We start from the raw sequence: 124180 nt of genomic DNA, 5'->3' as shown, positions 1-124180 counted from the left end.
TTTCCCTGCCACTAGTGCAGGACTGTGGACTTGCCCCCTTGGACCATAGAGCAGGGTGGCTGGGGCTCCAATGTGCTCCTGCCTTGCACACGGTCACACTGGGTGTCCCTTGCCCCCTCTGGGACACAGCTGGAGTCTATGAGTCAGAGGCAGCTGGCAAGCTGCTGCCCTGCCCAGGGTCCTCCTCTCCCAGAGCCTCCCAGTGTTCTGAATGCTGGGCGGAGCCTCTCCACTAATGCCGAGTAGAGGCTTTCCCTGCCACTGGTGCAAGACTGTGGATTTTCCCTCTGGGCTTAGGGGCAATTGTGGGGGTTTTAGGTAGGGCTGTAGTCACCTGTTTCCACCGTTGCTCCGCTGATACCCACACTCGCCCACCCTTTGTGCGTGGCAATGTTGTGAGCATGTCCACTGGAAGAAAGTCGTTTGCAGGTACTAGGCTGTCCAGGGGTCGGGGGTGAGAGAATTTTCACCTATCTCCACCTCCTTCTGGGGGGAAGTCCATCTGCCTCCCGATGTGTAGCAGCACAGGTTCTCAGGTATTCTGAGATGCTGTGTGGATAGCCTTTGTTGACCGATGAATGTCCAATTAGTTGTAGATTCGAAGGGGGGAGAGACAAAGAAAACTGCTCACTCTGCCATTTTGCTGATGCCACCTTTAATGCTATTCTTGAGTATTTACTAACCTGTTCTGATGTATAGCTACAAGTTTCTGATTTTGTCTAGTTATGTATCTGATTACTCCATGCTTTGTAACACTTTTTCTCCTTTTTTTTTAGGTATGAGGGCCTTCTTGAGGATTTCTTGTGGGGGGGTCTTGTGGCTACAAACTTCCTTAGGTTTTGGTTATCTGGGAAAGGTTTTATTTCTCCATCATATCTGAAAGATACTTTCCCTGGATAGAGTATTCTTGCCTGAAAGTTTTTATCCTTCAAAGATTTGAATATGTCATTCCAGTCTCTCCTAGCCTGTAAGATTTCTGCAGAGAAATCCACTGAAAGCCTGATAGTGGTTCCTTTGTAGGTTATTTTCTTCTGCCTTGCTGCCCTTAGTATTTTTCTTTCTCATTCTCTTTTGCCAGTTTCACAACTATATTTCTTTCAGTAGGTCTTTTTACATTGACATATTTAGGAGTTCTGATAGCCTTTTCCACATGGATTTCCATCTCCTTCCCTAGGTTTGGGAAATTCTCTGCTATTATTTCTTTGAATAAGCTTGCTTCTCCATTCTCCTTCTCTTCTCCCTCTTGAATATCTATAATTCTTATGTTGCATTTCCTAATTGAGTTGGATATTTCTCAGAGACTTTCCTTGATTATGCTGATTCGCTCCTCTATGATGTCCACTCAAGTGTTCAGGGAATCTATATTTTGTTTCATCTCTTCCATTGTGTCTTCATCTCTAATATTTCTAATTGATTCTTCTTTATAGTTTCAATCTCTTTCATGAAGTAGCTCCTGAACTCATTGTTCCTCTACATTCTCTAACTCATTGAGTTTTTTGATGATAGCTATTTTGAATTCTCTGTCTTTTAGATTACATATTTCTGTGTCCACAAGGCTGATTTCTGGGTACTTGTTTTCTCTCTGGTCTGGAGATTTAATATAATTTTTTATATTGTTAGAGAGTGTGGTTCATTTTTTGCACATCATAGTATTTCTTGGTTGCAGTTACTGCCTATCTCCACTGGGTGGGGGTCAAGAGTAATGTATTCTGAGCCCTCTGTTTCTGCTGAGATCCCAGGCACGGGAGCTGGTGCTGAGCGGGTGGTGGGGAGGGATGCTTTCTTCTGCATGCTCTTGGGGTTTTCTTGTTCTGTCCTCATTATCTGCTTTCCTGAGGTGTTGGCTTTATGAGGTCACCCTGCTTTAGCTTTCACCTCATTAGGGGCTTTTCCCCTAGGCTGCAAGGGATCTTCGATGTTCCCACAAATGAACATCTCCTCCCCCATTCCTTCCTTCTCAGAGGCTGCCCACAGTCCCAGATCTTTTGGGGATGGAGTGAAGTTTTCTCTTATCCCATTCGATCTACTCTGAGGGCTGCTCCAGCCTCTCCACTTTCAATAATATGGCTATGTGGTTTTTTCAGACGTCTTTTGTGCTATGTTTGAATGTCCTCTATTTGGAGTGTGTGGGGCCTCTGCAGTGGGGTGACTGAGTCCACTTCACTGGGTTGGCGTGTGCACATGGGGCAGAAGTGTGTTGATATGGTGTGTGGCCCTGCAGGCAATGGGGCCTGTCAGCTGCAGCAGACTTGTGCTTATCAATCACATAAGGGATAAGGCCCACCTTGCAAAGCCTGAAACAACTGTGTGCTCCCATGTCTAGCATTGGCACCACTCAGCTACAACCCTGAGAGAGCTGACAACAGCCTGAAGGCAGAGATCTGCAGCAATTGTAAGCCCCCAAGGGTAGCAACCAGACATTCTGGGGGCCTACTCAACAGAAAAACTGCTACAGGAATGTGCTATAAGGGCTTGCAGCCAACTGTGCTGGGGCACCCCATGCCCAACAAAGTGACTGAAAGGACCATAGCAGCCACACACAGCTGAGCATTACAACAAGCAGACGAGGGTGACCACCTAACTTTCCCAGGCACCTACAGAAATAGCAACCCTGCCATAAGAGAAGGACAGATGGAGCCCACACAGGGGACACTCTGGGAACATTTGGAACTGGTGATGAGAGTGATGACACTGTAGCATGTTATAAGGCATCTCTTACATAAGGCCACCACTCCAAGATTGGGAGACACAGCTGACCTACTTAATACATAGATATAAGCACGGAGAAAGAGGCAAAATGAGGAGATAAAAGAACACATTCCAAGTAAGGCAACAGGACAAAACCCCATAAAAAGAACTAAATGAAACAAATAATCTACCTGACCAAGAGTTCTTACAAAAAGTCATAGGGATGCTCACTGATCTTTGAAGAATGGATGAACTCAGTGAGAACATCAAAAATGAATTGGTAAATATAAAAATGCACCAATCAGAAATGAAGAATGCAATATTGGAAATGAAATATTCACTAGAGGGACTCAATATCAGAGTTCTTGATACAGAAGAACAGATCAGTGAGCTGGATGAAAAACCAGAGGAAATCAACCAAGCTCAACAGATAAAAGAAAAAGGAATTTAAAAGAACGAGGATGGTCTAAGGGACCTCTGGCACAACAGCAAGTGCACCAACATATGTGTTACAGGTGTCCCAGAGAGAAGAGAGAGAGACAAAGGGGCAGGGGATTTATTTGAAGAAATCATAGCTAAAAACTAGAGTAATGAAAAGCACAGATATCCAGGTACAGGAAGAACAGAGAGCACCAAATAAGATAAACCCAAAGAGGTCCACACTAAGAAACCTTATAATTAAAATGTCAAGAATCAAAGATAAAGAGAGAATCCTAAAAGCCACAAGAGAAAGGGAACAAATTAAATACAAAGGAAATCCCACTAGGCTATCAGCTGACTTCTCAGCAGAAACCTTATAAGCTAGAAGGGAGTGGTATGATATATTTAAAGTGCTAAAAGGAAAAACACTATAGCCAAAAATACTCTATTCAGCAGGTTATCATTCAGAATGTAAGGAGAGACAGTTTCCAAGATAAGCAAAAACTAAAGGAGTTTATCACCAAGAAACCCAACCTTACAAGACATGCTAAAAGGACTTATTTAAGTGGAAAAGAGAAGGCTACCAATAGGAATAAGAAAATTATCCCCAAAAAAGGCAATAAAATCACTGGTAAAGGCAAATATACAATAAAGGTAGCAGATCAACTACCTATGAAACAAATATGAAGGTCAAAAGACAAAAGTACTATTATCTATTTCCATGGTAAGAGGGTAACAGATACACATGCACAAAAGAAGAGGTTAGAGATGATATCAGACACATAAAATTTTGGAGGAGGGGAGTAAAAGAGTAGAGCTTTTAGCAAGAGGAAAAACTAAAGAGATCATAACTTAATATAGACTGCTATATACATAGGTTATTATATATGAATCTAATGGTAATCACAAACCAGAAACCTATAATAAGTACACAAAAAATTGAGAAAGGAACCCAAGCATAATGCTAAAGAAAGCCATAAAACCACAAGAAAAGAGAGCAAGAACATAACAAAGGAACAAAGAAGAAGTACTAAAACATCCCCCAAAAAAGAAAATGGCAATAAGTACATTCTTATGAATAGCTATTTTAAATGTCAATGGACTAAATGCTCCAATAAAAAAGCATAGGGTGGCTGATTGGATAAAAATACAAGATCCATATACATGCTGCATACAAGAGACACACTTCAGACCTAAAGACACTCACAAACTGAAAGTGAAGGAGTGGAAAAAGATACTCCATGCAAATGGCAAGGAAAAAAAAGCTGAGGTAGCTATACTTATATCAGACAAAATTGACTTTAAAACAAAAATTAGCAAGAGACAAAGAAGGGCATTAGACGATGATAAAGGGAACAATCCCACAAGAGGATATAACACTTGTAAGTATCTGTGTCCAACATAAGAGCATCTAAATATACAAAGCAATTATTAACAGACATAAAAGGAGAAATAGCAAAATAATAATGGTAGGGGACTTTAACACTCCACTAACACCAATGGATAGATCATCCAAACAGAAGATCAATAAGGAAACATTGGCCTTAAATGACACATTCGATCAATTGGACTTAGTAGATATATACAGAATATTCCACCCAAAAACTGCAGAATACACATTCTTTCCAAATTCTCATGGAGCACTATCCAGGATAGATCACATATTAGTCCACAAAACAAGTCTCAATAAATTTAAGATTGAAATCATCTCAACCATCTTGTCTGACTACGATGCTATGAAACTAGAAATCAACTACAAGAAAAAAAATTGGAAAGTCAAAAATATGTGGAGACTAAGCAACATGCTCCTGAACAACCATGGAATCAATGAAGAAATCAAAGAAGAAATTTAAAAATACTTGGAGAAAAGTGAAAATGAAAATACAACATACCAACTCTTATGGGATGCAGTCAATGAAGTTGGAACAGGGAAATTCATAACAATACAGGCCCATCTCAACAAACAAGAAAAATCTGAAATAAGTAACCTTAAATGGCACCTAACAAAACTAAAAAGAGAAGAACAAAAGAAGCCCAAAGTCAGCAGGAGGGAAAAAATAAAAATGAGAGCAGAAAGAAATGAAATAGAGACTAAAGAACAGTAGAAAGGATCAATGAAACTAGGAGCTTGTTTGAGAAGACAAAAGAAATTGACAACACTTAGCCAGACTCACCAAGCAAAAAAGAGAGAAGGCTCGAATAAATAAAACCAGAAATGAAAGAGGAGAAATTATAATGGATATTGTAGAAATACAAAGGATAAGAGAATACTGTTAAAAACTACATGCCCACAAATTGGATAACCTAGAAGAAATGGATAAATTCTTAGACTCTTACAACCTCCTAAAACTGAATCAAGTTTTGAATAGACTAATCACAAGTAAAGAGATTTAAACAGTAATCAAAAACCTCCCCAAAAATAAAAGTCCAGGACCAGATGGCCTCTCTGGAGAATTCTACCAAACATTCAAAGAAGACTTAATACCTATCCTTCTCAAACTATTCCACAAAACTGAAGAATAAAGAATACTTCCTAACTCATTCTATAATACCAACATTACCCTGATACCAAAACCAGAGAGGGACAATACAAAGAAGGAAAATTACAGGCCAATATCGCTGATGAATATAGATGCAAAAATCCTCAACAAATTATTGGAAACTGAATACAGCAATACATTGAAAGAATCATACACCATGATCAAGTGCCAGGATGCAGGGATGGTTCAACAAATCAATCAATATGATACATCACATTAACAAAATGAGGAATAAAAATCACATGATCGTCTCAATAGATGCAGAGAAATCATGACAGGATCTTACATCCATTTTTGATAAAAACTCTCAATAAATGGGTACAGAAGGAAAATACCTCAACATAATAAAGGCCATATATGACAAACTCAGAGCCAACGTCATACTCAATTTTGAGAAACTGAACGCTATCCCTTTGAGAATAAGAATAAGACAAAAGTTCCCACTCTCACCACTCCTATTTAATACAGTACTGGAAGTTTGGGCCAGGGCAATTAGGTAAGAAAAAGAAATAAAAGGAATCCAAATTTGAAAAGAAATGAAACTTGCTGTTTTCAGATGACTGGATTCTATGTATAGAAAACTCTAAAGAATCCATCACAAAACTATTCAAAATAATCAACAACTACAACAAAGTTGCAGGGTACAAAATGAATTTACAAAAATCAGGTGCATTTCTACATATTAACAATGAACTAGCAAAAGAGAAGTCAAGAATACAGTCCCCTTTATAATTACAACAAAAAGAATAAAATATCTAGGAATAAACAACGAAAAAACTGAAAGACCTATACAATGAAAACTATAAGACATTGTTAAAAAAAATTGAAGATGACATAAAGAAATGGAAAGATATTCCATGCTAATCAGTTGGAAGAATAGATATAGTTAAAAAGTCCATAATACCTAAAGCAATCTACACATTCAATACAATTACAATCAGAATCCCAATGAAAAACATTCTTCATGGAAATAGAACAAAGAATATTAAAATTTATGTGGAACAACAAAGGACCTCAAATAGCTGTAGGAATCCTGAGAAAAAAGAACGAAGCTGAAAGCATCACTATCCGTGACTTGAAAATATAAAAATATACCACAAAACCATAGTAATCAAAACAACATGGCACTGGCACAAAAACAGACACACAGATCAATGGAAAAAATTGAAAGTCCAGAAATAAAATAATGGAACTATGGACAGTTAATCTTTGACAAAGCATCCAAGGACATACAATGGAGAAAGGAAAGTCTCTTCAATAAATGGTGTTTGGGAAAGTGGACAGCCTCATGCAAAAGAATGAATGTAGACCATCATTTTGCACCATACACAAAAATTAACTCAAAATGGATTAAAGACATGAATGTAAGACTTGAAACCATAAAAATTCTAGAAGAAAATATAGGCAGTATGCTTTTTGATATCTGTCTTAGCAGCATCTTTCAAATACCATATCTACTCAGGCAAGGGAAAGAAAAGAAAAAATTAACAAATGGGACTGCATCACACTAAAAAATTTCTGCAAGGCAAAGGATACCATAAACAAAATGAAAAGACAACCCACCAACTGGGAGAAAATATTTGCAAAACATATATCTGACAAGGGGTTAATTTCCAAAATATATAAAGAACTTGTACAACTCAACAACAGAAAAAAACGACCAATTGGATTTAAAAATGAGCAGAGGATATGAACAGATATTTTTCCAAAGAAGAGATACAGATGGTCAACAGGCATGTGAAATGATGTTCAACATCACTAATTATTAGGGAAATGCAAATCAAAAATATAATGAGATATCACCTTACACTGGTCAGAATGGCTATAATTACCAAGAAAAAAATAACAAATGTTGGAGAGGATTTAGAGAAAAAGGAATCCTCATGCACTGCTGATGGGAATGCAAATTGGTGCAGCGACTATGGAAAAAAATATGGAGACGTCTCAAAATATTAAAGATAGAAATATCATACAATCCAGCTATCCTCTACTGAGTATTTATCCAAAGAGCTTCAAATCAACAATCCAAAGAGATTTATGCACCCCTATATTCATTGCAGCATTATTCACAGTAGTTAAGACATGGAAGCAACCCAAATGCTCTTCTATGGATGAATGGATAAAGAAGATGTGGTATATATATACAACAGAATACTACTCAGCCATATAAAAGATAAAAATCTTCCCATACTTAGCAGCATGGATGGACCTTGAGGGTATGACGTTAAGTGTAATAAGCCAGACAAACACAAATACTGCATGATTTCACTCACAAGTGGAAGATAAACACATGGATAAAGAGAACAGATTAGTGGTTACCAGAGGGGAAGGGGGCTTGGCATGGGTGAAAGGGCTAATATGTATGGTGACAAACAAAAATTAGACTACTGGTGGTGAGTACAATGAAGTCTATTCACAAATTGATAAATAATAACGTACTCCTCAAATTACACAATGTTATAAACCATTATGATCTCAATAAAATAACTGAAAAAAAAGACAAAGTTATAAGAACCTGAACAAGGTGATAAATAGAATCTGAAAATTGCAAATCTATGTCAGAATGGGTTGGCAAACAATTATCAAAGATTAAAGGGAAAGGAAGCATTAAAAATAACTATAACTACTTCAATTTGGTAACAAACTCACAACACAAAAAGAGATAATTTGTGACAACAGAAACATAGATGGGGAAGAGGAAAAGGACAGTACTTGCATGGGGAAATGAAGATAAGATGACATCAGCAGAAAAAGGACAGTCTTATCTATGAGACCTTTTATACAAACCTGATGGTATCACAAAATAAAAATCCAGAGGAGACACAAAACATAAAATAAAGAGGAAACTGAGTGTCCAGCCTGGTGGCACAACAGTTAAGTTTGCACGTTCCACTTCTTGGCAGCCCGGGGTTTGCTGGTTCAGATCCTGCATGCACACATGGCACTGCTTGGCAAAAAGCCATGCTGTGGTAGGTGTCCCACATATAAAGTAGAGGAAGATGGGCACGGATGTTAGCTCAGGGCCAGTCTTCCTCAGCGAAAAGAGGAGGATTGGCAGTAGTTAGCTCAGGACTGAGCTTCCTCAAAAAACAAAAAAAAAAGAAGAGGAAACTGAGAAGAACATCACAGAAAATTACCAAACTGAAATGACAGACTAAAACACAAGGGAAAAGAAACAATGAAAATATGGAGCAACCAGAAAACAAAAGATAAAATGCTAGTATTATTTCCTCATATATCAATAATCACCCTAAATGTAAATAAATTGAATTCACCTGTCAAAAGACACAGAAGGGGGAATGCAAACTGGTGCAGCCAGTATGGAAAACAGTATGGAGATTTCTCAAAAAGTTAAAAATAGAAATACCTTATGACCCAGCCATCCCACTACTGGGTATCTATCCTAAGAACCTGAAATCAGCAATTCCAAAAGTCCCATGCACCCCTATGTTCATCGCAGCATTATTCACAATAGCCAAGTCATGGAACCAACCTAAGTGCCCAGCAACTGATGATTGGATAAAGAAGATATGGTATATACATACAATGGAATACTACTCAGCCATAAAAAAGGACAAAGTTGTCCCATTCACAACAACATGGATAGACCCTGAGGGTATTATGTTGAGTGAAATAAGCCAGACAGAGGAAGACGAACTCTGTATGACTCCACTCATAGGTGGTAGTTAACATATAGACAAAGAGAACTGATTGATGGTTACTAGGGGAAAGGGGGGGTGGGGGGAGGGCACTAGGGGTGAAGTGGTGTACCTACAACATGACTAATAATGATGTACAACTGTAATTTCACAAGTTTGTTAACTATCATAATCTTAATTTTAAAAATGGAAAAAAAAAGAGAGAAGGGCTGCATGGATGAAAAAACAATACCCAACAATATGCTCCCTCCAGGAGACTCAGCTATAGCAAACATAGGCTCTAAGCAAAGAGGTGAAAGATTATATGACAAGCAATGGCAACCAAAAGAAAACAAGGGTAGCCATATTTATAGCAGATGAAATGGACTTCATGCCAGAAAAGATAACAAGAGACACAGATGGACATTGTATACTGATAAAGTGGACAATCCATCAAAAAGGCATAACATTTATTAATATATATGCATCTAAAATAGAAGGAACAAAATATATAAAGCAATTATTAACAGACCTTGTTATTCAAAATTGACAGCAGGGAGAAATTGACAGCAAAACAATAATAGTTGGGGAACTTAACACCTCACTTACATCAATTGATAGATCATCCAGACAGAAAGTGAAGAAGGAAACAGTGGCCTTAAATGAAACATTAGACCAGATGAGTTTAACTGATATATAGAGAACATTCCATCCAAAAGCAACAGAATACACACCCTACTCAAGTACACGTGGAACATTCTCAAAGATAGACCATATATTGGGAAACAAAGGAAGTATCAATAAATTTAAGAAGATTGAAATCAAGTCAAATATCTTTTCCAAACGCAATGGTATGAAGTGAGAAATCAACTACAGGAAGAAAGTTGGAAAGGTCAGGAATATGTGCAGACTAAACAACATGCTTCTGAACAACTATTGGATCAGCAAAGAAAACAAAGGAGAAGTAAGAAAAATACCTGGAGACAAATGAAAAGGAAAACAAAACATACCAAAATCTGTGGAATGTAGCAAAAGTGGTACTAAGAGGGAAGTTTAAAGCAATACAGACCTGCCTCAACTAAAAAGAAAAAGTTTAAATAAACAGTCTAAACTTACACTTAAATGAATTAGAAAAAGAAAAACAAAGCCAAGAATCAGAGGAAGAAAGGAAATAATAAAAATTGGAGCAAAAATAAATGAAATAGATACTAAACAGACAATAGAAAAGATCAGTGAAACCAAGAGCTAGTTCTTTGAAAAGATAAATAAAGTTGACAAATCACTAGACTCACTAAGTGAGCTAAACTCACTAAGAAAAAAAAGAAGCCTCAAATAAAAATCAGAAATGAAAGAGGAGAAATTATAATGGATACCACAGAAATACAAAGGATTATAAGATTATACTATGAAAAGCAATATGTCAACTAATTGGATAACCTAGAAGTAATAAATTTTTAAAATTATACAACCTTCCAAAACTGAATCAGGAAGAAATAGAGAATCTGAATAGATCAATCACTAGCAAGGAGATTCAAACAGTAATCAGAAACTTCCCCCAAAAGAAAATCCAGGACCAAATGGTTTCTCTAGTGAGGTCCATCAAAAATTCAGAGAATACTTAACACCTATCCTCCTCAAACTTTACAGAAAATTAAAGAGAAAGGGACATTTCCTAACTCATTTTAGGAGGTCAACATTACCCTGACACCAAAACCAGCCCCGAACAACACAAAAACAGAAAATTACAAACCAACATTGCTGATGAGCATATATGCAAAAATCCTCAATAAAATATCAGCAAATTGAATACAACAATATATTAAAAGATCATATACCATGATCAAGTAAGATTTATTCCAGGCATGCAAAAACAGTTCAACATTTGCAAATCAATCAACATGATATACCACATTAACAAAATGAAGAAAGAAAATCACATGATCATCTCAATAGATGCAGAGAAAGCATTTGACAAGATACAGCATCCATTTATGTTAAAAATTCTCAATAAAAATGCGTATAGATGGAAAGTACTTCAACATAATAAAGGCCATATATGACAAACCCACAGCCAACATTATACTCAATGATGAAAAACTGAAAGCTGTCCCCCTAAAAATAAGAACAAGGCAAGAATGCCCACTCTCACCACTCTTATTCAACATAGCATGGGAAGTCCTAGTCAAAGAAATTAGGCAAGAAAAAGAAATAAAATGCATCCACATTGGAAAAGAAGACATGAGACTGTCACTATAAAATTATCTCACTATTTGTGGGTGACCTAATTTTATATATAGAAAATCCTGATTAATTCACCAAAAACTATTCAAAATAATAAACAAATACCATAGAGTTGCAGGGCACAAAATCAACACACAAAAATCAGTTGCTTTTCTATACACTAACAATGAAGTAGCAGAAAGAGAAATTAAGAACACAATTGCATTTACAGTCACAACAAAAAGAATAAAATACCTAGGAATAAATTTAACCAAGGATGTGAAAGCCCTGTACACTGAAAACTATAAGACATTGTTGAAAGAATTTGAAAATACTAAAAACGGAAAAGTCCTCTATGCTCATGGACTGGATGAATTAACATAGTTAAAATGTCCATACTACCTAAAGTAACCTACAGATTCAATGCAATCCTTATCAAAATTCCAATGACATTTTTTATGTAAACAGCACAAAAAAATTCTAAAATACGTATGGAACAACAAAAGATCCTGAATAATCAAAGCAATCCTGAGAAAAAAGAACCAAGCTGGAGGTATCACACTCCTTGATTTCAAAGTAAACCTCAAAGATATAGTAATCAAAACAGCATGGTATTGGCGGAAAAACAGACACACAAATCAATGGAACAGAATTGAGAAGTCAGAAAGTAACCTGCACATTTATGGACAACTAATTTTTGACAAATGAGCCAGGTGAAACAATGGAGAAAAGAAAGTCTCTTCAATAAATGGTGGTGGGGAAACTGGACAGCCACATGCAAAAGAATGATACCAAGCCCTATCTTACACCATATACAAAAATTAATTCAAAATGGATAAAGACTTGAGTATAAGACCTGAAACCATAAAACTCCTAGAAGGAAACATAGGTAGTAGGCTCTTTGACATCAGTCTACCAGTATCTTTTTTAATATATCTCCTCAGGCAAGGGGAAAAAATCAAAAATAAACCAATGGGACTATGTCAAACAAAAAAACCTTTCACAGCAAAGGAAACCACCAGCAAAATAAAGAGACAACCTACTTATTGGGAGAAGATATTTTCAATACATCTGATAAGGGGTTAATATCCAAGATATATAAAGAACTCATACAATTCAAAAACAACAACAAAAACTCAGTTAAAAAGTGGGCAGAGGATCTGAACACACTTTTTTCAAGGAAGATATACGAGCAGCCAACAGACACATAAAAAGATGTCCAACATTGCTAATTATTAGGGAAATGTAAATCAAAACCACAGTGAGATACCACCTCACAGAATGGCTATTATTGAAAAGACAAGAAAGAACAAGTGTTCTTGTACAAGGGAACATTTGTACACTGCTGTTGGGAATGTAAATCTGTGCAGCCACTATGGAAAGCAGTATGGAGATTCCTCAAAAATTTAAAAATAAAACTACCGCATAATCCAGCTATTCCACCCAAAATACCTTTTGGGTATTTATCCAAAAAACACAAAAACACTAATTTGAAATGATATATGCACCCTCATGTTCATTGCAGTATTATTTATTCTGTCTTTTTGTGTCAGGAAATCCACCTTGTGCTACAGGCTAAAGTTCATGAAAGGAGGGATCAATAAACTGGAGACATTAGGAGAAAATTGATATATTTTGTTTGTTTGCTATGAACTGAAATATGTCTCCCCCCAAAAATCATATACTGAAACCCTAATCCCAAACGTGATGGTATTTGGAGATGGAGCCTTGGGAGGTAATTAGGTCATGAAGGTGTGGTACTTATTATGAGATTAGTACCCTTATAAGAGCAGGCCTCAGAAAGTGTGATCACTGTCTCCACTATATGAAGACAGAGAAAGAGACCTCACCATAACTCAACCATGTGGGAACACTGATCTCAGACTTCCATCCTCCACAAGTGTAAGAAAGTACATTTCTGTTGTTTAAGTCACCCAGTCTATGGCATTTTGCTATGGCAGCCCGAGCTGACAAAGACACTCTTCAAGTATCTATAGCTGTAGGCAGCATAACTTAGACAATATCTTCATTTGAATTTACTAGAGCAGCATGTCCTAAGGTAGCATGTGCTGTTCTTCCACTATCCCTTTTGAACTTCATTTTTATTTGAATTAACTTGAAACAGTAGTTTAAAAACATTTATGAGGGCCCAGCCTCATGGCCAAGAGTTTAAAGTTTCACATGCTCCACTTCAGTGGCCTGGGTTTGCAGCTTTGGATGCTGGACGTGGACCTACACCACTCACCAGCCAGGCTGTGGTGGTGTCCCATGTACAAAATAGAGGAAGATTGGCAACCATGTTATCTCAGAGCTAATCTTCCTTGAGCAACAACAAAAAGAGGAGGATTGGCAGCAGATGTTAGATCAGGGCCAATCTTCCTCAGCAAAAAAAAAATAAATAATGGTCTTTAAAGAAAAAAAGGGGCTGGCCCAGTGAAGTAGTGGCTAAGTTTGCATGCTCCACTTTGGTGGCCTAGGGTTCACTGGTTCAGATCCTGGGTGTGGACCTACACACTGCTCATCAAGCCATGCTGAGGCAGTGCCCCACATAGAACCAGAAGGATGTACAACTAGGATATACAACTGTCTACTGGGGCTTTGGGGAGGAAAAAAAAGAGAAGATTGGAAACAGATGTTAGCTCATGGCTAATCTTCTGCACACACACAAAAAAACTTTATGAGAGTACGTAATCCTGAAATGTTACAAACACTTTTCTTGAAAAAATTTGTTTAGCAAACTGATGCTGAGCCACTTGTACTGCTGACATGCAGACTTTCTATTAAATAGCCCATGCAGTGGAAATAAATTAGTCTTTATGCTACTATTTCAAAAAGTGTATCTCTTATGTTTCCTTAAACTGTATTTTCACTCCAATAAAACTTCTACAACCTGACCTTATCAATATTTTAAAAACTAAGCTAGCTTGGACTCAAACTGGAACTACATCAATGGCTTTCCTCAGTCTCTAGCTTTCAGATGGCAGATTATGGGACTTCTCAACCTCCATAATGATGTGAACCAAGTTCTAATTAGATAGATAGATGACACATATAGATGGATAGATAGATAGATAGATAGATAGATAGATAGATAGATAGATAGATAGATGATAGCTAGCTGGATTATAGATATAGATTTCCTATTGGTTCTGTTTCTCTGGAGAACCAGACTAATATAGATTTTAGTATCAAGAATGGCTGTAAAGGAACAGAATTTTAAGAATGAGTCTGAAGGCCTAAGAACCAGGAGCCAATGTTGTTAAGTCCTAGTCCAAGGGCAGGAGATCTCTGTTCCAGCTCAATTCAGGCATAGCAAATTCTCCATTCCTCCAATTTTTTTCCTGATTCAGGACCTCGACATTGGATGATGCCTGCCCACATTGGAGAGGGCAATCTGTTTTACTTAGTCTATCAATTCAAATTATAATCACACTACGAAAGACACACCTTGGAATAATGTTTAGCCAAATATCTGGACACCCCATGACCCAGTCAAGTTAGCACATAAGATTACCCATTGAAACTTCATCATTGTCAATTTGGCATCCATAGACATTTCCTTAAACCATACTTAATATTCAAATAAAGACAATAACAAGGTCATAATTTCACCTAACATGATACAACTATCCTGCATACAACCCAAAGTGCACAAACCCCTTCCCCAGAAGAGGAGATAAAAATCACTGAATGATGTTTACTATTCTCCTTGATATCCTGTAACTTAAGTACTATGATGTACAATTAACAATAATTAAATATTATGATGTAAAGTCAATACATCTTATGTTATAAGATAAGGGAATAATACAGGAAAGAAAAAGTGATATTTGCTAGCTAGTTAGATGACCGATATGTGAAAAGACAGACACACACATATAAATGTATTCATAACAAATAAGAAGGAAATATTCATGGAAATTACAGTCCTCATCTCTATAATTGGTCACATGGTCATAGCTGGTATTTGTAACTATCTTCTGTCACTACCCATTCTATATTCCCTTTGCCTTCAGCAAGCATCTCAACTGGTCATGGTTCTTTACCTGATGGGGTGACCCAAATCTTTCTTCCTGAAGGGTCTGGGTCATTAGTAGTCCTGCCTGAATTGGGTTGCTGTAGTTTTCCATTTGCCTTAATCACAGGGCATAGTAATATTAGGAGATGCCTAAGGAATCTCCTGTATTCCAGACATACTCTTCCTTACTTCTCTGGTGGAGTAGTTCAATTTCCCCTTGGTAGTCAGTATCAATCATCCCAGCCATCACAGTAACTCTCTTCTTTGCCTGTTGATTCAGAGGTATGAGGAGTCCACAGTGGCCAAGTGGCAGTCATACCTTCAAGTTCAAAGTAATCATTGTTTTGTCTGTTGGTGGAAGCAACTCTCCCTCTGGAACTAAGACCTCTAGATGAGCAGAACATTAGGTCACAGGAACAGGAAGCAAAAATTTATGATAGTGGGTCACTAAGGGGTAATAGTAAGTGGTGTCACTCCCATTTCCACCCCTTGATTCTTGGACCCATGAATCCTGGCTATGAAAGAAACAGCACCATATATTGGACACTGATTCAGAGCATATACAGCCTTCTGAAGAAACTTGTCCCAGACCTGTAAGATATTTCCACCTAGCTGGCACTGTAACTGAGTCTTCAAAAGGCCATTACATGATTCTGTCATGCCAGCTCCTTCCAGATCATGGAGAATATGGTAAGACCAGTGAATTCCATGAGCATGGACCCACTGCCACACTTATTTTGCTGTGAAGTGAGATTCTTGTTCAGAATCAATGCTGTGTGGAATACCACGGTGGTGGATAAAGCATTCTGTAAGTCTATTAATAGTAGTTTTGGGAGAAGCATTGCATTCATGGGAGACAAATCCATATCCAGGTAAGTGTCTATTCCAGTAATAATGATATGCTACTCCTTTCATGATGAAAGTGATCCAGTGTAATCAACCTTTCATCAGGTAGCTAGCTGATTACTATGAAAAATGGTGTCATATCAGAGACTCAGTGTTGGTTTCTGTTCATTGGACACTGAGTGGAAGTCCATCTTGCTGAGCCCAGGGATAATTTCCATTGCTGCCATCATGGCCACCTTGTTCATGAGCCCACTGAGTGACAACAGGGGTGGCTGGGGAAAGAGGCCAACTGCTAGCCATAGAATGGGATATCCTATCTACTTAATTATTAAAATGTTTTCTGTTGAGGGCGCACTTTAGTGAGCATTCATATGAGACACAAATCTCTTCACCATTTTTGCTCATTCAGAGAGATCTATCCACATATGTCTTCCCCAAATTTCCTTATCATCATTTTTCCAATCATGTTTCAAGTCCCTGGCCATCCAGCCAAACCACTAGGCATACTCCATGAATTGCATGACTGGTCATTTCTCCTGCCAAGCAAAGTGAAAAACCAGGTATTATGCTGAGAGTTCTGCCCACTAGGAGGATTTCTTTTCACCATTGTCTTTCAGGGATGTCCCAGAACAGAGCTATAGTGCAGCAGCTGTTCACTTTTGGATTGTGCCTACATATCTTCCAGAACTACTGTAAACCATGCCCAAGTCTTCCTCTGTCAACTCATTATAAGAAACTCTCCATTAGGCCATACTTGCAAGCTGGTGGAGAAAAGGCAGTATAGCAGGAGAGGGGACCACATGTATTTGGGCCACTTCATGAAATGTACTTGTGTCTTCAGGGCCTGCTATCACATATATACCACTTCCATTTGATAATGGAGTGCTACTGCACATGCCTAACTTTATGGCTTGATGGGTCAGATAACATACAGTTCATTATGGGCAGCTCTTGTCACATGGTAACTTGGTGGCCCATGGTTAACCATCCAGTCTCTACTAAAGCCCAGTAGCATGAGTTATCTTTGGAGGATGGAAGGGCTTTGCTACCAAATCATAAGGGCTCACACTGTGATTCACATATATGGGCCTGCCAAAGACTCCAAACAGCATCACTACCTGCTTCTGACACTTCAAGTACCATTGGATTGGCTGGATCATGGCCCAAGTGGCAGAGCAGCTTGCACGGCATCCTGGACATACTTAACAGCCTTCTGCTGTTCTGGGCCCACTCAAAACTACCAACTTTTCTGGTCACTTGGTAAATGAGCCAGGGTAACACACCCAAATGAGGAACATGTTGCCTCCAAAATCCAATGAGGCCCATTAGACATCTTGCCTCTTTTTTGGTTGTAGGAGGGGCCAGTTGCAAAAACTTATCCTTCACCTTAGAGTGGATATCTTGACATGCCCCCACACCTCAGGGCCCTTAAAAATTTCACTGAGGTAGAATGTCCCTGAATTTTTGTTGGATTTATTTCCCACCCCCTAGCATGCATGTGTTAAGACATCTGGCATGTCTTATCAATAAGTCTAGAGTAGTTGCTACTTTCTTGCTCACTAGGTCCAATCAGCATAATGTCATAAATGTAAAAGATTAGTATACCTCCTGGAAGGGTAAGGTAACCAAGATCTTTGTGAACTAAATTATGACATAGGACTGGAGAAGTGATATGCCCCTGATAGTGGGGGTGTGTTGCTAGCCTTACCAGCTGAAAGCAAACTGCTTCTGGTGAGTCTTATTGACAGAGATGGAGAAAAAGATATTTGCCTAGAACATTAGTTGAACCTTAAGTACCAGGAGATGTGTTGATTTGCTCATGCAGTGAAACCACATCTGGTACAGCAACTGTGATTGAAGTCACCATTGGGTTAAGCTTAGGATAATCCACTATCTTTCTCTAAGATGTATCTGTCTTCTGCCCAGGCCTCATAGGCAAGTTGAATGGGGGTGTGGTGGGAATCCTCACTCCTGCATTCTTCAAGTCCTTGATGGTGGCACTAATCTCTGCAATCCCTCCAGGAATGTGGTATTGCTTCGGGTTTACTGTTTTCCTAGGTAGAAGCAAATCTATTGGTTTCTGTTTGGCTTTTCCTACCATAATAGCTCTCATTCCACTGGTCAGGGAGCCAAATGGGAATTCTGCCAGCCTCTGAGTATATATATTTCAATTAAGCATTTCAAAACTGGGGGAACAACCACAGAGTGAGTTCTGGGACCCACTGGACCCACTGTGAGGTGGACCTGAACTAAAACTCCATTGATCATCTCACCTCTCTATGCCTATCTCTGACTGGTAGACCACAGTGATGTCTTAGGTCTCTTGGAATTAGTGTCAGTCAGAGCCAGTGTTCAGAAGTCCCCAAAACAACTAATTACTTTCTTTTCCCAAAGCACAATTATCCTGGTAAAAGGCTATAAGCTGCTTTGGGGAATGCTGGGGAAAAGATTAATAGGATAAATATTTGGTAGTGCACTTAGATCCTTTCTCAAGAGGACTTGGCCTCTTCTTCATTCAAGAAGCTCTGGGTCTGGCTGTAAACTGACTGAAATCTGTGAATTGATTGAGAAGCCATGCCATCTGTTTTTGATTTGGGTTAGAATTTTTTCACTTGACCTAGAACTCTTCTGCTTTTACAGATCAAGTAAGAATTTAGTGGGCTTTCTATCTATTTTACTTCTAGGAGCACCATGATCTACTAGCCAATGCCATAGGTCTATATAAGTCAGCCCATTCTGAATGCTGCTTTGACTCTGCTGTTCATTGTGGTAACCATTCACACCTTGCCTTTGGCAATTGAGTGCTGCCATTTGGCCCCTACCACTCAGGATCCAATTACAGTCATGCACTGCTTAACAACATTTCAATCAATGATGGACTGTATATACAACAGTGGTCCCATAAGATTGGTACCATGTATCCTGGATATGAGTAAGCTTATACCATCTAGGTTTGTGTAAGTACTATAGGGGAGAAATAAATTTTCCTCTGCCTCTCTAAGTTCTTCCAGCTGGTCTAAGAATTAAATTGGTATGAGACAGATTAACAGGAGAAAAACAAACAAAAGTTTAAGAACATATATACATGAGAGAAACCCAGGAAAACTGAGTAACTCACTAAAATGGCTGAAGCCTTCACCTTCAATACCATCCTTAGCTAATGACAACAGAAGAAATTTGGGGTGGGGAGAGTCAGAGACTTCAAAGGGAAGGAAGGCAGTTCACAGGGAGGTGAAAAGGAGTAAACATTTGGAAAACGAGTGTTTGTTTGGCCACACAGAAACAGAAGAACACAGATGGGAGCCCAACAGACTTTTCTAAGTTCCTCCCTGTCTACTACCTGGTTCATGTTATGCTAAGTTAATGGCTCGCTTCCTGAGACAGGTTTCTTTCAGCTGATTTATTTTAGGCAATTAAGGAGGACGTAACAAGAAAAATTTTCTGAGTCTTGCTTCTTAAAAATAATGAGCCTAAATTAATGTTAAAGGATACATTTTAGGGTGGCAAATTTTTTCCCCTCAGTACACTCTCTGATATTTGCGTGAAGACAAAAATCACCAACTGACGCATTTCTCAGAACATATCCCCATCATTAAGCAATGCATAACTGTACTCGCATTGCATTTAAGTTTCCCAGTTCAGTCACTGCAGTCCCCACTGTAAGGTCTGGCTTACAGAGAAGAGGTATCATAGAGCTCTTCATGGATGCCAGTGTTCCCCTCAGAAATTTATTTTTCACAGAATTGATGAGAGATATGTCTTCTAGACCCTCCCAGCATGGGTGAGGTCTTAAATAACAAATTTTTTTGTTATATCCACTCTAACATTCCAATCTCCCTAAGCCTTTGAATTCCTTCCTCTATGTTAAACCAAGACAAGTCTGATATTTTCAGTTCTCTCACTGTGGGCCACCTCATGATCCATGTTTCAGCCAACCAACAAATAAACTGTTAGATCCCTTTCTAACTTCTCAACATGCAACATAAAATGTATAATCTCTGCTTAGTGATCCCATATCGATAAATTTAGCCTAATCCAACTTTATGTTCTACCATTATTATCCTCCATTCTTAGAATCAATTCCCACACATGTTCCCCAGATTTCTGTTTGTATAAATTAGAAAATTCTTTTGGAGTGTAGCACACCTCCTTATGGGTCAAATTTAGTACCTCACCTTTAGGGGCTTCTGGTACTTGGGTCTAGTTATAGGTCTAGAAGGAAAGAGAAGTGGTAGGGGTGGGCCCTGAGGAGAATCAACATTGTCTTGCATGGCAACTCTTTTGAGAGGCTATTACATTTTCCTCAGGCTGTGGAGAGATAATCATCTCAGATGGGAGTGGAGAGGCTAATACCCCTCGGGTTGGGGAAACTGCTTCCACTGGCAAAGATGCTCATCAGAATTTAGGGGCTCAATGTTCCCACTTCATCATGGTCTTCCCACACATCCCCACTCCAACTTTTAGGATCCTAATCCTTCCCAATCAATGCCCTCACTTTAACAATAGATACCCTGCAAAGGAAGGAGTTCAACCATTTGTTACCACTTTTGTTACTTAAATCTGTATTACAGTTCTCCAGAGAAGCAAAACAATTTGTATAAATATCAGGAATTGGTTCACATAATTATGGAAGCTGAGAAGTCCCACAGTCTGCCATCTGACAGCTGGAGACCTAGGAAAGGCAGTGGTGTAGTTCCAGTCTGAGTCCAAAGGCCTGAGAAGAAGGAACTGATAGCATAAGTCCCAGACTGAGGGCAGGAGACAATGTCCCAGCTCAATCAATCAAGCAGAGAAAGTAAATTCTCCCTTTCTCTGCCTTTTTGTTTTATTCAGGCCCTCAATGGATTAGATGGTGTCCACTCACATTGGGGAAGGCAATCTACTCAGTCTACCAATTCAAATGCTAATCTCATCTAAGAACAGCCTCATAAACACACCCAGAAATGGTGTTTAACCAAATATCTGGGCACCCCATAACCCAGTCAAGTTGTCACCTAAAATTAACCCCCACATATGGTATGAGTTCCACTTACGTAAAGTTAAAAACCAGGCAAAGTCAATTTGTAATAAGTGAAGACAGGATGACAGTTGGGGCTGGTAGGAAGGGGCATGTATTAGTTTTTCTAGGGCTACCATAACAAAGTACAATGGACTGAGTGACTTAAAAAACAGAAGTTTATTTTCTCACAATGTGGAGGCTAAATTTCAAGATCGAACTGTTGACAAGTTTGGTTTCTTCTGGGGCTTCTCTCCTTGGCTTGTAGAAGGCCATCTTTTCCCTGTGTCTTCACATGACATGTATCTGTATCCAAAATACTCTTCTTATATGGACACCAGTAATATTGGGTTGGAGTCCATCCTAATGACCTCATTTTAACTTTAATTACCTCTATTAGACCCTTTCTCCAAATAGTCACATTCTGAGGTACTAGGGGTTTGGGCTTCAACATATGAATTAGGAGGTGGGGTGAACACAACTCAGGGCACAGAGGAGGTTTCTGGTTGCTGGTAATGTTCTTTCTCTCTGTTGAAGTAGTGATGGCATGGATCTGTTAACTCTGTGAAACTTCGGTGAACTAAACTCTTAGACCATGTGCCCTTTTCTTTAATACATTGATAAAAATTTTCCTTAAAAATAAAAAATTATCCGTGAGTGACTTGGATGTGTATTCTTCAAAACAACCACTTGACTTGATCAAGAGCAAAGCTCAAAGAAGGCCCATGCTTAGAGCATTGTCAAAAACAACAGTGAGGGTACTGGGTTCCTTTTGTGCTGATGAAATGTTCTGAAACTAGATAGTGGTTATGGATGCACAATATGGTAAATTTGCTAAATATCACTAACAGTAAATTTTATGTTATGTGTATTTTACCACAATAAAAAAATGATGTTATATATACAGAAAAGATTAGAACAGTATATCCCAAAGCGTTAGCCAGAGTTATCCTGGGTATTAAGGTTACTGTATTTGCTTATTCTGTCTTGTTTTTGCTTGTCTTTAGTACATGATTTTTTTTTTCTTGTTTCTTTTATTGTAATAAATACACATAACATAAAATTTACCATCTTACACATTTTTAAGTGTACAGTTTGGTGATCTTAAGACATTCACATTGTTGTGCAACCATCACCACCATCCATCTCCAGAACTCTTTTTCACCTTGCAAAACTGAAACTCTATACCTATTAAACAGTAAGCCCGCATCACCCCCTTCCTCCAGCACTTTGAAACCACCATTCTCTTTCCTGTGTTATTCCTGTATCTCTATAACTTTGACTACTCCAGGTACCTCATATCATATAAATGGGATCATACAGTATTTGTCTTTTTGTGATTTGTTTATCTCACTTAGTATAATGTCCTCAGGCTCATTCTTGTTGAAGCATATATCAAAATTTTCTTCCTTTCTAACTCTGAATGATATTGCGTATGTACATATCCTATTTTGCTTATTCATTTCTCAATCAATGAACATTTTGGTTGCTTCCATGTTTTAACTATTGTAAATAATGTAGCTGAGGACATTGGTGTACAAATATCTCTTTGAGAACCTGTTCCCAATTCTTTTGAGTATATATTTAGAAGTAGAATTGCTGGATTGTGTGATAATTCTATTTTTAGTTTTTTAAGGAACAGCCATAGTGTTTTCCACACTGGATGTACCATATTACATTCCCACCAACAGTGCACAAGGGTTCCAATTTCTCCACATCCTCGCCAACCCTTATTGTTTGGTTTTCTTTATAGTAGCCATCTTGATGTTTGTGAGGTGATATCTTGCAGTTTCAATTTGCATTTCCCTAATGATTGGTGATATTGAGCATCTTTTCATGTGTGTATTGGCCATTTGTATATCTTCTTTAGACAATTGTCTATTCAAACCCCTTTGCCCATTTTTAAACTGGGTTGTTTGTTTTCTTGTGATTGAGTTCATTAGGAGTTGTCTTTATATTCTGGAAATTAACCCTCTCTCAGATATAGGATTTGCAAATATTTTCTCCCATTCTATAGGTTACATTTTTACTCTGTTTATAGTATCCTTTGATGCACAAAAGTTGTTAAATTTTATGAAGTTAAATTTGTCTATTTTTTCTTGTTTTGCCTATGCCTTTAGCATCATATTCAAGGAATCATTGCCAAATCCAACTTTGTGAAGCCTTTGTTTTTTTCTAATATTTTTATAGTTTTATCTCTTATGTTTAAGTCTTTGATCCATTTAGAGTTAACTTTTGTATATGCTGTTAGGTAAAGGCCCGAATTCATTCTTTTGCATGGGGATATCCAGTTTTCCCAGTACCATTTGTTGAAAAGACTCTCCTTTCCTTCACTTGGCACCCTTGTCAAATATATCTGACATTTATAATGAAAAAAGCAGCAATGTTTTTATTTTTAAATAAATGATGAATCTTTTGGGGAGGAAAGAATCATCAAAAACCTTGTAAATAATATTTTCTATGAAACAAATTCCTAAATATATCTACTCTGTGCTGAGGCAAACATATTGAAACTAGATATAGTCATTAAATTCTCAAGTAAAAAATCTAGATGTATTTTCTGTTTAGTATACAGTATCTAATAGTTATGCAAAGTTTAAAATTAGGACCATTATGGAACTTGAAAGCATATGATGGCCAGGAAGATGGGCAACTACCACTTCAACTGGGATGCCCCAAACTAAAATCTCTACACTATATCTTGTAGGGGAAGAAAAATATTCCCTTACCCTCTAGGTTCTTCTGGCTGGTCTAAGAATTAAATTGAGATGAGACAAAATAACAGAAGAAAATCAAACAAAGTTTAATAACATGTATACACAAGAGAAACCCAGGAAAACTGAGTAACTCACCAACATGGCTGAAGCCACCACCTTAAATACCATCTGCAGCTAAAGACAAAGGAGAATGTTGGGGGTAGTGATTTGGGACTTCGAAGGGGAGGAAGGCGATTTACATGCAGATGGAAAAGTAAATGTTTGGTAAACAAATGTTTGCCATACCTTGCAAAACCAATGGGACGTGGTCCTCCCTGTCTACCACACCTTGTTTATATTATACTATAGTTATCTTACGGTATTAGCTCCTTCCTGGAACAGGCCTTCTATCTTAAATTCTTTTAGGTAGTTAGGTGGGGAGGTCAAAGATCCTTTCTGAGTCTTTTGTTGTTAAAAATAATCAAGCCAAAAAGACACACGTTGGGGTAGCAAACTCTGATCCTCCACAATCCCTTTAGGGATAGGTCTTTAGGATACTAAAAACTAACCACTACACACAAGACAAAAGGCCTCTGATGGGTTATTTAAATGTATTTTTCAAGCTCTATTTAATAACTATTAATAACAAATAAGGTTTAAAATTTATTAGATTAATGTTTTTTGTCTTGGTCTAAGTGAAAAAGTTTTATTTTAATTGGAAAACTAATGAAAAAAGCTAAGGAAATAATGAGAGAGGCACACAAACATTTCTGAGTGATGGTGCTCATTGCAAGGGAAATGTTGGACACAACCTATTGAAGAAGGAATAAGTAAGTAATGATGTTTCCATAAGAATTAGTAAAACACAACAACTACTTGTCTTGAAGGGATGGCATGATATGAGGAAATTATCACAACATAGAAAGTGATGATGGAAGAATATTTACATGTGCATATGTATGTATATATATACACATGTAAAATACACATGTAATCTCAATCAATTAAACTGGACAAAACAAATGGACCAGGAAAAATATATACACATATTTACAACTTTATATCTATATAGCCTTCATCATTTATTTGTATATTATTTATATAATAACATTTTATTAGGAAAAATTATAAATTAATGAAAACTATTTACATTTATGATTCTCCATTTTTAAAAATTTTGTACTTTTCATAACATTTTTGATTGATTAATGTTCTGTAATCTTGAACTTCTCTCTAATATTTTAAAAATAAATTTGGCCCTATCTCAACCAGTATTAATAGTCATATGTAATAATCCCACCAATTCCAGAAGTTTTAAAGTTTATCTTATCTTCTACTGTGTTTTTCCTTTTACTCCCAGTTGTAGCATTTTAAGAACTAAAATCGTTACAAGAAAAGAAAATATAACATGTTCTTGTGATATAAACAAATAGCTAGATGAAAAAAGTAGTGACCTTCGTGAAAAATTTGCAGCTGCATGAGGTTGTGATACATGTTGAGGCGAGAAACACACAAATAGACCTGCCAGAAATTTTACGGAGAGATTCAGGAATGGGACAGTCATAATGGGCCTTGTAAAGCTCCCACAAATATCGATGATCTGAAAGGCCATGCACATGCACAATGTTGCATGCAAACTCAGGACAGACTGGAGAAAGCCCTAGACATCTACACTTTGACATTGGATGTGAAGTTTTGTGCAGATGCAAGAAGAACCAGCAGAAAGCAAAAGCCAGGGAAGGCATGTAAATTGCGTGACCTTTGAATGTTTTATGCAGCCCAAACACATATCTATTAGGAAAGAGTGGAAGACTTACAGGCTCAAGATATTAAGTACAACCTCTGACAAGGTCTTGGCTGATGAGTAAGCTATACTGCAACTTATAGGGTGTCAGGTTTAGGAATAAAATAACAATATTTTTAAAAAACCAAGCAGAGACAACAACAGCTGCACACTGTGGAGACGGATAGAATTAATACAGCCAAGTCAATAAACAAACAAACAGCAAAAAACAACAACTCCAGGTGGGGAGGAATCAGAATCCTAAACTGCTATAAAAGGGACTTTGCAGGTGTGATTAAATTAAGGATCTTGCAATGGGAAGACTATCCTGGAAAATGTAGATGGGTACAAGATAATCGAAGTGTCTTTATAAGAGGGAGGCAGAAGGATATGTTGACCACAAAACAGAAGTTGATGTAGTGATGGGAGCAGAGATTGGAGTGATGCAACCAACAAGCCAAAGAATGCTAGTAGCCTCAAGAAGTTGGAAGAGGCAAGGATCAATTTCTCCCCTGAAGGGTTCCAAAGGAAACAGCCTTTCCAAGCCCTGTAAAATTTTTTTTTTTTTAGATTTTTTTTTTGCTTTTTCTCCCCAAAGCCCCCCGGTACACAGTTGTGCACTCTTCGCTGTGGGTTCTTCTAGTTGTGGCATGTGGGACGCCGCCCCAGCGTGGTCTGATGAGCAGTGCCATGTCCGCGCCCAGGATTCGAACCAACGAAACACTGGGCTGCCTACAGTGGAGCGCGCGAACCCAAGCACTCGGCCACGGGGCCAGCCCAAAGCCCTGTAAAATTTACACTGATCTAACGTCTGTGACAATCTTCCTCTATTTTGTATGTTGGATCCTGCCAGAGCATGGCTTGATGAGCAGTGTGTAGGTCCACACCTGGGATCCAAACCCACGAACCCAAGGCCGCCAAAGCAGAGCATTCAAACTTAACCAACACACCAGCAGGCAGGCCCTTACGTAATTTTTATTGAGATATAGTTGACATATAACATTATATTAGTTTCAGATGCATTACATAAAAATTCAATATTTATATATATTGTGAATGTTTACCACTATATGTCTAGTTAACATCCATCACCATACATAGCTACAAAATATTTTTTCTTGTGATGAGAACTTCCAAGATTTATTCTTTTACCAACTTTCAAACATGCAATACAGTATTCTTAGCTATAATCACCATGCTGTGCATTACTACACCTTGATTTATTTATTTTATAATGGAAAGTGTGTACCTTTTGATCTCATTTGACACATTCTGCCCACCCCCAACACTTTGCCTCTGGCAACCACCAATTAGTTCTCTGTATCTATGAGCTCAGTGTTTTGGTTTTCTTTTTCAGATTCCACATATAAGTGTCATCAGACAGTTTTGTCTTTCTCAATATGACTTATTTCACTTAGCATAATGTCCTCAAGGCCTATCCATGTTCTCGAAAATGGCAAGATTTCCTTCTTCTTTATGGCTGAATAATATTTCATTATATATATCACATTTCTTAATACATTCATTCATTAATGGACCCTTAGGTTGTTGCCATATTTTCCGTTGTGAATAGTGCTGCACTAAACATGGAGGTGCATACATCTTTTTGAGTTAGTGTTTTCATTTTTTTCTTATAAATATCCAGAAAAGAAATCGCTGGATCACATGGTAGTTCTATTTTTAATTTTTTGAGGAACCTCCATTTTGTTTTCCATAATGGCTGTAACAATTTACATTCCCACCAACAGTGCACAAGTGTTCCCTCTTCTCCACATCCTTGCCAACAATGATTAATTCTTGCCTTTTGATAATAGCCATTTTATTATGTGTGAGGTAACATCTCATTGTGGTTTTTATTTGCATTTTCCTGATAATTAGTGATGTGGAGCAGCTTTTCCCGTACCTTGGCCATCTTTATGTCATCTTAAAAAATGTTTATTCAGATGTTCTGCCCATTTTTTAATTGGATTGTTTTGGGTTTTACTATTGAGTTGTATGTGTTCTTTCTTTATTTTGGATATTTACCCCTTATCATACATTTAATATGCAAAAATTGTCTCCCATTTGGTAGGTTTTATGGTTTCAAGTCTCACATTCAAGACCTTAATTCATTTTGACTTAATTTTTGTGTATGGTGTAAGATAGTGGTCCAGTTTCATTCTTTTGCATGTGGCTGACCAGTTTTTCCAACATCATTTATTGAAGGGACTGTCATTTCCTGATTTATATTCTTAGCTCCTTGTCATAAATTAATTGACAATATACGTGTGGGTTTATATCTGGATTCCCAATTCTGTTCCATTGATCTATACATGTTTTTATGCCAATACTATACTGCTTTGATTACTATAGCTTTGTAATATAATTTGGAATCAGGGAATGTGATGCCTCCAGCTTTGTTCTTCTTTCTCAAGATTGTTTTGGTTAATTGGGGTCTTTTGTGGTTTCATATAAATTTCAGGATTGTTTTTTATTTCTGTGAAAAATGCCATAAGAATTTTGACAGAGATTGCATTCCAGATGGCTTTGGGTAGGATGTGCATTTTGTAGCTGCCCCTGATGCAGGAAGGGTTAATAATCACTGGAAAAGGCTTGCCAACAAACTGTGACCCAGAGGTGAGAAGTCCGGTTAGCCAATGACAGGTAAGACCTCCAGGGGGAAGCAACCTAAGCCAGGCACAGTGGCCTGGGGGCACAGATGGAGACACGATATCGGGAGCAGGAGGTGTCATTGCCTAGGAGGCCTTGCATGCTCTGAGATAAAAATATAGGAGCACAGCAATAACATGATAATATCAAAACAGAGGCCGAGAGAGGGCTTCTTGAGAAATCACTAAGAATTCTTGGCATCCGCTAATTACATTGTCCAGAACACCTGTGTATGTTTAACAGCTGTAAACTATGTATATGTTGAAACGCTGGTTATAATAAACTCAGAGTGGCCATCAGCCCTCTCTGCATCTATCCTGATGTGTACATTGAATTGCGACACCAACACATTTTAACAATATTAATCCTTCTAATTCATGAGCACGGAATATTTTTCCATTTATTTGTGTCTCCTTCAATTTCTTTCATCACTATTGTATAGTTTTCAGTGTACAGGCCTTTCACCTCCTTGGTTAAATTTTTTTCTAACTAATTCTTTTGGATGCAATTGTAAATGGGATTGTTTTCTTAAATTCTCTCTCTGCTTGTTCTTTATTAGTATATAGAAATGCACCAGATTTTTGTATCCTGCAATTTTACTGAATTGATTTATGAGTTTTAACAGATTTTTGGTGGCGTCCTTAAGGTGTTCTATATATAATATCATGTCACCTACAAATAGTGACAGTTTTACTTCTTCCTTTCTGATTTAGGTGTCTTTTATTTCTTTTTTTTCCTATTGCTCTAGATAGGAGTTCTAATACTATGTTAAATAATAGTGGTGAAAGTGGACATCCTTGTCTTGTTCTTTTTTTATTTTCCAAGTAATTTTGTTGGGATTATAATGGTTTATAACATTGTGTAATTTGGGGTGTACATTATTGTTTATCAGTTCCTGAATACAGTTAATTATGCTCACCCCAGTAGTCTAATTTTTATGCATCACCAGACATATGTGCCCCTTTGTCCCTTTCGCCTACTCCCTAATCCCCTTCCCCTCTGGTAACCACTAATCTGTTCTCTTTATCCATGTAGTTGTTATCTTCCACATATGAGTGAAATCATGCAGTCTTTCTCTATCTGGCTTATTTCGCTTAACATCATACCCTCAAGGTCCATCCATGTTGTTGCAAATGGAACAATTTTGTCTTTTTTTATGGCTTAGTAGTATTCCATGGTATATATATATACCAAATCTTCTTTATCCATTCACCTGCAGAAGGGCACTTGAGTTGCTTCCACATCTTGGCTATTGTGAATAATGCTGCAATGAACATAGGGGTGCATAAATCTCTTTGGATCATTGATTTCAAGTTCCTTGGATGAATAGCCACTAGTGGGATAGCTGGATCATATGGTATTTCTATTTTTAATTTTTTGAGAAATTTCCATACTGTTTTCCATAGTGGCTGCACCAGTTTGCATTCAGCAGTGAATGAGGTTTCCCTTTTCTCCACATCCTCTCCAACATTTGTTGTTTTTTGTCTTGGTAGTTATAGCCATTCTGATGGGTGAAAGGTGATATCTCTTTGTAGTTTTGATTTGAATTTCCCTAATAATTAGTGATGTAGCATCATTTTCTGTGCCTGTTGACCATCTGTATACCTTCCCTGGAAAAAAAAATCTGTTCATGTTCTCTGCCCATTTTTTGATCGAGTTGTTTGGGTTTTCTTTTTTTTTGAGTTGTATGAGTTCTTTATATTTTGGAGATCAACTCCTTGTCTAATAAAGGATCTGCAAATATTTTATCCCAGTTTGTGGGTTGTCTTTCCATTTTGTTGATGGTTTTCCTCGGCTTTGCAGAAGCTTCTTAGTCTGATGTAGTCGCATTTGTTAACCTTTTCTTTGTTTCCCTTGCCCAAGTAGGCACAATATTTGAAAAGATGTGGCTAAGACCAATGTCAAAGAGTGTACTGCCTATATTTTCTTCTAGGAGTTTTATGGTTTCAGGTCTTACATTCAAATTTTTAATCCATTTTCAGTTAATTTTTGTGTCTGGTGCAAGATAATGGTCTACTTTTATTCTTTTGCATGTGGTTGTCCAGTTTCCCCAACACCATTTATTGAGGAGTCTTTCCTTTCTCCATTGTATGTTCTTTGCTCCTTTGTCAAAGATTAACTGTCTATAGATGTGTGGTTTTATTTCTGGGCTTTCAATTTTGACCCATTAATCTGTTTGTCTTTTTTTGTGCCAAAACCGTGCTGTTTTGATTACTATAGCTTTGTTGTATGTTTTGAAATCAGGGATTGTGATACCTCCAGCTTTGTTCTTTTTTTTCAGGATTGCTTTGGCTATTCAGGGTCTTTTGTTGTTCCATATAAATTTTGGGGATTCTATTTCTATGAAGAATGTTCTATTTCTGTGAAGAATGTCATTGGGATTATGATTGGGATTGCATTGAATCTGTAGATTGCTTTAGGTAGTATGAACATTTTAACTATGTTTATTTTTCTGACAAATGAACACAGAATATCTTTCCATTTATTATGTCTTCAATTTCTTTCAATAATGTCTTATAGTTTTTAGTCTACAGGTCTTTCACCTCTTTGGTTAAGTTTATTCCTAGGTATTTTATTCTTTTGGTTGCGATTGTAAATGGGATTGTATTCTTGATTTCTCTTTCTGCTAATTCATTGTTAGTGTATAGGAATGCAACTGATTTTTTTAAATTGACTTTCTACTCTGCAACTTTGCTGTAGTTGTTGATTATTTCTAATAGTTTTCTGGTGTGTTCTTTAAGGTTTTCTATATATAGAATCATGTCATCTGCAAATAGCGAGTTTCACTTCTTTCCTTCCAATTTGGATTCCATTTATTTCTTTTTCTTGCCTAATTGCTCTGGCCAATACCTCCAGTACTATGTTTAATAGGACTGGTGAGAGTGGGCACCCTTGTCTCATTCCGGTTCTCAGATGGGTGGCTTTCAGTTTTTCACTATTAAGTATGATGTTGGTTGAGAGTTTGTCATATACGGCCTTTGTTATGTTGAGGTACTTTCCTTCTATACCTATTTTATTGAGAGTTTTTATCATAAATGGATGTTGGATCTTGTCAAACGCTTTCTTTGCATCTACTGAGATGATCACGTGATTCTTATTCCTCATTTTGTTAATGTGGTGTATCACATTGATTGATTTGTGGATGTTGAACCATCCCTGCATCCCTGGAATAAATCCCACTTGATCATGGTGTATCATCCTTTTAATGTATTGCTGTATTCAGTTTGCCAATATTTTGTAGAGGATTTTTGCATCTAAATTCATCAGTGATATTGACTTACAGCTTTTCTTCTTTGTGTTGTCCTTGTCTGGTTTTAGTATCAGGGTAATATTGGCCTCATAGAATGTGTTAGGAAGCATTCCATCATCTTCAATTTTTTGGAATAGTTTGAGAAAGATAGATATTAAATCTTCTTAGAATGTGTGGTAGAATTCTCCAGAGAAGCCATCTGGTCCTAGACTTTTATTTTTTGGGAGGTTTTCAATTACTGCTTGAACCTCTGTACTTGCAATTGGTCTGTTCACATTCTCTATTTCTTCTTGATTCAGTTTTGGGAGGTTGTATGAGTCCAGGGATTCATCCATTTCTTGTAGGATATTGAATTTGTGGGCAGAAAGTTTTTAAAGTTGTAGTATTCTCTTAGAGTCTTGCATTTCTGCAGTTACTGCTGTAATTTCTCCTCTTTCATTTCTAATTTTATTTATTTGAGCCTTCTCTCTTTTTTTCTTGGTGAGTCTGGCTAAGGGCTTTTCAATTTTGTTTATCCTCTCAAAGAACAAGCTCTTAGTTTCATTAATCCTTTTTACTGTTTTTTTAGGCTCTAATTCATTTATTTCTGCTCTGATTTTTATTATTTCCCTCCTTCTGCTGACCTTGGGCTTTGTTTGTTCTTCTTTTTCTAGCTCTGTTAGGTGCCTTTTAAGGTTGTTTATTTAAGGTTTTTCTTTCTTCTTGAGCTGGGCCTGTATTGCTATGAATTTCCCTCTTATTACCACTTTTGCTGCATCCCATAAGAGTTGGTATGTTGTATTTTCATTTTCATTTGTCTCCAGGTATTTTTTAATTTCCCCTTTGATATCTTCAATGATCCAATGGTTGTTCAATAGCATGTTGTTTAGTCTCCACATATTTCTGACTTTCCCAGTTTTGTTCTTGTGGTTGATTTCTAGCTTCATAGGATTGTGGTCAGAAAAGATGGTTGGGATGATTTCAATCTTCTTAAATTTATTGAGGCTTGCCTTGTTTCCCACCATATGGTCTATCTTTGAGAATGATCCATGTGCCCTTGAGAAGAATGTATATTCTGCTGTTTTCAGATGGAATGTTCTATATATATCTATTAAATCCATCTAATCAAGTGTTTCATTTAAATCTACTATTTCCTTGTTGAATTTTGTCTGGATGACCTGTCTTCTGATCTGATTGGGGTGTGGAGGTCCCTTACTATTATTGTGTTGCTGTTAATTTCTCCCTTTAGGTCTGTTAATAATTGCTTTTGTACTTTGGTGCCCCTGTGTTATTTCTTTGCATATATATTAATAAGTGTTGTGTTCTCTTGATGGAATGTCCCTTTTATCATTATATACTGCCCATCTTTGTCTCTCATTGTCTTTTTTAACTTGAAGTCTGCTTTGTCTGTTAAAAGTTTGTCAACACCTGCTTTCTCTTATTGGCCATTAGCCGGGACTATTGTCTCCTTTCTCTGCAATCTAAGACTATGTTTGCCTTTGGAGTTTAGGTGTGTTTCCTGAAGGCAGCATATTGTTGGGACTTGTGTTTTAATCCATCCAGCTACTCTGTGACTTTTGATTGGAGAATTCAATCCATTTACATTTAGAGTGATTATTGATATAAGAGGGCTTAATACAGCCTTTTTATCTCTTTTTTTCTCATGTTCTATGTTTCCATTGTTTCTCTTCCTTTGTATTTCTGACTGCCATTTCAATTTTGTAGTTTTCTGAGGGAGATTTCTCAGTTTTCTTTTTCTGAATTGTGGCTCTGTTCTGATTTTTTGTTTAGTGATTACCATGAGGATTGTATGAAAGATATTGGAGATGAGATAGTCCATTTTCTCACAGCCTCTTATCTCCATTAACGTAAACAGGTTCCTTCCCTTTCCTCTCCCTGTCTGAGTAATTGCTGTTACAAATTGTCCTGTTTTTAATGTTAAGAGTTTGTGGATAAGTTGAAGTGTTTATCATTACATTTTATGCTTTCTTTCCCTTTCTCTTTTATGTTGTAATTGAGTCTTTGACTCCCTATTCTAGTAGAGAGCTGCAGGTTTCTGATCATGTCTGTCTATTTACCTCCTTGCTCAGAGCTGCCTAGACTTTTGCCTTTTTGTTGCCAGTGTGAGGGTATCTTTACTTATTTCTTTTAGGAGAGGTTTTAGTGGCAACGAACTCCCTCACCTTTTGTTTATCTGGGAAAGCTTCTATGTCTCCATTGTATCTGAAGGAAATTTTTGCTAGATAGAATATTCTTACCTAAAAGTTTTTGTTTTTCAGTATTTTGAATATATCATTCCATTCTCTCCTAGCCTGTAGGGTTTCTGCTGAGGAACCTGCTGAAAGCCTGATAGGGTTCCTTTGTAGGTTATTTTCTTCTGCTTTGCTGCTCCTAATATTTTTTCTTTATCATTAACTTTTGCCATTTTTACTATTATATGCCTTGGAGAAGGTCTTTTAGCATTGATGAAGTTGGGTGTTCTATTAGCTTCATTTATTTGTAAATCCTGAACCATTCCCAGATTTGGGAAGTTCTCAGCAATTATTTCTTTGAACAAGCTCTCTGCTCTTTTCTCCCGCTCTTCTCCTTGTGGAATACCTGGAATATCTATGTTGCTTTTCCTAATTGAGTCAGATATTTCTCAAAGAATTCTTTCATTTTTTAACAATCTTAGTTCTGTCTCCTTCTCCACCTGTAGAAATTCTATACTTTTATCCTCTAGAAGACTAATTCTTTCCTCCATAAGATCAGTTCTATTTCTTAATGATTTTAGATTATTTGTCATGTCATTAATTGTGTTTTCATATCCAGACTTTCTGCTTGATTTTCTTTTATAGTTTCAATCTCTTTGGTGAAGAGATTCATTTTATTGCAGAGGTCCTTGAATTGTCTTTCCATGGTGAGTTTCCTTATGATGACTATTTTGAATTCTCTGTCATTTAGGTTGTAAATTTCGGTGTCTTCAGGGTTGGTTTCTGGAGAATTGTCATTTTCTTTCTGGTCTGAATTGTTGTTGCAGTTTCTCATGCTGTTTGATGAGCTAACGTTTTGTCAGAGCATTTGTGGTATTCTTAGGATGCAGATTCCACCTGTAAAAACTAGGGGGAAGCAGGAGCAGAGTTTCTGGCCCCACCCCCTCTGCTGGAAGCTCTGGGGGTATTATGAGTTCTTGCCTCAGCCTAGGGTGTATTCAGGTGCTTGTGTGGACTGTCCTTGGCAGGTGGGGCTTCCTTTCTGGACCAAGCTAGAGCCAGTCTTTTGTGCCTCAGGGGCAATATGAGCTTCCGCTCCCTGCCAGGAAAGTGATATCCAGTGAACTAAAAGCTGCTGTTGCCTCTTCCCACAGCTTCCCAGGGCACATTCCCTCTTTGGGGGCTCAGCAGCACTATGAGCACTCATGCATGTGGGCCAGGGCTGTGTTTGCCCCAGGGTGTAGATCCGCTGCAGTCTCTGCTTGAGGTCTGGGGGACCACTGTGCTTGGTGGGCAGGGCTTCCTCACCGGGACCCAAGCTAGGGCTGCTCCTTGGCTGCACAGGGGCACAGTGGGCTCTCCCTCCATGCCAGGAAAGTGAACCTGAGTGGGCTCAAAGTTTCCACTACATTTTCCCACAGCTGCCTGGGACACATTCCCTCTTTCAGGGCTCAGCAGCACTATGAGTGCTTGCATAGGTCTGGGGTATGCTTGCCCCAGTGCATTGATCAGCTGCAGTCTGTTTACAGTCCAATGGGTTGCTGTGCTCGGTTGGTGAGGCTTCCTCACTCGACCAAGCTAGGGCCACTCCTTGGTGGTACAGGGGCACAGTGGGCTCTCCCTCCCTGCCAGGAGAGTGATCACAAGTATGGGCTAAGGGTTATCACTGCCTCTTCCTACAGTCACGCTGGTACATGTTCCCTCTTTCCAGGCACTTGCACCAGGCTGGAAAGCATTCGTGTGCAGGAACAGGGCTACCAGGGGAGGGCAGGGCATACTCACATATCTCTGCCACTTCCCAAGTGGCCAGTTCATTCACCTCCGATGTATAGCTGAAAATGTCTCTCAGGTGTCCTGTTGTGTTGTATGGGCTTCCTCCCTTGGTCAGTGAGTGTCCATTTAGTTGTAGTTCAAAAGGGGGAGAGACAAAGGAACAGCTCACTCTTCCATGTTGCTGACATCACTCCATAAAGCAACTATTAACAGACCTAAATGGAGAAATTAACAGGACACAATAATAGTAGGAGACCTCAACACCCTACTTACATCAATGGATAGACCATCCAGACAAAAAATCAACAACAAAATAGTGGAATTAAATGAAAAACAAGACCAGATGGACTGAATAGATATATATAGAACATTCCATCCAAAAACAGCAGAATACACATTGTTCTCAAGTGCACATGGAACATTCTCAAAGATAGACCATACATTGGGAAACAAGGCAAGCCTCAATAAATTTAAGAACATTGAAATCATATCAAGAATCTTTTCCAATCATAATGCTATGAAACTGGAAATCAACTACAAGAAAAAAACTAGAAAAGTCACAAATATGTGGATACTAAACAACATGCTACTGAACAACCATTGGATCAGTGAAAAAATCAAAGCAGAAATCAAAAAATATCTGGAGACAAGTGAAAATGAAAATACATCATGCCAACTCTCATGGGATGCAGCAAAAGTGGTAATAAGAGGGAAATTCACAGCAATATAGGCCAACCTCAACAAACAAGAGAATCTCAAATAAGTAATCTTAAGCTTCACCAAACAGAATTAGACAAAGAAGAACAAAAGGCCAAAGTCAACAGGAGAAGGAAAATAATAAAACTTAGAGCAGAAATAAATGAAATAGAAACCAAAAATAAGCAGAAAGGATCAATGAAACTAAGAGCTGGTTCTTTGAGAAGATAAACAAAATTGACAAGCCCTTAGCCAGACTCACCAAGAAAAAGAGAGGGCTCAAATAAAATTAGCAATGAAAGAGAAGAAATTACAACAGATACCACAGAAATACAAAGGATTATAAGAGAATACTAAGAAAAACTATATGCCAACAAATTGAATAACCTAGAAGAAACGGATAAATTCTTAGAATCATACAACCTCACAAAACTGAATCAAGAAGAAATAGATAATCTGAATAGATCAATCACGAGTAAAGAGATTGAAACAGTAATCAAAAACCTCCCAAAAAATAAAAGTGCATGACCAGATGGTTTCTCCAGAGAATTCTACCAACCATTCAAAGAAGATTTAATACCTATACTTCTCAAACATTCCAAAAAACTGAGGAAGATGAAACACTTCCTAACTCATTCTATAAGGATGACATCACCCTGGTCCCAAAACCAGACAAGGACAACATAAAGAAGTAAAATTAGAGGCCAATATCACTAATAAACATACATGCAAGAACTTCTCAACAAAATATTGGCAAACTAAAAACAGCAATACATTAAAAAATCATACACCAAGATCAAGTGAAATTTATAACAGGGACTCATGGATGGTTCAACAAATCAATCAATGTGGTACACCATATTAACAAAATGAGGAATAAAAATCACGTGATCATCTCAATAGATGCAGAGAAAGCATATGACAAGATCCAACATCCATGTTTGATTAAAAAAATCTGTCAATAAAATGGGTATAGAAGGAAATTCCATCAACATAATAAAGGCCATATACGACAAATCCACAGCCAACATCCTACTCAGTTTTGAAAGCCATCCCTCTGATAACAGGAACAAGGCAAGGGTCTTGTCTCACTACTCTTATTCAATGTAGTACGGGAGGTTTTGGCCAGAGCAATCAGGCAAGAAAAAGAAATAAAAAGTATTGAAATGGGCAAGGAAGTGAAACTCCTGCTATTTGCAGATGACATGATTCTGTATATAGAAAACCCTAAAGAATGCATCATAAAACTATTAGAAAAAAATCAATAACTACAGCAAAGTTGCAGGTAACAAAATCAAATTCCAAAAATCAGTGGCATTTCTATACTCTAATAACAAACTAGCAGAAAGAGAACTCAACAATACAATCCCATTTACAATCACAACAAAATGAATAAAATATCTAGGAATAAATTTAACCCAGGAGGTGAAAGACCTATACACTGAAAACTATAAGATATTCTTGAAAGAAATTGAAGATGACATAAGGAAATGGAAAGATATTCCATGCACATTGATTGGAAGAATAAACAAAGTTAAAATGTCCATATTTCCTAAAGCAATCTACAGAATCAATGCAGTCTCAATCAGAATCCTAACGACATTCTTCACAGAACTAGAGCAAAGAATACAAAAATTTATATGGAACAACAAAAGACCCCAAATAGCAAAAGCATTCCTGAGAAAAAAGAACAAAGCTGAGGGCATCACAATCCCTGACTTCAAAATACACTACAAAGCTGGGGCTGGCCCCGTGGCCGAGTGGTTAAGTTCGCGCTCTCCGCTGCAGGCGGCCCAGTGCTTCGTTAGTTCGAATCCTGGGCGCGGACATGGCACTGCTCATCAGACCACGCTGAGGCAGCGTCCCACATGCCACAACTAGAAGAACCCACAACGAAGAATACACAACTATGTACCGGGGGGCTTTGGGGAGAAAAAGGAAAAAATAAAATCTTAAAAAAAAAAAATACACTACAAAGCTGTAATAATCAAAACATCATGGTACAGGCACAAAAACAGACACACAGATTAACAGAATAGAATTGAAAGCCCAGAAATAAAACCACACATCTATGGACAGCTAATCTTTGACAAAGGAGACAAGAACATACAATGGAGAAAGGAAAGTCTCTTCAATAAATGGTGTTGAGAAAACTGGACAACCACTAGCAAAAGAATGAAAGTAGACCATTATCTTGCACCATACACAAAAATTAACTCAAAATGTATTAAAGACTTGAAGGTAAAACTTGAAACCATACGACTCCTAAAAGAAATTAAGGCTGTTTGGCATTGGTTTTAGCAGCATATTTTTGAAGAGCATGTCTACTCAGGCAAGGGAAACAAAAGAAAAAATTAACAAATGGGACTATATCAGACTAAAGAGCTTCTGCACAGCAAAGGAAATCATGAACAAAACGAAAAGACAACCCACCAACTTGGAGAAAAAATGTGCAAATCATATATCTGACAAGAGGTTAATTTCCAAAACATATAAAGAACTCATACAACTCAACAAGAAAAAAACCAACCTCATCAAAAAAAAATGGGCAGAGGATATGAACAGACATTTTTCCAAAGAAGATATACAGATGGGCAACAGGCACATGAAAAGATGTTCAACATCACTAAGCATTAAGAAAATGCAAATCAAAACCATAATGAGATATCACCTTATACATGTTAGAATGGCTAAAATTACCAAGACAAAAAATAAATGTTGGAGAGGATGTAGAGAAAAGGGAACCCTCATTCACTGATGGTGGGAATGCAAACTGGTGCAGCCACTATGTAAAACAGTGTGGAGATTTCTCAAAACATTAAAAATAGAAATACCATATGATCCAGCTATCCCACTACTGGGTATTTATCCAAAGCACTTGAAATAAACAATTCAAAGAGACTTATGCCCCTCTATGTTCATTGCAGAATTATTCATAATAGCAAAGACATAGAAGCAACCCAACTGCCCATCAACCAAAGAATGGATAAAGAAGATGTGGTATATACATACAATGGAATATTACACAGCCATAATAAAGACAAAATCTTTCCATTTGCAACAACCTGGATGCACCTTGAGGGTATTATGTTAAGCTAAATAAGCCAGACAGAGGAAGATAAACACCACATGATTTCACTCATACGTGGAAGAAAAATAAACACATGGACAAAGAGAATAGATTAGTGGTTACCAGAGGCAAAGGGGTTTGGGGATGGGTGAAAGAGGTAAAGGGTTCACATATTCATGGTGACAGATAAAAATTAGACTATTGGTGGTGAGCACAATGCAGTCTATACAGAAATTGATACATAATAATGTACATCTGAATTTTCACAGTTCTAAACCATTATGATCCCAATAAAATAATTTTTTAAAAAAATCACAAAGGAAGACAGCAAGAGAGTAAAAAAGGCAAAATGAAATTACAGAATAGCCTAAAACAATTAACATGGCAATAGTAAGTCTTTACTATCAATAGTTACTTGAAATGTAAACAGATTAAATTTTCTGATCAAAAGATATAGAGTGACTGAATGGATGAAAAACAAGATCTAACTATATGCTGCCTACAAGAGGCTCACTTCAGCTTTAAGGAAACTCATAAGCTTAAAGTGAAGGGGTGGAAAAAGATATTCCATGCAAATGAAAATCAAAAAGAGCAAGGATAGCTATAATTACATCAGACAAAATAACATTAAATCAAAACTGTAACAAGAGACAAAGAAGGTCATTGTATAATGACACCAGTCAGTTTAGCAAGAAGATATAACAATTATAAATATATATATGCATCCGAACATTTAAGCACCTAATATATTAAGTAAATACTAACAAATCTCAAGGTAAATAGAGACAACAAAATAATACATGTAGGGGTCTTTAATACCCCACTTTAAAAACTGGACAGAAAATCAGTAAGGAAACATTGGACTTGAACTATACTTTTGACCAAATATACCTAACAGTCACATACAGAACATCCCATGCAACAGAATACACATACTTCTTAAGTGCACAAGGAACATTCTCCAGGGTAGATCATTATGTTAGGTCACAAAACAAACCTTAGCAAATGTAAGAAGACTGAAATCACACCAAGTATCTTTTTCCACCACAATGGCCTGAAACTGGAAATCAATCACAGGAGGAAACTTAGAAAATTCACAAATATGGGGATATTAAGGACATTCTTGAACAACCAATAGTTCAAAGAAGAAATCAAGAGAGAAATCAAAAAATACCTTAAAGCAATGAAAATGGAAGCACAAGACACCAAAACTTACAGGATGCACCAAAAGCAGTTCTAAGAGGAAGCTTATAGCAAACAAAACAAAACAAAACAAAACACATACATTAAGGAAAAATATGTCAAATAAACAACCTAACTTTATACCTCAAGGAACTCCCAAAAGAAGAACTAAGCCCAGATTTAGCAGAAGGAATAAAATAGCAAAGATCGGAACAGAAATAAATATAATAGAGACCTAGAAAACAATAGAAATGATCATGAAAGTAAGAGTTTTTTTTAAAAGATAAACAAAATTGACAAAATTATAGCTAGACAAAGAAAAAAGAGAAGACAAGTAAAATCAGGAATGAAATAGGAGACATTACAACTGATACAACAAAAATACAAAGGATCGTAAGAGGCTACTATGAACAACTCTATGTCAAATAACTGGACACCCTAGAAGAAATGGATAAATTTCTAGACACATACAAGCTACCAAGAATAAATCTTAAAGAAAAAGAAAATCTGAAGAGACCAATAACAAGTAAGGAAATTGAATCAGTAATCAAAAACCTCCCCAACACAGAAAAGTCCAGGAGCAATGATTTCACTGATGAATTATACTAGACATTAAAGAATTGATGTCAGTCCCTTTCAAACTCTTCCCAAAATCTGAAGAGAAGGGAACACTCCCAAACTCATTTTATGAGACCAGCATCACCATGATACCAAAGCCAGAAAAAGACACTATAAGAAAAGAAAACTACAAGGCAGTATCCCTAATGAATACAGATGCAAAAATTCTCCACAAAATACTAGCAAACTGAATTCAACAGTACATTAAAAGGATCACACAAGTAGGTAAGATGAAGGCTCCAAGTGGAAGGAAGAAAAGGCAGGAAAGCATGGAGGCAAGACAGGACCCCGAGTCTTTCAGAGGCCCTGGAGTAGTTCAGTGTGACTAGAGAGCTTAGAAAACAAGGAGCTCTGACAGAATGATTCCTGGGAAACACACAGTTTCAATTTCTCCATCTAGATCATCTGTGGTTAGAACACAGCAACAACAAATCATACGTGGCTACTGAACACTTGAAATGTAACTAATCCGAATTGAAATATGCTGTAAATACAAAATGTACACTGATTTCAAAGGCTTAGTACATTTAAAAAGTATAATATTTGATCAATAATTTTTATGTTGATTATATGTTATAATGACAATATTTTTTTGACATTTTGGGTTAAATAAACTATATTATCAAAATAAATTCCATCTGCTGCTTACTTTTTTAATGTGGCTAGTAGGAAACTTTAAATTATATATGTGGTTCACATTATGCTTTTGCTGGACTGAGCTAATCTGGGGTATGCCAAGTGCCTGTTTCTAAATATCTTGCGCCCTTTTTCTAAATTGATTTTCTAAAGGCTCCCTGCAAAATTGACATGACACTTCTTGATAAAAGCCAAAGTGTATTATATTTTAACTTCCATGTGATTTCACCCACTCAAGTAACTTTTCTTTTTAAAGATTGGCAGCTGAGCTAACAACTGTTGCCAATCTTCTTTTTTTCTTGTTCTTCTCCCAAAAGCCCCCCTAGTACATAGTTGTATGTTGTAGTTGTGAGTGTCTCTGGTTGTGCTACGTGGGACACTGCCTCAGCACGACCTAGTGAGCGGTGCCATGTCTGCACCCAGGATCGGAACTGGCAAAACCCTGGGCCGCCTAAGCAGAGCACCCAAACGTAACCACTGGGCCACTGGGCTGGCCCCCACTCAAGTAACTTTAAGCATTCACTGTTCCTATTTCTTACTAGAGGACCTACTAGTCTGAATGATATGGAGGGGAGACTCATTTTGGATGTGTGGAAATGAGGGTCTTGGGTCACCTCTGTACCTCGCCTTAGGGTTCATACGGAGTAACTTTGGAAACTCATCAGTCTCTTAGCAAAATGACTATTTTAAAGATAGTTACATGGTTGGGCCCCATGACACAGTTTAATTTTAAGGGTCTTCCAGGTGATTTTATTAATTCATTGACTTCTCGTGCCTATAAACTTGAGAGATTACTTTGTTTAACCATCCTTCAGATGTTTGAACCCTCACAGCAGCCATCTCACATCTACCCTGACCTGCTGGAACAGCCTCAAAGACGGGGACTGGAAGATGCCAGACATTCTTGACTGCTGGGTGTGAACTTGAAAACCATGGAAATCTTAGAAATTCTCAAATCTGTCTCAAACTTCCTTCTATGAAAATCAAGTCCAAAAGACCTTTTCTTTCACCTGGGACAGCTGAGCCCCTGGCTTGTCCTCTTGAAGAAAGAACTCTCAAAATGTGTTCCTCAAAGCTTTCTGGCTGCCACTTTATTTAATGTGATTCCACTGTCCCATATTCTGCGATTTCCTGTGCTCCCATATTAGCAAACTCACTAATTGTTTTCTTTTTGAAAATAGAAATAGCTTTACTGAGATATAATTCATATACAATTCACCCATTTAAAGTGTACAAATCAATGGTTTTTATATATTCATTTAATAATCACCACAATCCATTTTAGAACACTTTCATCACCCCAAAAAGAAATCTTGTACCGATAAGCAGTCACTCCTCATTTCCCTCTCCCACCAGAGCCTGGTTACCACAAATCTGTCTCTCTGGATTTGCCTGCTCTGGACGTTTCATAGAATGGAAGCAAACAACTTATTGCCTTTTGTGACTGGCTTCTTTCACTTAGCATAACATTTTCAAGGTTCATGGTACTAGCATGTAACAGTGCTCTATTCTTTTTTATTGAAGAATAATATTCTATAGGATGGCATCTCATCTTTTCAGATACCCACGCTGACAGTTTCCTTGTGCCAATTAATGATGCCGAATTGTAAATATTTATTATTGAGTTATTGGTTCTTGTTTTTGTTTTTTGCTTTTAAGATATTTGGACACTATATCCTAGACCTTCGTAACTGCATCTTTTTTGATTCATTCCTTCTATAATCACCTACTGAGGAAGACTACACTATTCCTGGCTCTGTATCAGACATCAATAACAAGGATCAGCCGCTGCCTCTAAAGAACTTGCACCTTAATAGGAATAAAACAAGAGACCTCAGGATTTTAGAATGAAAAATAACATAAAGTTTTAACTCTTCATTTCAAAGCTCCTTACTCCCACCCCCCCCCCCCGTGGGCACATTCATGAATTTTGTAGGTACTCACTGCTGCAAGTAACCTGGAGTCCATTCTTTGGTTCCTACTTTGGCATGAGACTTCTAGATCAAAAAGCTGAGTCTCTGCCCTATTGTCCTTTAGAAACTATGAGTTGCCTTGGTGTTTTCAAAACACCAGGACTGCCTCAGTGAAATGCAAGAAGAGGCAGTTGAAGAGATTCAAAGCATGAAATGGACTCAGCCTGCCATTGCTTGAGGGGAGCTACAAGGAAAGCAGGAGAAGGAATGTGGGCAGCTTCTAGGAGCAAAGACTGGCTCCTGGTGATCAGCAGCTAGGAAAGGGGGACCTCAGTCCTACAACTACATGGGACTGAATTCAGCCAGCAACCTGAATGAGACTGAAATTGGATTCATCCCCCGAGCCTTCAGAATGGAGCATAGCCCTGCTGACATCTTAATTTTGGCCTTGCAAGACTCTAAAGAGAGGACCCAGCTGAATCGCACTGTACCTAGACTTTTGTCTCCTAGAACTACATGTGTGTTCATTGTAACCTACAAGGAACCTGCCAGACCATTTACTCACTTTGGATCCTACAAGCAAGCTGAATACAGGCCAGACATTACCATGATAACTGCCTCAGAAAGCAACAGTCAGAAAAATTAGAAAATTCAAAGCGGAATATCTCATCACACCAGAATTTCTTCACAAAAATAAAAAATGAAAATAAGGATATAACCAAAGAAAGTTTGGTTGACTCTTATTGAGTCAACACATGTTACAAATACCATCCAGTTGTTCTTCGTTTATTCAGCAGTCAATGCCAATTTTGAAGTGACTGAAGAATTAGGTTTTATGAGTAGCCTGCGTAGAGGAACTTCAGGAGAGAATATTTTCAAAGTTGAGGAAACCCCAACAGTACAACCTCAAGTGGAATTTGCTAAGCAGATCCTTTGTGGAAAATATTTGAATCTACCATGGGTTATTGAACCAGTAGCGCCAATGGTGAACTTTATTGGCTCTCATGGACTTAACCATTGTTAGTTTCATGAATTTTTGTCAAAAATAGAAATTAAATAGCCTGACTTTCCCTACTACACAGCAATTAGATGACTTGAAAGCAGTAAAGTTTATTAAGATTTGACCCCAAGGCTGAAACTGAAATTTTTCTAAACAAGAAGAACTGCCCTCAACCACTTATCAAACACTGAATGGCCTTGGATATTAGCTTTTGCTGAAAACTTGATAATGTTTCTTAATGATAACAAATAAAAATGGCAAGTAATAGCATATATTGAGTATATGAGGAAGCCATTTTGTGTAAACCTAATTCGGCCTGACCTTGTCTTTCCAAAAGGGCCTGACCGAGGCCGTTGAGCATGCATTGTATATCTGCTTTAAAGATTCCCTATGGCAAGAGCAAAAGGCACTTGAGATAAAGGTGCAACTTCTCTCCCACTCCCAACGTTGGCATCTCCTTAAAGATTAAGCATCTTTCTTTAGGCTGGGAACTGATTGCAGTGCTCATCTGTGACTGCCCAGCCCGAGGCAACACACCTGCCACCCAGCGGCATTCACTGAGACAGCAGACCTATCTGCCGTTTCCATCAATCGCTGTGTTGACAGAGCAGCCTCGTGACTATTGTAAAAGGGACATTTCAATCATATGTGAAACATCCTCTTTGAGGGTATATAACCTGTATACCCCCACTTCTTTGGAGTGCTCTGTTCCTTTGTGGAAAGACTCTCCCGGGTTATCATCCTCAGATTTAAGCTCAGAATAAACTCACTCAAATTTTCATTTATAGATTGGTTATGGATTATTTTCGTTGACAATGAGTTCAATGTAAAATTAGAAGGCAAAACAGATCTTATAACATGTAACTCATACTGCAGTAAAGTCATTTTGATGACAACTGACATTGTTTGAATCAGAAGTAATGTCAAGCTGCTTTATACACTTTCAGTGCTCTCAAAAGTTAAAACAAGAAGTGAGATCCATATCTTGACACAGAATTAGCAGTGGATATATTTTCCAAGCTCAAACTACTGTTCCAGTAAGCATTTTCAGACCTCTACACAAGTGCAAAGGACATTGCTGTATTTCAAAATCCACTTAGTGCAACTGAGGAGCTTCCACCTACCCTTAATTTAGAAGTGATTAATCTGCCACTTAATGACATGCTAAAAGGCAAATATCAAGAGAAGACTATAAATAGAATTCTATAAATACTTTCCAAGCAATGAATATGCTCAATTTAAATCATAGACTTGTAGATATCAGCATTTGCAAGTACCTATTTGAAAAGTTTTCAAAGATGACATATACAAAATCCTATTATGAACTAGCATTAAAAGATAAACCTTTGTGAATCCTGAGAAAAAGAACAAAGTTGGAGGTATCACTCCCTGATTTCAAAATATACTACAAGTTAGAGTAACCAAAACAGCATGGTACTGGCACAAAAACAGACATACAGCTCAATGAAACAGAATTGAGAGCCCAGAAATAAACCCACACATATATAGACAACTAATTTTCGACAAGGGAGCCAAGAACATACGATGGAGAAAGGAAAGTCTCTTCAGTAAATGGTGTTGGGAGAACTGGACAGTCACATGCAAAAGAAGGAAAGTAGATCATTATCTTACACCATGCACAAAAATCAACTCAAAATGGATTAAAGACTTGAATGTAAGATCTGAAGCCATGAAACTTCTAGAAGAAAACATAGGCAGCACACTCTTAAACATCAGTGTTAGCAGCATATTTTCAAGCATCATGTCTGACCTGGCAAGGGAAACAATAGAAAAAATAAGCAGATGGGACTACGTCAAACTAAAAATCTTCTGCACAGCCAAGGTAATCATCAACAAAAGGAAAAGACAACCTAACAGTTGGGAGAAGATATTTGCAAACCATATATCTGATAAGGGGTTAATATCCAAAATAAACAAAAAACTCATACATCTCAACAACAAGAAGACTAACAACCCAATTAAATAATGGGCAAAAGATCTGAACAGAAATTTCTCCAAAGAAGATATACAGATGGCCAACGGGCACATGAAAAGATGCTCAACATCATTAACTACCAGGGCAATGCAAATCAAAACTTTTCAAATAGGTACTTGCAAATGCTGATTTCTACAAGTCTATAATTTAAATTGAGCATATTCATTGCTTGGAAAGTATTTATAGAATTCTATTTATAGTCTTCTCTTGATATTTGTCTTTTAGCATGTCAGAATGGCTATAATTAACAAGACAGGAAACAAGGGTTGGAGAGGATGTGGAGAGAAGGGAACTCTCATACACTGCTGGTGGGAGTGCAAACTGGTGCAACCACTATGGAAAACAGTATGGAGACTCCTCAGAAAATTAAGAATAGAACTACCATACGATCCAGCTATTCCACTGCTGGATATTTATCCAAAAAACACGAAACCACGAATGCGTAAAGATATATGCACCCCTATGTTCCTTGCAGCTTTATTCACAATAGCCAAGACTTGGAAGCAAACTAGGTGCCCATCAAGGGACAAACGGTAAAGAAGATGTGGTATATATACACAATGGAATGTTACCCAACCATATGAAATGATGAAATCCAGCCATTTGTGACAACATGGATGGAGCTTGAGGGTATTATGCTAAGTGAAATAAGTCAGAGGGAGACCGTCACACGTGTATGATCTCACGCATAAGTAGAAGATAAAAACAGCAGCAAACATGTACAGAGAGGCAGAGATTGGATTGCTGGTTACCAGACGGGAAGTGGGGAGGGAAGAGAGTGAACAGGGTGATTGGGCACGTGTGTGGTGATGGATTGTAATTAGTCTTTGGGTGGTGAACATGATGTAATCTACACAGAAATCGAAATATAATGATGTACACCTGAATTTATATAATGTTATAATCCAATGTTACGGCAATAAAAATAAATAAATAAAAGATGAACTTTTGCAATTGATTTTGGTGATGGAGAAGACTAAATTTGAATCCCAATTAAGCAAAATACTATTCCCATTAAAAGAATTCCATTCTTCTCAGCAGTAGATCTGTATTACCCAAAAGGAAAACATTTGTATTCACTCATTATTATTATATTTTTAGTTTCACCAATATAAAATTTGGGGTGGGTAGCTTGGAGGGCGTATTCCGGGACTGAAGGGAATGACGGCTTGTGACGTCGCCTCAGGGACGGGAGCCTGGCAGTCCAACGTTTCTGATTGGCAGGGCCTATGGGAGGGTCCTCAGCTGGGCCTCCTCAACCCTCTCCTTTCGAGAAATTCTGTGAGGGCTAGGGGCGGGGCCAGGGTCTCCCAGGTTCGCGAGGCCCTGGTCAGAAGGGGACCTAGGGGCGCTGGTGGGAGTTCGCAGCTCGGCTTGCGGGAAACGGTTGCCCCACGGCGCTCCTGGCGCATGCGTATCGGGCATCCGAAGCTGGGGCCGCACGGTCGCCATTACCGGAAGGCTTTCGTCACAGCTCGCCTGGCGCTGGCGGCTGGTCCAACCCCAAGGGCCCAGTTACCGGGTGTCATTGGCTCAGGCATCAGGGCCCTCATCACCCTCTCTTGCTTCGGTCCAGACGGGCGGCGGTGGCGTCAGGGGGCGGAGCCGGCCGGGGCGCCCTTCGTCTGCGGAGGCTGGTGAGTGCGGCGCGCCGCGGCCGGGCGGCAGGCGAGGGGGCAGGGCGGGCGGCGGCCGAGGGTGTCCGGGTGGCGGAGGCTGCCCTGCGCTCGCCCTGGAGACCCCCAGCGGCGCCCTCAGCCTTCTCGAAGACACTGTGTCTCTTCTGGGATAGGAAAGCCTCCGTATCCCAAGATTATTAACGTTTTTTCCTCTAATATCTTTTGCAAATTATTTTTGTGTAGGCATGAGTGGGTATCATTGTTTGGAAAGTTTTTCCCCATGTCAAGTTTATTAAAACATTAATCTTTAGGGGCCCCGCGGTGGCCGAGTGGTTAAGTTCGCGCGCTTCGCTTCGCCGGCCCAGGGTTTCGCTGGTGCGGATCCTGGGCGCAGACATGGCACTGCCCATCAGGCCACGCTGAGGCGGCATCCTACATGCCACCACTAGAAGGACCCACAACTAAAACATACAACTATGTACTGGAGGAATTTAGGGGGGGAAAAGCAGGAAAAAAAAAGATTGGCAACGGTTGTTAGCTCAGGTGCCAATCTAAAAAAAATTAACCTTTATTTTCTTCTAATACTTTTAAAGAATTTTTAAAATATCTTCTTTTTTACATTTTTTACCTATATTTTATCTGGTGTTAACTTTGTGGTATCGTGTTAGATAGGACTATGACTTTTCTCCAGTTGTCTTGCCATCATATGTGGAGTTATTTTCCCACTGAATTGAAATGACACATTCATTATATTCTGCAGGCAAGTATATACTCGAATCTGTTTGTAGAATGTTTCTTCTGCTCTGACAGTTTCTACACTGATACATTTTTGTTTTAATTTAAAATATGTTTTAATATGTGGCCGAGCAGATCCCTCTTAAATATGTCCCTTGACAAAATGGTCTATTTTTTTTACTTATTTAAAAGTGTGAGAAATGAAAAAGTTGAAGTCACTCACATTTTTCTCCGTATATTCTCGTGTTTTGTGTACTCATGTTTTTATGTAGCACTTGTATTGAAAACTTAAGATGCATAACTTGTGAAGGAAAAAAACAAAACAAAACAAACCCTTAGACGCACTTAGAGGGGGGAGAAAAACCCATATATTATAATGCAGAAAATTTTTTAACTAACTTTTTTTGGGGGAAAGATTGGTTCTGAGCTAACATCTGTTGCCAATCTTCCTGTCTTTTTTTTTTTCCTCTCCTCAAAGCCCCAGCACATAGTTGTATATCCTAGTTGTAAGTCATTCTACTTCTATGTGGGATGCCACCACAGCATGGCTTGATGAGCAGTGCTAGGTCCATGCCCAGGATCTGAACTGGAGAACCCTGGGCCGCCAAAGAGGAGCCAGTGAACTTAACCACTCAGCCGCAGGGCCGGCCCCTAATTAACTCTTTTTTAAACGAAGCAAAAATAAAAGACAGATGATGAAATGGAGACTATATTTGTGTGTTTATGTTATGACAAAGAAGTTGCTGGTTACTATCTGTGTTCAGAAGTCCCCAAGACCACTCTCGGGTTCACAGATTTGCTAGAAGGACTTAGAGAACTCAGCAAAACTGTTAAATTCACAGTAACATGAGTATTAACGGTGAAAGATACAGATTAAAATCAGCAACGGAAAAAAAGCACATAGGGCAGGATCGAGGAGAGACCAGGTACCAGCTTCCAGTTGTCTTCTCTCAATGGAGTTGTGCAGGTAGTGCTTAATTCTCCCAGCCACGATGTGTGACAATATGTATGCAGTATTTCCAACCAGGGAAGCTCTTCCAAGCCTTAGCCAGGCTCATCCTAGGCTTGGTGTCCAAGCCTTGGTCACAATGATTTGGTGACCAACTTATTGGAAGTTGGTCATGTAGGCGTGACTGACCACCTGAGTTGCTGACCTTCAGTCTCCAGCCCCTCCATAGGCAAGTTGATACCATGCTCTAAGGTTCCCACCATAAATCCCATTGTTAGCATAAACTGTCTGACCTGGCACAAGGCCTCAGGTGAACAGAGACACTCTTAGCAGGCAGGATATTCCAAGGGCTTATAGGTTATCTCCCAGTAGCCAGGCTAGGGTCACATCTTTCCAAGGAATGTGCAGAGTTTGGACCATCTAAACGTGTTCAGTCAATCCTTTACTGCACACTATAATAAAAGACTCTTACAGATCAATAAGAAAAAGTACAGTAGAAAAATGGACAAATGATATGAAAGGGTAATTTATAAAAGAAAAAATATAAAAGCTGAAAATATAAAAAGTTCTGTCTCATGTTATCTAAGAATTGCATATTAAAGCAGCAAATAAATACCTTCTCTGTATTAAATTTAAAAAGAATAATGCCTAACGTTGGCTGATGATCGTTCTCATATGTTGTTGATGTATATGTAAATTGATACAACCTCCCTGAACAGATTTTACCTTCCCTTTGACCCAGCAGTTCTGCTTCTAGGAATTTATCCTAAGGAAATAGTCAGATAAAATTATGCCAAAACGGTACAATGTTTGCTGTTGTCTGTAACAGCAAAAAGAAAGAAAGAAAATAAGAAAGCATTCTAAATGTCTATTAATAATGAACTTGTTAAATAAACTTGGGGTATTGCATGCAATGGAATATACTATGAATCTATTTCTTTCAATGCATATTTATATTTTTCTTTTCTATCATGAAGTGATATACCCAGTATTGTCAATAAAAATACAAGTTGGAAAAAAGAAACTTAGGGGCCAGCCCCATGGCACAGTGGATAAGTTCACAAGCTCTGCTTCAGCAGCCCAGGGTTCTCCAGTTCAGATCACGGACAAAGACCTACCCACCACTTATCAAGCCATGCTGTGGCAGGCGCCTCACATATAAAGTAGAGGAAAATGGGCACAAATGTTAGCTCAGGGCCAGTCTTCCTCAGCAAAAAGAGGAAGATTGGCGGCAGATGTTAGCTCTGGGCTAATCTTCCTCAAAAAAAAAAAGAACGAAAATTACTTATATAACAACAACATACGCCATATTAGTGTGTGTGTGTGTGTTTCCATAGAAAAGCCCAAAAGGATATATCCCCCACAAAAGTAACTAGTTATCTCTGGATAATGACATTATAGGTGACTTTCTTAATGCTTTTCTATATTTACTAAAATTTTTGTTTTAATATTTGTCAGAAAATAAAATGAAAGTGTCCACAGTAGACAAGGGGTGTGGAGAATGATCATTCTGGCTGCAGTGTGAAGAAAATGTTGGACTAAAGTCAAGGACCCATTAGATGGGTATGGCACTAATCAAAGTGAGAGATGATAGTGACGTGAACCAAGTAGTGAAAGTGAAGATGGATCATTTACTAGATAGTTAAGGGGGTAAATTTACCAGGTTTCGACATTTGATTGGGTAGAGAAACTAAGGGAAAGAAAGAGGTCGGGGAGGGCATTCAGGTTTCAGGGTTGGTAGTGAGATATGGAATATAATAGAGTAAGAATTATATGTAACATATATAAATACTGCTAACTATGTGCTAATACATTCTAAATATTTACAAATATTGTCTCCCATAATCCTCACAACAAACCTATGAGGTAGGTACTGTTATTCCTACTTTTACACATGAGGAAATTGAAGCACCAAGAAGTTGAGTAACTTGCTCAACCAAACTCAGGTGGTTAGTAAGTTGTAGAGCTGAGAATCAAACCCAGTCAGTTTGGCTATAGAGTCAGTGTTCTAATATACTTTACTCTATGGCAAATTCATGGCAAGAGGCTAGGAGAGAATGAGTTTTGGACATGTTAGGCTTGAGAAATCTGAGAGACATCTACATGGGGTTGTTCCATAAGGTATGTGTCTGGTTAGGTAGCTCAGAAAAGATGATCAGTGAAGCCATGGCAATGGGTGAAGCCATCTGAGAGTAAATAGAATAAAAATAGAAGAGAATGAATACAAATACTAACAAATGGACCTAACTGTATTACAAATGAATAACGTAACCAGACTGAAGGAAGTGGCGAAGAAAAGAACTATCCTAAATAACTTTAGGAAACACTGTCTTGACTGGATGCTTGAAAGGCTAAAGACAAAGAGAACTCTACATAAATTCTGTAAACAAGTTAGTAAATGTGTTTCTCACAGGGTTATGAGTTAGCAGTGCTGAACCTACTTTATGTATACACCAAAACTGAACAAGTAAGGGAATATATTGTAGATAGTGAGAGCCAACAGTTTTTCACTGTTGAAGAAAGAAGTTGCCAGTAAGGAAAGGGGGAAGATTAAAATGAGCCATGTGATATCAGATTGGAATCGAAGATGTCAGTGTGAACTCATGGTATTTAATACATAGACACAGTAGAAGTACGTACAGTCATGCATCACTTAACAACAGCAATACATTCTGTGAAACGTCATTAGGCTATTTTGCCATTGTGTAAACATCATAGATTGTACTTACACAAACCTGGATGGTGTATCCTACTACACACCTAGACTACAAGGTACTAACCTTTTAGGACCACTGTCGTATGTGCAGTCCATCGCTGACTGAAACATTGTTATGCAGTGCGTGACTGTATAAATGTGGTTAATATGCATACATATATATATATTTCCCAGCTCCGTCTGCTGAGAGGACCTAGAAGCAATGATACCCCAATAGCAATAAGCATACCTAGTGCCCAGATCTTTATTTCTAAACACTTCTCCAATAAACAGAACCAGGGTTCCTTGGAGAAGTGGTTGATTCCAGGCAGGGCTGGGTAGGAAAAATACTGGAGCCTAGAGCATCTTATGTTGTCAAGCAGTGAGGAAGTGCTCAAAATAGGATAGAGTTTAGTCCAAATAACACAGGAGCAGCCTCCTAATGGCCAAAGCTGGAACAATTTGTGCAATAAAATAATGATAGTATTGGATTTTAACTCCTAGAATAAAATAAATATCCATGAGTCCATACAGATAGAAATTAAATAAGCTAATAAATAAATGAATAAGAGATAAGGAGCAGTTGTTCCTTATAGAAAAGTTCCAATTAATAAATTAGTAGGAAAGCGGGAAATATAAAAATAACCATTTGTTAATAATTGCTGCAGGCAAGATACATTGATAGATGCTAAAATTAGTGAGTTTGAGAAAAATCAGAATATTCGTATAGTCTTAAATTATCTCTCCCAAAATATTTATTAACTACAAAGGAAAAGATAATAACTTTATAGTGGAGAAACCTGGTAGACACCACCTTAACCAAGTGATAAAGGTTAATGTTACCATTAGTAAGACATATTGACATCTTAAGCCCATTAATCTGATGCACTAAGAAAGACACAAGATCACTTCTGTGGTATTCTTACCAAAAATGCTTAAATTTATTCCAGTCATGAGAAAACATCAGACAAACCCAAACTGAGGGACAAAATTCTATAAAGTAACACAGCACTACTCTTGAAAGCTCATGAAAGCCAGAAAGCCTGAGGAACAGATTGGAGGAGACTAAGGAAAATAACAAACGTAATGTGGGATCCTGGATCACAGAAAGAATATTAGTGGACAAACTGGTGGAATTTGAATAAATAGTATTATGCCAGTATTAAATTCCTGGTTTTGATCATTGTACCGTGGTTATGTGAAATGTTAACAGTAGGACAAGGAGGGTGAATGGTATATGGGAACTCAATACTACTTTTACAACTATACTATAAAGTTGGTTCAAAATTAAAAATTACAAAATAGAAGAGCAAGCACCAGAACACTTTCATTTACTTATTTAGCAAATATTTATTGAGTACCTACCGTGAGCCACACACTGGGCATCGAATACAGAATGGTAAATAAGACAGAACAGTTTCCTGCCTTCATGGAGATTAACATCACACAATGTGAGGTATGAATAAAAACGGATGACTCTGAGGGGCTGGCCCCGTGGCCGAGAGGTTAAAGTTCCGCACGCTCTGCTTCTCCGGCCCAGGTTCACAGGTTTGGATCTCGGGTGCGGACCTACTCCACTCATTAGCTATGCTGTGGAGGCATCCCACATAAAAAAGTAGAGGAAGATTGGCACAGATATTAGTTCAGGGCTAATCTTCCTCAAGCAAAAAAAGTAGGATTGGCAGCAGTTCTTAGCTCAGGGCGAATCTTCCTCACAAATAAATGAATAAAAATTTTTTAAAAAATGGATGACTCTACAAATAATTACAATGATAAAAAGTGCTACCTAAAAGAAGAAGTTGTAAATTAGGGACCTCACTTGATCTGCGATGTCAAAATCTTCCTTGATTTAAGCCGAGACTTGAAGGAAAAGTAGATATTGTCTGGGGGGAGGAATGCGATGAGTACTGTACCAAATATGGCACATTTAAGCACCTAAAAGTATAGGACAGTGTGGATGAAGCCTCAGAAGCAAACAAGAGAGTGGCTTGAGAGGTCAGGAAGCAGGTCATAGGAGTCTTTATGGCTTTGTACTCCAACCTAAGAGTGGTAGGAGGCTGCTGAAGAATTTTAAGTGAGGGATTGACATGATCAGGTTTGTATCTTTTAAAGATCCCTTTACTTCAACTTTGGAGTCAACCAGAGTAGCTTTTGGGAAATCCTAAGGAATGACAACATATAAGTGGTAGGCAGAGGAAAAGACAGAGCATAACCCACTGAGAGACCATGGAAGTAAAGCAAGATGCAGCTATCAGCAGTATCAGCTACTGTCAGAGCTCGAGTGAGTAAGAAATAATGAGGTCCATTGCATGAACAACAGAAAGGTTTTTCGTATTCCTGACCAGAGCAATTTCAGTGGAGTGTTGAGGGCAGAGCAGAAGCCAGATTATAGAGAATTGGAAAAGGGCAATAAGGAAGAGACAAGAATTGACAATCCTTTGAAGAGTCGTGGCCTTGAAAAATGAAAGGATGATAATTGCATGGGGGTCTGTAGCCAGTGAAAGTTTTTAATATTGAAAGACATTAAATTATTTTAAATGATGATGGGAAGGAGTCAGTAAAAGTGAAAGATGAAGAAATAGTAATAAGAAGATACCTGCCACATTCAGGCCTGGAGGGAGGCTGGAAAGAATGGACTGATTCCAAGGAGGAAGCACCTTTGAATACAAATTCCTGGGCCAATAATACCCCCTGAGGGTCTATTTCCTTAGATCTGGGATAGGACTAGTGAATATGCTTTTCAATAAGTACCACGATTCAAGTGATCTTCAGACCACATTTTGGTAAATACTGCTCATTTTTCTATTTTCCCCCTGTCTACTAAGCCACTCGTATCTTCAGGTCTTCCCCATGCAGTCTAGAACCGCGGCCTCCTGATTCACAGTCTAGTCTTTTGTAAGGTAAGAAAGATTTCAGAAGTGTTGTGGCTCTTGAAGTGGGTGACTGAAGTTGAATGATGGTGAAAATCATTGTAATTGAGGAAATCAAGGAAATGAAAGGGTCTGATAGTTGTTCTGAACTCTTCCTTGCATCAAAAATCATTTTTGGGGCATTTAAAAAGTATACAGATACCAGACAACTCAGCACATTCTGATTTAGGAGCTTTTGGGTGGAGCCTAGACATGTATATATTTACATCTGTATGTTTTAAAATCTGGGCTGCGTCTAATGCACAGCCCAGATTGAGAACCACTACATGGGTTTTCTACATGGTTATTGAAGTTCATTCAGAGTTTTGGAAGAATTCCAGGTAAAGGAAAACTGTTAAGCCCAGACTCATTCTCCGTCTGAATTGATTGCAATTCTAGTATTCCTTAGGCACTCAAGGGAATTTGTTACTTTCCAGGCCATCATGGTTACTTTTTTGAGAAAGACTGTGGCAATCCCACAGGCGTCTCTAGAAAGGTCCACATGTGTATTGTATGAAGAATTACACACAAGTTTTGGGGTCGGGAGTGGCTTTCTTTTTGTGTTCTTTCCAATACAGGAATTAAAAGGGAAATTATAAGAAGAACGAGGATGAAATAAGACAAGGAAAAGAAGCGAACAAGTTCTAAGAAGGACTTCAGAGTATAGTAGAAGGAGCTCAGGACTGTGAATCAGGAGACATGGGTTCTAGAACCAGCTCTTTCACTTAGTTTTGTGATCTTCAACTTTGGAATCCTTCATTAACCAAGGAACTGAGAAATAAGTCAGCATTTCCACAGGTGTGTTCTGTGGAACCCTATACCCATCAGTTGCCATAAAAAAATTCTAAAATTAACTATATTTGGGAAACCTTGTGCACAGTATATAATTATTTGACCTGTTCCTCATCGCCTTGGGGTTTTTCTGGGATTCACAATGTACATTACCATATGAAAGTCTCTGAGAAGATTTGCAGCAAAGAAACTATTTTAACTTTGTTGAAGCCAGCATTTTCCAAGCTTGATTTGGTCCCTTTTTGTGAATAACAGACAGTGAGATGTGACTTAGCACAGGAAGACCTCAAGCAAGTAATCTCTGGAGCCCCTTTCAGTTTGCACATATGAAGGAGAAACCCTGTTCTGCCTAACTTGGTATATGATTCTTGTTGTTGTGAATGAACGGTGTTAAGGTGATTAGGTGTGTAACCTCAGAGCATTCTCAAAGATTCTGACTGGCTCTTCAGACAGTAGGACCTTCTTAGAGCTTTTGCTTGGTAAGATAAGGACTTGCTTCTTAAAGTGCTTTAAAATTACTCCTGAAAAGTCTACTTCTTAATAAACTGGTTGTAAAATGTGAAATTTGTGCCATGTCTTGGGCAGTGAATGGCTTCCTTTTCTAACAGGGCCATTCCACTGGAACTGCACTTTTCTCCTTTTAAAAAATTGCTTCTGAGAAATAGCTTCCTTCTTTATTTCCATCACTAGCTTTTGTTGTTGTTGTTGTTGTTGAGGAAGATTAGCCCTGGGCTAACATCTGCTGCCAATCCTCCTCTTTTTGCTGAGGAAGACTGGCCCTGAGCTCACATCCATGCCCATCTTCCTCTACCTTTATACGTGGGACCCCTGCCACAGCCTGGCTTGCCAGGTGGTCCCATGTCCGCACCTGGATCTGAACTGGCGAACCCTGGGCCACCGAAGCAGAACTTGCGACCTTAACCCTGTGCCACCGGGCCAGCCCCCCATCACTAGCTTTTGAAAGTTTTGCAGGTCAACCTTTGTTAACAGAAAAACAATGTATTCTTTCATGATTTTTAGCAGATCAATACGTTTCACTCTCATTGGTGCTGGTGAAAGGCCTGTTTTTTCCTCAGAAAGAGGAAGAGTTTTTCTGAAAGAGTTTCACTAGGCAAGGACCACATTGTTTTCTATTCTGAGAAGAGGGTGGAAAAGGACAGAGGCTAAGTTTGTTGTAGTTGATGCATCTATATACGTCTCTGCTTTTTGTAATGTGTGAATCTGAAAAATTGTAAAAATGCTTTTTGATTGTTTTAAAGAATTCTGCATCCTGCTGTGCTCTATCTTTATGAATGAATAGTTTGTATGTCTCTTTACAGACTCTGTAGGTCCCTAGGTGACTGAGACTGCTGGATTTCTTCTGCTGACTGGTGCATCTCATAACAGGTGCTCAACCTGAAATTGTATCTTACAAGATCCATGCCAGGAGACAGATTTGAATATCATAGTGAAGTCAGTACATGAAAGATTAATGCCTTTAGGGAAAAAAAAGTAATAGCCTCTTTCAGGAGCCCCCACATCTCAACTCTTCATGAATGAGTGTTTGCCTCTGGGAAGCAGAAATCATTCTTGTGCATGTCCATTGGCTCTTGAGGCTCTCATCAGAGATTAGGCACTTTTAATACCTGGGAGTGGCTGTTCCCCATAAGGTACTGGAAAATTAGCTTTCAGGGACTGACAGGGATACTGGAGCTGTTAATACTGCTGCATCTACTGACTGTCAACACTAGAAGAGAACAAAGCTTTGTTGACATTACAACTTAAGAACTGCAAAGAGGTGTAGTAATCATGGAGGAGAACTGACTTCACGTACTCAAAAAGGAAGGTGAATGTTCTGAAAAGTGAGAAGAGTGAAATCTCCTTTATATATTAGAAGGATCATCTTAGAGTAAAGGAGAGAAAATCTCTAGAGTTTGAGTTTGGGGTAAATTTATTCCGTTAAAGAGTAAGAATAGGCCCTCAACATATGTCCTCTGAATCACCTCATCTCAGTGGTTCTCATCTCCCACTTAAAATCACTTGGAGACTTTAGAATTTAAAATGCTGTTGCCCAGGCCCACACCAGACCAAGTAAATCCAAATCTCTGGGAAGAGGGGCTGAGCATTGGCATCTTTTTTAAATTCCCCAAATGTGTAACTAAGGCTGAAAACCACTGAGCTCTCTTGAGCTTCCCATATGCCACGACAAGGGGAATTGTACCACAGAGGAGAGAAAGCCCTGCACTGAAATCCTCAATGTAATAGAGAAGCAAGAATGTCACAGTTAGGTCATCCATCCAGCCTTTAAGCTTGTGTCTTAAAGGGATTCTCTGTAAGTTGTGTGCCATCCCAACACGAAGAAAAAGCGTTAAGATTTACGTTCAGCCGTAATATCATGTGTTGACAAGATGCTTCTTTTCTCTTTTTCCCATTTATGCCTTCTCAGAATGCTGTACTTTCCCAGGAGGGGAACATGGAGGAGAAGGAAATGAATGATAGATCACAGATAGTCAGGTCCCAGGTGAGTTCAGTTTTACTCTCCTCTGAAATGCTACTGTAGTTCTCCGAATGCAGACACTTTCATTTTTCAATTCTCAGAAGTGCTAACCCCCAAATTCCAGAGTCCTTGAGACTCTTGTGACAGATGGTCGTCTCTATAGGATGTTTCCCATTCACCTTATATGCCCCTTTGTAGATCTTCTCTCCTAGCAGATCATAGGCTCATGTCTGTGCTAGATCTTATAAAGGAACAAAAGGCTTAGACTGTCTTTTAATGACCCTTTATCAGTATTTAAACACTTGCCATTCTCTCTGTAAACTATGAATGATGCCCAGGTCACTATGACTGCTTGGAGCTAATGGGATTATTAAATGTGCCTAAGGACATCTGCTGCCACAAGTTAATGTTACCAAGAATTTGTTGTATCTCTTTCAAAACCTGTTTAATCTTATTGTTACAATTCTGTGATTTGATTAAGTATTACATAAACTGATAAGGTTTAAGTGTAACAAGGAACTGTTTCTATGAAAATTAGTTGAATGCTTGGAAAAAACTCAGTGAATGCCAGTCACTTTTTAAAAAGTTGCTGTCAAATTAGGTGTGAGCAAAACCATAAGACACCAAAGGAAAATCATAAAAATCTCAGAGGATTCTGCAGCTATGTTTCCCACGTGTCATTTCCTTATTCCACTTTAATGAAACAGAAACTTGATACATGATGGGTATGGGCACTCAATTATTAAAATCACTCTCATAGAGAAGGCTTAACTTCACATCAGAAATGAGCAGATGCATATAAATTTATATATTTTAATTAAAATTAAATGTTTCAGATATCTTTTATCAATCTCCACTTTAACCAGCTTTCTTGCCTAACATACCAGATACCACTCTCAGTTGCTTCAGGTTAGAGGACTTCTGTTGTTCCAAATTTTAGGAGATAATCATTATCCATAGGTAGTCAGTAAACACACAGAAGGAGATTTTTAAAAGCCTACATCAAACAATTAATATTCAAAAAAGTATAATCTTGGATGCTGCTATGAATGCAAAAGACAACAAATACAACAGGCGTTCAGAGAAGGGAGAAATCCAGTTGATATGGGAGGGATGAGGGAAGACTTCAGGAAGAAGGTAAAGTTTGAATTTGTGCTAATATCGAGTAGGGTTTGGAGATAAGAGAAGACAGGACCATTGCAGACAGGAAATAAAACTTGAGCCAGAGCAGGGACAATAAGGAGACTGTCAGCTGGAATTGAGCATCTATGTTCTTTGGGATCTTTGGGTTGCAAGGAATAGATTCATTCAGTGTACTCTTTTTTTTTCCTTTAATTTCATATTTTTTTAATTTGAGTTCCTAACAGTTTACATCATTGTGAAATTTCAGTTGCACATTGTTGTCTGTCACCACATAAGTGCTCCCTTTCACCCCCTGTGCCTACTCCCCTACCCGCTTCCCCTCGTAATCACTGAACTGTTTTCTTTGTCCATGTGCTTGTTTATATTCCACATATGAGTGAAATCATATGGTGTTTGTCTTTCTCAGTCTGGCTTCTTTTGCTTAGCGTAATTCGCTCCAGGTCCATCCATGTTGTTGCAAATGGGATGATTTTGTCCTTTTTTATGGCTGAGTAGTATTCCATTCTCTGTATGTACCACATTTTCTTTACCCAATCATCAATCGATAGGCACTTGGATTGTTTCCATGTCTTGGCTACTGTGAATAGTGCTGCAGTGAACATGGGGTACATATGTTACTTTGGATTGTTGTTTTCATGTTGTTTGGGTAGATACCTACTATTGGGATAGCTGGGTCATAATGGTATGTCTATTTTTAGTCTTTTGAGGAAGCTCCATACTGTTTTCCATCGTGACTGCACCAGTTTCCATTCCCACCAGTGGTTTTTTCTCCATACTCTCTCCAATGTTTATTTTTAGTCTTAGTGATTATAGCCATTTTAACAGGTGTAGGGTGGTATCTTAGTGTAGTTTTGATTTGCAATTCCCTGATGATTAGTGATGTTGAACATCTTTTCATGAGTTTATTGACCATCTGTATATCTTCTTTGGAAAAATGTCTGTTCATATCCTCTGCCCATTTTTTGATTGGGCTGTTTGTTTTCTTGTTGTTCAGTTGTGTGAGTTCCTTTTATATCATGGAGATTAACCCCTTATTGGATATATGATTTGCAAATATTTTCTCCCAATTGGTGGGTTGTCTTTTTGTTTTGATGGTAGTTTCTTTTGCCTTGCAGAAGCTCTTTAGTTTGATGAAGTCCTACTTCTTTATTTTTTCTTTTGTTTCCCTTGTCTGAGAAGACATGATATTCGAAAAGATCCTTTTAAGTTCGATGTCAGAGTGTACTCCTATATTATCTTCCAGGGGTTTTATGGTTTCAGGACTTATCTTCAAGTCTTTGATCTATTTTGAGTTTATTTTTGTATATGGCATGAGACAGTGGTCTACTTTCATTCTTTTGGATGTGGCTGTCCAGTTTTCACAACACCATATATTGAAGAGACTGTCTTTTCTCCATTGTATGTTCTTGGCTCCTTTTCCAAAGATTAGCTGTCCGTATGTGTGCGGTTTTATTTCTGGGCTTTTGGTTCTGTTCTATTGATCTGTGTGTCTGTTTTTGTACCAGTACCATGCTGTTTTGATCACTATGGCTTTGTAGTACATTTCGAAGTCAGGGATTGTGATGCCTCCAGCTTTATTCTTTTTTCTCAGTGTTGCTTTAGCAATTTGGGATCTTTGGTTGCCCCATATGAATTTTAGGATTCTTTGTTCTATTTCCATGAAGAATGTCATTGGGATTTTTATTGGGATTGCATTGAATCTGTAGATTGCTTTGGATAGTATGGACATTTTAACTGTGTTTATTCTTCCAATCCATGTGCATGGAATCTCTTTATGTCATTATCTTTTTCTTTCAATAATGTCGTATAGTTCTCATTGTATAAGTCCTTCACTTCCATAGTTAAATTTATTCCTAGGTAATTTGTTCTTTTTGTTGCAATTGTAAATGGAATTGTATTCTTGACTTCTCTTTCTGTAAGTTTGTTATTAGAGTACAGAAATGCAGCTGATTTTTGTAAGTCGATTGTGTACCCTGCAACTTTACTGTAGTTGTTAATTATTTCTAATAGTTTTCTGATGGATTCTTTAGGGTTTTCTATCTATAAAATCATGTCGTCTGCAAACAGATTTTCACTTCTTCACTCCCTATTTGGATTTCTTTTATTCCTTTCTCTTGCCTAATTGCTCTGGCCAAAACCTCCAGTACTGTGTTGAATAAGAGTGGTGATAGTGGGCATCCTTGTCTCGTTCCTGTTCTCAGAGGGATGATGTTCACTTTTTCCCCATCACGTATGATGTTGTCTGTGGATTTGTCATATACAGCCTTTATTATGTCCAGGCAATTTCCTTCTATCCCCATTTTCTTAAGAATTTTTATCATGAACAGTTGTTGGATCTTGTCAAATGCTTTCTCTGCATCTGTTGAGATGATCATGTGTTTTTTATTCCTCATTTTGTTAACATGCTGTATCACATTGATTTGCGGATGTGGAACCATCCCTGTGTCCCTGGTATAAATCCCACTTGATCATGATGTTTGATCTTTTTAATGTATTGCTGTATTCGGGTTGCCAGTATTTTGTTGAGGATTTTTGCGTCTATGTTCATCAGCAATATTGGCCTGTAGTTTTCGTTTTTTGTGTTGTCCTTGTCGGGCTTTGGTATCAGAGTGATGTTGGCCTTGGAATGTATTATGAAGCATTCCATCTTCCCTGATTTTTTGGAATAGCTGGAGAAGGATAGGTATTAAATCCTTTCTGAAAGTTTGGTAGAATTCCCCAGGGAAGCTGTCTGATCCTGGGCTTTTAATCTTTGCGATGCTTTTGATTACTGTTTCAATCTCTTTCCTTGTCACTGGTCTGTTCAGATTGTCTGCTGCTTCTTGATTCAGCCTTGCGAGGTTGTAAGAGTCTAAGAATTTATCCACTTCCGCTAGATTGTCTATTTTGTTGGCATATCGTTTTTCATGGTATTCTGTTAAAATCCATTGTATTTCTGGTATTCATTGTTATTTCTTGTCTTTCATTTCTAATTTTATTTATCTGACCTTTCTCTCTTTTTTTCTGTGTAAGTCTGCCTGGGGGTTTGTCAATTTTATTCATCTTAGCAAAGAACCAGCTCTTTGTTTCATTGATCCTTTCTACTGACTTTTTTGTTTCAATTGCATTTATTTCTGCTCTTTTTTTTTTCTTTTTTAGATTTTATTTTTCCTTTTTCTCCCCAAAGCCCCCCAGTATATAGCTGTGTATTTTTAGTTGTGCATCCTTCTTCTTGTGCCTTGTGGGACGCCGCCTCAGCATGGCTTGATGAGCAGTGCCGTGTCCGCACCCTGGATCAAACCGGCGAAACCCTGGGCTGCCAAAGCAGAGCGTGCGAACCTAACCACTCGGCCATGGGGCCAGCCACTCAGCTCTGATTTTTATTGTTTCTCTCCTTCTGCTGACTTTGGGCTTTGTTCTTCCTTTTCTAATTCAGTTAGGTGTAGTTTCAGATTGCTTATGTGGGATTTTTCTTGTTTGTTAAGGTAAGCCTGTATTGAGATGGATTTCCCTCTTAATACGGCTTTTGCTGCATCCCATATGAGTTGGTATGGTGTGTTTTCATTTTCATTTGTCTCCAGATATTGTTTGATTTCTTCCTTAATTTCTTCAGTGATCCATTGCTTATTCAATAGCATGTTGTTTGGTCTCCACATCTTTGTAACTTTCTCAGCTTTTTTCTTGTAATACTTTTTAGCTTTATAGCATTGTCATCAGAAAAGATGCTTGTTATTATTTCAATCTTCTTAAATTACTGAAGCCTGCCTTGTTTCCCAACATTGAGAATGTTCCGTGTGCACTTGAGAAGAATGTGTATTCTGCTGTTTTTAGATGGAGTGTTCTATATATGCCTGTTAAGTCAAATTGGTCTATTTTTTCCTTTAATTCCACTGTTTCCTTGTTAATTTTCTGTCTAGATGATCTGTCCATTGATGTGAGTGGAGTGTTGAGGTCCCCTGCTAGTACCATGTTGTTATTAATGTCATCTTTTAGGTTTGTTAATAGCTGCCTTATGTGCTTTGGTGTTCCTGTGTTGGGTGCATAGGTATTTATAAGTGTTATTTCTTGATGGACTGTCCCTTTGATAATTATATACTGCCCCTCTTTGTCTCTCTTTACCTGCCTTATCTTGAAGTCTACTTTGTCTGATATAAGTATTGCAACACCTGCTTTCTTTTGTGTGCCATTAGCTTGGAGTATCGTCTTCCATCCCTTCACTCTGAGCCTGTGTTTGTCATTGGGGCTGAGATGTGTTTCCTGGAGGCAGCATATTGTTGGGTCTTGTTCTTTAATCCATCTCGCCACTCTGTGTGTTTTTATTGGAGAATTCAACCTGTTTATGTTTAGGGTGATTATCAACATATGAGGGCTTAATGCTGCCATTTTATCACTCATTTTCTGGTTCTCCTGCATTTCCTTTGTTTCTCATCCTGTGTATTTTGGTCTACCAATTGAGTTATGTAGTTTTTTATGTTGTGTCTCTTTGTTTTCTCCTTATTTATTATTTGTGTCTCTGTTCTGCTTCTTTATTTAGTGGTTACCATGAGGTTTTTATGCAAAATCTCATGGATAAGATAGTCCATTTTCTGATGGCCTCTTATTTCCTTAGACTAAACTGATTCAGTCCCTTTCCTCTCCCCCTCCTAAGTTGTTTTTCTCACATCTTATTCCATTTTGTGTTATGAGTTTGTGGTTAAAATGTCAAGATTATCTTTGTTTTTGGTGTTTTCCTTCCCTTTGTCTTTAATGCTATACTTGAGTATTTGCTGTCCTGCTCTGATTCTGTGTGCGTATTTATCTCCTTGTTCTGTGCTTTGTAACCCCTTTCTCCCTTTTTTTTCCCAGGCATGAGGGCCTTCTGGAGGATTTCTTGGCAGGGGGGTCTTCTGGCTACAAATTCCCTTAATTTATGTTTGTCTAGGAAAGTTTTTATTTCTCCATCATATCTGAAGGATATTTTCCCTGCATAAAGTATTCTTGGCTGAAAGTTTTTGTCCTTCAAAGATTTGAATATGTCATTCCACTCTCTCCTAGCCTGTAAGGTTTCTGCAGAGAAATCCACTGAAAGCCTGATAGGTGTTCCTTTGTAGGTTATTTTCTGCCTTTTGCTCTTAGTATTCTTTCTTTGTCATTCAGTTTTGCCAGTTCCACTACTATATGCCTTGCAGTAGACCTTTTTACATTGATATATTTAGGAGATCTGGGAGCCTCTTCCACATGGATTTCCATCTCCTACCCTAGGTTTGGGAAGTTCTCTATTATTTCTTTGAACAAGTTTTCTGCTCCATTCTCCTTCTCTTCTCCTTCTGTAATACCTATAATTCTTATGTTGCATTTTCTAATTGAGTTGGATATTTCTTGGAGAGTTTCTTCATTTCTTTTTACTCTTAGTTCTCTCTTGGCCTCTATTTGGAGCATTTCAACATGTTTATCTTTGATTATGCTGATACACTCCTCTATAGTGTCCGCTTGAGCATTCAGGGAATCCATATTTTGTTTTTCTTCTTTCATTGTGTCTTTCATCTGTAATATTTCTGATTGATTCTTCTTTATAGTTTCAATCTGTTTTGTGAAGTAGCTCCTGAACTCATTGAATTATTTCTCTACGTTCTCTTTTAATTTGTTGAGTTTTTTGATGGTAGCTATTTTGAATTCTTTGTCATTTAGATTACGTATTTCTGTTTCCTCAGGACTGATTTCTGGGTACTTGTCATTTTCTTTCTGGTCCGGAGATCTCATATAATGTTTGATATTGCTAGAGGGAGTAGCTCTGTTTTTTAGCATCCTGGTGTTATTTGGGCACAGTTACCACCTATCACCACTGGGTGGGCGTTAAGAGCAGCATATCCTTAGCCCTCTGCCTTCAGCCGAGATCCCAGGTGCTGGAGCCTGCACTGGGCGGGTAGGGGGAGGGGCGCTTTTTCCTGTGTGCTCTCAGGGTTTTCTTGCTCTGCTCTCACTATCTGCTCTCCTGGGGTGTTGGCTTGATAAGGCCGCCCCCGCAAAAGCTTTCACCTTGGTAGAGAGCTTCCCTCTAGGCTGCAAGGGCCTTCGGGGGTAGTTGATGTTCCCGTGAACAAACATCCCCTCCCCCATTCCTTTCTTCTCGGAGGTCTCCTGCAGACCAGGATCACAGTCTTTAGGGGAGGGTGTGAAGTTTTCTCTTACCCTGTTCCATCTTCTCTGAGGGGAGCTCCAGCCTCTCTGCCCTCTGTCGTATGGCTGCATAGGTCTCTCTGACATTTTTTCTGTTGTGTTTGGATGTCCTCTGTTGGAATATGAATGTCCTTTTTGTTGTACATTGAAGGCGAGAGATTATTGGGGAAACTCAGTCTGCCATGATGCTGATGTCCTCCTCCAGTTTACTCTTAATTGTAAGGCTCCCCACAGACAGGAATAGAAAGACATCAAGAACAAAGGGGTCATATTTGCTTCTTGGCATTCTAGCCTGAAGAGTTTGTTTTGATTTTCCAGAACCATTTATTATGTTGAGAAGGAAGATGATTCATTTATTCAGTAAATTTTCTTTTTTTAAAGATGGGCCCCTGAGCTAACAACCATTGCCAATCTTCCTTTTTTTTTCCTGCTTTTTCTCTCCAAATCCCCCCAATACGTAGTTGTATGTTTTAGTTCTGAATCCTTCTAGTTGTGGCATATGGGACGCTGCCTCAACGTGGCCTGATGAGCAGTGCCATGTCCGTGCCCAGGATCCGAACCAGCGAAACCCTGGGCCGCCGCAGCAGAGCACGTGAACTTAACCACTTGGCCACAGGGTGAGCCCCTCAATAAATATTTTTTGACCAGCTACTATGTGCCAGAAATTGTGCTTGGCATCAGCTGTACATCAGTGAGCAAAACAGACATGGTCCTAAGCCCAGTTTCTTACAGTCTAGCAGTGACAGACATTGAGCAAATATACTAATAGGTTGCAAATTGAGGTGTTTATTATACAAAATAAGAATAAGGTGCTGTGAATGCACATTAGGGAATCAGGGAAGAACTCTCTGGGGGAGTGAAATTTAAGGTGAGATGTGAAGGATATATACAAGTTATAAACAGTAAGTAGAAAAGAGCATTTTATTCATATGCTAAACATCATATGCAAAAACCATGGTTATCTTTGAGAAACTGAAAGAAGGCCACTCTAGTTGGAGTGGAGGGAGGGAGAGGGTGACTTGAAGTAAGCTTGGAGAAGTGTCTCGGGGCTAAGTATGCATGGCCTTGTGGCCGTGAAAAGAAGTTTGGGTTTTATTCTAAGTGCAGTGCAAAGCCTTTGAGGGAATTTATACAGGATAGTAACATAATAAATAACTAAATTCTACTTTAAAAATCACCCTGGTGTGTGCTATGAAATAGGTGAATTGGTGAAAGGCAAGAATGGAAGGGGAGAGAACCTCTTGGAAGCTATTGCAGTGTTCTAGATGATAGAAAATAATAGCTTAAAACTAGAAGATGAAGAAAAATAGGTGGATTTGAGTGCTTTTCTTTAGGAATCAGCAGAACTTAGCCAGAGGGTAAAGACAGGAAGAAAAGGGGTAATTCCAAAAAACTGTAGCCTAGAAAATGGTAGGGTAATGTAAATCAGACCCTTTCACTCCTCTGCTCAAAATGCATGCTTCCCATTTGACTCAGAGTAAAAGCCAAGGTCCTTTATATGGCCTAAACAGTCCCACCTCCCAGAGTTCATCATTTACTTCTCCCACTTGTTCCCTCCACTGTAACTACCCTAGCCTCTTTCTTCTTCCTTGAACATGCCAAGCACACTCTTGCCTTAGAGCCTTTGTACTGTTAACTTTTCAAGTCTTTTTTCAACTTTCACCTCTTGAACAACATCTTTCCTCACCACCTTTTTGAAATTGCAGCTGCTTCCCCCCCACACACACATTCTCAAACTTTCTTATTCCATTCTTCTTTTGTCTTCCAACATGCTATGTGATTTGCCCAATTATCATATTTATAGTCTCCCTCCCCCTGCAAGAATGTAAGTTTCATAAGGGCAGAAAATTTTAGTCTCTTTTGTTCACTGCTATAACTCAAGCAGCATGCTTGGTACATAGGAAGCACTGAATAAACATTTGTTGAACAGATAGGAATTTGGCATATGATAAAGGTCACATCTCAAACCAGTGGTGAAAAGATGGTTTATTCAATAATCAATGTTGGGATTTCTGGGGAGCCATTTGGAAAAAAGTAAAGTTGAATCCATACCTCATCCTTTACCTCAGAATAGTCCTCAAATGAATCAACAATTTCAATGTGAAAAAGTAAGCCAGCCTTAAAAGTTTTGCAAGAAAAAAAATGGGAGAATTTCTTTGTAATTTTCACTGAGTAAAGACTTTCTAATTACAACTGAGAATCCAGAAGCCATAAAAGAAAAGATTGATGGGTTCAACTTCTTAAAAATACCCAAAAATTGACGTCATCATCATCATGGTAGCATGAGAGGATCCTTTTGTCTCTCCTCTTCCATCTTCAGGCAGTAAAACATCCATAATCCAACAAAGGCTACATTCACAGCACACCAGGACACTGGAAAGATCCACACAACAGTACATACAAGTGGATGAGTTGGAGCACATAGAGGAGGCTAAATAGGGGAACAGCAGAGGCAGAGCCCAGAATCCTGGATTCCCAGCTGCAGCAGCGGAGCCTGCCACCCCCAGCCCTCAAGAACTCAGTGAGCAGCAGCAGAGGCTCGTGTGCCACTCCAGCCAGCCAACCACAGCAATATCTGCAGCTATGGGAAGCAGACTAGTAGCAGAGGTGGAGCACATGATCACCAAGCCCCATGTTTCCTGGCCCCCTGGCCATGGCTTGAAATCTGGTAGCAGAAGCAGGTACACACAGGAACGCTGTATCCCAACAGCAGGAGTGACTGCAGCCAAAGAGTAACAGATGACAGCTGAACAGTGCCTTGCACCAAGTGCTCGTACCAAGCACTCTGCCCACTCCCACCACCACCACAGTGGGTGGAGCTTCCCACCCAGGTAATCTCAGAGGCAGCTGAGGTGTTAGCCATCCCTGTGCCCCTGGTGGCAAAGCCAGCAACCACAGCGACACCAGCAGCAGCGAGGTATCATTGACACCCAGCAGTGCAGGTGGCCATGCCGAGAGTGCAGGCAACACCCCAAATAGAGGCAATGCAGGGTGGAACCTGCAGATCTTCAAATATAGCCAGAGGCAGCTCAGGAAAGAGAAACCAAAACTAGTGCTATAGTGCCACCTACTGAAAAACGGAAGGAAGACTTCTAATCTCCAAGCAATTGAAAAGTTTGATTCAAAATAAACAAACCTGTAGTTAAGTAAAAAATTTGTTTGTGACAAGATATGTGCCAGCAGATATACCTCAGCGAGCAACACTAAAAGCCATGGTACCATGGCATTGCAAAAAGAAAACAACTCTGCAGAAACCAAACATAAAATCATGGAAGATTTGCACCTAACTGGTAAAGAGTTCAAAACAGTTGTCATGAAGAAATGACAGTGAGCTACAAGAAAACTCAGAGAGGCAGTTCAGTGAACTCAGGAATAAAATCAATGAACAGAAGGAACATTTTACCAAGGAGTTTGAAATTCCAAAATATAACTAAATAGAAATTCTAGAGCTAAAGAACTCAAAAAATGGGAGAAGAAATACATTAGAAAGCATTGGAAATAGAGCAGAGCAGATGGAAGAGAATTAGCAAGCTCAAAGATAGAAACCTAGAAATGATACAGTTATAAGAGGAGATAGAGCTAAGACTTTAAATAAAATTCTGAGCTAGCCCTGATGGCCTAGCAGGTAAAGTTCCACCTGCTCTGCTTCGGCAGCCCAGGTTTGGTTCCTAGGTGCGGAACCACACCACTTGTCTGTCGGTAGCCATGCTGTGGTGGCAGCTCACATAGAAGAGCCTACATCTATACACAACTATATACTGGGTCTTTGAGGGGGAAGAAAAAAGAGGAAGATTGGTACAGATGTTATCATAGGGCAAATCTTCTCCTGCAAAAAACAAATTAAATTCTACAAAAATTATCCAACTCCATTAGAAAGGGCAATATAAGGGTGATGAGTATCCCAGAAGATGAGAGAGAGAAGGGAGCAGAGAGCTTATTTAAAGGAATGGTAGCTGAGAACTTCCCAAACCTGAGGAAGGAACTAGATATACAACTCCATGAAGCTAATAGAGCACAAATGCAAAAGACCTTCTTCAAGGCACACGATAATAAAACTATCAAAATTCAATTATAAAGAATATTAAAAGCAGCCAGGAAGAAAAAGAAAATAAATTTTAAGGGAATCCCCATTAGGCTATCAGCACATTTCTCAGCAGAAACCTGCAGGCCAGGAGAGAGTGGAAAGATACATTTAAAATACTAAAAATAAAAACTGTCAGCCAAAAATGCCCTATACAGCAAAGTTATCTTTCAGATATGAAGGAGAAATAAAGGCTTTCCTGACAAACAGAAGCTCGGGGAATTCATCGCCACTAGACTCGCCTTACAAGTAATGCTGAAAGGAGCTCTCATACCTGAAAGGAAGAGGCAAAGGTGTACAAAGCTTGAGCAAAGTGATAGATAGACAGAAAATTGCAAATCTGTATCAGGATAGTATACATTTAATTATGTGTAAAAGTTACAAGGAAAGAAAGTGTTAAAAATAACTATAACCACTTCAATTTGGTAAGAAACTCACAATACCAAAAGGGATCATTTGTAACAACAAAAACATAGAAAGGGAAGAGGAAAAGGACAGAACCTGCATAGGCAAATCAAGATAAGAGGCTGTCATCAGAAAAAGGACTGTCTTATCTGTGAGACCTTTTATACAAACCTCATGCTAACCACAAAACAAAAATTCACAGAAGATTGACAAAGCATAAATAAAGAGGAAAGTGAAAACTACCAACCTGAAATAGCAGACGGAATACAAGGAAAAATAAACAATGGAAATATAGAGCAACTGTAAAACACAAGATAAAATGGCAGTATTAAGTCCTTATATATCGGTAATCACCCTAAATATAAATGGGTTGAATTCACCAATCAAAGGACACAGAGTGGCTTGATGAATTACAAATCAAGAGCCAACAATATGCTGCCTCCAGGAGGCCCATCTCAGCTCTAAAAACAAACATAGGCCCAAAGAGAAGGGATGGAAGATGATACTCTAACCAAATGGCAACCAAAAAAAAGCAGATGTAGCCATACTTATATCAGACAAAATAGATTTCAAGCCAAAGAAGATAACAAGAGACAAGGATGGACATTATATAGTGATCAAGGGGACAATCCATCAAGAAGACATAACATTTATTAATATATATGTACCTAAGTAAGGAGCACGGAAGTATATAAGGCATTATTAACAGATCTAAAGGGAGAAATTGACAGCAACACAATAATAATAGGGGACTCTTATACCCCACTTACATCAATGGATAGATCCTCTAGACAGAGATTCAACACAGAAACATCAGCCTTAAATGAAACATTAGACCAAATGAACTTAATAAATATATAGAGAACATTCTATCCAAAAGCAACAGAATACACGTTCTTCTCAAGTACACACAGAATAGTCTCAAAGATAGACCATATGTTAGGCAACAAATCAAGTTTTGATAAATTTAAGAAGATTAAAATCATATCAAGCATCTTTTCTGACCACAGTGGTATGAAAAAACTGCAAGAAGAAAGGTGGAAAAGTCACATATGTGTTGAGACTAAACAACATGCTACTGAACAACTGTTAAGTCAATGAAGAAATCAAAGAAGAAATAAAAAAATACATAGAGACTAATGAAAATGAAAACACAGCATTCCAGAATTTATGGGATGCAGCAAAAGTGGTACCAAGAGGGAAGTTTATAGCAATACAGGCCCATGTCAATAAACAAGAAAACTCTCAATCTAACCTTACATCTAAACTAGAAAAAGAGGAACAAACAAAGCCAAAAATCAGTAGAAGGAAGCTAAGAATCAAAATCAGAGCAGAAATAAATGAAATAGAGGCTAAAAAGAAATAAAAAGAATCAGTGAAACTGAAAGCTTGTTCTTTGAAAAGGTAAATAAAATTGATAACTGTTACATAGACTTGCTAAGGAAAAAGGAGAAAGGCTCAAATAGAATCAGAAATGAAAGAGAAGACATTACAATAGATACCACAAAATACAGATTATGAGAGAATTCTATGAAAAGCTATGCACCAATAAATTGAATAACCTAGAATAAAGTGGATAAGTTCCTAGAATCATACAATATTCCAAAACTGAATCAAGATGAAATAGACTATGAATAGACAGATCAGTAGTAAAGAGATTGAGACAGTAATCAGAAAACTCCCAAAAAACAAAAGGTCAGGCCAGACAGCTTCCTCAATGAATTCTCCCAAACATTCAAAGAAGATTTAATACCTAGCTTTCTCAAACTCTTCCAAAAAATTGAAGAAGAGGGGATGGTTCCTAACTCATTATATGAGGCCAGCATTACCCTGATATCAAAACCTGATAAGGACAACACACAAAAAAATCACATGCTAATATTGCTGATGAACATAGCTGCAAAAATCCTCAATAATATTAGCAAATTGAGTACAACACACTAAAACAATCATACACCAAGATAAAGTGGGATTTATTCTGGGGATGCAAGGATGGTTCAACATCCAAAAATCAGTCAACATGATACACCACGTTACCAAAATGAAGAATAAAAATCACATGATCATCTCAATAGATGCAGAGAAAGCATTTGACAAGATACAGCATCCATTTATGATAAAAACTCTGAATAAAATGGGTACAGAAGGAAAGTACCTCAACATAGTAAGGCCTTATATGACAAACCCCCAGATAATATCATATTCAATGGTGGAAAAGTGAAAACTATCCCTTTAAGAACAGGAACAAGAAAAGGTTGCCCAGTCTCCACTCTTTGAGTGTGTGTATATGAGAGGAATATTGGTCCTGAGCTAACACCTCTTGCCAATCTTCCTCTTTTTGCTTGAGGAAGATTGTCGGTGAGCTAACATCTGTGCCAGTCCTCCTCTATTTTGTATATGGGATGCTGCCACAGCATGGCTTAATGAGCAGTGCTAGGTCAGCACCCAGGATCTGAACCTGTGAACCCCAGGCCGCCAAAGCAGAGCACACCATTATGCCTCTAGGCCAGCCCCACTACTCTTACCACTCTTATTCAACATAGTATTCGAAGTCCTAGCCAGAGCAAATTAGGCAAGAAAAAGAATGAAAGTTATCCAAATTGGAAAGGAAGAAGTAAAACTGTCACTACATGCAAATGACCTGACTTTATTTATAGGAAACCCTAAAGAACCCACCAAAAACTATTAGAAATAATAAACGAATACAGTAAAGTTGTAGGACAAAATCAACATACAAAAATTAGTTGTGTTTCTGTACATTAACAACAGACTAGCCCAAAGAGAAATCATGAATATAGTTCCATTTACAGTTGCAACAAAAAGAATAAAATACCTGGGAATAAACTTACCAAGGAGGTGAGAGACCTGTGTGCTGAAAACTATGAGACGTTGTTGAAAGAAATTGAAGAAAACACAAAGAAATGGAAAGATATTCCATGCTCGTGGATTAGAAGAATTAACATAGTTAAAATGTCCATATTCCTTAAAGCAATCTGCAGATTCAGTGCAGTCCTTATCAACCCAATGACATTTTTCACAGCAATAGAACAAGGATTACAAAAGACCCCGAATAGCCAAAGCCATCCTGAGAAGAAAGACCAAAGCTGTAGGTATCACACTCTCTGCTTTCAAAATATACTACAGAGCTATAGTAACCAAACACCATGGTATTGGCAGAAAAACAGACATACAGATCAATGGAACAGAATTGAGAGCCCAGAAATAAACCCACATATTTATGGACAGTTAATTTTCAACAAGGCAGACAAGAATATAAAATGGAGAAAGGTCAGTCTCTTCAATAAATGGTGTTGGGGAAACTGGACAGCCACATGCAAAAGAATGAAACTAGACCACTGTCTTACACCATACATAAAAGTTAACTTAAAGTGGATTAAGGATTTGAATGTCAGACCTAAAACCATAAAACTCCTAGAAGAAAATCTAGGTGGTATGCTCTTTGTCATCGGTCTTAGCGGTATCTTTTTGAATACATCTTCCAGGCAAGGGAAACAATGAAAAAAATAAATGAGACTACATCAAACAAAAAGCTTCTGCACAGCAAAGGAAACCATCAACAAAACAAAAAGGCAACCTGCAAATTGGGAGATGATATTTGCAAACATATATCCAATAAGAGGTTAATATCCAAAATATTTAAAGAACTCATACAACTCAACAAGAATAAAAACAAACAACCCAATTAAAAAATGGGCAAAGTATCTGAACAGACATTTGTCCAAAGAAGATGTACCAGTAGGCAACAGGCACGTGGAAAGATGTTTAGCATCACTAATTATTAGGTAACGCAAATCAAAACCACAATGAGATATTACCTCACCCCCATCAGAATGGCTATTATTAAAAAGACAGGAATTAACAAGTGTTAGAGAGGATGTGCAGAAAAGGGAATCCTTGTATACTGCCAGTGGGAATATAAACTGGTATACCCACTCTGAACAACAGTATGGCAACTTCTCAAAAACTTAAAAATAGATCTACCATATAACCCAACTCTTCCACTTCTGGGTGTTTATCCAAAGAACATGAAAACACTAATTCAAAAAGATGTGTGCACCCGTATGTTCATTGCAGCATTATTCAGAATAGCCAAGATTTGGAAACAACATGAGTACCCATCAACAGACAAATGGGTAAAAAAGATGCGTTATATGTGTGTGTGTGTATGTGTGTATACACACATACATACACACAATGGGATACTACTCAGCCATGAAAAAAGATGAAATCTGGGCATTTGTGACAACATGGATGGACCTTGAGGGTATTAGGCTAAGTGAAATAAGTCAGATGGAGAAAGACAAACACCATGTGATTTTACTAATATATGGTAGACAAACACATAGATACAGAGAACAGGTTACCATGGGGCCAAGGAGGAAAGAGGGAAAGGGAGGAGGACAAAAGAGATAGAGGTAGAGAGGGGAGGGTGAAAGGGGTAAAGGGGCATTCATGTATGGTGACAGATGACAACTAGGCTTTTGCTGGGGAATAGGATGTAGCCTGTACAGAAGGTGAAATATGTACACCTGAAGTTTATACAATGTTACAAATCAATGTTACCTTGATTAAAAAAGAATTGGTACTCTCAAAAAATCTGTATAACCAGAGGAAACTATAAGCAAAGTAAAAAAAAACATGTCAAATTGAGATAAGTATTTTTGCTACTCAAATGACAGTGGGCTAATCTTTCTAATATATAAAACGCTCCTCTAAATCAGTTAAGAGATTAGGAGTCCAATAGAAAAATGTACAAACAACATAAAAAGACAATTTACAGGAAAGAAAGTTCAGATGGATCTTAAACACAGGAATAATGTTCATCTGTCCTCATAACAAGAGGAAATTTAAATTAAAACTAGAGGGGCCAGCCCGGTGGCATAGTGGTTAAGTTCACACACTTCACTTCAGTGGCCTAGGGTTCACAGGTTCAGATCCTGGGCACAGACCTATGCACCACTCATCAAGCCATGCTGTGGCAGTGTCCCACATATAAAAAATAGAGGAAGATGGGCACAGATGTTAGCTTAGGGCTAATCTTCCTCAGCATAGTGTGGTAGAGTGGCAACAAATGTTAGCTCAGAGCCAATCTTCCTCACCCAAAAAAAATAAAACTAGAGAAAGCTTGATGTTTTATCACCAAGCTTCATATTTGCCACAAGTTTGATATTTTTCACAAGCTTGATAGCATACTGTCTTGGCAAAGCTTTGGGGAAACAGGCACGCTTACACTGTTGCTGTGTGTGGCAGATTGCATTTTCAGAAAAATGGCCAAAATATCTCCCATCTGAAACACTTTCTTTACAATGTGACTTTGACATTCATCCCATAAAGAGACATTGAGGTCTCTGTTCCCTCTGTTGAATCTGGGCAAGCCTATGACTGGTAGAAGTGAGGCTATATGACTTTCAAGGCAGGTCATAAAAGGCAGTGAGACTTCTGCCTGATTCTCTTGGGATGCTTGCTCTAAATCCAGCCACCTTGCCATGAATAAACCCAAACAGCCCATGGAGAAGCCCACATGGAGAGGAACCAAGGCCCACAGCCCTAGCCGAGCTCTCAGGTGAAAGCCAGCAGCAGCTTGCCAGCCGTGTGAGTGAACCATCTTGACAGTGGATTCTCCAACCCACAGTCAAGCCCTCCCAGCTGCTGCCACATAGATCAGAGGCGAGCTGTCCCTACTATGTCCTATTCAAATTGCAGATTTGTGATCAAAATAAATGGTAGTTGATATTTTATTCCCCCAAGATTTGGGGTGGTTTATTAGGCAGCAATAGATAACTGCTACAGATTTTGGTACCGGAAGTGAGGTGCTGCCAAAGCAAAACCTAGTGCATATGGCATTGGCTTGGAACAGTGCCAATTGAGCTACGGGCAGAAGATGGAAAGGAAAAGATTGTTAGTGAAATAATAAAGGGCCTTAAGGAGAGCTAGTGGGAACCTAAAGGACCTTTGTCAGGGCTTAAAGAACAGTAAAGAAAATGCTATGAACGGGAGGAAAGGGGCCCCTTGAAGAAGGAATGTTGGGCAACATTGTCACCTTCAGTAACAAGGGAAATAGGAAATATGCTTAATGAACTCAGTGATCTAACGAAGGAGATTTGCAGGTAGAAGACTCCAAGTGCAAACTGGTGGCTTCTGGCTGCCTACAGGAAAATGTAAGAGGAAAAAATATGCTAAATAAAGAAATGTCCAATATAAATGAACCAGGAGTTAACTGGATTTAAAAATAAAATTGTTTCTCATTTACACCTCTCAACGTGTGCCCAGTTCAGCTACCTTTTAGACTTGCTATGTACTGCCGTTTGCTTGAATGGGAGTGTCTCTAGTGGTTATTCCTATGCCTTTCCGACCATTCTAAGTTTGTAGGGGGTAGAGAGTGGGGCCAAATAACTATTTTTTTAGTTTACAGGTCATCATATACAGAGAAAGCAGTCAAGAAATCATACCTGAGGAACTATACTCCAAGATCCTTGTCTGCTTGTGGACCTGATTTAGATGACAAGATCTTGGACTTCAAGCTGATGCCATGATGGGATGAAATTTGGGCATCTTGGGGAAGAAAATGAGTGTATTTTGCCTGTGGGAGGGATGTGAATTTTTATGTTCAGAGGATGTGTTCACTTCAGACTGCAGCAGATTGTATTTTCCAAAAGTGGCATGATTTCTCCCATTATACAGGCCCCTCTTATAATGTGACTTAAATACTCTTTCCATCAAGAGATGAGGGACTGTGTTCCTTCCCCTTGGATCTGAGCAGGCTTATGACTGTGGTAGAAGTGAAGCTATGTGACTTCCAAGGATGGGTCATAAAAGATGATTCTCTTGGGAATTTTGCACTTGGAATCCAGCCACTATGCCATGAAGAAGCCCAAGCAGCCTGTGGAGAGGCCCATAAGGAGAGAGACTGAGGCCCCTGGCTGAGCTCCCAGCTGATAGCCAGCACGAATTTGTCAGCCATATGAGTAAGCCATCCTAAGAGTGAATCCTACAGCTCAATGCTGAGCCACTCCAGCTGAAACCAAATGGAACAAAGATGAGCTAGTCCCACCAAGTCCTGCCCATGTTATAGATTTTGTGAGCAAAATAAATATTTGTTGTTTTGAGCCACTAAATTTTGGGGTCGTTTGTTATGCAGCAATAAGTTAATGTTACAGAGTATAAATTGATACAAGCTCTAAGGAGGTCAGTTTGACAATATGTGTCAAAATTACGGATTCATATACTCTTTTACCAGACGTCTCATTTTGGGGAATTGATTCGCAGATAGACTTGTACACAGTTGCAAAATACTATACGTACAAGATATTTCATTGTAGCGTTATTTGTCATAGCAAAAGAGTAGAAAGCAGCTAAAATGTCTGTTAATAGACTAGTTAAATAAATTGTGGAACATTCACGTATTATGAGCACCATGCAGCTATACAGAAGAATGTAGAAGATATCTATGAACTGATGTGGAGAGATTTCCGGGATAAACTGTTCGGTGGAAAAAGCAAAATACAAGAGTATCTGTAGTATGCCACTTTTGTGTAAGAAAGGGGAAATAAAAATGTACATATACATGTGTCTGCTCATTTGAGCCAAAAGAGACACCAGAAGGATAAAGGTGAGTCTAATGAGATTGGTTACCTACAAGGCTTGGATGGAATGGGGTGGAAAAGATAGAGGGAATTGGGGGATAGGGGTGGGGGCAACATGGGAGGAGGGCCTAAAATTGAATACAGACAGAAACAGATGAACCAAATTGTATTTCAAGTTACTGACATAACTACACTGAAGAAATTAGGAAAAGGAGTTAACCTTTAAACCTATGTAGTTGGACTCTACCTTCAGGCCAAAAGTCAAACTCTAAAACCTGAAATCTGATTTGTAGACTTCTTTTGTGCAGAGGAATGTGTTAGTAATACTGAAACCACTTTCTTTACATTGTAGGATTGAGCACATAAGTAAATACATTGTGCATAACGGGAGCCAGGTTTCTCCTGCTTGAAGAAGGGAATTACAAATGTGAAAAGAGAGGATAGAATAAACCCTGCGCTGTTGCATTATAGTTAGAGGTATCAGTGTAGACTCGTGGGTTTTAATACATAGCTACATATAGAAATGGGTATGGAGTTCTGTGTGTGTGTGTTCATGTGTACATACATCATTATATTTATACCTCTGTTTCCCAGATACGACCTCTGAGAGACCCTTGAAGCAGTGATGCTCCAGTAGCATTGAACACCCCTAGTGCCTAGATCTTGGTTTCTAAGTGTGGTTCTCCATTACAAGGAACCACACATAGCCACTCACTATTTCACCAACAGAGCAGAACATGCCAGATTGCAACCCTGCAGACGCTTTGGTTGGAAGCAGAGCTGCTCAGTATTTGACCATTAAAAGGAACCAGGGATCCTTGGAGAAATGGCTGTTTCCAGGCTTGGGGCAGGGAAGACACAAGATGAATCTTTAAAGAAGAACATCTTTGTGTCCCAAAAAGTAAAGAACTACTCAAAGAATGATAGAGACGTGTCAAAAGGACACAGAAGCCAGTTTGAAGGGGCTCCTTCTGGCTAAATCTAGGGCAATATGAGCATTAAAATAGTGATAGTAAATGATTATAACCTACTGAATAAAATAAGTCAGTCCACCTCATATAAATTAATGAATGAATGAGAAGAGAAACCTCTTCAGCACAGTAGAAAGCCAACTAATAATGTACAAAGAATGACAGAATTAGAAAAGCACCATTTAGCAACCATTGTAATTACGGTTGATTCAGGCAAGAATTACCAGTGGATGCTAAAACTAGTAAATGAAAGTTTGGAGAGGAACAAGATATTTACCTAGTCTCAAAGTATCTCCCCAACAAGATACATAGTAATTACAGGATGAAATAGTAATTTTCCAGTAGAAATTACTGGTAGATAACCACCTTAGCCAAATTATCAAAGTTAACATTTCCAGTAATGGAACTTAGTCAACAGCCTGTGCCTCCTGATGTAATTCACTGGGAAGAACCCAGCATCTCTTCTTTATTATTCCTGCCTAAAGTGCATAGTGTGAAGCTAATCTGGAGGAGACATTAGACAAGCCCAAATTGAGATTTATTCTACAAGATACCTGGCCTGTACTTTCCAAAATGCCAGTGTCATGAAATACAAGGAAAGGCTCAGGACCTGCTGCAGATTAAAGGAGACAAAGGAGACAGCACAAGCAAATGCAGTGCATGATCTTGAATTTTCTTTTGTTACCAGGGACATTTTTGGGACATTTAGTGAAATCTGAATAAGTATATATTTTAGACAACAGTACTCTATCAGTGTTAATTTCCTGATTTTGATCATTGTCCTGTTGTTATGTAAGATAATTCCTTGTTTTTAGGAAATAAATACCAAATTTTTTAGGGGTTCAGGGACATTGTCTGCAATTTACTCTTAAAACAGCCCAGAAAAATTGTAGAGAGAGAGAAAAAGAGAGAGGAGAGGAGAAGGAAGAATTTTTTTTTTATTCTTGCAACTTTTCTTTAAGTCTGAAATGATGTCAGAAAATCTTTAAGTTTAGTGAGGAGGCCCTCTATGTCCTAAAATGTCTGAGAGGAAAGATTTCTAGCATTAATTAAGTTAAAAAACAGTGTATAAAATATGTTGCCTTTGAGGTAAAAAAGAAAATGCAACGAAATAAGAATTCCATATTATTTGCATAATGGAGAATTCTAGAAAAATACACTAAAAAGTATAAATAGTTATTATCTATTGGGGAGTAAGAGCTGGAGAGAGGAAAGTAGTGTGGGAGAGAGGCTCTTTTTACTAAGTACTTTTTTATATGTTTTTGTTTCTAAACCATATTAGTATATATGTATATATAGTATATAAAAGTCAAATAAGGACATGAAAAAAAGAGAAGAAACAGGTAACTGAGTGCAAGATCATCATTAAAAGGCATCGAGGAAGGAGAAACCCTAGGCAAGGTATTGATTAAAACAGCCAAAAAGAGCTACAGATATGGATGTTAAAGAATGTAGACTATAATTCATAGTTTCTTTCGCCCTTACTGACATAGCACCATTGGTGCTGCTCTCAAGAGGGTGGGGAAAGTTGAATGGAAATTAGAAATAAAAACAAAAGAGAAGATATTCATAAGGGCAGAAAAGACATCTTTGTGGTATGATGGAAAGAGCATAGGCTTTCGAGTAAGATTTACAATAAAATCCTGTTCCTGCTATTTAATAGCTGTATGTCATTAGATCAATTATTTAATTTCTTCTAGCCTCAGTGACTCATTTCTAAATTACCTACATCGTTGAGTTGAAATATATTTTAGGAAGGTATGTTATCAAAGCATGAAAATTAATTTAAAATGCCAGTACTGTACTTAAATATTGAACCTGAACTTAGGGGGAAAAGGATTGATTTGGAATATGACACTCTGCTCATTCCAAAGAATTGAGGAGTTATCGTACCCATGAAGTGAGTGGTACTTTGCAGAAGCGTTAGGTAGTAAGGGAGATGGGAGAGGTATATATGTTGTTTGTGACTGTCTGTCTGTGTCTATGAGAGAAAAAGGGTTGTTTAAGAAGCATTGAAAATGGAGAAAACTTAGACGTCACCTTTTTTTATTTGAAATCCCTACCTGTAACAAGACATTTTCTTTTACTGATCCCAACATGTATCATGTGCCTTCTACTCTCAACCTATTCACGCTTGTTGCTTTTTTCTTTTTAGCCCACTGGAAAATCCTCTCTCCTCTTCTATCCAAAGCTTAAAAATCTGTTAAGGATCTATATAAGATCTACCAACTTGATACCTACTTTCACTATTTGAACATATCCTGAATTCTTTCATTTCTGAAATCTTATAGCATGAATTTCCCATATAGTTTTTTAATTGTTTAGATGATATGATAGCCTTTCTTCTGCAGCAAATAGTAAAAAGCTTAAAAGCAAGCATTATTTCATTTATATTTGACTTGAAAGATGATGGACAAGTACTAATTATTTTTTCAAAAATGTTGACATGAGTTACTCAGAGCCCTGAAGACTCTCAGCACAACAGCGTAGACATCCCAACTTTTGTCTACAGCTGCACCTTTTCCCCTTCCCCTGAGGGCCTCTGTAAAAAACGGTTTCTGACTGAGCAGGAATATGCTTGATATTTCAGGAATCACTGACATTCCAGGACGTGGCTGTGGACTTCACCAGAGAGGAGTGGGACCAGCTGTACCCTGCTCAGAAGAACCTCTACCGAGATGTGATGCTGGAAAACTACAGGAATCTGGTCACGCTGGGTGAGGATAGTATCCCTGTAAAACTGGAAACCGTCCTGGTGGGTTTATTTCCTTAAGTAATGAAAACCTCCAGAGCTTTTGAGAATATAGTTCAGGCCAGGACAGAAGAATGCTAGTCAGTCTTGGAGACAGAGGCCCTGGTTTTCTGCTGTTTCTCCTCAGGTAAAGGTCTTGACTTTGTTGAGTTTGAGTTGGGTAGTTTTATTTTGAGGCCTCTGAAGTCTCCCCTTTCTGAATCCAGAGACCCTAAGGACTAAAAAAGTTGAAAATGAGTTCTGAGACAGATTTTTTGTTCCCAGTGTAAACTCCTAAGACATACATTTTTCCCATGAATAGGGCATCAACTTTATAAGCCAGAAGTGATCATTCAGTTGGAGCAAGAGGAGCAGTGGATGATGGAAAGAGACAGCCCACCGGACACTCCTCCAGGTGAGAAGCAAGCATTTGGGTATTTGCTACTCAGCGAGGGGAAATAGTCATTTTTGAAATACTCAACTGAGTTCCAAATACATCCCTCTAGGATTAAAAGAATACTTAGGCTTTGTAAAAAACTCAGTTCATATTTGACTTTTTACCAAAGTGGCAATGGCTTTCTTACTTTTTTTCTGATTAAAAAGATAATATATACTTATTATTAAAAAAAAATTTACACCACACAAACGTTATTTTGAAGGTGTTAGTTTGAAGACCCATAAATACCTTGACGTTACAAATCTCCACATGGCATTTACTTTCTATTTTTTGTTCATACATCCTTTTCGGTATTCTTTAAATTTTTCTTTTCCATCTCAAGAATCTTCACTATTTTTACCTATTTTTCCTTCTTTTTTCCTTTTATTATCAAACTCTTTAAACTTGTCTAAAACCCATAGCCTCAATTCTAATTCTCTTGCTCACCTTTGTGATATGACCTGTACTATCCTACCTGTACTACTAAAATTGTCTTGTTGGAAATGATCACCAACTTCCTTCCAGTCTAATCCAGTGGCTAAAAAGCCACAGTTATTTTCTCCTATGACTTTGTCGCATTTGATTGTATTGACTTTACCTTCTGGGAATTTTGTTCCACCCTGGCCTGTGATAGACACAGTTGTTGTCTCCTCTAGCCTCTCTCTTGTATCTTCACCTGTTCCTTTACTCCCTGCTCTCCCTCCTTTTCTTAAAAGCATGTATTCCTATGGACTTGGTGTTCCATCTTTAGTACAATGCTTTTAAATAGCCCTTCTATGACATTTTGCCATTTCTAACCTCAGTATTTTACCCACATTCTCTTCCCAGATTTTAGATTATATTGTCATTTATTAATGTCATGCTCTCATTTTAATTACGTCAAAACATGGATCTTTTGACTTTATCTCTCTTCTTGAAAGCATCCCATTAAATATGAGATTTCTTGACCAAAAAAAAACCCTTAGCTCCCTATTGTCGTCATACCACCTACAATGCTCTGCCTGGTTATTTTAGCAAATAGTTGACTGCTTAACTGCCAGATATGGAGTTAGATAGTTTCCATTGTGGTCCATTAAGCCAGGCTAACCTACCTCATCTCTATCTAATTCCTGCTCGATTCTTTGCTCTGGCACCTGGTTTCGTCATTTGGACTTGGTTTTCTGTCATTCAAACTTCAGCTTTTTCAAGTTGACTTTGACTTGGCTGTCCTTCTTGCTTTTAGTGCTCTAGGTTACATTTGGTAGGAAACCTTGTTCCTATTTCAGCCTCACTGAACCTGAATTTTGCCTGACCAGTGCCGGCATTCCATGAGTAGAGGCTGATAATTAAAACCTTTTGTCAGGAACTCCTAGCGCTTTCCCTGACAACAGTGGATGACAGTATTTCTACAAACCTCCACACACCTGAACCTGGGGAGTAGAAAACTAAAGAAAGAAAATTAAAAACTCCCTTTTTGGGTCAATTGCCATGGTAGGCACCTACAGCAGAAGGCAGACCTTTTCTTTCCCACAGGTACATATGTGGTCATGTGTAGGATCCACACTGTCTCCCGTTATGTCCCTACCCGTAGACTCCCAACTAGAGGAAATAATTGCTACTTTAAGAAAATTTGCAGACTTCATTGTGCAGCCATATGTGGATGCCCAAGGCTCTCAGTTCACAGATAAGCTTGAACAAGTGGTTTTTTCACATCCTCCTTGTCAGGGACAGTCTCCTCCAGGGAGACTGCTTGCATTTTTGCATTTTCCTCTGAGACATGATCAATGGTTCCTCTCATCAAGATGTGGTAGAACATTTCTTTTGATCCAGGGATTGAGATAGAATGATCTGACTCATGTGACCTAATTCTGGTGTGCCCTCTGGGGTATTGCCTGCTTCATTATTATTGACATCTGCTGATGTCTCTTTTTCTAGAAATCTCTTCCTAGCTAAGATGAAACCTGGAAAATGTCCAATGGATTTAGCAACAAAGAGGTTGGTAATTAATGAGTGAAATGACAGAGGACTGATTAGAATAACAATCAGTTTGTACATTGTTTAGTGACTAGGAGGTAAAAACAAAAGTAGAGCTAGTAAATAGACAGTACTCTTACAAGAAGCTAGAATGAGAAGAGGAGACAATAAAGAGGATATTTGCTAGAATACCAGATAGTGTCAAAAGAGGATTATTCTAAGCAGGAATGATTTTAGCTTGTTTATAATGCTGAAGGGATGGAGTCAGTTGAGAGGGTAAGCAGAGAATAGATACAAAAGACAGAGCAAGGTTCTAGAAGAGATGGAGTGGGATTGGAGAGAAGGAGACTAGGGTTACTTTGTATATAAATAAGTTTGTTGGAAGATTTGGGGGAGTTCACACATGATGATTTCTATTTTCTTGGTAGATTAGGAGGCAGGGTCTTCTGTTGACTGGAAGGGAATTGAGAGGACAGGTAGGGGACTTAAGGAGCACTTGCTATATCTTACTAAGGTAAATGGAAGCTGACCAAAGATGAGTAAAGGAATTACTGAGCAGCTTTGAGGGCCCAAATGGGATTTTGCCTATATGTTTGTGGTTTCTGATTTCCATGGCTATGCCGTTTCTCCTGTTATATTCAGCACTGGAAAGCATTTGAGGATCCAGTTCGAGGGCATATTAGACTGGTGGAACTAAAGGGGGAAAACTGTGAAAGAGAGTTAACTCGAGTGATTTGGCATAGAGTCCCAGAAGTGACAAGAAGTGAAGTAAGGCCTGAAGAGGAGTGACAACTAGAAGACAACAGAAGAGTCAAGAAATGGAGGTCTGGATGAGGTCAGAAAGCAAGTAGAATGTGAATAAGGGCCTGAGTCCACTCATGGGCAACAGAGTGTGACACTGAGTTTAAGATTTTCCATATGGAGCAAAGTTCAGGGTATAACTGTATAACCAGGTAAGTAGATTGTTGAAGTGGAGTGAAAGTAAAAGGTGCAAACTACCAGTTAGAAAATAAGAAGGAAGAGAAGAGCCCATTCCATAGCAATTGAAAAGATAAAATGTCTAGATATAAACTTTCGGCAAGAAATGTGCAACATTTCTGCATGAGGAAAACCTTAAAACACTTATGACAGACAGAGAAATAAACTTGAGTAAATGGACATACCAGAATGTCAGTGTCCTGACCAAACATGTAATGTAATCCCACAAAAAGTACCTACAAGATTTTGGGAGGATCTAGATAAGCTCATTCTAAAGTTCTTATGGAGAAACCAAAACACAAAAATAATCAGGAAAACTCTGAAAGGAAAAATGATAAAGGAGATTATCCCTACTAGATCATATACGGTAAAATTTCATTAATTAAAACAAGGCAGATGAACTAAACAGAATAGAAAATCCAGAAATACACCCCGGTATGTGCAGGAGTTTAGTTTATAATAAAGGCATTATTTCAAATTAGGAGGGAAAAAGCCATTAATTAATGGTCTTGAGACAACTGGTATTAAAAAGGTAGGCCTTTTAATAAATAGTGGGTAGCCATCTGGAAAGAGATAAAGTTGGATCCATAGCTTACCCCTTAAACCATGAACTCCAAAGGGATCAGAGACTTGAAATGTAAAACATGAAACCATAAGAGACCTGAAAGAAAACATAGGAGAAATCTTTTATAACCTTGAAGTTGGGAAGTCTTTTCTGCCTATGATTCAAAATCTAGAAGCCATAAAAAGAAAAGATTCATGCATTCAACACACACAAATCCCAAAATTCTGCATGGTTTAGAATACTAGTAAGCAAAGTAAAAAGATAAATGGTAATGAGGGAAAATATTTTCAACTTACATCAAAAAGGCTGATCTCCCCTTAAAATATAAAAGCCGCCTCTAAATCAGTAGGAGACCAGCAGCCCAATAGAAAAATACAAAAATATGAACAGTTCTTTGATAAAGGAGTACAAAAACGTTTAAACGTATGTAAAAATGTTCAGTCTCACTCGTGATAAGAGAAACGCAAATTGAAACTACAGCAGATTACCTTTTCTTGCCTATCAGATATACAAAAGTCCAAAAGTTTGACAATACACACTGTTGATGAGTCCATGGGGAAGAAAGCATTCATACGTCGCTGGTATGAGATGAACCACCAGTCAACACAAGCATGTCTTAGACTAACCAAGGGGCTCCCTTTCCAGATACCCTGTTTGACTCTTTAGATGTACAAAACATAGTCTAGAGTCACATATTTTTATAAATAAAGTTTTATGGGAATATAGTCACACTCTCTTACATATTGTCTGTGGCTGCTTTCACACTATAACAGCCTAGTTGAGTAATTACAACAGACCATATGGTCCACAAAACCTTAAATATTTACTATGTGATCCTTTACAGAAAAAGCTTAGCAATCTCTATAAAGCAATAGTTTTTGCTTATTTATGACCACCACCCTCATTAAGAAATGCATTTTTATTGCAACCTGTAAGATCTGTATAATCCATAAAACTGAAACAAAAGTTTTGCCAAGCAATATTTATCCTTATCACTATGTCTGATGAACTCTGATATTTTCTACTTTGTTTTAGCCTATTCTGTTTCAGTTTTTAAATCACTTCTGTCCACTAAATTAGTATCATAAACCACTATAAATTATGGCACTTTTTTTGAAGTAACAAAGAGAACTGGCAATATCACAGTGCTTTGCAAGTAGAAAGGATATATTTGTTTTACTCTCTCCCTTTCTCCCTAATTCTTTCCTTTTCTCCCTCCTTCCTCCCTTCCCTCTCTCCCTTCCTCTTTCCTTTCTTGTTTCTTTCCTTCCTACTTCCTGAATAATTCAGTTCAGAAGGCAGTGGGTGGGGCTGAGCATGGTACTTGTTGAGGTGTGTAGTGGTACAGAAGACCCTGCAAGGTGTTGTTCAAGTCGCCCAGTGGCATCACAATATGTTTATACTGGCCAAGGGCCTGTCTAGAAGGTATCCTCTCTTAGATACGAAGGAGGTCATAGGTGTCCTAGAAATCTAATTTTATTAAACACTCATAACCCCTAGAGTTGATCCAGGGAATATGAAGTCAGTGGGGACAGATTGTAACCACACTGAGACTACAGTAGTCTATGCAAATCCCCCATTTTTCTTTCTGAAGAGCCCTTAGGCCCCTGCAAGAATAATGGAAGCTTAATGAATCCCTGCCATAAGCTAGAGAGTCTTCGTCTGTAGCTGTGACAGATATTACACTCACTTAACTTAGGTCTTGGGCACAAGATAGATTGCATGCCATTCTCACAGTGTAGGCAGGGGAAGCTCTTCTGGTTTCATGTCTGAAAACACTTTCTTCCCAAGTATTTTATTTGTAATCTCAGACAACAGGGGGCTAGGCAGTGTAAAATCTGATAGGGTATTAGGTAGAAGTACAAAGTAGGGCTGGGGGGTTTCAGTGAATGATTAGATTTCTAAAGAAGTGGTGGGAGACTGAAATGAAATTTTGTTTTTATCACGTTCCATGAGTCATGCTTGTTCAAAAATAAGGTTTACGTTTATATTTGTAAATATAGGAAGCAGGAAAAATCTGGAAAGATTGGAAGGTTCCGAACTATTAACAATGATTACTTCTAGGGAGTGGAATTCTTACTTTATGCATTTCCACATTATTTGACTATGTTAATATAATCAAGTATTAGCTTTATCATTTTAAACAAAGATTAAAAAATAGGAAGAAATACTTTTTAAATAATCAAGTAGCTGGCATTACAGTAGAATAATCCACAGATGAGGTTTATAAGATCCTAGACTCGGGGCCTGTCTTCTGTAAGAGTAGTCTTTCTTTCTAATATCTCCCACCTCTGAACACAGACTTTTCTCTGATATTTCTTATTCTCCTTTCCATTTCCTTTCAATGTTGGATATTCCTGGATGATGTCTTTCTTTGATTGATTACTATACATTTTAAAATTCCCCTGTGCTCACTGCTTCTTGTCATCCTTTTATAGTCTTTCCCCTTGTTACATGGCCATATTTTAAAACTTTCAAGGCCACATATGCCTTGTCCACATTGCTGTCAGTTTTATTTGGTAATTCATCCTGCCACAGTTTCTTTTTTAAAACATGGGAATACTGCAAAATATCTGTATGTTCTGAATTTCTTTTAGATGGCGAGAATAGACCCAAAATCAAAAAATCAACTCCCAACCAGAATGTTTCTGATGAAAATCAAACCCACAAGATGATAATGGAGACACTAACAGGAGACAGTTTCTGGTACTCCATCTTAGGAAGACTATGGGATTTTGAGTACCAGTTAGAGTTGAATCAAGAAAACCAGCAGAGATATTTAGAACAAGTATCTTTTACCCACAAAAAGATCACACAGGAGAGAAGCCTTGAATATAATAGATTTGGGGAAAACTATAATATGAACTCAAAGCTTATTATGCCTCAGAGAATTCCTTCAATTAAAATACCCTTTAATTCTGACACACAAGGAAATAGCATCAAATATAATTCAGACTTGGTTTACTATCAGGAAAACTATGTAAGAGAGAATCCTTATGAATATAATGAGTGCGGAAAAATCTTCAATCAACATATTCTTCTTACTAGTCATATTCATACTGAAGAGAAACCCAGTGAATGTGGGAAGGCCTTCAGCTGCAACTCATCTCCTACTCAACCTCAGATAGTCCTTACAGGAGAGAAGCCCTATAAGTGTGATGAATGTGGGAAAAGATTCAGCCAGAGGATACATCTTATTCAACATCAGAGAATTCACACAGGAGAAAAACCTTTTATATGCAATGAATGTGGGAAAGCCTTCCGTCAACATTCATCCTTTACTCAACATCTGAGAATTCATACTGGAGAGAAGCCCTATAAATGTAATCAATGTGGTAAAGCCTTTAGCCGTATCACATCGCTTACTGAACATCATAGACTTCATACTGGAGAGAAACCTTATGAATGTAGTTTTTGTGGGAAAGCTTTCAGCCAGAGGACACATCTTAATCAGCATGAGAGAACTCATACAGGAGAGAAACCCTATAAATGTAGTGAATGTGAGAAAGCCTTTAGCCAGAGCGCACACCTTAATCAACATAGGAAAATCCATACTCGGGAGAAACTGTGTGAATATAATAAATATGAGAAAACCTTAAGCCACAGTCCTTCACTTACTCAGCAGCACATAACTCATGGGGAGGGAAATCGTGTGAATATATAAATGTAGGAAAATTTTTGGTCAGACCTTTTCATCCCATTCATATATGAAATTATTCATAGTGAAGAGAAAGTTTATAAGTAAACTTTTAATGCATAGAAACCAAATAAATTTAGATCTCGAATTAGTAGCATATTATATTCCCAGGAGACGTTGTAAATAGTTAAAATAATTTATTTTATGAATGAGATTATATGAGGAGTCATGTTCCAAATCTGATATAAAACTTTTTTTAATGACTAGAAATCCTATGGGAAATAACCTGTAATTATTCGCCTGTAAGTTTTATGGTAAAGTTTTTAAATCATATCAATGTTGATTAATCAAGGCAGTGATGTAGTGTAACCAGTCACATAAACTTGAAATAAACAGAAAAGAGCATTATTTCTCAAACTTCAGTCTTTTGTGTGCTTCCTCTAAAGTTTTTACCATATTTAATGTTTACTTAATATTTTTCTTTAAAGGGACCCAGAGTTTTTAGCCTTTTCCTAGGAAATATAGTTTATGGAAATTATGAGTTTTATATACTAATTATATTTATTCTAATTTCCATCAAAATAAATATATAACTTTGAAATTTAAAATAGCCATCAGTGTACCACCTAAATCTTCTGTACCATTATTTGAGAAACAATGTGATGTGATATGGCAATATTCTGTTGTTAGTTTTTCAGCAATCCTTGCATTATTCTCATGAAACACTTCCTAGGATCACTTTAAGAAGAGTCTTAGAAGAGACGGAGGGTCATTGATGAACTTTGAAAAGTGATTCAGAGATGTTTACTTTTCTATCCTGTTGTTCTAGTTTTAAATTTCCATATAGCAAACAGATTTTTGCATTAAAATTATTTCTGTTATATTTGCAGGTTTGAGTAGAGAGGAGTGTTTGTTTGTTTGTTTTTTTAAATAATGACCAGGGGCTAAGAATCCGTATGCCACCCTGCACCATTGTGGAAGATGAGAAGTAGGGGAATGTACCAGAGAGCGAGCTCTGGCGCCATGTTGAGGTTAAGAATCAGGGAAGAGCCCTTACTGGCTTATATAACAACTAAGGAAGTATTACTAACTGGCTTAATAATTCATTTTATTTATTAAAATATATTTGTGTAACACCTTTTTCCAAAAAGAATATAAGGTGGTTTAATTTGATTTTTATGATTACTGCCTTGTTTGACAGAAATCACATTTTGATGTTACAAACTGTTACAAATGTAAACTGTCATAAGCCATAAATAGGTGCAACTATGGGGCTGCTTCAGTTTCTTGGCTTTCTGTTTTCCTCTTGGTCTTCTCAGGCATGGCTAAAGAAGCCATGAGGCTAAGGTAAGAACGTAATCCCTTTGCTTTCTCATTTTTCTTCTAACATATCTCCCAGCTAAGACTTCCCTCATTTTTTTCCCCGTGAAGGACTAGATTTTATAGGCCTTGAGTCGAAGCTGAAATGATTTACAGACTTTTATTAAAACACTAAAAACCAAAAATGTGATAAAGTGAACTCATTTTATCACAAAAGTTAAACTTTTCAAAGTACTTTTATGTCCCACACATCAGTGGATGTGAAATAGTTAATAAAACCCTGAGTTATTATAGTCCAGGAGGATTTCTAGTAGTAGTTTGTGTTCAAATAACTGTGTATTGGAGATCCATTTTCAGGGCAGATCAGTTCTGGAAGTCTCTCTTCACCAAAAGGAGCTACATTTAACATTCATTTGCCATAAGGAGGCAGAGGATAGGGCACTCAGATTTTATAAAGAGAGAGAATGAGCCAAGGTGAATTCTCAGACAGGAAATAATGATTAATTACAATTGATAAAGGCTTTGATCAAAGTTTGCAACCAGGAAAAAAGAAAACTGAGTATTCCATAAAGAGTCCAAAGGGCTTGAATACAAGGCATTGTATCTCAGTACAGGTGAAAAACAAGAACAATAAGGGATTTTCAGAAGAGGATCAGCAGATTTTGGACAATCCCAGAAAAGAGGTGTCTGAACTGAACCAGACCACAGTTGGCCAAGGATTTTCACCAATTCTTCATAACTAGGAATTGTAAATAGAAGCCTATTATATATTCCTTGGGGTCATAAATAATTATGCTTATGTTAATTGTACAGTAAACTGTGTCACTCTGGTGTGAATTCATTCTCATGTTGTCCTTTGTTCTCTTCAAAATGTTCCAAGTTAAGGAGTGAACCCTAAATGTATTAATTACATCAAAATACTAGTGCTCGGGGTGGGGAGCCAGAGGAGTATTACTCAGTCAAAAACCTGTTTGTTACAACTTAGTTCTGTCTAGGAGGGCAGGACATTACCCTTTCACATATATTTGTTCATTTGGTCCATCCAATCAGGTGCTATTGCCCTTCTTTTATGAAAAAACTTAAGCTTAGACATAATAATACATGATTTATTATTCAGTTTCTTAGACTGAAATGTCACTAGAACATGCATCATCTTACTGCCTGGAACAGTGTTTGATAACACTCAGAAAACATTTAATAAATATAGTGAAATTGATAAAATGAAAGATTAAAGCTCAGCACCAAAATCTGTGTGACTCATTTTCTCAGAACCTCGGAGTATTAAAGGATCATCATGTTGATTATTTATGTTCAAAGGGCTTGTGGACTTGGAGAAAAAGTCATTACTATTTGTATTTTGATTAATGTTCATATTTATTAATTAAGAAATCAACTGACATTTTTTTAAACAGCCAACATTCCTCTAATTATTCACAGATGTGCAACTAATAATAAAAACTTAAAAATTTCCAGAGGGAGCTGGCCCCGTGGCTGAGTGGTGAAGTTCACACGCTCCGCTGCAGGCGGCCCAGTGTTTAGTTGGTTCGAATCCTGGGCACGGACATGGCACTGCTCATCAGACCACGCTGAGGCAGTGTCCCACGTGCCACAACTAGAAGGACCCACAACGAAGAATATACAACTACGTACCAGGGGGCTTTAGGGAGAAAAAGGAAAAAAAAAATTCTGGAATCAGATATCCCCACTCTTTTAAACACTGACTTCAGATTTAAACACATCTAAACATTTCATTTAAATCACAAACCTAAAATTTCAGATTTTATTGAATGCTTTAAGCATCTTAAGAAACAGGTAAGATGTACCCAGAATATAAAAATAATTATACCAAAACTAGTTGTAAAAATATTAACTCTATGGATTTAATTTTTTCTTATCCTTATTTGAACACTTTCCCAGGGTTCCAGTTTTTCATAGGTTCCTACCACGTACTATTTGTATACTTTCCTCAGCTTTTAGTAATCTTATCCAACCCAAAATAAGAATAATACTGTCCTAGACAAATTAAGTTGCAATTTAGGAATTAGCAACTGGCTGACCTTTAGTCAGGTCATCCATAAAACCAAAGACCAGATAACTTTTCTTCGCTTTCCTTTTATAACAAAATATCGGTGGTTATGTCACGGGACATTTTAAGACCTTCCCTTCGTATAGATTTTAAATTTTTGAGACTTGAAATTTTCCAAAACCATCTGGCACATTGTCCTGTCATTTTGATACTGATCTTGTTGGCTAGCATTGTTTAAAGCTTTTCTGTGCCTCCTTAGTATAATTAATGAGACTGTCCAGCTCTTCCTGGAGAATGTAAGCTTTATTGTCAGTTTTCCTCTATAGAACATTTGGCTACTTCATATTTTGCAACACACTTGGACTCAAAGAGAAATTGAGTATTACCTAGGGGTGATAAATCTTGACAACTTTAATGAGCTTACAAGTAAATCAACTTGAACAGCCTCCTCATTCTCTCATCTCTCAAATGCCAGTATGCTTAAGGGTCCTCCTAGTCACTCAAGCCACACACCTGAGAGTTACCCTGGATTTCTCTCTCTCACCCTCCACCTCACGTGCAGTCAGTTATGAAGTCCTGTAGATTCCGCCTCCCTGAAATCACTGTAGATTCAAATCCTTGACCATTGTTTCCAGTGGGACTCCTGAAACAGAACCACACATGCATCCCTATGGTACATGGCCACTTGTTCAACATGTATAAGTGTGTTAATATTTTTAGAACTTTCTCTGCAATCTAGGGGCCTCCCTTGGATCATGGAGTAACAAAAAGGACAAAAGCCAGCCTAGTTCACAGCTGTGGCAGACATTACTAGTCCCTTCCCTAAGGTCTGTTTTCCCTTCCTTCTAAAAGAATAGAATCCTTGGTTTTTAACTGTACTTTGCCTCTCAGAATAATTGTATTTCTCAGCCTCCTTTGTGGCCGTGTATGGCCATGTGACTAAGTTCTGGCTAATGTGATATAAGCAGAAGTCGTGACTAATTTCCTGGAAGAGTTCCTAAAGGAAAGTATGCTTTTTCCCTTTCCCTCTTCCTACTGACTAGAATATAGATGTGCTAGCTGCACCTGCAGCTCGAGCAGCTGTCTTGTATTATACTGTAGAAACTGTATGTTGAGGAGGGAAAATCAACAAGACGGTAAGAGGCAGAGTTCCTGATGATCATGAGGTTGCCATCCTAGCTTTGGACTGCATAAATTTACATGAGAGAAATAAATCTCTGTCTCCTTTAAGTCACTGCTATTTTGAGAATTCTGCATTCATAGACAAACTTAATTCTACCAAATACAGCAGCACCTTTAAATGTTTTATTGTCCTCATGATCCCTGTGGGCATGAAGTGAGTAGACAATTTGATGATCTAAGTTATATGTCAGCAAAGTTTTTCTCTAAAGGGACAGATAATAAATATTTTAGGCTTTGTGGGACATGTCGTTCTCTGTTGCAAATACTCAATTCTTCCATCGTAGCACTAAAGCAGCCATAGAAAATATAGAAATGAATGGGCATGGCTGTATTCCAATAAAACTTTATTCTCAAAAACAGGCAATAGGCCAGATCCAGCCTATGGGCCATAGTTTGCTGACCCCTAAACTAAGCTTAAAGATAGATATTTGAAAGTGCGTATGTATATTAAAATCTCCTCCTTTCACAGTATTTCATAATTTCACATATACTCCTGTATTAGTTTCATAGGACTGACATAACAAACTACCACAAACTAGGTGGCTTAAAACAGACATATGTTCTCTCACAGTTCTAGAGGCTAGAAATCCAAAATCAAGGTGTCAGCGGGGCCGTGTTCTGTCTAAGGACTCCATGGAGTCCCTGCCTCTTCCTAGCTTCTGATGGCTCCCAGCAATCTTGGCTTATAGCTGCATCACTTCAAAATCTCTGCCTCTGTCTTCACATGCCCCTCTTCTCTGTGTGTCTCTGTGTCCTCTCTTTGTCTTCTAAGAACATTGGCTTTAGGGCCCACCCTAAATCCTATAGGATATCCTCTCAAGATCCCTAACTAGTTACATCTGCAAAGACCCTATTTCCAAATAAAGTCACATTCTGAGGTTCTGAGCAGACATGAATTTTGGGGAGACACTGTTCCACCCGCTATCACCTCCCCATCACAACTCACATGCCACGACAAATAGGGCAGAAGTATTATGAAGAGGAACACAAGAAGAGAACCTTTGCTTGGAAATGATTGTCCTTAGAGTAACTTTATCTTTTTCTTATAACTTCCTGTAACATACAGTATCTACATGCACAAGAATGAAGTTGGACCCCTTCCTTACGCCCTACGCAAAAATTAATTCAAAATGGATCACAGACGTAAAGGTAAGAACTGAAACTATAAAGCTTCTAAAAGAAAACATAGGATTAAATCTTCATAACTTTGGAATAGGCAAAGCCTTCTTAGATACAACCCCAAAACCACAAGTGACAAAAGAAAAACTAGACAAATTAGACTTCATCAAAATTTAAAATTTTTTGCTTCAAAAGACACCATCAAGAAAGTAAAAAGACAAGCCACAAACTGGGAGAAAATATTTGCAAATCATATATCTGATAAGGGATTTGTATCTAGAATATGTAAAGAACTATTGGTCCATTATGGAAAAGTCAACAATACAAAGAGACCCAATTGAAAAATGGGCAAAGGATGTGAATAGACACTTCTCCAAAGAAGACATAAAAATGTCCAATAAACACATGAAAAGATGCTCAACATCATTAACCATTGAAGAAATGCAAATCAAAACCACAGTGTGATATGAGTCAAACCCTCTAGGATGGCTACAATCAAAAAGTCAGATAATTACAAGTGTTGGGGAAGATGGTGGGGAGAAATTGAAACCTTCATTTACTGTTGGCAGGAATGTTAAATGATGCAGCCACTTTGGAAAACAGTCTGACAGTTCTTCAAAATGATAAACATGGAGTTACTATAAGATTCAACATTTCTCTGAGGTACATACTCAAAATAAGTGAAAGCATACATCCATACAAAAACTATGTTCATAGCATTATTCACAATAGACAAAAAGTGAAAGCAACCTAAATGTCCATCAACTGATGAACTGATAAACAAAATGTTATATCCATAAAATGGAACATTATTCAACCAAAAAAAAGGAATTAAGTACTGATATATACCACAATATGGATGAGTCTTGACAACATTATTATGCTAATGAAAAGAGACACAGAGACCAATTAAACAGAATAGAGAGCTGAGAAATAAACGACACATATACAGTCAACAAATTTTCAACAAAGGTTCCAAGAGTATACAATGGGGAAAAGATAGTCTTTTCAGGAAATAGCATTGGGAACAATGGACTCAAACCAGAGACAAAAATCAACTCAAAATGGATTAAAGACTTAAACATAAGACCTAAAGCCATAAAACTCCTAGAAGACAACACAGGAGAAGAGCTCCTTGATATTGGTTTTGGCAATGATTTTTTGGAATTGACACCAAAGGCACAGGCAACAAAAGAAAAGATAAACAAATAGTACTACATCAAACTGAAAAGTTGCTGCATAGCAAAGGACACCATCAACAAAATGAAAAGATGACCTAACAATTGGGAGAAGATATTTGCAAACCATATATCTGATAAGGGGTTAATATCCAAAATATACAAAGAATGCATACATCTCAACAACAACAAAACTAACAACCCAATTTAAGAATGGGCAAAAGATCTGAAGAGACATTTCTCCAAAGAAAATATACAGATGGCCAACAGGCACATGAAAGGATGTTCAAAATCATTGACTATCAGGGAAATGCAAATCAAAACTACAGTGAAGGAATCTCATCAAGATGGTGGCATAGGGAGCCTCTGAACTCACCACTTCTCATGAACACAACCAGGTTACAAGTACTGTTGGAAAAATTACCCATTTGAACTGAAAACTGGATAAAAAGAACCCCCACAACAACAGACAGTCCTGACTGAGGAGGAAGAGGCAGAAATTCCTTTCTGGAGAGAAAAGAGCCACCTTCACAAGCTGCAGAGCTTCAAAGCTGGTCAGCCATGAGCAAACCTAAGGTATGCAGCCTTCCCTGGAGGAGTGGGGACCTGAGCAAGCGCATGTTACCACCATAAGCATACTTCAGACTCAGCACAACTGAGATAAGTCTCATAATATCTGGCTTTGCTGGCTATTAACTGTAATAAGGATACCCCCAGAAAAGCTATTGGACATAAGCAGAAAAACCCAGCTCTTAAAGGGCCTATGCACAAATTCACCCCTCTCAGCAACCTAAAATCATCAGAAGGAAAGCAGCACAGTCCTTTGGTGAAAAGAGACTCACCTGGTAGGCTCTGGGTGCATCTCAGTTAGAAGTGAGACCTCTCCAAGGACTGAGACATTGGCAGCAGCCGTTATTGTGACCTAGTACAGGCATGCTGACACAGACACTGGCAGATACCATTGGAGTTCTTCCCCTAGTCTGTTAGCCCAGGGCTCTGCCACACCCACTAGAGCACAGATTTAATCCAGCTCAGGCAAGGCAGGCAGCCCACATTAGAGACTGGCCCCATCCAACAGCAAGCCCTCAGGCTACTTGTCAGCCTACATAGACTGGGTGACTTGATCCTCTGCACGCAGGTGAGTGTGTCCACCTCTGTGGGGCAGGGCCTGTGTGAGGAGCAGGTGGAATGTGAGGGGGCACTGGTGGATAGTGTGGGGGCCTTTGCAGTGGGGTGACTGGGTATGCTCCAGGAGGTTGGGACGTTTGCACCAGCAAGGACTATGTTGATGATGTGTGTGGGCCTGTGGGACATAGGGGTTATCACTAGCAGAAGACCTGTGTTCTCAAACAGCCTCATAGGGGATCGGCCCCACCTTCTAAAGCCTGAAACAATTGGGTGCTCCCATGCCTGGGGCCAGCCCCACTCAGCTGCAACCCTGAGAGAGCTGATAACAGCCTTGCAGGCCAGAGGCCTACAGCAATTGTAAGCCCCTGAGCCTAGTAACCAGCCACACTGTGGGCCTGCCTACTTAACAGAAAAACTGCAACAGGAATGTGCTATTAGACCTTGCAGCCAACTGTGCTGGGGATCCCGAAACTCAATTTACTGGCCGGGGGGAGGGGGAGCGGGGGTGGAACCTAGACTCCCTGGGTACCTGCAGCAAGAGGAAGCCTGCCACAACAGGAGGACACATGTATCCCACACAGGGGACACTCCTGGAATATTTGGAACTGGCAATGAGTGGAAAGCACACTGCTGGGCCTCAAAAGGCATCTCTGATATAAGACCACTTCTACAAGATCAGGAGATAGCTGACCCACCTAATACATAGATATAAGCACAGAGAAAGAGGCAAAATGAGGAGACAAAGGAATACATTCCAAGCAAGGGAACAGGACAAAACCCCAGAAAAAGAACTAAATGAAATAGAAAAAATCTACTTGACAGAGAGTTCAAACAAAAAGTCATAAGGATGCTCACTGATCTTGGGAGAAGACTAGATGAACACAGTGATAACATCAACAAAAAACTGGAAAATATAAAAAAGAACCAGTCAGAAATGAAGAATACAATACTGGAAATGAAAAATTCACTACAGCAACTCAATAGCAGAGCAGATAATACAGAAGAACAGATCAGCAAGCTGGATGAAAGACTAGCGGAAATCACCCAAGCTGAACAGATAAAAGAAAAAAGAATAAAAGAAGAACAGGAACAGTCTAAGGGAACTCTGGGACAATATCAGGTGCACTCACATTTGTATCATAGGCATCCCAGAAGAAGAAGAGAGAGACAAAGTGGAAGAAAATCTATTTGAAGAAATAATAGCTGAAAATGTTCCTAACTTAAGCAAAGAGACATCCAAGTACAGGAAGCACAGAGAGAACCAAACAAACCCAAAGAGGCCCACACCAAGACACATTATAATTAAAATGTCCAAAATTAAAGATAAAGAGAGAATCCTAAAAGCTGCAAGAGAAAGGCAACAAGTGATGTACAAAGGAAACCCAATAAAGCTATCAGCTGACTTCCCAGCCAAAACTCTATGGCTAGAAGAGAGTGGCACAATATATTTAAAGTGCTGAAAGGAAAAAAACCTACAGCCAACAATACTCTACCTGGCAAGGTTATCATTCAGAATGGAAGGAGAGACAAAGAGTTCCCCAGACAAGCAAAAATTAAAGGAGTTTATCACCAGAAAACAAGTTCTACAAGAAATGCTAAAGAGACTTATTTAAGTGACAAAGAGCAGACTACAAACAGGAATCAGTAAATTATCCCAAAAAAAGGCAAGAAAATCACTGGTAAAGACAAAAATACAGTGAGGGTAGCAGATCAACCACCTATGAAGATAATATGAAGACCAAAAGACAAAAGTACTAAAATTACCTACTTCAGTGATGAGGGTAAATGGATACACACACACAAAATACGATGTTAGATATGATATCAAAAACATAAAATGTGGGAGGAGGGGAGTAAAAGAGTAGAGCTTTTAGCAAGAGGTCAAACTAAAGAGACCATCAACTCAACATAGATTGCTATATATGTAGATTATTATATCTGAATCTCATGGTAATCACAAACCTATAATAAATACACAAATAGGTAAGAGAAAGGAAGTCAAACATATCACTAAAGAAAGCCATCAAACCACAAGGGAACAGAGCAAGAGAATAAGAAGGGAACAGAGAAGAACTACTAAAACACCCATAAAAAAGTAACAAAATGGCAATAAATACATTTTTATCAATAGTTACTTTAAATGTCAATGGAGTAAATGCTCCAATCAAAAGGCATAGGGTGGCCGATTGGATTAAAAAAAAACAAGACCTGTATATATGCTGCATAAAACAGACGCACTCAGACCTAAAGGCACTCACAAACTGAAAGTGAAGGGATGAGAAAAGATACTCCATGCAAATGGGAAAGAAAAAAAAGCTGGGTGGCAATACTTATATCAGACAAAATAGACTTTAAAACAAAAAGTGTAACAAGAGAAAAGGAGGGCACTAAATAATGATAAAGGGAATAATCCAACAAGAGGATATAACACTTGTAAATATCTATGCACCCAACATAGGAGCACCTTAATATATAAAGCAGTTATTAACAGACTTAAAAGGAGAAATAGACAGTAACACAATAATAGTAGGGGACTTTAACACTCCACTTACACCAATGGATAGAGCATCCAAACAGAAGATCAATACGGAAAGATTGGCCTTAAATGATACACTAGACCAGATGGACTTAGTAGATATGTATAGAACATTCCATCCATAACTGCACCATACACATTCTTTTCAAATGATCATGGAACATTCTCCAGGATTGATCACATATTAGGCCACAAAACAAGGCTCAATAAATTTAAGGAGATTGAAATAATACCAAGCATCTTTTCTGACCACAAAGGTATGAAACTAGAAATCAACTACAGGAAGAACATCAGAAAAGCCACAAAAATGTGGAGATTAAACAAAATGCTACTGAACAACAATTGTGTCAATGAAGAAATCAAAAGAGAAATCCAAAAATATCTGGAGACAAATGAAAATGAAAATATGACATGTCAAATTCTATAGGATACAGCAAAAGCAGTTCTCAGAGGAAAGTTTATAGCAATTCAGGCCTACCTCAACAAATGAGAAAAATCCCAAATAAACAATCTAACAATGCACCTAAAGAAACTGGAAAAACAGGAACAAAGCCCAAAATCAGCAGAAGAAAGGAACAAATAAAAATTAGAGCAGAAATAAATGAAATAGAGATTAAAAAAAATAGAAAAAAATCAGTGAAACGAAGAGATGGTTCATTGAAAAGATAAACAAAATTGACAAACCTTTAGCGAGACTCACCAAGAAAAAAAGAGGGAAGCCTCAAATAAATCAAATCAGAAATGAAAGAGAAGAAATTACAACAGACACTCAGAAATATTTGCAGATGACATGGTTTTATATATAGATAACCCTAAAGGATCCACTAAAAAACCTTTAGAAATAATAAATGAATACAAGTTGCAGGATACAAAATCAACATACAAAAATCTGTTTCGTTTCTATACACTAACAATGAAGTAACAGAAAGAGAAATTAATCCCATTTACAATCCCATTTACAACTGCAACAAAAAGAATAAAATCCCTAGGATAAACTTAACCAAAGAGGTGAAAGATCTGTACACCAAAAACTATAAAACACGTTAGAAGAAATTGAAGAAGACACAAAGAAATGGAAAGATAGTCTGTGCTCTCAGATTGGAAGAATGAACATAGTTAAAATGTCCATACTTCCTAAAGCAATCTATAGATTCAATGCAATCCTTATCAAAGTTCCAACAACATTTTTCACAGGAAAAAAACAAAGAATCCTAAAATTACATGGAACAACAAAAGATCCCAAATAGCCAAAGAAATCCTGAGAAAAAAAGAACAAAGCTGGAGATATCACACTCCCTGATTTCCAAATATACTACAAAGTTAGAGTAACCAGAACAGCATGGTACTGGCACAAAAACAGACACAGATCAATGGAACAGAATTGAGAGCCCAGAAATGAACCCACACATATATAGACAACTAATTTTTTACAAGGGAGCCAAGAACATACAGTGGAGAAAGGAAAATCTCTTCAATAAAAGGTGTTGGGAAAACTGGACAGCCACATGCAAAAGAATGAAAGTAGACCATTATCTTACACCATACACAAAAATCAATTCAAAATGGATTAAAGACTTGAATGTAAGATCTGAAGCCATTAAACCTCTGGAAGAAAACACAGGCAATACACACTTTGACATCAGTCTTAGCAGCATTTTTTTCAAATACTACGTCTAACTGGGCAAGGGAAACAATAAAAAAATGGGACTACATCAAACTAAATAGCTGCTACACAGCAAAGGAAACCATCAACAAAATGAAAAGATAACCTAAGAATTGGGAGAAGATATTTGCAAACTGTATATCTAATAAGGGGTTAAATCCAAAATATACAAAGGATGCATACATCTCAACAACAACAACAACAAAAACTAACAACCCAATTAAAAAGTGGGCAAAAGATCTGAACAGAGATTTCTCCAAAGAAGATATACAGACGGCCAACTGGCACATGAAAGGATGTTCAGCATCATTCACTATCAGGGAAATGCAAGTCAAAGCTACAATAAGATATCACCTCACTCCCGTCAGAATGGTTATAATTAACAAGATGGGAAACAACCAGTTTTGGAGAGGATGTTGACAGTAGGGAACTCTCATACACTACTGGTGGGAGTGCAAACTGGTGCAGCCACTATAGAAAACAGTATGGACACTCCTCAGAAAATTAAGAATAGATCTACCATATGATCCAGTTATTCCACTGCTGGGTATTTATCCAAAGAACGTGAAAACATGAATGCATAAAGATGCATGCACCCCTATGTTCATTGCAGCATTATTCACAATAGCCAAGACTTGGAGGCAACCTAGGTGCCCATTAAGAGATGAATGGATAAAGAACATGTGGTATATACACACAATGGAATACTGTTCAGCCATAAGAAATGATGAAATCCGGCCATTTGTGACAACATGGATGGACTCAGAGGGTATTATGCTAAGTGAGATAAGTCAGAGGGAGAAAGTAAAATACCATATGATCTCATTTATAAGTAGAAAATAAAAACAACGACAAACAAACACATAGCAACAGAGATTGGATTGGTGGTTACCAGAGGGGAAGGGGGGAGGGAGGAGGCTAAAGGGATGATTAAGCACATGTGTTTGGTGATGGATTGTAATTAGTCTTTGGGTGGTGAACATGGTGTAATCTACCCAGAATTCAAAATATATTACAATGTACACCTGAAGTTTATATAATGTTATAACCAATGTTACCACAATTTAAAAACAGATACAAAAATAAAGAATAACTGAAAACTTCGTAAACTCCAGGAGAGACTGTGACAACCTAGTTCACAAACTAATAGATCATCCCACTATCTCAATGCAAAATGACCTTCTCCAAGACACATTGTAATGGAACTGTCAAAAACCAAATACAAAGAGAGAATCCTAAAAGCAGGAAGAGAAAAAAAGATTGTAACCTACAAAGGAACCCCCATTACACTATCAGTGAATTTCTCAGGAGAAACCCTACAGGCCAGGAGAGAGTGGAGACTGGAACAATATATTCAAGGTGTTGAAAGAAAAAATTACTAGCCAAGGTTACTCTATCCAGCAAAGTTATCCTTCAGATATGAAGAAGAAATAAAGACTTTCTCAGACAAACAAAAGCTGAGGAAGTTCATCATCATGAGACCTGCCTTGCAAGAAATGCTGAAAGGAGTTCTTTAAGGAGAAATGAAAAGACACTAATTAGTGACATTAAAACCTATGAAAATATGCAACACCATGGTAAAGGTAAACAGTCAGATTTATAAAACTCTAATTCTGTAGTATGATGATGTATTAACCATTTAACTGTAGTGTAAAGGTTAAAGGAAAAGAGCATTAAAATAACTACTATACTAAAATAGCTACTGTAGTACTAAAATAGCTACTATAATTTATTAATGAATACACAATATAAAAAGAGGCAAACTGTGATAACAAAAATATAAAAAGGGGGAGTAAAAGAGGCCTTTGTATGTAATCAAAGTTAAGTTGCTGTCAGCTTAAAACGGACAAGTTTATCTATAAGATGTTTTATGTAAGCCTAATAGTAACCAGAAAGCAAAAACCTATAGCAGATTCACCAAAGATAAAGAAAGGGGAATCAGAGATTACCACCACATAAAATCACCAATTCACAAAGGTAGACAGAAAGAGAAGAAAGAAACACTGGAACCACAAAACAGGCAGAAAGCAATTCATAAGATGGCATTAGTAAGTCCTTACTTACCAATAATTGATCTAAATGTAAATGGATTTAATTTACCAATAAAAAGGTAAGGATAGCTGGATGGATTAAAAAAATATATAAGACCCAACTATATGCTGCCTGCAAGAGACTCACTCCACCTTTAAGGACACACAGGCTCAAAGTAAAGGGATTAAAAAAGATATTCCATGCAAGTGGAAACCAAAAGAAAGTGAGAAAAGCTCCATTTGTATCAGGAAAAGTAATCTTTAAGCCAAAAATGGTAACAAGAAACAAAAAGTTCATTATATAATGATAAAGGGGTGAGTTCCTTCAAGAAAATATAATCATCATAAACACATATACACCCAACATATATTAAGCAAATAATAACAGATCTGAAAGAAGATATAGACAATACATTAATAGTAGGAGACGTCAATAACCCACTTTCAGCAATGGATAGATCATCCAGACAGAAAATCAACAAGGAAAAGGTGGACTCAAACCATACATTAGACCAAATGGACTTAAGAGGCATCTATAAAACATCCTATCCAATAGCAGCGGAATACACATTCCTCTCAAGAGCACATGAAACATTCTCCAGGATAGATCATATGATAGACCACCAAAAGAAATCTTAGAAAATTCAAGAAGATTGAAGTTATATCAAGAAATCAGCAAGAGGAAAGATGAAAATTTTGCAAGCATGTGGAAACTGAAAACTCACTCCAGAACCAGTAGGTCAAAGAAGAAATCAAAAGTAAAAAATTTTTTTTAAATCTCAAAACAAATGAAAATGGAAACACGACACACAAAAACCTGTGGGATTTAGCAAAAGCAGTTCTTAGAGGGAAGTTTATAGCAATAAATGCCTATATTAAGAAAATAGATCTCAAATAAACAACCTAACTTTACACCTCAAGGAACTAGGGGGAAAAAAATCCCAATGTTAGAAAAAGAGAGGAAATTAAAAAGATCAGAGTGGAACTAAATGAAAAAAGACCAGAAAAACAATAGAAAAATTCATTGAAACTCAGCCGTTTTTTGAAAAGCCAAAAAATAATTGACATACCTTTAGCTAGACTAAGAAAACAGAGAAGACTCAAATAAAATCAGACATGAAAGAGAACACTTTACAACTGATACCACAGAAATACACAGGATCATAAGAAACTACTATGAGCAATTGTATGCCAACAAATGGGATATCCTAGAAAAAATGGATAAGTTCCTAGAAACATACAACCTACAAAGACTGAATCATGAAGAAATAGAAAATCTGAACAGACCAATAACAAGAAGACTTAATCAGTAATCAAAAACATCCCAACACAGAAAAGCCAGTGGCTTCACTCATGAATCCTACTAAACATTTAAAGAGAATTAATACCAATCCTTCTCAAACTCTTCCAAAAAATAGAAGAGGAGAGAACACTCCAAAACTTGCTGTAAGAGGCCAGCATTACTCTGAATGAAAGCCAGATAAAGACACTACAAGAATAGAAAACTATACACCAATATTCTTGTAGAATATAGAAGCAAAAGTTGTCAACAAAATCTTAGCAAACTGAATTCAACAATGTATTAAAAGGATCATACACCATGATCATGTGGGATTTATCCTTTCAATGCAATGATGATTCAACCTACACAAATCAATAAATGTGACACACCACATTAATAGAATGAAAGATAAAAAATCATATGATCTTCTCAATAGATGCAGGAAAAACATTTGACAAAAACAACATCCTTTCATGATAAAGATCCTCAGTATATGGGATATAGAATGAACATAACTCAACACAATAAAGGCCCTATGACATACCCACAGCTAACATCATACTCAATGGTCAAAGGTTGAAAGCTTTTCCTCTAAAATCAGGAACAAGACAGAGGTCTTATTCAATATAGTACTAGAAGTCCTAGCTGGAGCAATCAAGGCAAGATGAAGAAATAAAAGGCATTCAAAGCAGAAAGGAAGAAGTAAAATTGTCATTGTTCGCAAATGATATGATCTTATAGAGAGAAAATCCTGAAGACTCAACCAAAAGAACTATTGGAACTAATCAACAAATTCAGTAAAGTTGCAGGATATAAAATCAGCATTAGAAATCAGTTATGTTTCTATACGCTAAAAACAAAATATCTGAAAAAGAAATAAAAGTATCCCATTCACAATAGCATCAAAAACAATACAATACTTAGGAGTAAATTTACCCAAGGAAATGAAAGATCTGTGCAATGAAAACTATAAGACTTTGATGAAAGAAATCGAAGAAGACACAAACAAATGGAAAGATATTCTGTGTTCATGAATCAGAAGAATTTAATATTGTAAAAATATTTGTACTACCTAAAGATACCTATAGATTCAATGCAATCTTCATCAAATTTCAATGACATTTTTCACAGAAATAGAAAAACAATCCTAAAATTTGTATTGAGCCACAAAATATCCCAAATAGCCAAAGCAATCCAAAGAAGAACAAAGCTAAAGGCTTCAGACTTCTTGATTTCGAAATATATTATGAAGCTATAGTAACTAAAACAGTATGGTACTGGGCATAAAAGTAGACACATAGACCAGTGGAACAGAATAGAGAGCCCAGAAATAATCCTCCTCATATAGGGTCAACTAATATTTAATAAGGGAGCCAAGAATACTCAATGGGGAAAAGTTAATCTCTTCAATAAATGGTGTTAGGAAAACTGGGTAACCACATCCAGAAAAATGAAACTGGACCCCTATCTTACACAACTCAGAAAAATTAACTCAAAATGGGTTAAAGACTTAAACATATGACCTGATGCCATAAAACTCCTTGAAGAAAAAATAGGGAAGCTCCTTGACACTGATCTTGGCTATGATTATTTGGATATGACACCAAAAGTACAAGCAAGAAAAGCAAAGATCAACAAGTGGGACTACATCAAACTAAAAAACTTCTACATAGCAAAAGAAATAATCAACAAAATGAAAATACAGTCCATGGAATGGGAGAGAATATTTGCAAACCATATATAAGATAAGAGGTTAATATCCAAAATATGTAAAGAACTCATACAACTCAATAACAAAAAAAATCCAATAGAAAAATTAGCAGAGTAACTAAATAGACATTTTTCCAAAGAAGACATTCAAATGGCCAACAGGTACATGAAAAGGTGTTCAACATGACTAATCGTCAGGGATATGCAAATCAAAATCACAATGAAATATCACCTCACACCTATTAGAATGGCTGAAAGAGATAAGTGTTGGCCCGAAATCTATATAATGTTATAATCCAATGTTACTGCAATTTAAATAAATAAATAAATAAAAGAAAGAAAAAAGAAAAAAAGAGATAAGATTTGGTGAGGATGTGGAGAAAAGGGAACCCTTGTGAACTGTTGGTGGAATATAAATTGGTGCAGCCACTATGTAAAGTAGTGTGGAGATTCCTCAAAAAATTAAAAATAGAACTGACATATGATCCAGCAATCCCACTTCTGGATATTTATCCAAAGTAAATGAAAACAATAACCCAAAAAGATATATGTACCCCCTGTTTATTGCATTATTTACAATAGCCAAGACATGGAAGCAACCTAAGTCTCCATCAATGGATGAATGGGTAAAGAAAATGTGGGAGATATATATATATATAATGGAATATTATCCAGCCATAAGAAAGAAGGAAATTTTGTCATATGCAACATCATGGATGGACCTTGAGGGCATTATGCTAAAAGAAATAAGTCAGACAGAGAAAGACAAATACTGTATGATCTCACTTATATGTGGAATCTACAAAAAACCCAAACTTATAGATACAAAGAACAGATTGGTGGTTGCCAGAGGTGGGGGATGGGGAATGGGCAAAATGGGTGAAGGCAGTGAAAAGGTACAAACTTCCAGTTCTAAAATAAATAAGTACTGTGGTTGTAACATATATCCTGGTAACTATAGTTAATAATACTGTAACGTATATTTGAAAGTTGCTAAAAGAGTATATTTTAAAAGTTCTCATCACAAGAAAAAAATTTTAACTATGTGTGATGATGGATGTTAACTAGACACTGTGGTGATCATTTCACAATATATAAACACTGAATCATTATGTCATACCCCTGAAACTAATAATGTTTTATGCCAATTATATCTCAAAAAAAAGACCACAAAAAATTTTAAAATAGAACTACCATATTATTCAGCAACCACACTTCTGGGAATATATCCAAAGGAAATGGAAACAAGATATCAAAAAGATATCTAAACTTGCATGATTATTGTGCCATTATTCACAAAAGCCAAGATATGAAAACAACCTTAGTGTCTTCCATGAATGAATGGGTGAAAAAGATGTGAGAGATATATAATGGAATATTATTCAGCCATGAGAAAGGGAGAAATCCTGCAATTTGAGACAACAACATGATGGACCTTGGGGGCATTATGCTAAGTGAGATGTCAGACAGAGAAAGACAAATTCCATATGATATCACTTATCTGTGGAATCTAAAAAAGCCAAACTCGTAGAAACAGAGTAGAATGGTGGTTACTAGGGGCTGAGGGGTGAGGGAATTGGGGAGATGTTGTTTAAGGGTACAAACTTGCAACTAGTAGGTAAATAAGTTGTGAAGATCTAATGCACAGCATAGTTATTCTAGCCAACAGTACGTATTACAAACTTCAAAGTTTCTCAGAGATTAGATCTTAATTCTTCTCACCACAAAAAAGAAATGATAATTACGTAACGTGATAGAAGCGTTAGGTAAAGCTACAGTGGTAGTCATATTGCAATATATAAATATATCACATCAACACATTGTACACCTTAAATTTACACAGTTTATATGTCAATTATATCTCAATCTTTTTAAAAAATCCCTAACATACCCAATGAGCATTGGTTAAGAGGGAAACAACATTAGAAAGTGTCTTTTGGAAAAATAAAAGTAAAATGTAAAACAACATGCAGTTATTTGTGGTGTAAGACATGAATTAGATGCGTCTGGAAAGGAGTAACATCTCCCCACACTTAATGAGCTTCTTGGTCAGCCATCTAGTCCCTTACCCACATACACATCATTCGTTCTCATATTCAATCTCTCTCTCTTTCTCTCTGTCATCTTTCTCAACCATTACCCTTTATGGTCACTGCTATGGTCTGAATGTTTGTGTCCCTCCAAAATTCATATATTAAATCCTAACCCCCAAGGTGACAGTATTAGGAAATGGGGCATTTGAGAAATGGCTAGGTCATGAGGGCAGGGCCCTCATGAATGGGATTAGTGCCCTTATAAAAGGGCCCCAAGAAAGCTCCCTTGGTCCCTTCTACCATGTAAGGACACAGCAAGAAGCCACTGTCTGTGAACCAGGAAGAGGGCCGTCCGACACCAAATATGTCAGTGCCTTGATTTTGGATTTCACAGCCTCCAGAACTGTAAGGAATAAATTTCTGTTGTTTATAGGCCAACCAGTCTCTGGTATTTTGTTATAACAGCCCAAAAAGACTGAGACAGCCACATCTGAGAGCTGTGTTGGGGAGATTCCCTTTCTGGACCTGTGCCTTAACTGCTGTAGATGGACTGCAGTTCTCCTGACTGTACCACTCTATTAGAAATGGCGTAGTCTTTCCATCTGTTTATGTTCAGTCGATCGCATGACCTAATAAGCAGAGTCCAAGAAGTTATTGATTCGTGGCCCTTTAATCTAGAACTCAGCCTTTCCTAAAAGTCCATTTTGTTTTCCAATTGAGGCTCTTTCTCCCTCCTCTCTTTCTCCTATTAGGTTGATATATAAACCCCTATTTCCATTTTTTCAGTGAGCCTCTTCATCTGAATGTTCCCACATGCATGTGTAAATAAACCTTGTCTTGTCTCCTGTTAGTCTATTATCAATTAATTCACAGCCCCAAGTTTTCCTCCCGACAAGGGTTGAAAAAAAAATTAATTGATGTTCACTATAGCTTTGATAGTATAAAATTATTTGATTTGCATTTTTTTTTTTTGAGGAAGATTAGCCCTGAGCTAACTACTGCCAATCCTCCTCTTTTTGCTGAGGAAAACTGGCCCTGAGCTAACATCTATGCCCATCTTCCTCTACTTCATGTGTGGGATGCCTACCACAGCATGGCTTTTGCCAAGCGGTGCCATGTCCACACCCAGGATCCGAACCCGCGAACCCCGGGACACCAAGAAGCAGAACGTGCGCACTTAACCGCTGCACCACCGGGCCAGCCCTGATTTGCATTTTTAAAAGTTACTCTGGTTATGTCATTAGCAACAAAAGTTTTAAGCTCAACTGTAAAAGAAAGAAATTTAAGGTCATAACTGGAGGGAAATATGATATCGTGGAAAAGTTGTTTATATGAAATAATGCATATAAAGTTTTCACCGCTTTCATTGAAAACTAGCTCTCCTTTCTGAAATTTCAAACATCTCATACTCTCCCCACCATCATCTCTCCTTTTCAATTCATTTTATCAAGTGTGCCCTTGGCCTTAATTCTTCGAATCCACACTTCAATGATAGGGCCACTTTTTTTTTACTGTCCATTACTCTCCTCGTAGTCTTCCTTCCATCCTTGTCTAACCAGACATTGTAATCATCATTATAATCAACCTTTTGTGAATAATGTACTGTACATTCCTTTGTCCCTTTCTCAAAAACCAACCCTGCATAAAGCCTAGTGCTTGACTTCTTCTGGCTTGTACCAAAGAGATGAACATTGCTAAAGTAAAATAACAACAGAGTTAACTGTTTTCACTTTAAATACATGAACCGAGACCCAAATTGACTCCCTATATTGTACATGAATCCTACTATGTGTCTCAAGAAAGCTTATCATCTAACTATTTTTTCTGCCTCTAGTCTTGCCTCACAACCCATTCTCCATTAAAGTGACCTTAAAATGTTAACAGGATCAAGTTGCCCTCTATTAAAACCCATCAATAGCTTCCAAATGCACTTAGGATTCTACCTGCTTTACTGGGGCCTTTGGGGCCCACCTATTGTGGCCTTGACTCTCTCCAGCTTTATTCTTTGCCATTCTCCCTTGGTTCACATTACTCAGGCTGCGCTTCAATGAAGGCTCCAGTGATGTGGCATTCTCTAACCATTCATATCTAACATATTGTTAAGAGTCTAGGATTCCCTTCTTTGGGGAAATCTTCCTTCCTTGACTGCCTCTGCTTTGTTGATCTTTGGTTTCTCTAAATTTCCATTCCCTTTAAAGTCTATCCCTCACCATAACAAGCTTTGACTACTACTTATGTTGCTTTTTTATTATTTTTTTTCACACTTGGACTGTAATCTTATAGGAAAAAATATGTGTGTCTTTTAATTCCTATCTACAGTTCTGGCCACCAAATAGGCACACAAACATTTGACTTATAATAAGTACTAGGAGGCAGATGACAGAGATAGCCTTCTCCTGTGATAGTGGTAGGTAGGTGCTGTATCGTGATGACTACAGACTCTGTAGTCGGTCTGCCAAAGTTCAAGTTCCATTTCTTACATTTGCTGGCTATGGGACCTAAAGCAAGTTATTTAACCTCTCTCAGCATCAGTTTCCTCGTCTGTAAAATGAGAACAGTAATAGTACCTGCCTAATAAAGTTGTAGTAAGGATTAGATGAGATAATATGAAAAAAAGTATCATAGTGCCTAGCACATGGTAAGTATTCTATAAACATTATCTGTTACTATATACTCATTTAATGAGGATTTCTTAAATGTCTATTGGGAAACATTCAAATGAGGTATGAGATACAAGACAATCAAACATTTGTTGAGCACATAATCTGGGTCAGATATTATGCTGGGCACACTACAGATTTAGATAAGTGAAATAAGCCATATCTTTTAGATGACAAGCCTGAAGGCAGAGAAATTAAGTAATTTACTCCAGGTCATATGGCTATGGCTCAGTAACTCTGGTTGAATGAGATAATTATAGCAATCAAAATATAGAAGAGAATCTGGTCCTAGACAAAGATAGCTAGACTTAATTGTCTGGGGTATAGATCTTCTTGATTACTGGTGTATATATGAAAATTAGTTGTAGTTAAGTATAAAGTAGGAGTACTGACTGTTTAAGGTAAGAGCGCAGGCGGAGCTGAAGTTACAGATTTATTACAAAAATGGGAAGATTTTAAAATATAATGATGTACACCTGAAATTTATATAATGTTATAAACCAATGTTACCACAATAAAAAAAATGGGAAGATTAACTGTGTGGCAGTGTTTTGGATGCATTTAAATCAAGAACCGGAAGCAGTTAGAACACTAATTAACAGTCTCTTGTAGTGATCTGGGTAAAAGGCAGTAATTTCTTAATTTCAGAAGAGCAGGGTCACAGACCTCTTTGAGAGTCTGACAAAAGCCGTGGACCATCTCCCCCCAGAGACCTGTACAAACACATCAAATTTTACATAGACAATTTTGTGGAATTCAGAAGCCCCTTAAAACCCTTCCTACACCAACCTCAGACTAAGGATCCCTGGAATCAGAGAGGAGGATCCAGACTCCAGGATCTGATCTGTCTTTTCAAAACCTGGTCCTTTGGTACTCAAGGACCATGACCTCTGTTTAGTTTCCTTGTCAACTGTTTTTCCACCTAATACTCTGTTTACTCCCCTCTATGTTCACTTTGGATAATCAAAAGGCAAAATCATTTACAACCACTTTTGTCCTCTGCTCACTGGTTCTTCCGTCTTCTACATTCTTTCCCTGGGTTTCAGAGTCATGACTGGGCCACATCAGGATGGGAGTAGGGGACCACACAGTCCTTGAAAAACTTACTGTCAGTCTTACTGTTCTTTTACCAAAGAACTTTTTTTAATTTTTTTTCCTTATTCTCCCCAAAGCCCCCCAGTACACAGCTGTATATTCTTCGTTGTGGGTCCTTCTAGTTGTGGCATGTGGGACGCCGCCTCAGCGTGGTTTGAAGAGCAGTGCCACCTCTGCGCCCAGGATCTGAACCAACGAAACACTGGGCCGCCTGCAGCGGAGCACGCGAACCTAACCACTCGGCCACGCGGCCAGCCCCCCAAAGAGCTTTTGGTTCGCAAAATCTAGGGGACTAGACCTGAATCCAGAGGAGAAAAAAAAAAACATCAAAGTTCAAAACTGATCATGAAGAGTCATCTCGCAGCATGATAATGCAAAGAATCACCAGGGATAATCCACACTGTGAGAATTCTAGAATGTGCCGATTCATCCAGAGTTCCAAGAAAACCATGAGATTCTGGGATCAAGTTGCCTAGATTCACAGAAAAACCCTCATTCATGAAAAGGACCATGATTAGAATGAATCCAAATGACATTATAGTCTGAACACAAACCTTGTTATATAAGAGGTGGTCTTTAAGGGCCAAGGACCCTATAAGTATGACATGAAGGAAAAGACCACAAACGTAATTCACACTTAACTCACCGTAAGAATTGCCTTGAAATGACTGTGGTAGACAGTCTCCAAAGATGACCCCGTGAAGAACACCTCCTGATATTTATGCTCCTGTGTGAACCTGGGTCGATTTCTGACTTACTTTATCCAAAAGAAAAGCAAAAGAAGTGATTTTCTGGGACTTCTGAGCCTAGGCATTAAGAAGGTCTGGAAGCTTATCATTTATGATTTTGGGAGTTCTGTAGAGATTATACAAACTCTTGGAGGCTGTACAAGCCTTTATATACCCATTGAAGGGCTATCTGACATTCTAACCTGTGTAGTAAAGGATAAATCTTACTCAAAGAAACATTTGGCCCTTTGCCCTGGCCCCTGGGAGGTAACCTCATAAGCCCTTGGAATGTGCTGCCTGATAGGAGTGAGTCATCTCTGAGTCTTTCTAAGGATTTATTGAACCTGAGGATGATCTTGGGGACCTCCTGAACTCACACAAGCTTTCTCCAGTTCAAGTCTCATAAATGATTTCTACCACATCTATCATCTATGCTTTCTGATGTAGTCATGCTACTAATGCACACTATCTCAGGGCATTATCAAGTGCTGGGAAGAGGCAAGAAAGTGAGCAGGGGTAGAGCCATGCTTACTAATGTGGCCACTGGCTTCCATTGTTTTAGTCGAGGGGCTGGCCCAGTGGCTCAGTAGTTAAGTGTGCACATTCCGCTTCTCAGCAGCCCGTGGTTCACTGGTTCAGATCCCAGGTGCAGACATGGCACCGCTTGACAAAAGCCATGCTGTGGTAGGCATCCCACATATAAAATAGAGGAAGATGGGCATGGATGTTAGCTCAGGGCCAGTTTTCCTCAGCAAAAAGAGGAGGATTGGCAGTAGTTAGCTCAGGGCTAATCTTCCTCAAAAAAAAGAAAAAAGAAAAAAGAAATGGAGCCATTGTTTTAGTCAAGAAATGAGCCATTCTCTTTTCTTACTTCTCTCCTTTTGGAACTTTTAACAGACGAACACAAGAACTTCTCAATCTACTCTTCACGTTTTCCTCTCTGCTGCATTCTGAATAATTTCAGCTGGTTTACTTTCAGCTTTCTATGTCTCTGTTCAGTTCTATTTAATCTGCCTTAGACCCACCTATAGAGTTTTTCATTTCAGTGATTACTTGCTCCTGGAGTGCTTAACTTGTTCCTCTATCTTTTGTATTTCCTATACAATGGTGGCTACATCTAGAAAATTGATTAGATTCAGATTACTTTTTATGTATTAATATTTTATATATTGCGCTGTGTACAGTAGTCCCTCCTTATCTGTCGTTCTGCTTTTCATGTTTTCAGCTATGCATGTTCAACTGCAGTCCAAAATATTAAATGAAAAATTCCCGAAATAAACATTTCATAAGTTTCAAATTGCATACTGTTCTCAGTGGAATGATAAAAATCTCATGCCAACCCTCTCTGTCCCACCTGGGACATGAATCATCCCTTTGTCCAGAGTATCCACACTATGCTACCTCTCCATTAGTCACTTAGTTGCCATCTCTGTTTTCAGATTGGCTATAGAGGTATTGCAGTGTTTGTCTTCAATTAACTTTATTTTACTTAATAATGACTCCAAGGCACCAGAGTAGCTATGCTGGCGATTGAGGTATGCCAAAGAGAAGCTGTGAACTGCTTTCTTTAAGTGAAAAAGTGAAAGTTCTCAACTTAATAAGGAAAGAAAAAAATTGTTTCCTAAGGTTGCTAAGGTCTACAGTAACTTTTATTACAGTATATTGTTGTAATTGTTCTGTTTAATTATTAGCTATGGTTGGTAATCTCTTACTGTGCCTAATTTATAAATTAAACTTTATCATAGGTATGTATGTATAGGAAAAAACACAGTATATACAGAGTTTAGTGCTATCTGTGGCTTGAGGCATCCACTGGGGGTCTTGGAATATATAGCCCATGGATAAGGAGGGACTACCGTACTTCCTTTTCTTCTACATCAAAAGTTGTATAATGTCTAGTTGACTCACTTTGACTGATGCTAAGACTAACTGGGTTCAGGTGGTATTAGTCTGCTTTCTTTGTTAAAAAGTTCTCTAACAATCTTTCACCCAATGGTTTCATTAACCATTGTTAACATTATTCATTATTTCATTAGTGGGTGCAAAATAGTGATTTTCCAATTCTGTCATTTCTTATACATCAATTATTTGATCATTCTGAGATGTACTTTGTATCGTATAGCAGGATATATTGATTCTTTCCTTTTGTTTATCAAACTATTGACTCGGTGCCCTAGGAATCTTCAAAAGTAACCAATAAAGCTTTACTTTGAAGTATCATTTTATGAACTCATAGATGTTTATACATTTTATGTTTTTCAGTTCATTGCAGTTATTATTCTTTTCAGCCTTACATGATCTCATCCTAGTTCAGCAGGAGCTCCTTCAGGTTGGCTTTGGACCTGACTCCACTCATCTTTGAAAGCGCCCTTGATTTCTGACACAAGTAGACGTCTGAGTTTAACTCATACATTTCCCACTCCAGACCTGAAGTCAGCCATTTCTCAATGATCCTCGGGTCATTTTAGAGAGAAGTGATATATAGATACCACAGTCTGGGTGCTTGGTATACTGATTGCTGCCAGGTTGTCATTACTTCTAGGCTTTCTAGGAAGGACTTTTTTTTGAGAAAAATAAATCATGAGTTCATACTGTATTTCCAATTCAAATGTAAGATTACAAGGCTTTTATACTTTGCTTTTTTGATTTTATTGTTATGGACTGAATTGTGTCCCCCCCAAATTCATATATATGTTGAAGCCCTAACCTTCAATGTAATGGTATTTGAAGATAGGACCTTTGGGAGGTAATTGGGGTTAAATGAGGTCATAAGGGTGGGGCTCTAATCCCGTGAGATTGGTGGCTTTATAAAAGGAGACAGCAGCATGTGCTCTCTCTCTCTCTCCCCCTGTGCACACATATACAAAAGAAAGGCCACGTGAGGACACAGCAAGAAGGTGCCCATCTGCAAGCCAGGAAGAGAGTTCTCACCAGAAACAGACCCTGACAGCACCTTGTTCTCAGATTTCCAGCCTCCAGAACTATGAGAAAATAAATTTCTGTTGTTTAAGCCACACACACACACTTACCTCCTCTCAGTCCCCTTGCCTCACATAGCCAGTCAATTTCCCAGTCACTCTCCAGCCCACCTTCTCTCTTTCATTCCCAATGCTCCGATTTAGGTCTTCACCATCCCTAGCAAAGCCCCCAATCTCTCTGACCTCTATTCTGTCTTCCACACTCCTACCAGAATTGTAACTGAGCGAAAAGGGGCTGGTTCTGCTCGCTGCAATCTGGTGCCCATCAATTGCAAACAAGCTGGTGGCTGAGAAAGGAAAATTTATACGATTAGCTAGCATAATCGGAAGATGGTAGACTAGCATCCTGAAGAACCATCTTAAAATCATACAGAATCTGGAGGCAGTTATATAGGGGAAATGGGCAGGGAAGGGGCGGGGGAGGTTAGGGATGTAGACTATCTGATGTGACAAACTTCAAGGCACCACAGTATCTCTTTCTTCTGTCATTCATGATGGGTACCAATGCAGAATTTTTCTTTGGAGGTTGTCATGTTCCTGGGGAACTCAGAGAACAAAGTTGTCTTATCATAGCTGGCAGATATACGTAAGCAAGAGTCATAGAACTAGCGGATCATGTATTTTTGTAAAAGCGAGAGGTGCTTAATCATCTAGGCTACGTGCAGACTAGACTGTATTCACAGAGACTAGTGAGTCAGGGTCATAGTTACCATATTGCTTCCTTTCCCTAGGATGGCTTCCCTCTTGTTAACCTAAGATCTAGCTGTTACAGAATGATCTTGAAAGCTAGCAAAACTACTCATATGTTTCAAGGGCTCCCCATCACTTAGAAGAAAAAGGTTCTTAACAAAAAATATGTCCTAGGTAGAGGCCTGTCCCTGTCCAGCTTCCATCCCTGCCACTCTTGCCCTCACCCTACATTCTGGCAGTACCAGACTGCTTCTCATCATACTATGTTCTGTCACACCCCTGCACATGCTTTCCTTTCTGCTTCAAATGCCCTCCCCACATCCCATGTCCCTCTCTTCTCAAGATATGGCCCGTAGCCAGGGGCTAGGTACTGATCGTCTCCTCTTGCTGCAAAGTTAAGCACTCCTTTCTCAAGGCTCCCTTTATCCGTGCTAGTTTTATAATTGTTTCTTTGGTCACCTGTCCCTAGTAGACTGTGGGCTTTTGGAGAGCATGGGGCCCCTTTGATTCATCTTTTTGCTCCCAGTGCCTAGCACAGAGTCTGAGAATAAGTGTTCCATAAACGTTTGCTGAGAAAGCAATGAGTGCTGGACACACTAGCATATGGATGCATTCTTATTGTTCCCAGCCTCCCCTCACCAGCTGCTAAGACAGACGTTTCAATGTCAAAGACAATTGACCACATGAATATTTTGGCCCTCAAATTGTCTGTGCCAGTAGCCTATTGTTTTCTGTTCCTCTTATCAATTTCCAAACAAGAGCCCAATCTTCCCTCTATGTGAGAAGGCATCATCAAACAGCCTGCTCTGGCCCATCTAAGTCCTTCATAATTGGCACACATACATATGTACCCACACCGGACTTCTCTCCATCTCACAGATACCGAGAAATAACACCTAAAATCCTACTGGACATAAAAATCTCATAAGTTTATCTTAAAAGCAGTTGTGGGAGTAGAAATGCTTAAATATTGCAGTCTCAGTATTTAGCAGCACACAAGGTTTCAACGTTTGATGAATTAATAAAGTTCCTTTGATTTGGATCGCCTTGTCCAACGCCTGGGAGCTCAACGGAAAGAGAGGAAACCAAATGGAATAGCGAAAGGAAAAGCCGAAACCCACCCCCCCACCCCCCGCCCCTGCCTCCGGGCGCGGAGAAAGCAGAAGTCAGGATCCCCCGGTCACCAACGCTCTTGGGCCCCTTTCAAGGGGAAGTGGGCGGAGCCCTGGCTTTAACCCCGCCCGCGGCTGAGCGGACCCGCGGCCAATGAGAGGGGCGGTCCGGGACGGAGCGACCTGCGTGCGCCGTGACGCCATCGCGCTCCGGCCGGCGCTCCGGTCGCTGCGTTCCTGGAGAGCCCGGGGGTGAGCGCTGGCTGCGCGCTGTAGCTGCTGTGAGGGTGGCGTTGGGGGTCGGGGCGTCCGGGTGCGAGAGCTCTGGAGACGGGTCGGCGTCGCCTGGCCTCAGGGTTGGCCGGGGCCGAGGGATCGTTCACCCCAGCCGTCCCTAGGCCGACGGGATGGACTCGGTATTAACTGATCTGGAAGGCAGTCCCAAGTCAAGGTCTCCTTCAGTGGGGAGGACCCCTGGCCGCTCCGCCTAGGCCGTGCGCGCCGCGAGTAGCTGGGCTGTGCGCCTTGGGGACGGGCAGCCTGGCGGGATGGAAAGAAAGAAAGGACATCAGTAAAGGCCAGCGTTTATTCGCGCTATTGAGCGCCTTAAGCGTTAAATCCTCAAAGCACTCCTGTGAGCAGGCCCTGATGTTATTGCCATTTTGCAGAGGGTGAAACTGAGGCTTCGAGAGATTAAAATTACAGCTTTGTAACCAGTACAAAGAGGGGAGTTAAGGAAGTAGTGAAACGTGTAAGCGTCTCTAAAGCTGTGATTCCAGAAGGTCAACAAAAGCTGTTTCTGAGCTTGGGCTGTTCTAGTGACAAAATGCATTTGGTAAGTCATAACCGCCAGACTATTAAACTTTGAAATTTGTTTTTCAGGTGACCAAAGCCACATCATAATGTCAATAGCCCGTTCATCTGTCCATGCCAAATGGATCGTGGGGAAGGTGATTGGGACAGCAATGCAAAAAACTGCTAAAGTGAGAGTGACCAGGCTTGTTCTGGATCCGTATTTATTAAAGGTGAGAAACATCCCTCTTGTCAGATGGATTGATAGATCTCCAGCATGTTCTGGGTTGTGAACAGAAAAACACTTGCCTGTCAAAAATGCCTTGAGCATCTGCTTCTTTTTTTTCTTTTCTTTTTTGAGGAAGATTAGCCCTGAGCTAACTACTGCCAATCCTCCTCTTTTTGCTGAGGAAGACTGGCCCTGAGGTAACATCCGTGCCCATCTTCCTCTACTTTATACGTGGGACGCCTACCACAGCATGGCTTTTGCCAAGTGGCACCCGGGATCTGAATCGGGGAACCCAGGCTGCTGAGAAGCGGAACGTACGAACTTAACCGCTGCGCCACTGGGCTGGCCCCAAGCATCTGCTTCAAACCGGGCACTGTGCTGGTTCATGAGTATAGCAAAGTGAATTAACCATGGTTCTTACTCACATTCTAGCGACACACAGAGTTCATTTCAATTCAGTCTAAGTGCTAGTTGTTCTATGTGTAAAGTACTGTGGGAGCAGAGAGCAAGATGTCTTGTTCTTCCTTCCCCTGTTGCTGAAGGAGAGCATCCTCGATTAAAAGACATCTGAGCTGAATCTCAACAAGGATGTTATCCAGAGGATCACATCGGGGGAAGTCATTCCCACCGTGATGAGTAGTTTGTGGAAGTTCCTTTAGCCATGAAAGGGCATGGCATTCTAAGTGAACAGCAAGCGGTTTGGCAAAGTAGAGCCCAGAGCTTAGCACTAAGTAGGCACTGTTGTTGAATGAATGCAAGAGCAATTGGAGCTGGACTGTGAAGGGTCTTTTATCTTGTATTTTGGATTTCATCCTATACGCAAAGGAAAGACAGACTTGGAGACTTAGGGATGGGGTGAGGACTGGAAGTAAGGAAGTGGGTAAGGTGGCTATTGCAGAAGTCTGGGATGGAAATGTTAAGGACCTGAGCAGTCCTTGGAGCAGTGGGGATGGGGTGGGAAAAGCAGGTTTCAGAAAGGACAGAGTTCTTGATTTGCTTGATGTGCAAGTGAGGGAGGGGGAAATGCCAAGGATGTTTCTGCATTTAAGCTTGGGCACACAGGTAGGTAGAAATGCTGTTTGTTATCTAGGATCAAAAACATAGGAGCAAGCTGAAGAATGTCGGCATGATCATCGGCCTTAGGATCAGAAGACCTTAGTTTGATTACTGACTCTCTTGTTTACTAGCTGTACACTTTACCTCCCTGAGCTTGTTTTTCTCATCTGTCAAATGGGGATACCTGCTGTAGCAGGGTTGTCATGAGGAATAGGTGATTCTAATTATTATCTGTTGCTTGTTTGCAGTACTTTGAGCCAGGCGTGGAGCTAAGTGCTTTACATACGTTATAACGTTTAATTCTTTTGATAACTTGAGAGGTGCAGATATTGGAGCCTCATTTTATGGTGGAAAAAAGACTGATCTTGGAGTGGTTGAGTAACTTGTTCCAAATCACACAGATAGTGGTGAGAGTAGCATGTTTATAAGCAGGCAAAAGCTCCACTGAGAAGGAGGACTTTAAATAGCGTAGAGAAGGATGCTAGTTCATAGAGCAAGGGTGCTGAAGGGAATAGGCTGGAGAGCTGGGGACAGGATCAGCTCTGGAACAGTCATTGCTGTTTTCCAGAAATTAAGCAGCTAACTTTTGTATTGGAAGACTCTTTAAGTATATTACCTTTTCCCCCCGAGTCCCAGCTTGTTTTCTGTGCATTACTTTTTCATATTCTGTACTGCGTTGCCAGATCACATATGTGAACCACTGATTTCTTCCTCTTCCTCTCAACAGTATTTTAATAAGCGAAAAACCTATTTTGCTCACGATGCTCTTCAGCAGTGCACAGTTGGGGATATCGTGCTTCTCAAAGCTTTACCTGTCCCACGAACGAAGCATGTGAAACATGAACTGGCTGAGATCATTTTCAAAGTTGGACAAGTCATAGATCCAGTGACTGGAAAACCCTGTGCAGGAACCGCCTACCTGGAGAGTCCAGTCAGTTTGGAAACCACCCACCTCACCAAAAATCTGGAATAACTCGTTATCTCTTCAACACAGTGAAGGAGGGTCGGAAGAAGGAGCCAAAGGGAAAGATTTATAGCTTTGCTTTGTGGAAAAAGAAATTTTTCTAAGTTTTATCACGGACTGTCTAGTTTCTCTTCTGGTATTTATGAAATAGCTAAAAGTAAATGAATAAAGGGGCTGTTATAATTTTTCATGAAGGTTTATGGTCATGTTTCAAATTTCGTTTTCAGTGAACATACTTTCCTGTTACACCAAGTGTGCCTAGCAGTCCACTGCATTATTTTGTAAGCTGACTGTTTTAGAAGGTGTATTTTTTTTTCATTCAAAGGAATCTTGAGTTTATCTTAGAACCTCTATTTTGGGAGAAAATCTTTGATATCATAAACAGATAAGAACACATTAAGTGAATATTTATTTTTGCTGGTATATATTCAAAATTAATTTAAATTTTCTTCTTTCATCTAGCCAGTTCCAAATGGAAATAATCAACATGCTTAGGGTCAGACTTTATCAGATTATAGTCTGTATTAATAAGCATGTTGACACATAGAAAATAACACTTAAAAATTCTGTGTCACTTTTATCCTTTATCCTAGGCTAGATTAAATAGGAATGAGTTCTTAAAATATGATACATTGCTGAAATTGTAGAACTTCTCACACATGCATTTGAGTTGGGGAGTTTCAGACTTTTGTTGCTGTTCATTAATAAACTGTGATAACTTAGATTTTGACCTGATAAAATATTGAGCACTATATTTCAGTCTTCTGCTCCTAGAAAGAGACTTGGAACATATTCCAAACTCAGCTAATATGTGTATTGTACAAACACAGGGTTTCAACAAGGACTACAGACACTGCCCAACCTCTCAGGGATTACATCCATTGGGGAGGTATGTACAGGTGGCTTCATGGCAAACAGAAGCACATGGATGGGAGAGAAATTAGGGTAACTTCCCAGAAGAGATGAGCTGATGCTAGAACTGAATATTAAAGGAAGAGTCTCCAGGCTGCTAGATGAGGGGTGTAGAAAGGGCATTTTAAGCAGAAGGTAAAGTCCTCAAAGTATGAGAGAAAGGAGCATAACGAAGGGACATTTTCAACAAGGGTGGAGGGGCCGGCCTGGTGCCTCAGTGGTTGGGTTTGTGCGTTCCGCTTCCCCGGGGACCTGGGGTTCGCCAGTTCAGATCCCAGGTGCGGACATGGCACCGCTTCGCAAAAGCCATGCTGTGGTAGGCGTCCCATGTATAACGTAGAGGAAGATGGGCACGGATGTTAGTTCAGGGCCAGTCTTCCTCAGCAAAAAGAGAAGGATTGGCAGTAGTTAGCTCAGAGCTAATCTTCTCAAAAAAAATAAAAAATAAACAAGGGTGGAACTCAGAGAAATAGGAATTATTGTGTAAGTGGTGGTGGAATATGTAATGTTTTTAAAGGGAGTGATATAATTAGCTTCACATTTCAATAAAAGTTAACAGCCTCAGTGTAGAGAGTGGACTAGAAGATGAAAGATTTCACGTAGGGAGACAGTGACCTGTTCAAAAATTGGTCCTAAGACCTAAACTGAGTTGGGAAGGGAAGATGAAGAGTTTGGATAGATGATGTTCTAAAGTAGAAGCCTCAGGAGTTGGTACCGGGGAAGGTCAGCAGAAAGGAAGCATCTGAGAGTGTCTCGGTCCCTGGCAGGTGGGGCTATGTGCACGAGTTATCCTGGAAGGGACAGGACACCTGTCTCAGCCATCTCTAAAAGCTGAAGTATTTTCAATGTTTACATATACTCTAGTGTATCATTTTATCTTAAGATATTTTTCCTGAAAATCTTGGTGTAAAAATTATACCCCAGAAAGATGCCCTATATTTATTCCATGGCATTGAGTAACCGAAGCCACACATCTGTGAAATAAGACTACCTGTCCCCAGTAAAAAGCATTTGGTTAATGGAACTCCAGCAAATGATAGTGGAGGAAAAAATGCAGAATGAGTGGCCTAACACTAAGTAACACTAAAGCAAGGTCAGCAAAGAAATGTCTACCAAGTTAACGTTTCAGCAAAAATAGATTTGAAAGAGTTTGTCTCCTGAAATAGAGCAGAGAATTATGAGGAATGTGTGAGAAAGTCACAAAGGCACATTGACACCACTGGTTTGAAGAGGCCCTGCTTCCCACTGCAGGATTCCAACATATCCTTGCCACCCTGGGGAGAGCTCACTTCAGTCTTCCTTTTCGGTCTGTGCTTCTACAGCCTCACTAAGCATAAGCCAGTTGAGAGCAGGAACTCCTTCAGCCACGCAGCCTCTGGCCTCCTGTCCCTCTGTCCCTTGGCCTTTCCATTGGCCTACAAGATAGAAATGCAGGGGCCAGCCCTGTGGCCAAGTGGTTAAGTTCGTGCTCTCTGCTTCGGCGGCCCAGGGTTTCCCCAGTTCGAATCTTGGACACAGACATGGCACTGCTGATCAGGCCACATTGAGGTGGCATCCCACATGCCACAACTAGAGGGACCCACAACTAAAATATACAACTATGTACTGGGGAGATTTGGGGAGGAAAAGCAGGGAAAAAAAAAAGATTGGCAACAGTTGTTAGCTCCGGTGCCAATCTTAAAAAACATAAAGAAGAAAAATGCATCTCTCTGGTCTGGGGCAAATCCTTGTTGCCACTTCAGCATCCAAAACCCCGTTTCTGTCCTCGGTGGTTCCTCGCCATATTAACGGGTTCAAATAATGCTCCAATCAAAAAACTGCCTCGAGCCTCCCCGCTTCCTTCACCTACAAGATGACCAGCTTCGGAGAACCCCTCAGCGCACAAGCCCAGTTCCTGCCCCTACCCCTCCTACGCAGACACCTGCCTGGGTAGCAGAGACCTCCCAGTCCTGAGGGCATCTTCCTCTTAGCCTTTGCAGACCCGCACTGGCCTTGAAATGTTCCCCTTAGTGGCTGGGGCCTCTACTGCTCCGTGTCCAGCCCCCTTTCTGCCACCTTGTCTTGGTTGCAGTTTTCACGGTTACAGTTGTGGCTCTTTTATCTTACCGCAGGATACTTTTTCCCCAAACCGTGCCATCCTGACT

At 38.5% G+C, this 124180-nt stretch overlaps 1 protein-coding gene across 13 annotated transcripts; it reads left to right on the top strand.

The window, feature by feature from the left end:
• The first annotated feature begins 48009 nt into the window (after window positions 1-48009).
• Window positions 48010-121318, top strand: MRPS17 (mitochondrial ribosomal protein S17). 13 transcript variants are annotated; one of them, XM_070567886.1, is made up of 7 exons: window positions 48118-48436; window positions 56285-56504; window positions 57818-57884; window positions 58924-58998; window positions 81904-82030; window positions 82367-82459; window positions 88574-91770. In XM_070567886.1, exons 4-7 carry the CDS (start codon window positions 58951-58953, stop codon window positions 89638-89640), a joined length of 1335 nt encoding a protein of 444 aa, XP_070423987.1. In that variant the 5' UTR covers window positions 48118-48436; window positions 56285-56504; window positions 57818-57884; window positions 58924-58950; the 3' UTR covers window positions 89641-91770. The 13 variants fall into 13 exon arrangements, with proteins under 13 accessions (XP_070423986.1, XP_070423985.1, XP_070423991.1 ...); XM_070567887.1 differs by lacking the exon at window positions 56285-56504 and adding an exon at window positions 55623-55697 and having other exon boundaries at window positions 48318-48436; XM_070567885.1 differs by lacking the exon at window positions 56285-56504 and having other exon boundaries at window positions 48010-48436.
• Window positions 121319-124180: the final 2862 nt, after the last annotated feature.

Source organism: Equus przewalskii, chromosome 12 (assembly GCF_037783145.1).
Source record: "Equus przewalskii isolate Varuska chromosome 12, EquPr2, whole genome shotgun sequence".
Classification (NCBI taxonomy): domain Eukaryota; kingdom Metazoa; phylum Chordata; class Mammalia; order Perissodactyla; family Equidae; genus Equus; species Equus przewalskii.
The sequence above is the reverse complement of the archived record's forward strand: the minus strand, read 5'-3'. Positions and strand labels throughout refer to the sequence as shown.

Bases quoted from the DNA above. Each gene is read 5' to 3' on its own strand.
- MRPS17 (XM_070567883.1), top strand. From the start codon at position 58,912: ATGCCTTCTCAGAATGCTGTACTTTCCCAGGAGGGGAACATGGAGGAG. The intron at 58,999-81,903 runs GTGAGTTCAGTT...TTGATATTTCAG, and splicing joins CACAGATAGTCAGGTCCCAG to GAATCACTGACATTCCAGGA. The intron at 82,031-82,366 runs GTGAGGATAGTA...TCCCATGAATAG, and splicing joins CAGGAATCTGGTCACGCTGG to GGCATCAACTTTATAAGCCA.